The 144,179-nt window shown below is 40.4% G+C and overlaps 1 protein-coding gene across 1 annotated transcript; it reads left to right on the forward strand.

Moving 5' to 3' along the window:
* The first annotated feature begins 23,138 nt into the window (after positions 1-23,138).
* LOC139479954 (QRFP-like peptide receptor) lies at positions 23,139-105,060 on the forward strand. The gene is made up of 4 exons (XM_071262901.1): positions 23,139-23,702; positions 80,033-80,128; positions 92,081-92,778; positions 104,597-105,060. Exons 1-4 carry the CDS (start codon positions 23,423-23,425, stop codon positions 104,939-104,941), a joined length of 1,419 nt encoding a protein of 472 aa, XP_071119002.1. The 5' UTR covers positions 23,139-23,422; the 3' UTR covers positions 104,942-105,060.
* Positions 105,061-144,179: the final 39,119 nt, after the last annotated feature.

The raw sequence follows: 144,179 nt of genomic DNA on the forward strand, positions 1-144,179 counted from the left end.
TCAGGATGTGGAGCTGGCTTGTCTTGGCACTCTGTACTTGTGGTTTTATCGGTGATGTATGAGGCCTTGAGTTCCACATCCTGGATTGGGGTTTGAGGATAGTTGGCTGTGTCCATTAGAGGTTTTACATGGAAACAAAGAAAAGAGAGTTAGCATGTTAAAAAATATATGTCATATATAAATACTTCCTCCGTTTGTCTGTAATAACTAGAAAATAAAACAAATTTGATAATTACGATGTAAAAGATCAGTACATAAGTATTACTAAATGGTGTCATGACCAGGACGAATGTATTGGTGGCAGAAAAAAGTGTATCATGGAAAAAATATCCTATTTTCGGATACTATCATTAGATGCTTTATACATATATGTGCATGTGCATATAACAAGTGCATTGATTTATTACTCTAATAAGGTATACAAAAGGTGTTAGAACCTTTGTATATCCTTTTTAGAATTATTTGTTAGTTTTGTTGGTTTGCTTTTTCTTTGTTTTGGTTCATCTCAGTTGTTAGGTTGGGTTTATTTCAATTTGGTTTGTTTCACTTCGCTTCGTTTCGCTACGATTTCCGTTTGGTTCAATTCGGTTCAATGCGATACGGTTCGGTTTCATTCGGTTTGCAATATAGTTTGATTTGCTTCGGTACGATTCGCAGTATAGGTTGCTTTGGTTTGGTTCATTTCATTTCAATTCGCGATACGGTTCGGTTTCATTTCGGTTCGATTCAATTTTAGTTTTCATTTCGATTCGCGATAAGGTTCGGTTTCGTTTCGATTCACGATATGGTTTGGTTTGGTTCACTTCATTTCGATTCCCGATATGGTTCGTTTCAATTCGGTTTGATTCGCTTTTAGTTTTCATTTTGATTCGCGATAAGGTTTTCTTTGGTTTGGTTCGTTTCACTTCGCTTTTGAGATTGGTTGATCAGGTCAATGCTCAAAGTTTGTTGTGATACAAATAACTCAGATGATCAGGCTGATGCCATTTGTTCTCAACTGGCGACCCATAGTGAAAAGACTGGACACAAGTAAACATAACAAGATACAGCTAATAGCTGTTTAGTGATTTGCACCGTTTATTTAGGAGATTTTGTATTTTGCACAAGAATATTTTCAACTGGCATTCACAGACATATATACATAGTTGATCCTGAAATGGTTGATCGCGTCTATAGTGTATGTTTGTAGCACGGTAGTAAAACCTGTCGATGTCTTCCAAGTCTTCATGTGGAAAAATAACCCTTTTGGATTTATAGATTGGTAGTTGAGCTGGATCATATGGACAACTATCTACATTAACGGGCCAATCAGAAAGATCCTTCCAGCTATCATCAAGGTAGCTCTGTATGAGGTGGGGAGGAACATTTTCAAAATAGTGTGTAAGGTAATGATTAGTTTTGTTGTTGATATGTAAGGTCTTGACATAGCAATCTCCTTGAATAATTTCAATGCCCATAACTTTCGTTATTCCATTATCTACTTTTCGTTGGTGTTTTGGAAAAAGCGGATATGGTTTGACGTCTAATTCTATGCATGGTTTGGTTTTCTCTTGCTGGACATTCTCTGACATTGAATTACCTGACAGAACATTGACTGATTTATTGTCTTGTGCTGATTCCTTTTGGTCAAAAAACTTATGATTTTTCAGTGGATGTTTTCGTCGTTTTCCTGACATGCTTCTTTTGAGGTGAAATTCTCTCCGAATGGAATCTGGAATGCTGCTGCCATACTCCCATGTGTTTCCTCTTTCCTGATCCTTCCATTTCACTCTGTAGTAGATTTTGCCATTTGCTCTCTTAGAACTAACAATTGAGTGGATGTCCTCTGGATTGAAAACCTGAGGGATATCCTTGGTTTGATTACCTGATGTTGGACTTGGAGGTTGAACCTGGCTGTCGTCGGGTTGTTTTCTGGATTTGGGCTGGTGATGCTTACTATTCACTCCTCTTTTCCCTTTGTTTATCGTTTCATTTACCTTGGTTGGAGCACTAGGACCTGGTGTGGCATGATTTTCCTTCATTGTTGCCGTGGGATTGGTAGGTTTTTCTGTTGTACTTGAAGCAGGGTTTTTCTTCTTTGTTGGGGTCTTTGGCTTCGGACTCTTGTTGCTGGAAGTACCTGCCTTTGTTTTGGAATTGACCTTCTTACCTTTCTGTTGTGGAGGTGACTGATCAGTAGCCTGGTAAGTTGAACTTGTTGATGGGGAATTGTTGCTGTCAGGCTGTGAATCACTGACTGGTTCCTCATTGTCATCCATGACTCCTGAATCTATGTTACTGTTGTCATTGAGGTATGGTTCTGGAGGATACTGTGGACGATCAGCAGGATCAAAATATGGCTTCAGACGGTTGGCATGGACCAGTGGTTTGTGTATTTTGTCGTCAGAACTTCGACGTAGTTTGTAGGTATAATTTGGACCTGTATGGATGATATAATAGCTACCATACCACTTTTTGGTTAATTTGTTGGAAAGGCCTTTTTCAACTTTTTGACAGTAAAGCCAAACTCTTTGACCTGGGGCGAATTCTGGTTCTTTAGCCTTTCTATTATATTGTTCTGAATACACCTCCTTAGCCCGAGCATTGTTTTCAGCTGCAATTGTTCTAGTGATTTCCAGCTCCTCAAGCAAATTTGAAAGATAACTTTTGTTATTGTGGCCTAAATTCTCTTTTGGAATTAATGCTACATCTTGTGGAGCTCTCATTTCTCGGCCGAAAAGCATAACATATGGGGATTTTTGAGTTGATGAATTTGGAGCCATCCGATAGGCCATCATGATGCCAGGAATAAAACGGGGCCAATCATTTTGAGACTTGTTACAATAGGCTCTTAGTGACTGATTGATATATGAATTGAGCCTTTCTACACAGCTGTTTGTTTGAGGATGGTATGGGCTGGTATGGGTAAATTTAATTGCCAAAAGTTCACAAATTGCTTTGATGAGTTTGGACATGAAGTTCTGACCTCTGTCTGAAATTAAGGTCCTTGGTGCACCATACCGACAAAATATTTCTCTAACGAGAACATCTGCTACTTCTTTGGCTTCTTGGGTCCGAAGTGGAAAAGCTTCACACCATCTAGATGATGCATCTGTGATGACCAAAATGTACTTGTACTTATCTGGTGTTGTTGGCAGGGGACCGAGAATGTCAACGTGCCATCGGGTGAAGACCTCTTCTACAGGTAGTGGACGAAGTGGTGCCTTCTTGCCATGGTAGTGCCTCTTGGTCTGTTGACATACCTCACATGTCTGGACATAAGTGGCAATATCGCTGTACATTTTGGGCCAGTAGTACTTAGGTCTCATGGTGTTGTGCATCCTTTCTTTCCCATGGTGGCAACCGCCAAACTCTGAGTCATGATAGGATTGCAGGACTTGATTTCTGAGGGTTCTTGGGACTGCCAGCTGTTTAATGAACTTGTCTGCATGGCCTTTCTGTCTTTGTGGAACAAATCTGTATAGGATGCCTTCATCAATTTCAAAAGTATTGGCTTCAATAAGAATCTTTTGACGATCCTTTTCATTTTGTGGAAGGACATCATCCTCTTTGTAGTCAAAGATTTGGATGAAATCTGGACAAATCCTTTGTAGGTGACGTAAATTTGGATGTTCTTTTATACTTACTTCAACCAATGTGTCTTGGGTAACATCAGCATTTGTAGCATGTAATGCTGCGACAACATTAACTGGCACTGACTGATAATCCTCTTCATATTCAAAGGTGACTGACCAATGTGTTGTCTGTGTGTCTGATTCTAAGTGATTGACAATAGGTGTGCAAATATCCTCAGTCTGAGTTGTTTGTGTGACCCGTGTGGATGAATGGGTGTTTGGCAAGATTGTGGTATTGCTAGTTGATTTGCTTTGCTGAGTTGAAGTTACTGAGAAGACTGTTTTCTCAGCATCTTCTTCTGTCTGATCATTACAGTTAATATTTTCCTCATATTCCCTACGTGAGAGAGCATCGGCATTCCCATTGGCTTTGCCGCTGCGATGAACAATGTCAAAAGTGTAGGTAGAAAGTTCCAAAGACCATCGCCCTAACCTACCTGTGGCATCCTTGATGGATTTCAGCCATTTCAATGCTATATGATCAGTGTAGACTGTGAATTTGGAATTTGCAAGGTATGGACGAAAGGATCTAATGGCTTCAACTAGAGCTAAGCCTTCCTTTTCTGTAATGCTCCAGTTCTTTTCGCTGCCATGAAGAGCTCTACCACCAAAAGCTATTGGATGTTCATTATTTTTCTCGTCTTTTTGACTCAAAACAAAACCTATGCTCATATCACTGGCATCAGTTGCAAGAAGAAATTCTTTGTCAAAATTTGGATACGCCAGAACAGGTGTATTACTCATAGCATGTTTGAGGGTGTTGAATGCCTGATCACACTCAAGTGACCATTGGAACTTTGGTTTCTTTCCCACTTCTGCCTCTGAATGCTTCTTTAGCAAGGCATTCAGTGGAAGCGCTATGTGAGCGTAATTTTTCACATACTTCCTGTAGAAGTTCGTGAGACCTAAGAAGGAGCGGATCTGCTTTTGTGATTTGGGCACTGGAAAGGTTCTAATTGCTTCAATCTTTTTGTCATCAACTTGAACACCTCCACATGATAAAACATGACCCAGAAAAGAAACTTTGTCCGTTGCAAAATTGCATTTGGATGGCTTTAGTGTCAATTTTGCCTGTTTCAGATAGTAAAATACTTGCTCCAAATGTTGGAGATGCTCTTCAAAGTTTTTGCTGTAAATTATCAAATCATCAATGTAAATCAGCGCAACCTTAAAAAGCAATTTTCTTAGCACCTTGCTCATGAGCTGTTGAAAACAAAGTGGAGAATTTGTCAAACCTTGGGGTAAACGTTTGAACTGATAAAGGCCTTGATGGGTGACGAAAGCAGTTTTATGCTTTGAATCTTCATGTAATGGCACTTGGAAGAAGCCATTAGCAAGGTCTAAAGTAGAGAAGATCTTAGCTTGTGCATTGGCGATGTTATCAACAACATCATCAAAAACAGGAAGAGGCCATGACATTGGTAAAGTGACAGAATTCAACTTTCTGTAGTCACAAACAAATCTATATGAGCCATCGCGTTTCTTGACTAGGATAATGGGAGCTGAATACATAGAAGTAGACTCCTCGATTAAATCATACTTCAGAAAATCATCTATAAGTTCTTCAGTGACTTTTTGGAGATGAGGAGATTGGCGATATGGTCTACTCTTAACGGGTGGGTGGTCGCCAGTGTCAATGATATGTTGGTGCATGTCAGTCTTTCCTAAATCTGCAAGACTTGTTGAAAACATGTCTCTATTTTGTCCCAAGAATCTAAGTAGTCTGTGTCGTTGGTCTGGAGTCAGTTGTGTATTGGTCAAATCAAATCCTAATTCTTGTGCAATTTTAACATAATCCCTGGTGTCATTGTCTCTCTTCTCATTGTCAGTGTTAACGGTCGTGATGAATGGTTGGTCACTGTCGATTGCATAAACAGAGTCTTGGTCAATGTAATTAAATTTGCCTACAACTGTTCCCTTGTCAAGAACTTTTTCTTCTTGGGAGGGATTCATAAGCCTAAATGTAGCAGTTTTGCTTTTCACTTTGGAAAGAGTTCTACCACCTGCTACTTCAGTATGAGCAGTGAGGGAAGCAATGGGTTCAATGAGGATGAGGGAATCCTCTTTGGTCTCTGACAGTCTGACCTTGAAATGAATTTCACTCTGAGGGGGGATGTAAATCTGATCTATTGTTTTTGCTAATCCACTAATCTCTTGCATTGAATTGGCTATGAAATTGATATATTGCCTATCTGAGGTGCTGTTGTTAAGTATCAAGGAATGACAGCTATAATCTAAGACTGCATCATTGTCATCAAGGAAGTTCTCGCCTAGTATCACTGCTTCTGGTAGTGTAGGCAGAACATAGAATCTTTGAGAAAATTCCTGATCCTCAATGACAAAATCTAACACAACTGAACCTAACACTTTATGCAATTCGCCGCCAACACCTTTAACCTGTGGAAAGGGTGAGTTTCCAAGAGTAAGGTTTTCAAAAGCTGTGCTCAGAAAAGCAGACGAAATACAAGAAATGGATGCCCCTGTATCTACTAAACAATTTGTTGTTTTTGTGCCAAATTTTGCCTGAATTACACTTTGGGCAAGGGGCGTAACTAAAGACACTGTTGGAATTTCACTCTCGAAGTTACTTTCCATACCAGACTCCATATTTGCCATGACACCTATTAGTATGTACCGTACTAAATTAAAGGAAGACAAGTAATCAACAATGTAGTACTTACAATATTTGAAGACTTTTTCTTCCTTTGTTGGTGTCTTTGGAGGAGTTGGTTGTCTTTAATCCAGTGTTGAGGTCAGAGGTAGATGCAGCTTGCTTGTTATTCCATCAGATGATCACGGTTGGACATGTCCTCCAATGGGTTCTTGTAGTTGGTTGTAGTTAGTTCCTGGACTCCGTGGTTCCGAAAACGATGATTCTCCGCCAAATTATCATGGAACTGTTCTAGGTGAACAATACCTTCCAAATGACGTGCTGGTTTTCTTGGGGAATTAGTCAGCAAAGAGCCAGAGTCACAGGAGACTAATCACAATTTTATTTACAAGAACAATTAACAATTTACAATATACTTAGAAATAACTGAGGGTGCCACAGAGAGTCGGTACACACTCTGGGCTGTGGGAGAGAGGTCTGCTTGGTAAGAGAGTCAAACCCCTTCTCTGCTAGAACTTGGCTACAGTATGTATTTAATGAAAGTTTGAACAATAGAAAGGAATTTGATTGGTTGATACACGATTGGTTGTGTCCTATGCTAAATGGATGGCTAGACAGAGGGGAATACTAAATCCTGTTTATCCTGTTGGACTGGCACTAATCTTGTTGACATATTTACTGGATGCTTTGAAAGAGATTAGGGTGTCACTATAGATGAGCTTGTGTGGGGGCTAATCCTTAATGCCCTATAGACGAGCTTGTATGGGGGCTAATCCTTAATGCACTATAGATGAGCTTGTATGGGGGCTAATCCTTAATGAGTCTTAATTGAAGTAATGTTATTCTAATATAGCCCGGTAGGTGATGACAGATATACTTAAATAAATATCCTTTGTCTGGGAGATGGAATCTTGATACCTTAGGCTAGCATTTATCTAAAAGCTTCAAATCAATTAAACTATGTAGACGTAACTCTAGAAGATGCGCTCCCATTACCTTAGGCTAGCAACCATCTAAAAAGCTATAACTGAAGCTACTGATATTTTATATATGCATTTTACCTAATGATAATTATTACTTGCTAAACTATAATTATATGAAATGATGAATAAATATTACACCATGATAACTCATAAAAGCACTTGATGTAGATCTAATTATTATAAGATAACTTAGTATAAATGTTAACCATGATAGGGCACTAGTAAGAAGGTTCTGGGAATACGATAGCGTGGACACTTCGTTCCATCTGTCATCTCCTAATTCGAACAGTGATCTCAAATTATTATTAACGTCTGTGCAATACACAGCAACAGTAACTTTGCGCTGTCATCGGTTACAACTATACTCACACGCAAAAGAAACGCAAGTGGTTTTAAGCAAATAGGTAACAAACACGGAACCATAAATTGATACGAGTTTTAGCATTTAGTGAAGCCTGATGGTGTTATCAATATTTTTGGTTGCAATTTGGAAGCCCCGAGTAAAAACGCAACATAAAAAACGAATCGCCAAAACGCACCATTTCAATGAATATGTTCGTATCATGCACCCATTTCTCGCGAAATCGAAAATGCACGAACTGTCACGAACTGTAGTAGGTATAAAACTGTGGCCGATTCGGACGTTTGGAAGATGGAGATTCTGTCCAAGATGTTGCCCGTCATTTCAACGTTAACATAACCACAATTTACCGTCTCCTGCATCGATAATGTGCTACACAGACCACAGATGACCTTCCTCGGAGCGGTCGTCCTAGGGTCACCACACCTCGACAAGATCGGCAGATTACCCGTCAACACCAGCGACATCCGTTCCTAACTGCAAGTGAAAGTGCTCGACAGCCCATAGGTACACATAAACGACACATTAACCGAGACACTGTGATCCGACGTCTCCCTTCCAACAACGTCAGATGTCGTCGACCAGCACGTCGTCCTGTTCTCCAACCACGGCATCGACAAGCACGACTTCAGTGGGCACAGGGTCAATCACAATTGGCGCCATTGTCTCTGATGAAAGTCGCTTTTGTGTCTCCCATGCAGATGGAAGAGGCTGATATGGGCAGGGATTGGACTTAATACGAGACTTGGACCCATGTGCTTTCTGAATGTTAATCAAGGTCGGGGACATGGCGTCATTGCTCAGCGGTATATCGACCAAGTGATCAGACCCCACGTTGTTCCATTTTTTGCAGAACATCAACAACACATTTTCCAGCAGGACAACTCTCGTCCCCGTGTTGCCAGAGCTACCATGGCCTTTCTGCAACAACACAACATCCGTGTTTTACCGTGGCCAGCCCTCAGCCCTGATCTGAACCCCATCGAACAATTGTTGAATGAGGTTCAAAGGCGTCTGCACAATGTGCGCCCAGTCCCTACAACTGCCGATGAACTACGCACAGCTGCTCTGGATATGTGCAGGAGGATCCCTTGTGCCTTCACAAATCGTGTGATCCACCTAATGTACAGGAGATATGTGGCAGTGATCAATGCTAATGGTGGTCACACCAAGTATTGACTGACATTTTGGGTATTGCCCTTAAACTGTGTAAGCACTTAACATTTGAAAATAACAATTATGTCATCTGCCTTTTAATCCATTAAACTGTCTTCAGTCAAATTTTGTCAATCTGGCCCTATTAGTATTTCTTGTCTTTACTGTTGAAAATAAATAACAGGTATACTGCATACTCGAGTTGCGTTTCTTTTGCGAGTGAGTATATATTTCTGTCTTGACGTACAATGTACGTGTACGAGAGAAGTCATGAGTCATATGTGACAGATATTTGTCTTTATGCGACGTCTATGTAACTTTACATGCGTATATTGTGACGTTTTATGATGTTACTATTTTAACACTAAAACCTCTGTTAACTTTAGGATGCGCTCAGCAAGAGATGTGTATAAACTTCGAATTCTTGAGTCTCGAAATCAATGACCAGTCCCGAACGTTTTCTTTAGTCGTCAGTTTTCTATGTCCTTTTCATTTTCCGTTGATGAGACTTTAAGATCTAATTAAACGTCGACGGAAATTAATTTTAGTGTAATACTCATAAGGCATCGATGTTTTAATTATTCATATATTTTTCCCATTTGAAATAGTTAAATGTCATCAGCAGAATCCAGCAGTTCAACGCCAGCAACAACATATTCTGTAGGGGCACGAGTGGCCCAGTCGTCTAAGGTGCTGCAGTTCGCTGTACAGATTTGCGTCCCTTAGGCACGTCAGAAACCAATGATCGTGGGGTCGAATCCCGGTGGTTCGCCCCGATTATGTTTCTAGGTTTGTCAGCACCATACCCGTGATCGTGGGGTTCATCAAAGTGGGAAAGGTCTGAGACCTGCATCACTTCAGGCAAACTGACACGCCATGATGTAACTGGAATACTGTTCAAAGCGGCTTTGGACCCAACTCACTGACTCACTCGTATTTATTGTGTGTTACTATTTTGTCAGCGGTATTGCATATTCCAGTTATCGTATGGAACACCAAACTGATTACTTATGTGCAGAACCGTGAAGATCCATGAAGATCCGCGAAGATCCGACTTGGTTGATTATTGTCATCGTATCCCAATTGCGTGGATCGATGCTCATGACATCAATCACTGGATTGTCTGGTCCCTACTCGATTATTTACAGAGCGCCGTCATATAGCTCGAATATTGCTGAGTGCGGCATTAAACAGCAAACAAGCAAACTTATGTGTGTATATATGTATATTTAAAGCTGAACTGCATAAACTCAAAGTCCTGCGGACCATCGGGTTATCCGTAGTTCGAGAGAGCGAATGGTAGACCATGTCGAAAATGATTACATCTGAGTTAGCGTAGTTTCTGTACGAATATGTCTGTATCCAGAACGTAAGTAGTATCTGAATCACTGCAGCCTGGTGTACTGTAAATACAGCCAAATTCGGTCCCTGCATTCAGAAAGACGTTTCTGAATTCAACGTTGCCGGACGCATCTATGTGCGGTTGGGATTCCAACAGTGGCCGTTGTCCCCGAGGTCTGCCGCTGCTAATGCATCTGATTGAAAAGAGTAATAGTTGTGTCAGATGAATTTGCTCAGAATGGTAACAGATTAATTCGGCCTAAGCTCTTCTGGAAGTGGCTGTCTACATTTGCTTCGATACAGCGTAAACATTGACACGTACAGCATCGTGTTCTTAGCATGTATTAAATACCGCATACACAAGGCAGCCTTACTACATTAAGGCATTGATCAATCGCGCCACGTTTTTGTCGCCACAACTCCTTTCGTTGATGGAGTAATGTAAAACTTTCAGCATTCTTTGTATGTCGTGAACGTAATTGGAAAGAGTGCATCTAAATTCGAAAAGGAACAGATCAATATTTCTACCACAATTAAACATGGCAGCTTTGAATGCTCCCGAACCTGCCCTTCAAGCAAGTTGTTAAGCGCTATTTTATGTCACGTAATAATTGCGTAAAACATCTCACTTATAAATACGTAAGACTAACAATTAGACTAGTTAGGGCTTGACAGTTGACATTGACTGGAAATGCCGTTCGACAAGATTTAATCGATGCAAGCCTTAATTGTAACCCCAAGTGTTCCTTTCATAAAAGTTACACTAAGGGTTGACGTATATAATCTAAGCAAGATCAACCCTTAGTGTTGTCAAGTCAACCCTAGGTGTCCACACTAACTGTTGCAGAGAGAGAGGGGATTCTGAGAGGTTATGGCATAAGTGTTTGTGGGAAACTGTTGGTGGTGGGCGGGTGTTTTGGGCGGGGATTAGGGGAAGGCGGTTGGGGGATGGAGGGCGGCAGCTTACGAGGGCGTGGGGTTGGGATTTCGAGTGTTCATAGATTGTTAAAAGAGTCGAAACAGCGGAAACGTTTCAGAGAACACGAATGTGAAATGGGTCTAGAAAAATAGTATGTGTTGCCATGAAGATGACGAAGGCGTTTAATCTATTAGGAATGATCAATCGAGGAAACACCAAATAACATCAATTTGAGTGTTTTATCAGAAGTAGGTGAACAAACGTTTGGGATGCAGTGGAAGTGTGGACTATTGAAACGAAATCCATATTGAATTTGTTCAAACTTGGCATACTTGGCTTATACGCCACAGTGTCAGGTCTCAGATTGGTTTATGGATTTGATAACTCAAGGTCAAGGTCACTTTACGTTTGTCCTATAAGATATGATATTTTTTGTGCTGGAATTATGAAATTTTTTGAGTAAATGTATTTAAGTGGAACGTATTGAAATGAATGAACCACAGTATGAATGTCAGTGGGACTGTTTCTATATTTGCTGTGCCCAGCAAACTGTTATATGGTTGTAAACGCATTGTGTATCTGTGTATGTCTATGTGAGCGCGTTGGTGTTTATGCGTGTGCAACTGCTAGTGTTCGTTGTCAAAAATTATATACTATCTATGCTATCTCTCTATATATAGTTATGCTCTTGTATTTTGAAAACTAGTTTAACTGATATTTGTTTTGGAAAGTAAACTATGCATTTATTCATTGATTTTAAAAGTAAACACTAAGGGTTGATAATACAACCCCTTGTGTTCTTATGGTGAGAATTGATACTGTTCGTTTGCCCGAGACAATCTATTATCTCTGCATAGAGTTAGTGAGTGAGTGAGTTGGGGTTAACGCCGCTTTTAACAGTATTCCTACTATATCACGACGTGTCACCTTATTGTGGGAGGAAAGCCCGAAGTGATGCAGGTCTCAGACGTTTACCACTTCGGTGAAACCCACGAGCACGAGTATGGTGCTGACAAACCTAGAAACATAATCGGGGCGAACCGTGATTCGACCCCACAATCATAGGTTTCTGGCGTGCCCAAGGCAGCCTGAATAAATTCACAGCGAATCGCGGCGCCTTAGGCGACTGGGCCACCCGTGCCCCCTCTCTGCATAGAAAGTTATTGGATTGTGATTTCGAAAACTTGTTTTAAGCTTATACTACTTTTGGAAAATAAACTGAGACTTATATATTAATTTCAAAAGTTGACACCAAGGGTGGATACTGCACCCCCTAGTGTTCATATGGTGACACTAGTGGTTACATGTGCCACTGCTAGCGTTCTTTTGCCTAGAATGATCTAATATATCTGTATAGAAAGTTATACAATTGCTTTTTTGAAAAACTCTTTTAACATACACGTAATACATCTTTTGGAAAATACTAATCTAAACTAGTGTCAATATATTCTGAGATGGCTGCATCCAAAACGTTTGTCCAATTTGAATTCATGTTATTTGATATTTCATCAATAACACGCATAAGCATGCCCCCGATAAATCGTTTTCTTATCCGTTTTCTCTGTTTGATAGTAAAATCGTGTCCAGAATCATCCCAGTAACCCCATTAACGTATATTTGCGGAACCGATTTGGCCAAATATAAAGTAAGGAATGGTTCAAAAATTGAAAATGGTCATTTTGATTTTTTTCTGTTTAATGTTATGTTTGTTTGTTGATTAACGACGCACTCAGCAATATTCCAGTCTGTAAATAATGGAGTGTGGACCAGACAATCCAGTGATTGACATCATGGGCATGATGGTTGAACTAACCATTTTCCCAGAAGAATGGTAACGAGGGTTTTAACACATGAGTGACATTTCAATGACCATTTCAGGGGTTTCAGTTACAACCCTCAGTGTTCATAGTAACACACAGGTTTAGGTGAACACTTGCGGTTGTAACAGTGCTACGATCGCTTTGCGGAATGGGGCCCTGGTATTTGTATTAGAGGCAGAGCAGGTTTTGGGTCACTGCTTTAATAAGCGCATTATTTCTGAGAAAGGACAAGCCGAATAATTTTGCTTTCTTTCACATCACATTTCACATCAGGACATTAATGCAGTTTGGGAGGTCTCAGACATTTGTCGCATTGTTGAAACCAACGAGCATGGATATAGTTCTGACAGGAAAAGAAACATAATGATGACCCATTTAGGATTCGAACACCCGACCATAGTTTTTTTGGCACGCTTAACCAACGCAACTCTGCACAGCCACGATGTCCAGCTGATCTCGAAATAATGGTATGACACCAGTTTATCATGTGAGGTTACTTCATCCAATCCATCTTCATTCAATAATCCATCACGTTATTCCATTTGCACGCTGCTGTTAACTCTCAAACTGTGTACCACATCTACACGTCTGCCCTTACTGCATTTAAAGTCAAGTTCCCCGCCGTCCCTTTAAGCTGGAGATGAGGAGGGCATCACCACTCGAGTGTCGCTGCAGCAGCATCTGTACAGTTTGGTGTTTTCATGTAGCTCGCGTGTAGTATTAACCCCAAGCCTGCATTTACTCAGTGTGGACGTCTTGTCTTGTTCATCAACTCACACAGATAGTTAGATAACTAACATCTGCTTGTGAACAGTTTCCCAGAGTGTTAATATTGCAATATTACCGCTACACCACTGTGGTCTGTAAAGATTTGTGACGGGGAAACCAGTGATTGATAGTATGGCCAACGATGGACCCCGTCGGGGACATAAAATAAGCTAGGTAACACAATGATCCTTATTTTGTTCGACATTGAGTACATTCCCAAGACTCCTAACAGAAAGACAATCATTGGTTACTGGGGACAAATTCTGCTCCAGAACCCTACAATGAAGACAATCATTGGTTACTGGGGACAAGTTCTGCTCCAGAACCCTACAATAAGACAATCATTGGTTACTGGGGACAAATTCTGCTCCAGAACCCTACAATAAGACAATCATTGGTTACTGGGGACAAATTCTGCTCCAGAACCCTACAATAAGACAATCATTGGTTACTGGGGACAAATTCTGCTCCAGAACCCTACAATAAGACAATCATTGGTTACTGGGGACAAATTCTGCTCCAGAACCCTACAATAAGACAATCATTGGTTACTGGGGACAAATTCTGCTCCAGAACCCTACAATAAGACAATCATTGGTTACTGGGGACAAATTCTGCTCCAGAACCCTACAATAAGACAATCATTGGTTACTGGGGACAAATTCTGCTCCAGAACCCTACAATAAGACAATCATTGGTTACTGGGGACAAATTCTGCTCCAGAACCCTACAATAAGACAATCATTGGTTACTGGGGACAAATTCTGCTCCAGAACCCTACAATAAGACAATCATTGGTTACTGGGGACAAATTCTGCTCCAGAACCCTACAATAAGACAATCATTGGTTACTGGGGACAAATTCTGCTCCAGAACCCTACAATAAGACAATCATTGGTTACTGGGGACAAATTCTGCTCCAGAACCCTACAATAAGACAATCATTGGTTACTGGGGACATATTCTACTCCAGATCATTACAATAAGACAATCATTGGTTACTGGGGACATATTCTACTCCAGAATCCGACATTAAGACCATCCTTGGCTACTGGGGACATATTCTACTCCAGAATCCTACATATATATCAAGCGAATCTTTGGTTAATGGGGACATATTCTACTCCAGTATCCCACAATAAGACAATCATTTGTTACACGGGATATATTCTTATCCTGTTTCCTTCATGTATATTAAGACAATCATTGGTTTCTGGGGACGTATTCTTCTCCAATATCCCACATTAAGACAATCATTGGTTACTTGAGACATATTCTGCTCCTGAATCCGACATTAAGACAATTATTGGTTACTGGGAACTCATCCTGTTCCAGAAGGGCTAGGGGATTTTGTCACAGAAAGACAGAATAATATGTTTCTGTCAATTCTTCAAGACACTTTTTTTAAATGTAGTTTGTTTGGGGCCAACGCCACAATGTTTTTTTCCGACATCCCACTTTCACAGAGTAAGAAAATTGAATGGTCGCTTATTGACGTCTTCTAGAGCTGATTGCCTGTTGACGGGACGACTTCATTACTCTCCGTCATATTGACTTACAGTCTTTTTGCGGTACAGAACTCACTGACATGACAAAACGTATACATCCCTATATTCTGGTTCGTGATATAAAGCGAGTATATTGGGCAGATTGTCTTCAATATACTGGTCTACATCCGGTAAGGGTATACGCACCTTTAACCGACCAAACATGCACATTGTATTACTTACGACTTGTTAACCAAATGTGATTGTTGATTGAGTATGGTTTTACGCCAAGTTTAGCAATTTTCCAGCAATATCACGGCGGGGGACACCAGAAATGGGCTTCACACATTGGACCCATGTCGGGAATCGAACCCGGGTCTTCGGCGTGACGAGCGAACGCTTTAACCACTAGGCTACCCGACCGCCCCCAACCAAATATGAGTGTAAGCTATAATGTTATTGGTTGTTATTGGTAGTGATATTAAACAGTATTTGAATTACGTCCAGGCATGTTGGACTCATATGGGAATTCGACTTAAATCTCGGAATGAATGACCAGCCCCGAACTTTCCTCCATCTCTGGTGTCTCCCACCGTGATATTGCTGGAATATTGCTAAAAGCGGCGCAAACCCATACTCACTCACTCTCTCAATCAGTAAGTGTCCAAACCATTTTACATCATGTTTGAATTTCAGTCAATTTCAACGTTGAAGGAAAATGGCTTCACGTTAATATTCCTGAAGCATCGACGTTTTAATCATAGTGATAATAGTGATTATATAATGTTTTCAGTTTTGAAATAGGTAAATGTCATCTACAGAGCCCAGCAGTTGAACTACAGTAACATCATTTTAGGTGCAGTCTACTATTTTGTCAGTGGCATTGAACATTTCTGTCCGATGATAGGCCTTTCGACAATTGGAGTGGTATCTGAATCACTGCTGCCTGATGTCATGCTGTAGATATAACCACATTCGGTCCCTACATACAGAAAGTCGTTTCTGTATTCAACCCTGCCGGACAGCGGTGATTTGCCTCCGAGGTCGGCCGCTGCTAATGCCTCTGATCGAAAAAAGTAATAATTGTGTCAGATGAATTTGCTCCAAATGGCAACAGGTTAATTCAGGATGGGCTGTCTACATTTGCTCCGAGACGGCGTAAACATTGACAAGAACGGCATCGTTATCTTAGCATGCCTTTAATACTGCAGACACAAGGCAGCCTTACTACATTAAGGCAATGATCACTCGCGTCAAGGTTTTGTCGCCACAACTCCTTTCATCGATTGATCAATGTAAAACGTTTCAGCATTCTCTGTATATCGTGAACGGAAGTGGAAGGAGTGCATCTAAATCCGAAAAGGAGCGGATCTATATTTCGACAGCAATTAAATATCGAAGCTTTGAATGCTTCCGAATCTGCCCTTCAACGAAGATGTTGAGCGCTGTTATATTTACGTAATGATTGAGAAAATCATATCTCTAGAACGTAAGACTGATAATTAAATGAATTAAGGTTCTACAGAAGACAATGACTGGAATTGCCGTACGATAGGATTTTATCGTTACAAGCCTTGACTGTTATGTACACTGTATTCTTAGTGTGGTCGCCTGGGCTACAAAACCATCACAAAGCTAAGGCGATTGTAACTCCCTTGCTTCAGCACAGACTTTCATAGTGCTTTGATCACTTTGTGGAAGGGGCCTCTGGTATTTCTATTAGAGACGGGATGATGTTTCGGTCAGTGCTTCAAAACACGCAGGAACCGAACAATTTTATTATTTTTCACAATACATCTAATTTCAGGATATACAATTCATAGAACAATTTGCCGAGTAATGCTTGAGAACAAATGATTGTTTCAAGTCTTTGAAGGGCATTTACAAGTGATACACATAAGGAAGAGGATTTATGGATGTCAACTTCTATATTATTATTATTATTATTATTATTATTATTATTATTATTATATTATTCTGACTCCTTCATCAGGTGAATAAAGTGCGTCAAGTTAGAACTTCCACTGACTACTGCTATCATCTATCAGCGCCAATCATCTATTGGTTTCCCTTGTTTAAGTTTCCACCTTCCTTATCATATTACTTTTGTTGTTCTTTCATGTACATATATCGCCTGTATCCACTATAGGGACGTGTTAAATTTGAGCAACCATCTGAGATTGATAGAGCAAGAAGACTCCAGAATGTGACAGCGTGGACACTTCGTTCCATCTATCATCTCCTAATTCCCACACAGATCTCAAATTGTTATTAACATATGTGCAATACACAGAAACAGTTATTGTGAGCTGTCATCTGTTTCAACTCAAGTTCTATCTTCACGTCAATGAGAAGTCATGTGGCATATGTGACGTAGATGCGACACGTGTGGCACAAAAGTGATGTTTATCTGTCTTTAAGCGACGTATTTGTGACGTTATATGACGTTATATCGTGGGTTCGAATCCCGATTCACCTCGATTATTTTTCTAGGTTTGTAAGCACCATACCCGTGCTCTTGAGTTTCACCAAAATGGAAACGTGTGAGACCTGCATCACTTCGGGCATCCTCCCACGTTAAGCTGACACGTCTTGACATAACAGGAATATTGTTCAAAGGGGCGTTGGACCCACCTCACTCACTGACGCCTATTCTGTGATTATGTGTGTGGTACTATTTTGTCATGGGCATTGGATAGTCCTGTCATCGCATGGTACACCAAACTACTTACCTGTAGTATGTATATGTAGAAGCAGCGGCACCTGTCCTTGTGACCATCGGGTCATCCATAGTTCGAGAGAGCCAATGTTAGACCATGTCGACAATGTTCACATCTGAGTTCGCGTGCGAATGTGTCTGTATCTCTATCAAAATGAAGATTCCGGGGTAGAATAGGTCTTCAGCAACCCATGCTTGCCGTAAAAGGTTACTATGCTTGTCGTAAAAGGCGACTAACGGGATCGGGTGGTCAGGCTCGCTGACTTGGTTGATGCATGACATCGATCCAAATTGCGTGGATCGATGCTCATGATATTAGTCACTGGATTGTCTGGTCCAGACTCGATTATTTACAGACCGCCGTCATATAGCTGGAATATGGCTGAGTGCGGCGTTAAACAACAAACCAACCAACCAACTCTATCAAAATTTGAGTAGTACACGAAGCACAGCAGCCTATAATACTGGAAATACAACCAAATTCAGTCCCACATACAGAAAGACGTTTCCGTATTATGTACGGTTGTGATTTCGACAGTGATGGTTGTCCCCGAGGTCTGCCGCTGCTAATGCCTCTGATTTAAAAAAGTAATAGTTGTGGCAGAATAATTTGCTCCAAATGGCAACAGCTTAATACAGCCTTGGTTGTCTACATTTGCTTCGAGGCGGCGTAAACATTGACAAGTGCAGCATCGTTATCTTAGCATGTATTGAAAACCGCAGACACAAGGCAGTCTTACTACATTAAGGCATTGATCACTCGCGCCAAGGTTTTGTCGCCACAACTCCTTTCAGCGATGGATCAATGAAAACCTTCAGCATTCTATATATATCATGAACGAAAGTGGAAAGAGTGCATCTAAATTCGAAATGGAGTGGATCTATATTTCGACCACAATTAAACATCGCAGCATTGAATGCTTCCAAACCTACCCTTTAACATATAGTATTTCTGCGGGGCACGGGTGGCCCAGTCGTCTAAGGCGCCGCGATTCGCTGTGCAGAGTTGCGTCCCTTGGGCACGCCAGAAACCTATGATTGTGGGTTCGAATCCCGGTTCGCCCCGATTATGTTTCTAGGTTTGTCAGCACCATACCCGTGCTCGTGGGTTTCACCGAAGTGGTAAACGTCGGAGACCTGCATCACTTCTGGCTTTCCTCCCACATTAAGCTGACACGTCGTGATATGACTGTAATACTGTTAAAAACGGCGTTAAACCCAACTCACTCACTCATGCAATATTCGATCTCGTTATTTCATTAGCTCGCTACTGTCAGGTACATGGAATCTGGAAGTCTTAAGCTGTGCACCACATGTACAAAACCGCCTTGCTGTATTTATAGTCCGGTTTCCGGCAGTGGCCTTGGGGCGGGGACAAACTTCAATTGCCTATACACTGCAACACAGTTTCGTGGTTGCGTTTAGCTTGTGTGTAGTATTAACTCCAAGCCTGCATCTACTCAGTGTGGTGCTCTCTGGTCTTGCTCATCATCATCACATAGCCGGTTAACTACCATGTGCTTGTGGACAGTTTCACAGATGGCTAATGCTGCAATTTTCCCTATATCACAGTGGTCTGTTAAGACTCGATTTTCTGACAGGGAAACCGGTGATTGATAACCTGAGCAACGATCGACACCGTGGGGAACTGAGACAAACAATCAGCCAAGTAATACAAATATCCTAATGTTGTACGGCATTGGGTACTGGCCTCAATCATTGGTTTTTGCGGACATATTCTGCTCCAGAGTTCCCATTTAAGACATTTATTGGTCATTGGGTCCTATTCTGCGCCAAAATTCCATATTATGACAATCATTCATTTTGGTTATTGGAACCCTGGCTATTCTGTTCCAGAATTCATCATTAAGACAACCATTGGTTGCTTACGATTCTTCCCTGGAAACTCAACAAGAACAATCATCGGAATGTGGGGGAAGGCTTTTTTGTCAGAGACAGACAGGATAATGATTTCCCAGCAAATCTTCAAGACATTCAATTTGTTTTTCTAAAAAAACAATTTGTTTGGGACCAGCGACACGTTTTTTCCCCCAGACATTCGGATATCTAACCATCGAGAAAATAAATTGGATGGTCGCTTTTTACCGCTTTTAGAGCTGTTTGGCCATGATTGCTGAAGCGGCGACAGTCATAACTGTCCATCATGTTCACTTACATATATACACTCGTTGACGTGAAAGACGTCTTCATCTCCATACTCTGCTGATGTGAAGCGATGGTACAAGGCATATTGTCATCAACACCCTGGCCTACAGCCGTCAAGGAAACGGACCTCTAACCGCCCAAACATGCAGATTGTGTTAATGACGACTTGTACCACAAATGAGAGTGTATCTTGCAACCTTATTCTTTGCAATGAGTGGTGAGTGAGTGAGTTGGGTTTAACGCCGCTTTTAACAGTATTACAGCTATATCACGGCGTGTCAGCTTAAAGTGGGAGGGAAGCCCGACGTGATGCAGGTCTCCGACGTTTACCACTTCGGTGAAAACCACGAGCACGGAAATGGTGCTGACAAACCTAGAAACATAATTGGGGCGAACCGTGATTCGAACCCACAATCATAGGTTTCTGGCGTGCCCAAGGGACGCAACTCTGCACAGCGAACCGCGGTGCGTTAGACGACTGGGCCACCCATGCCCCTCATGAAATGATACTACATGGGAAAATGTGTCGACATTACTGCATTTTATGTCTCACAGTTTTCGAAAACATGTAGAAAGAGAGTGCTACGGAATATTACAGATAACAATGTCGGTAACCATGACGTCCTTTGGAAAGGTTATACATGTGAAACCTTCGGCTAAATGCGCGAGGGTTGCTTAAGGGTAACCTAGCATCGATTACCCAGTAACACCCTAAAATATGAAAACACACATCTCCCACTTATTGAGTGAAAAGCTTTAGGAGTTACGAAGGGGTGTCGTAATGACAGATGCCGTTAATGACTTCAACCTCTGAGATCAGCGACTGTTTGGAGTGCAAGGGTGGCATTAGAGAGAGGTCAAGTTTTATATACACTGAAGGGCTATACTACCGTTTGACGTACTCGCGTGGCGTATATATATAATGCATTTCCGTTGTACACTCATGTAGTCGGCGATAATATACATTTGTCAAAGCGCCATGGACCAATTGATTCAAATATTTTAACATTGTTGTCCTCTTGCAATGGTTGTCAATATAACTGGATATTCATGTATTTGTAGCCAGATAAATGGATCAATTAGCGTTGAATTAAAAATGAAGTACAGTGATTATTCGAGACGGAAACTACCAATATATGCATGCTATTTACTGTTTTCTGAAAACAAATATTTTCGACGACCTTCTTCGGGCTCCTTCATCTGTAGCAAATTCGTTCAAATAAGTAGCGACAGCAATAAATAACAGGTCATACACATATAAGCGCTGAATGCATCTACGAATTTGGTCCGTTCTTGAATCCAGCACAGTGTTGGAAGCAGGCAGGAAGACGGCTTCGAAAACGGCGCCGAATCGCCCTCTTGTAGCTCTTATAAAGGTACAGGCAGCCTTCTAGAAACTGTGCCATCCCGAAACATCTGGGATGATCATGCCTGTCTTGTTTGTAAACAATCAGGGGCGAGTAACGCCAATCACGCACTGTCGCCAAGAGCCTGTGAAACCTGGCAAGGCAACATTAACACTCGACATTTTACTAGCACTTCAATTATTTGCTGCCACAGACCATTACTACAACTGTCAGATTGCAAACCGCCATATAACCATACGAATAAATTATGTTTGTTTGTTGTTTAACGCCGCACTCAGCAATATTCCAGCTATATGACGGCGGTCTGTAAATAATCGAGTCTGGACCAGACAATCCAGTGATTAATTTAATGAGCATCGACCCACGCAATTGGGATCGATGACATGCATCAACCAAGTCAGCGAGCCTGACCACCCAATCTCGTTAGTCGCATATTACGACAAGCATAGTCGCCTTTTATGGCAGGCATGGGTTGCGTTAGACAACAAACCGACATTGAATCCGGACTCACGTGACATGTGACGCTAAAAACAATGGCACGACGTCGAAGTTGATGGACAAGCAGCGTTTGGAATGAACGCTTGATGGTTAACTTTAACGCCAGTCATTATCACAGGGCTTCCAACCAGCAACGAATGTCAAGACATTTGATTCTCTCATAACCAGAGCTCGTTATATTTGTCATTATATAAATATTATTACGTCCAACTGACTTGGAAAGCCGTTTAAGCCCCAAGGACCTGACGTTTACGAGAGGCGCGTTGACACGAGATAATGTGAACTGACTTGATCTCTGTTGATCCCTTCCTCCACGATATAAGGAATTATATCTAATTAGGGCGTACTGTAACTAATCGGATCTCAATCAGTACAATTCTACCAAATGGGAATTGTGCCTACTGTGCGATCATCGTGGTAGGCCAATTCTGCAACACTTCTGTCCTGTTTGGATTTGTTAAAAAAGATGTAAAGATTTTCATTCGATCGTCCCACATATTTGGAAAGAATTATTAAATACACTGTTGTCTAATGCCACCTTTATATCTACGTAAATGCGGTGAGATAGCTAGGTTACATTTCAAATACAGTACACGGCTCTGCATACTTAACAATAGCAATTATACCGATTTTTATTGAATTATTTTCACTTAGCAAATTCCGAAAATGAAACATAAGGAGTTCCTTCCTTCCTAAATGCCAACACTCCCAGTAAATCCATGTGTGAATATTTATAGTGTCAATGCCATATAGGTCAATAAAACTGAAATAGAAACTTTTGATAAATCTGCTTGTATGAATAAAACATGCGAACTGTTGATTATTAAGCCGTGCCAAGATTTACCCTCTGTCCAGTTTACACGAAGTCACGCAAGACTAGGCTAAGATTTGGCATATCCTCCCAGGAAGCAACGGCTCCACATACCACGATGAATGGTGTTAATGAAAAGTTTCCCCAGGTTGCGATGAACACAATGTCAATCTGCAGCACACGCGAGCTGAAGTGTTACATAGAAAGGAAGCAATTTTGTGACAACAGCCTACGAGAGCTGACTGTGGCGGCAACGTATGGTCGGTACCAAATGGTCGTGAGATTGGTCGATATACCCATCTTGACAGTACTAACGAGGAAATAGTGAGAGCGGAGAGGACACTGACTTATTGATCACCAGTGGCTGGACCGTCCGTCAATCAGGAGGACCTCCACGTACAGGGACCACAGTAGAGGGCGTGCTATACCCCACACTCTCATTAGGACGTATGTGTGATTCTCATCGGGAGTCCAACCAATAGTTGCTCATATCGCATTTTCTCCCTACAGCTTCTTATAGCTCTGAAGTTTCAAAATGTGGAGCGTGTGAATGATTCGAAGTTTTTATTGATGTATGTTTCTAAGGAGCGAGGCATAATTAGGAAGGGTTCCCCAGAAGTGATTCCGACACCCCTCGGAGAGAGTGATATTGTACCGTAAGTAAACACTGGGCATCACAGCTGATGCTCACCATCATATACTACGCTCTTAAGGGATTCCGAAGGAGTGAGAAGGCGCTTTCTACTTGTTTCTTCAAGATGATTCGGGATTTAAGGATTAACGCTGATTCTACGTGATAGCCATGGCTAATGTGAGTCACAGGTTTCCCTTCTGGACTAACGATTCCCTAGCAAACCAATGGCAAGAGGAAAATAGTTTTTATGATGTGATAACAAGTTTCAGGGAAAGTCTTTTTACTGTGCACAATACGACAACTATAATCCTTTTAACCTTTTACGTGCCTGTGTTTCTTGTTTCCCTTGTGGGAAACATCCTGGTGCTTCTCGTGATTGCTCCGAATCGACAACTGCAAAGTGTCACCAACAACTTTCTGCTCAACCTCGCAATAGCGGACTTACTAGGTAGGTTGTATACCGCTTTGCATGAAGTTGGAATACATGTACATAATTTGTCAAACAGTGGTTGTTCAATGTGGGCTTAAGCAACGTGAATTGTCATACGAAACTGATCATTCACATATCATATATTACCTCCGGGGAAGAATGATCAGTACAACCCGCTTGTCTAAGAGTGGATTAAAAAGGATCGAGTGGTCAGGTTTGGTGAACTGCTTGATTGTGTGTTATGGCACCCCGATGGCGTGGGTCGAGTGTCGTTCTCTCAATCAACGGTTTGTCTGGTTCCTGACTCGATTATTTACAGGCCACCGTGATGCATTGTTGACTGTAGTATCACTCACTCTCGTTTATACTGTCCAAATAATTAGAATAATAATTAAAATGGTCAGATTAATTATTGATCCTGATTAGGATATTGCAAGTCTTGAAAAAATCGATCAATGTTAGAATAAGGAGCAGAAACCTAGCAACAAATTAATCTGGAAATTTCATGTCAGCTAAGTTGGAATCTCAATTAAAAGAAATATCTGCAATTACCCTCTGTATCTACCAAACTTGATATTAACATGTTTCTGTCTTACTGCAGGAACTGCCAACACCAAATTTAAAATTCAAAGGAAATCAGACAAAAACAATTCAAAAAATAATTTGAATGACTGCCATCTTGAAGAAACACAAAACAATGGCCACCTGGGTTTATTTAATATGAGCTATCTGGAACAGTGGGGTCGGATCCAGGTTCAGGTCTATATGTTTGTCAGCACCATACTTGTACTCGCGGGTTTCGCAAAAACGGCTTTCCTCCCTCATCAAGCTCACACTCCGAGATATGACTGAAATTCTGTTCAAAACTCATTCATTCACACAACTTAATTCTAGAGCAGGAATTAAGTGTACTGTTTAGACAAACTAAACACATGTCCGAATCGATTAGCGCGAAATTACGAAATGATCGATATGTGATATCTTAATGCGCCCGTATCTGCCTGTTGCACTTGATTTGAGATTTTTCAATACCGACAGGTCTTGGCATTGTAACATGACAACTTCGAGTATTAGAAACTCATAGTTCCCGATACATGTCTGACAACAAAACATTATAGATTAATCGAGATAGCAATTTCACGCATTGACATGGTCGGAACTGGACACTGGACTCATATTCCTTAAGAATATGGAACGGGTTTTGTCGCTTTTATATACTATACTTTCACATCACAGCCGACACACATAACTATGTATTCCCAAGTCTGCAAGCCATTAGGTTAACGCTTATACTCGTCCTTAGCCTGTGACTAACACAGTGATAGGAGCGAAGGTCTGGCACCTAACCTCAGATGCTTTCACTGTGAGAAAGAGAGAGTGAGGGTAATGCTGTGAGAGGCATCAGAACGGCATCGGCACACGTCAATGCAAACACTCAGCTCTCTGGCAGCCGGAAGGATACACAGATGAATTAACACTTGCTGGTGTATTACCATCACAAAGGCAAAAGTGACTATTGATTATATAAACCTATCGTTATTCACAGTTACTAATAGAGAGAGGAGTGTTGAAACATCAACGCTGATTCATCTGATCAATTTGATATAAAATACCCTTAGCTTCATATCTAAATTACTTTGTAAAATAAGACTTAGGGCAAACTTATAAACCACCACTGACTTGATGTTTTAGATATTTCTTTGCGTGATGTCTGACCTATACCTTGGTTAGCTTATCCTCCCAGCTGCGTGATAAGGTCTTCGTGTATCTTATATTGAAGACGTTGAAAGATGGTACTTGTTGTTACCCTACCTGGCGCTCCGCACTGAGGGGCTAAAACAGGGACTGGTGGGCTCGGAGTTAGTGTACTGTGTCTACGCGGGATATTCATGTTAAACTGCGGCATGAAATCTCTGTGGGCTAGCACTGTAAAATAGGTATTAGTCTGAACTAGTATATAAGCAGCTACACACACACTTGGATGCACTTCGCTATATAAGTCCAATAATCTTGGACGCGACGTTAAACACCATTTTACCTCTCTCTCTCTCTCTCTCTCTCTCTCTCTCTCTCTCTCTCTCTCTCTCTCTCAGCAGTTTATATATGTCCAGTTTGAAATATAAACGTCATCAAAAACAGTATTCCGGACGAAGGGCGTCTCACTATCCATCTGTAACTGAACTTTAATGAGGAAGCCAATATATTCGGAATAGATTTCGTACGGACAAATCGGAGGCTTACCATATGTGCATGCAGTTAGGTATAGAATTAATGTCGCAGCTGTGCCCCTTGTTTTACCATTGAACTCTGGTTCAGACAACTTTTAATTCGATTAAGAAGCAGTAGATTCTATTTTATTGTAGAACTTATCTCTCAAACATGAAAAAGCTTTTCCCATAGTAAAGAATTTGTTTTTATCAACGTGAACCAAACATCATATCAAACCCCTTTGGGTATATGGTAAATTGCTTTTTCTATTAACGATCACACGCTACAGTAAGCACATTCCTCTCGACTCGATTGATTCGTAAGAAGGCTTCAAATTCCACCGACTTCAGGAACGTTTGCCTTTTTTACATCAGTTATCTATATTAAATGTTTGTTGAAGATGTTTTGGAATCACAGTTTGTAATGTCATGATAGTATATATCGTTTGGTCAGCGACGTAAAAATCTTCATATTTCAACATAAAAAGTTAAATCCTGCAGGTATTACGTTTCACCATTCAGCATTCAAATAAATTAAAGGCAAAAAGTGCGTTTTCTTACCTTTTAGTCATGATATCGACACTGTAACATGATATCGGCACTGTGACATGATATCGGCACTGTAACATGATATCGACACTGTAACATGATATCGACACTGTGGCATGATATCGACACTGTGACATGATATCGACACTGTAACATGATATTGACACTGTGACATGATATCGGCACTGTAACATGATATCGACACTGTAACATGATATCGACACTGTGGCATGATATCGACACTGTAACATGATATTGACACCGTCACATGATATCGACACCGTCACATGATATCGACACTGTGACATGATATCGACACCGTCACATGATATCGGCACTGTGGCATGATATCGACACTGTAACATGATATCGACACTGTGGCATGATATCGGCACTGTAACATGATATCGACGCCGTCACATGATATCGACACTGTAACATGATATCGACACTATAACATGATATCGACACTGTGGCATGATATCGGCACTGTGACATGATATCGACACTGTGGAATGATATCGACACTGTAACATGATATCGACACTGTGGCATGATATCGGCACTGTAACATGATATCGACGCCGTCACATGATATCGACACTGTAACATGATATCGACAATGTAACATGATATCGACACTGTGGCATGATATCGACACTGTGGCATGATATCGACACTGTAACATGATATCGACACTGTAACATGATATCGGCACTGTAACATGATATCGACGCCGTCACATGTTATCGACACTGTAACATGATATCGACACTGTAACATGATATCGAGACTGTGACATGATATCGACACTGTAACATGATATCGACACTGTAACATGATATCGAGACTGTGATATGATATCAGCACTGTAACATGATATCGACACTGTAACATGATATCGACACTGTGGCATGAAATTGACACTGTGACCAGAATCAAAAGAAATATCTGCTAAAAGCAGAGTCAATTGTACGATTCCGACTATATCATAAGAGTGGACTGCCTCCGTGGTATAGTAGATCGAGCTCCAGGCCGCGTCATACCAAAAATAAAATGGTACTTGTTACCCTGCCTTGCGTTCGAGACCTTTATTTAGCGACATGCATGCACTTCTTGTACTAGTTGGGACTTTTAAATCCCTATGTTATAGAGGTAGCCCACTGAGATACCACGCCGCAGTTTTACATATAGAGACATTAAACTCTGATTTGGAGCCGCCCAGTCCTTGTGTCATGATGTAGAGGGTGTCGTCGCGTTGTGTTATTCTCCGTCTAAATGGTCTACTGACGGAGTAAAACTATGCTAGCTGATAGACAAACGGACAATTCGTACCGAAACAAACTGTGGCGACAGTGCCGCTTTGGGCATGGTTGACTGTGAACAATCTATCCCTCGTTCGGCACTAGCTGACTAACCCATCAACGTTCTAAACACGTTAATTCACTCAGACAGTTATATTCTGGGCACTGATAAAATGGTTTTTTATATATGGGAATGTGAAGAACAGTTTTTATAGGGAAGTAACAGAAATAGGAACAGTGAGTTGAACAGCACAGTGTTATACAGAGTGCACACTGTAGATTAATGTACATTGTCTCAATACTGAATCTCGGGGGGAAATACAGTTTACATTCACCTGCGAAATGAAGACGCTTTGAAAAATATAACAAATCTGAGTCTATAATAACATGAGGTTTTCCGCCTTACCAAAGAAACATACATACATGGGCATTGTTGTTATTCGGACCTAGCAAACACAGTTGTCCGTTAATTAGCCCTAAACAGATTAATGATATTCTTATCATATACATACTTCCGTGTCAAAGATTGAGTTTTCTGAAGTTCAGAAAAGTGATATATATTCATGGCAGTGAACTGTTCGCTTCGCAAGGCGCCATTTTTGTTACTTTACCGACATGTATTCTTTGTTTCCAACAGCAGTCTCGTAGATTTCAAGAATATTTTTTGTTGATGTTAATTTTGTATTTAATCATATCTAAACGTATGGTAAAGACTTTTTGTGACTCTAAATATGTTTTATTACTTCTGTTTATATAATTATATCACGAAACTACTTTCTGAGTCGCAAATACAAGTGGTGGTGTACCGTCCCTTTGTGTTAGGAATGAAGTATTTACGTTTCAAGATTTTACATTTGAAATGTAATAACTTAATTTTCCGGTACACAACTATACAAAAAGTATATAAAAAATGGGATATTCAATGTGTCGAGTGAAATATCATATTTCTGTCATCGAGCGACGGCTACGCCACTAATGAAGATATCTCCTTCCCCATCCCCCCCCCCCCCCCCCCCCCCCCCCGTCACTCGATGAGTTAATCATGATACATGAGACACTAGAAATATCCTCTATTTATTGCCAACAGGGTGAGACATACCCGCGTTTTTAAAAACCGTGTGTGCTCTAGTGCAAATATCGCTGCACGCACACCAGTGTATTTGGTTTACGTCATCCGTACAACATTATTGACGTCATTCGAATCTTATTGTGACGTAAGGGCGGAATGGCATCACACTGGAAACTTCATAGCTGAAGATTATTGACGTCATTCTTTCTAAAGGACAGCTCAAACTGTTGAAGAAATAATGGAGAGTAAAGAAAGTATTACTCTAACATGTGTGTCACTCTGATTTAACGTGTAACTCGAGTAGGAAGTCTTGTATCACCATCGCTCTCTGAATTCTGACATCCATCAGTTTGACACACATGCTCATATAATGATCTCAATAAACATCATAACATTTGAGTTAGTAACAGGAATTATTAATAATCAAAGATCGTACCACCCAAAAACTTAATTACAATGGCATACAATTTGATGCAGGAATAGTTATTCCTAGGAACAGTCACGTCAATGGCATGGGTACTAAAGACACAGAAGGCACTAGCGAAACCGCCTCATCTGTGTCAGATTTCAGTTTCAGAGTGACAAAAACTACCCACAAGTCTCACTGACAAGATGGGTGACTTCTATTTTCCTTTAGTGAAGTTTCCCTTTATGTCTAGCAATATTCCAACAGCTCCAGCCTTGGTAGGTACATTTACCAACGCCTGAATTACATTCGCATATGTCCGTACTACGAAGATTTAAAAGAGCGTCATGCGACTCTCACTCAAAAGTTGTTTGATCAGGTTTACAGGATTCAAACCTTAAGTGAAGCTTGATGGGAGACATGTGAAAGACATTTCCAAATTTGACGCATCCGTGACAAAAATTGATGCCCGGTCTAATTGAATATCTTGACTTGTACCATATGTTCCCATATGCCTTGACCTTGCATGTGTTTGTGGTAAAATATGCAGTGGGTCAGGATAATCTCACCTTTACGCCTGTTACACATGATATGTTCAATATTTGATAGTTAGTATTTCGTCGGAATCGTTCAATGCATTACGTATGATTATGGAGATGGTCGTGTCGCTTTTATTGACAACGTGTCACACATTTTTTACCAGGATCTCGTGGACAAAAACGATGGTTAATAGAATGTCAAAATACATTGTGGATACATAATTGATCGCGGTCGATCGTTTACACAAGGAAAGCCAACCGTTAAAGATAAAAACATCGATGAACATTTCTTACATCCGCGGAACTTGTATGCTTTGGAAGTAGAAGCGAAATTATGAAAAAAACAATAAAGAATAAAAAGGTATAACCCTTTCCTCTGTTAGAGTTTATCTGAGTATTAAGTAAACACCTCTCTGCCGTGGCATAATCAGGGTTAAACTCATTCAACTGCAGTCAATATCATTGTAGTGTTTCTTAAGTGATTCTAACGGATTCATGAACATATATTTCTCAGTACAGAGAAATTTACCGACCACGCACACAGGAACCTGCAGTTATCGATGTGTGTTCATGTGTGACGCGGGTGTGCATGACAACGGTGTTAGTATGATGGTATCAGTGACGGACGTGCTATTCTTTTCATCACTTTCCACACTACGTGAACAATGCTGGAGGCAACACCGTGTTAAGCCAGTCCCACACTGATACAGCGTGGCAGTGACATCGATCAGTGAGCGATAGATCTTCTTACATGCTGCCTTCTTCTAATGTGTACATTTCCTGTCCTGGGGACACAGTAGCGATATTGCGAAACACAGATGTATTTGGAACAACAATTGGTCGTTCTTACATGTTTCCAGATTGTAAAATAATTCTTAAGATATCTTTTCCAATCTTGGATTACGAAATTCCAAGGCGAGTTTTCGGAAACAATCTGAAGATTTCTTTCTTCAACGTAACGTAACCCCAACACAGGTCGCTAGGAGTGAGTGAGTGAGTGAGTGAGTAAGTATAGTTTTACGCCGCTTTCAGCAATATTCCAGCAATATCACTTCGGGGGACACAAGAAATGGGCTTCACACATTGTACCTATGTCGGGAATCGAACTCGGGTATTCGGCGTGACGAGCGAACGCTTAAACCACTAGGCTGCCCGACCGCCCTAGGTCGCTAGGAACATGGTCGGTATGGTCGTGTAGGGAATAAAGTGTTCGCTCGCTGACTCACCATAAGAACATTCGGTAATATACAAAAAATATAGTTTTCAATCGCCGATTCACTATAAGGACGGGTGGTGAGGGAGTCTAGAGAATATAGTATTCACTCACTCACTGTAAGGAAGGGCGGTTAGGTAGTCTAGAGAATGTAGTATTCACTCACTCGCAGTAAAGACGGTCGGTAAGGGAGTCTAGAGAATATAGTATTCACCCCCGACTCACTGTAGGGACGGGTGGTCAGGTAGTCTAAAGAATATAGTATTCACTCCCGGTTCACTGTAAGGACGGGTGGTGAGACAGTCTAGAGAATATGGGATTCACTCACTCACTGTAAGGAATTGCGGTTAGGTAGTCTAGAGAATATAGTATTCACTCACTCACTCTAAGGACGGGTGGTGAGGTAGTCTAGTGAATATAGTATTCACTCATTCACTGTAAGGACGGTTGGTAAGGTAGTCTAGAGAATAGAGTATTCACTCCCGACTCACTGTAAGGACAGATGGTAAGGAAGTCTAGAGAATATAGTATTCGCTCATTCACTGTAAAGACGGGTGGTAAGGAAGTTTAGTGAATATAGAATTCACTCGCCGACTCACTGTAGGGACGGGTGGTAAGGGAGTCTTGTGAATATAGTATTCACTCGTTAACTGTAAGGACGGGTGGTAATGTAGTCAAGAGAATATAGTATTCACACATTCACTGTAAGGACGGGTGGTAAGGTAGTCTTGAGAATATAGTATTCACTCGTTCAATGAAAGGATGGTTGGTAAGGGAGTTAAGAGAATATAGTATCCACTCACTCACTGTAAGGACGGTTGGTAAGGGAGTTAAGAGAATATAGTATTCACTCGTTCTCTGTAAGGACCGGAGGTAAGATAGTCTAGAGAATATAGTATTCACTCGCCGATTCACTGTTAGGACGGGTGGTAAGGTAGTCTAGAATATATAGTATTCACTTACTCATTGTAAGGACGGGTGGAAAGGGAGTCTAGTGAATACAGAATTCACTCGCCGACTCACTGTAAGGACGGGTGGTAAGGGAGTTTAGTGAATATAGTATTCAATCCCGACTCACTGTAAGGACGGGTGGTGAGGTAGTCTAGAGAATATAGTATTCACTCACTTAGTGGGTCCTCGATTTAAAGTAGATAACTAACATGACATTGCGATCCAAGTTTAAAATTCAATTCCATCGTTCAATAGGTATTAAGACACTAATGAATAAAATAAGCACTCACATTGCCATTGCCCCACGTGTAAGGCGATTCAAGCCTGCATACGTGATTCCAATAAAACTTAAATGTATTTTGATGTGAATTATGACAGATTCATGCGGGTTTGATAAAAGATTCAGGGCTACATGTTTCAACATCTATAACTCTATACTACTCAACTTTCGATAGGGATTCTCCGATATTTCAATCTCTTACAAAACTAATAACAACAGTTCAATGGAATTTGTACTTAATTACTTTTTAACCTGTAGCGATGATGTAGATGTTTAACTTCAGGGGCAATATTGAGAAAAATTTGTCTGACAACATCTCTCAAAACCAATACGTTATATTCTTTATCCCACCTGTACACACTGAATGTTCCTGTTGAAAATTTGAGCAGTGTGTTATAGCATAACTGCAGATTGATCATGTTGAGTGTTATTGTTGTTTATCACGTCATCTAACTAATGCATTAGGGATGAGTCATGTTGGGAATGAGTTTCCGAGCATTTGTCCCACGCTGGTCCCGTTACAATCTACAGTTAGATGCGAATGCCACGTGCAATACGTATATCACGGGACATAACAACATACTGGGCCTGTGGCTTCGTTGCCTATATATAAAATGCAAAGCACGTAGACTTGTGTGACAACCCTTTTCACTGTTACCAGAATCACCATACATTGAGTTCCTTTGCTGAACAGAACAGATTTCATTCACGTTCGAATATCCATTATTCATTATTATTCATCATTCGAACAGTAGAATGTCATATCAGCGGATGAACGTTAAACGCAGGTGTGATCCCTGTACTTCGGGAAGATGTATACAGTTGAAGCTAAATATTTCATATTTGACATACAATCCAGTAGAAAAATGACACCAGGCGTTAACTCATCAGATGCATATTAAACGCAGATGTGATCCTCGCACTACAAATTAACAGCTATACGCAATATACTTTACTTGCAATCACAGTGTGTCGTTAAAATGACACCAGGTGTTAACTAACATGATGAACATCAAACTCAGATGTGTTCGCGAACACCTTTATGCTAATACAGACTTGGTCAATATCGTACACGTATAGACAGATATACTGGTGCACGAAAATTGTATGTGTTATATAACTGTTTCTTTTAAATCCTTTCAATTTTCCCAGTCGATTTATCTTTTCATTTAAAGAACTGCTGTATTTTACATACATTTGTGGTCCATTTATCGTCCCAAGGAGACATTGGATGGGTATTATCTAACGGTCTCTCTTAAGAGATATCGCTGCAATGCAACCTTTGTGACGTCATCGGTTACCATGACGTCACAATAAAATGATATCAGTAATGTCTCTGCAACTGAAATAGTTCTTACTTACACTTAAGACACTGCTGATTACTTGTTACAAACTAACAAAGTTGAAAGAATAATGTTTTATTATAAATAGAATACCACCTCCGTGTCTTATTATGATGTTTGATGATAATACAATCTCACCCTCGTGTCTTGTGATATCAGGGGGCCCAGTCGTCTAAGGCGCCGGGATTCACTGTGCAGAGTTGCGTCCCTTGGGCACGCGTGAAACCTATGATTGTGAGTTCGAATCCTGGTTCGCCCCGATTATGTTTCTAGGTTTGTCAGCACAATACCCGTGCTCGTGGGTTTCACCGAAGTGGTAAACGTCTGAGACCTGCATCACTTCGGGCTTTCCTCCCATATTAAGCTGACACGCCGCGATATAACTTGAATACTGTTAAAAACGGCGTTAAACCCAACTCACTCACTCACTCTTGTGATATCAAATATATCAACACTCGTCCAAACAATCGGGTAATATTCTCTATGTATCACCCAGTCAGTGTAATGTGTATTCTACAAATCGTAAAGATACTCCAGGTTATCTCCAAACAAAACATGATGTGAATACATAGCCCTAGTCCTGCACCATGACCGTGGAATATATTTATTTTATGAAAAAATAATAATCTAGAAATGCATACAAAAGCAAGTCTAGCCAGCTCAAGCTAGCTCTATCTGAAATCAGCATAGGGAATTTTTTTTATTTTAGAGTCAAGAAGGATATTGTGTAATATAAGATTTCAGAGACTAAATGTTAGTCTAACATAGCCCTCAAACACCAAAGCACTACTTTGTCTTTGATTCCGCAACCTGGAAAGACCATCACTCATTCACCACTCTTTGCTTAAAGCTGACAGGTGCGCCCGTCTCTCATACGCAACAATTTACTACCCACGTGCTTGGCGGTAAACGCTTGATAGCAAAGCAGATATTCGACGTTCTTGTCGACGAGCAATTAGCCTGGTTTGATAAACACGTGACGGATAACTCTGGGTGTATTTTCAGTCTGATTTAAGACGCCAACGAATGTGTGCCGGTAAATAATTCTCAACTTTCAGAAACAAGCCAAGTGTAATCCTATAGCAGTGGGAACATGCATGTGAAAGCGCAATGTGTCACGTCCGATTACAGTATGTTGACGGCTTCGTATCTCTGAGGTTTGTAGTCTTGGACTGAGTTTAGTGTTATTTGTTTTTTTGGCTACAGCGTTGTACACGTTTGTATAATTAATTGAGTTAGTGTGGTATTACGCCCCATTTAGTAATATTCCAACAATATCACGGCGGGACAACAGAAATGGGCTTCACACATGTACCCATGTTGGGAATCGAACCCGAGCGTGACGAGCGAACGCTTTAAAAACAAGAAAGCCCACCGCCCTTGCATAAAGCAATTTTTTTACTTTGTTACATTTTTCTCACATATTTTTGTCATCTTAGTCAAATGCCGATATTTGTGCATACCAAAATATTCACCGATATCTCGGATATCTGAAAATTGAAGGCATTTCTCATCAGTTATTATCTTTCCATTGTGATCAAGTTTCTAATCTGACAAGACCACACGCATGATGTAGGCCAGGTAATTATAGTCTTATTATAGATGGACATTCAATATATTGTCAACTATTAGGTACGGTAATTGGAGATTTCCATATTGGTCAATGAGTAACGTCCTATGATTCTGAATGAATGATTTTTTTCTAGAAATAACTTAATTAACGACAAAGTCCGTCCAATGTCTTTAAATCGCGATGTTTTTGTTATAAGCAGTATTGACACACTATGTAAAAGAGCAATCTATTCAGACAAAAGACCTAAGGGGGCAGGGCTGGCCCAGTCGTCTAAGGCGCCGCAATTCACTTCTAAGGCGTGCCAGAAATCTATGACTGTGGGTTCGAAGATTCCAGTGTCCAAGCCCTGCATCACTTCAAGATGTCCTGTCACTTGAAGCTGGCACGCTGTGATATGACCGAAATAGTGTTCACAGCGATTCAAGCTACCGGTTATTTCCGTAAGCATTGTAGGCTTTCTGCTTAATATGTTTTGTATATGGCATAGTTTTATTATCAGGGCAAAACGTCCACAGACTATTTTTACCGAAAACATAATAAAGAACCTCTGACTTATATTTCTAAATAAGATAGCAATTTGTTTGTTTGTTTGTTGTTTAACGCCGCACTCAGCAATATTCCAGCTATATGACGGTGGTCTGTAAATAATCGAGTCTGGACCAGACAATCCAGTGATTAATATCATGAGCATCGAACAACGCAGTTGGGATCGATGACATGCATCAACCAAGTCGGCGAGCCTGACCACCCGATCCCGTTAGTCGCCTCTTACGACAAGCATAGTCGCCTTTTAAGGCAAGCATGGGTTGCTGAAGACCTATTCTACCCCGGATCAGATAGCAATTTACAGAAAGCGTATAATCCTTGTTTAATTATCCCACGAAATACATGATCTGTTTGGGTTTACAAAGTGGCATATTCATATTGAAATATAGTAATCTATATCGATATGTAATGACATATTTTGTAACCGTTGCATGTAATAAGGTCTAATGAAATCAATTATTAAAGAACTTGCAACAAGAGAATCGAAAGAAAAATGTAACGTCTCCAAATAGTGATAATCGTTAGAAAGACAGAATGATCCAACGTTTAAACAATTACATCAGCATCATCATCATTTATTGTATTCTGGCCATAGTCCCATATACATACAGTAACATTATATACATACAATTTTGTACATGTAAAAGTATAAACATACAGACTTATATGCACAGAGATGTGCACGTGTACAATTTTGTGAAAAATAAGTCGCAACACAACACAACAAGAAGAGATAAAAGCATTTGATTAATGAAGGCAAATAACCTAAAGAATAATTAAACATCATTTGTACAAAGACGGTTGCGAAGTCGTAAACCATAATTAATGTATAGGATAGTATTCTTTTGTTGCTCGTTAGATATTTCATCAAAACGGAGGAGCTTGATTAGTGAATTGATGTTTTGGGGTAAACCTTGGAAATATTTTCTTCTGAGCGATTCATAACATGGACAGATAAGCATAAAATGGTATTCGTTTCCAATAAATGTGGGGCAAAAGGAGAAAAACGCATATTTTTTTAAATTGAGGAAAAACGACCCGTATTACATACTAAATTGTTCAAACCTAATCTAAAACGTGTAAAACACACTCTAAGTTTTCTGTCTGTTATTTCTGTTAAGTACTGTTCTGGAGATAAGCAGGATTTAAATGTTTTATAAAGGTCGTATCTTGAACTATTTTCCAATGTAGCTCTCCATTCTTGGATAAACATATCAGATGCAACTTGTTTAAATACACTAAGAAATGCTGTCTTATCTCCAACACCTTGGTAAATCCAAACATATCCAAATCCATGAAGAAATAAAAGTTGTCTGATTTTAGTGACCCATGTTATATAACCAACATTGTCGCGGTATTTCAGCATTTCATAACATTTACGTGGAATACGATCAGGTGACATTTCTATAATCTTTAACCAATATTTTAGACCGCGTACATAAGAACAGATATATAAGGGATGTCTTCCACATTCACCATACACCATACAATTTGGGGTAGATTTGCCAACATTTAAGAATCGTTTACAAGCAGTTAAGTGAATTTTTTCCAAGATGTGATATTTTTCGAGACCCCAAATCTCTGAACCATATAACAGAATTGGTTTAACTTGAGAATCAAAAACTTTGAAGAAAACAGACGCGGAAGACACACCGAGTTTATCAAGAACATCAAATAAGGTAATGAGGGCTCTCTTAGCTCGTAGCGCAAGATCGTTGACGAGGTGATTTAGTTTCAGATTAAAAGGAAAAATGACACCAAGGTATTTATAAGTTGTTTTCAACATTAATTTGTTGCCCATTTATATACCATTTTTCCCTGGATGCAAGAGGACCCCCCTTTCTAAAAACAACAATTTTCGTTTTATCTGTATTAACAGTCAGTTTCCAGGAGATGATGGTATACTGAAACAATATGTCTATTTGTGTTTGAAGCCCATTAACAGTATCAGAAATTAGTATAACATCGTCTGCGAAAAGTAATATTAGCAATTCATACATATCTGGATAAAGTTGGACACCGTGTTTTCCGTTTTGTTGGATTTCAAGGGACAATTCGTTGATAAAGAAAGAGAAAAGGAGAGGGCTTAAAATGCAGCCTTGTTTCACACCGATAGGGCAATCAAAGTAATCAGTGACACATGATTTGACATTTGCATATATAGATTTTAACATTTTATACATTTTACCCCCAACGCCCGTTTTTCTCAAACAATCCCAAAGTTTACAACGATTTACGCTATCAAAAGCTTTTTTGAAGTCCACAAATGCAACATACAGTTTTCGTTTCGACGGAAATATACCTTTGTTGAATATGTCGTTAAAGAGAGAATGAAAAAATGGAACAGTTATGTGTTTGGAACTCTTCAGCATATCCGCTAAGATATTGTCAGGGCCTGGAGATTTTCCAGGTTTAAGTGAGTCAAGAGCATCGAGAATTTCCTTTCTTGTTATTTCGGACTCAAGAATGTCAAACTCAACATCTGATGGGTTATAAACAGCAATATCGTCATGCTCATTTTCAATAACATCATGGAATATAAGATCATTGCCAAACACATGCTTAAAATGAGTCAGCCACTCTGTGCCTGTGACATTATTCTGAACAGATGATGGACTGCGTAGAGAATTAATTTCCCTCCAGAACCGTTTTGGGTTTGATAATGAGGCATTTAGACTATTTAATTTGGTAAGTTTAAGGGATTTTAAATAGCTTTTACATTTTGTTTTATATTTGTTCTCCACTCGCTGTTTAAATTGAAAATATATTTACGTGGTTTATTTCCAAGAACTGTTTTTTTCATACACTGCCCTGACTCAAGTAGTAGATTTACAAAAAGATCAACTGCATCGTTTATGTTAGTGTTTAGCGTAGTCAGAAGATTCTGTGAAGTTTCAGCCAAACGATCACTAAGACAGTGTACATCATCTCATAGACAACGGAATGATGCGTGCCATTTATTTCTTCAATACGACAAGACTCAGCTATAGTATTTACAATCAACTTTTGTTCTCATAAGAACCACCCACGGTGGAATAAGAGCATATTTTACAAACCATTGATATATTACCTAAAACGCGTGACATGGTGGTAGGATGGTAGACATGGATAACTATTTTAGGTTCACAGTATTAAATATTAGTTGCATAAATTTAGACATTTGTGTCGTACCTTTAATTACTGAGAGTATATAAAGTGTTTATATTTCCTTTGATATGGCCGTACGTAATAATATTAAACCTAAATACACTGATCGTCCATTCTCCAAAAAAAAGAAGAAGAAATTCGTCTCCAATACCTGGTGAATCACAGAGATATCAAGTTCTTTGCTTCCGAGATAGACCATACCATCTGCCAGACCCTACAGGCAGATTACATTTAAGTCGGAGAAATGTATGCGTGAAGGTACCTTAGCTCGATTGAACAAAGATTTGTTTTGCGGGTTGGACCCAAGCCACACATTATAATTATTGTAAACCCAACATACATTGTAACGCTGTGTTAAAGAAAAGGCGTTATAATAATCATAGTCTCAGCACTAAGATTGTTCTTAGCGAGAGGGTGCCTGGCAGATAGTACGGAAAGCAAGCTTGATATTCTATGTGAGGTTTGTTTGTTGTTTAAAGCCCCACTCAGCAATACTCGAGCTCTTTGACGACGGTCTGTAAATAATCGAGTCTGGATCAGACAATCCACTGATTGACATCATGAGCATCGATCTACGCAATTGGGCAAGTCAGCGAGCCTTACCACCCGATCCCGTTAGTCGCCTCTTACGACAAGCATGCTCGCCTTTTAAAGCAAGCATGGGTGGCTGAAGACCTTTTCTAACCCGGATATTCACGGGTCACCAAGCGTGAAGTACATATGAGCAGATTAATACTTTTATATTGTCATAACTACTTAAATGTTGAAGATATTTCATATTGGCCTTTCAGTTTCGTAATGACTCTCTGCTTGCGAAGATCAATTTCCAACTCTAATAATAAAAGTCTGACATTCAGAAAGGTCGGAACTGCAGTCTGATGTGTTATAATGACATCATTGTCAAACGGTTATCTTCGGTAATGGGTTTACTGTCAAAGAATAAAACCGTTATGATTCACCTCGCCGTGAGGCACAGTACAGTATTACATCTGATGGTCAACTGAGCCATGTGATTCTGGTATTCTGTGAAGTACTATCTACGTGTCTATCTAAACCGTCTGACGAAGTTGGTGAATCTGTTTCTGATTCAACTGATCGCATCTCAATATGTGAACTGTGGTGCTGTCTTCATAATTGAACAAGAAACACGAGTGAAGTTATTACTTTATAACTTACTGAAGAGGGATCTTGTCAACGTCTTGTGGTACTTGAAGTTGTTTCCGTTTCCAAGATGTAATGGCAATTGAGAAGATACGTACTGTATATGACTGCTTATTTATACAGTGGTCATTGGCCTCGTTATTATAGATTCTGTTTTCTTAAAATGTGCGCCTACTGTGTAGAGATGCGCTGCGTCTCGTGTGTCTATTCAAGACGTATATAACTGCTTCTTACTGCTGTCGTATAACATTGTGCGTTTTGTGTGGGTAAACTGAATTCTGGTTCGTTTGTCTTCGCTTCCGTGTCATATTGCTGAACTTTGACTTGGGGCATGTGTGGGTATTGAGACAGATTATATATAATATACAAGTAATGTAACCGTAGTTGATACTTGTACGAGGTGATTTCTAATTTAAAACGCAAAGGTTAAACCAGAAATTGGTGTGGTAAATTGTGAAATTAGTACACAACCAAACTTGATTTGTGAATAATCAACAAATTATATTCAAACGTACAATTTTAGATTTGCAATAAACAGCAATACAATTTGTCAGATGCGTGGCAGCAGCAATCAGTAGGCTATAGAATGCAGTTACACCTCTTCGCAATAAGTAGGCTATAGAATGCACTAACACCTCTTTGCAATCTTGTCACTGTAGAAGGTCTGAAACAGGCCAGGTGTTTTCAGATAGGTATCCCGTCCCCGCTGAGTAAGTAGATTAGATAAAAGTCAGGTAAACAAAATCTTTTGAATCGCTATCTTGTCCCTCTTATATAGAGCCTTCTAGAAACTGTCCCATTGCGAAACCTCCCGAAATGTCAAGCCTGCCATGTTCATGTATACACTAGGACGGATAACTCTAAATGAATGGCTGCCGCAGACCGTTAGTAAATCTGGCGACAACATCGGTTGATATATTACTAACACTTCAACCATGCGCTGCCACTGACAATTATTACATAACAAGTTCTACTGTCACATACCAATAATTTTTTAAGTTGAAGTTTACACGATATACGGTTTACACGATTTTCCATTGGACGAGAGGTCGGTCTTAAGACCGCGAAATTGACGTTCAAAAGTTTATGAACGACACAATTTGAATTTCATACGTTTTTCACGAGATCGTGTTCTTGAAATGACGTAAACACTGACGGACTACTTCCACATTCCTGCGGAAACCCATGGGAATTCCCCAGCACGAAAACATACATAAGCGCTCTTTCTGATCATTTAGAACCTTTATTCTTGGTCTCAGCGTTTCAGCATACATTGAGAAATGTCAGAGAGCGTGACTGCATGATTGTTCACGAATATCCTCGCTGGGGCATATCCTAATGAACAAACTAAGAAATGCACATCTAAACAATCGTAGTATCGAGTCAATCCGTGCCTAGGCTGACATTGGCCGTCTCCAGCAATCTATGAATTTACTTTAGTGTCTGTTTGACGCATCATTATTCACCTTTCAATGATCGGCCAGTATATCAACGATGACTAACACTTGTAACCGGCACAGGTTCATTTACAAATTCGGAAATCTCGCCCGTCACGTTTATCGTGACGGCCATTTTGACGTCTTGTACTTAATGTAAATATATTACGACGCGCTGTCATTGTGACTGACTTACTGAGGTAGTTCTTTACAGACCTTTCTCATCTAATGAGGATATGATTTCAACACGTACGCCCATGTCACCTCTCTTTTTGCGGAACTATTTCACTCCGCGATATAGCTGGTTCTTGTACGGCTGAAAGTGGAAACATGAAGTCACACGTACTAAATAAAAATTGTGTTTAGATCTTGGCCTACATCCTTTGAGGTAAGAAATTGTGATAATATTTTTTATAAGAATTGACTTTCACTTTGTGTGAGTTCATTGGAGTATGAACCTTCATGGAGTGAGGGCGAAACATTGTATGAACGTCGTCGCAAGCTCCGACGTTCATACTGTTTGGTGCACACTCTATGAAGGTACATACTCCAATGAACTCACACAAAGTGAAGGTCAATTCTTAAATACATAGTATGTGTGCTGTAACATGTAACGCTGGTTGGTACACTGCATACAAAGTACGTATCTGTAGTTCAAACATAGTGCATAGTAATAAGCTGCAGTTACCTCATAGTGTACACAAGTACATGTATGCATTCGTAGTTGATATAAAACATACAAATCATGTACCCGTAGTTGATACATTGTAAACAAAATAAGTACAGTCAGCGAGTTTTGAGTAAAGGAAAATATTCTCGCCCATGGGCCAAACCTTTTTCTCGCCCATGGGCGAAATATTTCAATATCGCTATAAAATCGTTGAATTAAGTTAAAATGATTTAAATTATGCGTCATGATACTTGAAAGAAATACATTTATGTATTTGCGAAACAAAAACATGAGTTTTAAGTAAAGGAAAATATTCTCGCCCATGGGCCTACCCATGGGCCTACCCATGGGCCGCTCTTCGCCCATGGGCCACACAGAGTGTAAATATTGAGTTTTTGAACAATTCTTTTCGTTTTTTCTTCCTTGGTATGTTCCCATGAAAACAGCATGTTTAATTTTATAAATACCCTTGACCGAGACTGGGTAAAGGCTATAGGGTTTCCAGAATTAAAATGGGACGTGTTACACGTAGTTGATGCATATCATACAAAATATGTACCCGTAGTAGGTACATTGTAAACAAAGTATGTACCCATAGTTGATATATCGTAAACAAAGTATGTACCGATAGTTGATACATTGTAAACAAAGTATGTACCCATAGTTGAAACATTGTAAACAAAGTATGTACCCGTAGTTGATACATCGTAAACAAAGTATGTACCCATAGTTGATACATTGTAAACAAAGTATGTACCTGTAGTTTACGCATTGTAAACAAAGTATGTACCCATAGTTGATACATCGTAAACAAAGTATGTACCGATAGTTGATACATTGTTAACAAAGTACGTACCCATAGTTGATACATTGTAAACAAAGTATGTACCCGTAGTTGATACATTGTAAAGAAAGTATGTACCATTATTTGATACAATTCAAACAAAGCATGCACCGGTAGTTGATACATTGAAAACAAAGTATGTACCCGTAGTTGATACATTGTAAACAAAGTATGTACCCATAGTTGAACCATTGTAAACAAAGTATGTACCATTAGTTGATACATTGTAAACAAAGTATGTACCGGTAGTTGATACATTGTAAACAAAGTGTGTACCGGCAGCTGATAATTATCACACAAAGTATGTACTCCTAGTGGATACAAAGTAAATAAAGTATGTACCGGTAGTTGATGCATATCCCAAAACATATATACCCATAGTTGTTACATTGTAAACAAAGTTTATACCGGTATTTGATAACACATAATTCAAAATATGTACCCGTTTATGGTACATTGTGAATAAAGTATGGACCGTTTCTGATACAAAATAAACAAGGCATGTACTTGTTTGTTTTACTTTGATTATACACAGCATCTTCCTACATTTTCACCTGTACTTGATAGACTTTGTCGTGATGGTGCTTATGTGAGAGAGACGTTGTATTGGCAGTTTACTTTTGATCATTGCTCCGAATACTCACTGAATGAAGCTTTGAGAACACCCCCTTTTTTTTTGTTAGCCATGTTTCACTGGATTTCGTGGCGATGGAACGTGTGAGCAATACTATCGCACTTGATAAAGAGATCAAAGAAATTCTGTATTTTGCATTATGGATTATTTCAAATCCATTGTTCCCCAGGTAGGGTTTTATTCCGCGAACTATTTCCCTATCACAAAGAGGCGTGCTAAGTCATATCAGTGTGAAATGTCTTGCTGGTCATGAATTAAGATGAAAAGCGACGGCGGTTGCCCACGAAACATTAATCGTACAAAATGATGCCATCTCACGAGTTTTATCGTGTTTTGAAAATATGGTGGCGAAATGTACAACCAATGTGAGGTTTTAAAGTTGATCACAACTTGGAGTCTCAGCTGAAACGTCCCCTCGCGGTTAACATCCCAGCAACAGCATCGCTATAAAAGGCCAGGAAATCAACAAGTGAACAGAATGAGTGAGTTTGGTTTAACGCCGCTTTGAACAGTATTTCAGTAATATCTCGACGTTTCGGAATGTGTGCAGATATTAGTCGACTTCGTTATACACACGTGCGTGGGTATCGTGCTGACAAATTAAAACCATAAACATAATCAGTGGGAATCTTGGATTCGAACCGATTCTGGCACGTCCAAAGGAACCAAATCTGCACAGCGAATGCCGACTCGCGTCTGAGCAATGTTTCAACAATATCACGGGTCGACACCAGAAGTGGGCTTCATGTGGGGGCTCGAACTCGGGTCTTCGGTGTGACGAGCGAACGCTGTAACCATCAGGCCACCTCACTGTCCCGTGCGCCTAAGAAAGAAAGATGTAATTAACGAATAGAACAAGGACTGGTTGGCCCGGAGTCAGTATACTGTGTCTGAGCAAGGAACCCATGTAAACCTGTGGCATGGTATCTCAGTGAGCTGGTAGAAGCCACCACACTCAAGTGCGTGTTAAACACGTTGTTATACCCGTGTCACCTCCCCTCACCTCATAGTCATACAAAACAAGATATCATAAAGTATATGCTTCTTTCATACAAAAGGCAGCCAAAGATCAATCGTCATTTGGCAAGGACATTGGGGGACCATTCGTAGGGCTCTTTGTGCTGTAAGAACATATGTCTGAGTTCAACAATTGGCATGTTGTCAAATTGCCACGTTAATTTAAGCATTGGTTTCCAACATACCTCACAAGAAGATGAAATGAGTACAACACAAGGAAACGTATACCTCAGATGATGTTTATGTTTTTGGAGAAGATTCCTTTCTTTGTTGTCAATGATCTAAACTTAATTAAAGGGATGACTGATGACAGTGGTACCATCATGAGAACTGTTTACACGTTCCTGGCATTGAGTACGCATATCTCCTTCTTGATATTAGATCTCTCACAACGGAAAATGCAAAATGTATAGGCCATCGTGAATAACATGGGTAATGAAAGATACCTCGTGCCTCTATATACCACAGACCATGTGTAGAACATGCACATACAAGAAAACATTATCGTAGACATTTATAGGGATGACTGACACGTCGAAGTGTGTGTTCAGTTTTTGGATCAGTTTGCCCCAGACAAGATGAGCACCGCATCCCCAAACATCTGTATAGGAATGGGCGGCCTCACCTTCAATTTCTTTCTGATGTTTGTAATGAGCTACAAATCCATTTGGGGCACGTGGTATTCCCACAGAGTAAGCTCGGAAGAAGTAATTAGTTCTAGCATCTGTCGAACTGTAAATATTCCCAATTCTTCTTCAGTATGTTGATAATTATGTTTCATCCCGTTATTCCGATTAAGATCCGCTAATTGTGTGTCGTAAGTCAGGTGTGCGCAATTAGTTCATCAAAATAATTTTTGTATTTTCCAGACAATCAACCACTTTCCGGCAGGATAGACTAGTAAATATTTGATTTTTAAACGATTTTAAAAATAATGTAAAGGGAGCGACTGTATGACACACCCCTCAATTTGTGAATCATAGGCAAATATTTACCGAAACGTGTATTATTGAACAATGTGAAGACACTTAATATTTGATAATTTAATTTTTAATGATTCCTCATTAACCTTATTTATTACTTTCATAAATGGCTCGAATGAAGGCGATCTACTCGTTGAAATGCAACGGGAACGACTGTACGACGCATGCGTCAATTTGTGACCAGCCCCGGCTACCAGACACGCAAAAACTCTCCGGCGCACAGAAAAAGTCAGTTGTCTAATGACGTCACGTGGAATACGTCGCCATTCTTCATGGAGGCCTGGATCAGTTGTCGGTTGGGTGGAGGATGTGCGGATGTGGTCGCTGTCGAACATGACAATCCATGACATCCCAGATGTGTTCTATGGGTGTCATGTCTGGGGATCGCGCAGGCCACGGCAACACGTTGACGTTGTTGGCTGCCAACAACTTTGCACGATTCGGGCCGTATGGGGTCTGGGGCTGTCATGCTGCAGCTGTTATAGAAATGGTAGGACAGTCGAACGAAGTATGTCATCTATGTAGCCTATGTAGTCCAGGCCCATCTCAAACTCTGACGTTGCGCTGTCAATAACTGTCCTCTGTAAGGCCTGCAGGCCCTCATTCCTTGAGCCCTGAGTCGCCTGGCCGTTGTCTATCTACTAACCATATGCCCTAAGGCATTCGTCGCTGATGACGTCACTGTCAGGAATCGATTCTGAAGAGTACGTAAGTACGCAAGTACTAGTCTTCATTGGGCGTAGTTACCCGGGGTCTGGCAGTTCTTGGCCTGTCTGATGTCTGCCCATTTTGCTGTAACGTTGGATCAGGTTAGTTCCAGCAACACGGGAGCAGCCAAAGGTTTTAACAATGTGGGCATGGGTAACTCCCATCTGTATCATACCCAGGGCCCGCTCTCGTTATTCAGGTGTCACTCGTCGTATTTCTGTGGTGTGTTTTTTTATAAGTGTGAGTGCCAGACAAACCGTCCGCATCATTTATACATCCTTATTGCACGTTTAAGTTCGGCCGCCCAAGCGGGACGCGTGTTTCACTTTTTCACATTTGTTTGAAATCTACTTTCAATATTTCATTTTGAAAGTGGTACCGTTTCTGTTGACCGTCAGTATCTACAGTAACAAGGTCCGGGCTAACTTTCTTATTCAAATCTATATTAAATCATTGATATTTTCAAGATTCCCAAAGTTATTTGCATTGTTAGAACAAAATGCGACAAAACCTTTTCTATGTTCATATCAGATTGTTGCTTCGAAAGGACATGGGAATCACGTTGCAGGAACTTTTCAGACCTTTGACAATGCGAATTGTTTCAAATGTCTGATGGTCTATCTGTATTCTTACGTGAGTAAGTTGTCACACTTTTCGTTTGTAAATGGGTAAACCCACATGAGCATGAAGCTATTATTTTTACTGAATACAAAAGAAGTTATTGAAACGATTGAATCAGAAAAAGGTGCTTCAAGGGGAAATAGTATCCTTGAAGTATTGCAACTTGTGTCACATATGAGTACATCGGCAGTTTCAGGTCCATGCTCCTGTAGGTCGATTGACAGCGGGCAATGGATAAACTGGTTGAGGATTATCAAGATCTCTAATTGTTTCGTGCTATTTTCAGAGCTTCTTTTAATACATCGGTGCTAAGGAAATGACAAACGCCTTGGAAAGAACGCAATGTTGCCTGATTCATACAGCACAGATTCAGTACAATTTCATGGCATTTACAAATCCGCGAATCAGATTCGGGATAACAACTTCTGGTTTAGTTTCGGTGCATATTCTTAAACCGTTCTGGGGCGGTCGGGTAGCCTGGTGGTTAAAGCGTTCGCTCGTCACGCCGTAGACCCGGGTTCGATTCCCAACATGTGTACGATTTGTGAAGCCCATTTCTGGCGTCCCCCGCCGTGATATTGCTGGAATATTGCTAAAAGCGGCGGTAAACCATACTCACTTAAACCGTTCTAACCTGACTAAGAACAATGCTTATGAAAGTACTACAAAGATGATTATCTTAGCACTGTGTGGCCACTGTAACGACGATGTGTCTGAAACCGTTTTAACCAAGATTGGATATTCTCTTGCATTGGCATATTGACATTACCTCATAGAATATGTCCTGCCCGTGATAATACAACAAAAAGGCGAAAGGTCCCGAGAAGCACGGCCTGCCTTCTTAATGGAAGCAATTCTGGGTCGAAACCTCATTAGTACTTCAATCCAAAGGGAAAGGGAATGTTTGTCAAGGAACAATTAAGTATCACATCATCTGGATGAGAATGTTTGATCTATGTGGCATGTGTCTCGTATCTATTTTTAATGTGAACACATTAATTTTGTAATCGATTTTAAAACTCATTGAACTCCCATCCGATCTTTTATTAGTCTTATTATTTCCAGTGGTTTTATACATGCTTGTGTAGTTTTCACAATAATCAAAAACCAACACGGTAAGATTAAACAGAATCTAACGCGGTGAGGAGCAGTGGGAACTCGAAAGGGCAGTATCGATGCAGCAGGTTCATAATCAGCCAGTGCCTACACTGATAAGCAGCAAGGCCGAAATAATGGCGTCAAGAGTAATATAATCTATATACGACCTACACACATCTACGTATACCTCATACTATTTGGTCCTAACTGTCGAAGTACACACACTAGCGACACACACCGACGCCAGAGTGAGTTGGGTTTAACAGTATTCCAGTTATATCACGGCGTGTCAGCTTAATGTGGGAGGAAAGCCCCAAGTGATGCAGGTCCAACGAGCGTGGGTATGGTGCTGACAAACCTAGAAGCATAATCGGGGCGAACCGGGATTCGAACCCCCACAATCATAGGTTTCTGTGCTGCCCAAGGGACGTAACTCTGCACAGCGAATCGCAGCGCCTTAGACGACTTGGCCACCCGTGCCCCCCATCGACGCCAGATGAGGTATCAGGTTAGAACTGGGTTACAAACATTATACGTGACTTACCATTTGACATCACAGTGTGGGTAAATATCGACAAAACAAGACAAAACAAATATATCAAGTCGAAATCAATAACACAGGATAAATGTCGTCATGTTGGCAACACGAGATGAAATTGTTATTGTTTCATGAAATTTCAAACGTCAACACCGTACACGCGCGCGTAGGTTTAACAAAAGTTACTCATTCTCACTCCATTCTCATCTCTACCATCCTTTAAGAAATTTGTGGGTTTCTTAATAGAAATATTTTTATCTAAACTTATAAATGTCCATAATGTCATGAAGGGGACTATTATATGTTCACCTACCGTCGATACGACGTATGTATCCTATCGCCAGCATCCCCTGTGGTACTGTACCGTAATACTAATGAAATCGGCGTGATACTATCGTCATTTACATGTAAATTCCAAATGTGACCCACTGTCATGTAACATAGATGTCATGTACACTGTAAAATATTGTTAAGACTCCACATTAAACCTAAACACGTTCATTGTCTTAGAATACTAAGGTATTTAGGGGCCTACACATGATTGTATCCGAAACATGATTAGATTTGAAATACAATACTGAACAATTTTTGGAACAGATAAAAACATTAAATCCTTAAAACTATACTAAAACGTTCCTTGTCGGAAAAGCGTTTAGAGGCCTAAAAATGCTGAACATGTTTAGATTTTAAACGCGTAGATTTGGGGAGTTTAGAGCCAAGCTCCTTTCATGTTTTAATGTCCCTGATGTGTTTAAATCAAACACGAAACGCGAGACGCATTTACTGTAGGACTTAAACACAACCCTAAAACATTTTGATAAAAAAAATGCCTTGCATGTGTTTCATACCAAATGACTTTTTTTTAGTAAAACTGACGTTTCCTCCCCTAGGACTGAATCAAGTTTTGTGCATTGGCAGGTGCTTTGTATGAGTTTGGTAGGCCTGTCATTTGTCTGTTTGTACAGAATATATTTGTTAACCTAAATAAAAATTAAACACGTATTTTTTACGCTGGAAATGCTGGATGTCACACACAAAATTGTTTGGCTTCTGTTTTCACATAAAAATGCATGATTTGAAGCAGTAACCCCAAATCATCCTGTCTCTAACTCAAAACAGTAAGACATACACGTATAAAATACACTGCCGGGCAAAGTTTGATGACGTTAAAAGTGAAACAAAAAAAGGAATGTTTTTTTTTCACGGTGTTGTGATTGGTGCGGGTAGCAGTATAGTTGTGTTTTGGACCTGAAGATTGCAGTGTTCGGGGACTGATTCGCCCAGTGACGTTTTGATAACGTTTGTGAAATGTTTTGATCAAATCCAGTTTATACATTCTTTTGCCCGACAGTTTATGTTAAACACATGTATATCTATAATTTCATTTGAAACAACTGATTAAGAAACGGTCAGATCAAGTGTTTGTCAGTTAGCCGAATTGGGAGAGATCACCAATTGCGATCGGTTTAAATCAACGTACGTTTCCTCCCACAATCCGCAATTTTCACCATTGCACTTAGACAGCTTTAATACAACTTACAGTAGTTCACAAATACAAAATTCCTGAAGACATCCCAGAGTAAATTGAGTGAACCCTCCAGGATAGAGTTCATAAGTACCAAGCACTATTATGCAACCATGTCAAGATGACAACGAATTGAGAAACCGTAGTCAAGACGTCATTGTGCGTGATTCATTGGCGTCAAACGTTATGCTACTACATGAAGATATGGTTAAATCTTAACATATACACTTTATTTACCCTTTTCACCCAAATATTCTAAAATGTTTTGTAAGCCGAACTTGTCACCCATCCGGTGATAAATAGCGCTTCTTGCTGCTTTCTCACGTAACTTGATTGCGGTCGTCATATATAATGCACTAGACCATGTGCCCTACGGGGAAGAAAAAAGAGACATTGTAGGAATATAATTGTTTTTCAGGTGAATATACAACATCAGTTCAATATGAAATTATAAGGAACATAGCAACTAATTATTGGGAGGTTCAGCATGCACATAATACTAGTTCGTTTGATACAAAGGACCAATTGTTTTCAGCAAAGGGTCTAAGGAATGTTTGCGTCCTCTAGCCACGCTGAATTTAATAGTTTTATTCAGCGGCGACAGAGGAAATTATTATGGCAGCCCCTGCGGCAGGGCTATTCCAGTGCGTTCAGTGCTTTGGGTCGCTAAATCAAAAGACAACCTGCCACACTGCTGCAACTGAGACTAGGCTAATTAGACAGGATAATGAAGAGCCCAGTAGGCCAGTGCCATGTGGCCGCTCGGTACGCCCAGTACATAATATATTCGACACTTTCCGTAATGCTAAGATCCTGATCCCAAAAGACTAAATACCACATCATAGGTCGATGTCCGAGGAGAAATTTCAAGGCCGAATCATCACATGCAGAGCGTTAACCTACCGATACAGCCGATTTAGTTTGGGTAATAACTGTCAAGACACCAAGTGGCTTTGAGGCTATAAAAATGAGACTTTACCATTTCGACCTCGGAGAAGCAACTGTCTCGACACTAAATCTCAGCAGATTCTCCACATCATCGACAGGTGCTCCACATGTTTGCGGCGCCATTCAACCGCGAAATGATGAATCACTTCTGTAGCATCTTGGAGCGCCTGTCAGAGTTGCGGGTCACTGCCGCGTTTATGCGGTTATAAAGGAAATTACTATTTATGAGGTTGTGTGTGTAAATACAATCGACAAAAACATTTCCATAATCATAAGAAATATTTTCTAAAAGCACGATTGCACATCTGATAAGCATGTTTTTTTTATGAGTCACTGATCAAATAGGGATGATTACCAGGAGTTCGCGAAAATGGGAGGCCTGTCTTGCTCCACCTATAGCATACATACAAAGGGAAGTCAAATTTTCATTTGAAATTACACGGGAACATATGGTTCAAGTCAAAATAGGGAATTGCATCGGACATAATTTTGGCCACTGATGCGCCAGATTTGGAAATGTTCTCCAGGTGTCTACGACAAGTCTTGAGCAGGAGTCTTATGACGATCTTTGAAAATCTTCGTAGAAAGAGCATGCTGGATTGTACCTCAAAAGCTGTAACCTGCCTGTTTGTTTGTTTGGTGTTTAACAGCGCACTCAGCAATATTCCAGCTATTTGACGAGGGGGGGGGGGGGGGGGGGGGGGGGGGGGAGAAGGTGTAATTATGTAAATCGGGGCCAGACAAACTAGTGATTGATGACATGACGAATGTCGCACGCCGTCGCATGCAAGTCTACCAGAAGTGATCACCCGATCCACTATCAACAAGCATTAGAGTACTGGGGGTTATTCTCACCTGAAATCCCTGAAACCGCTTTACTAATATCAATTGTTTCGACGGTTGGCTTCATTGGTGCGGTGAGGTGCGGTGACGTGAAATGGGATTTTTGCTTTTATATAGCGATGCGCATGCACGTGTATGTATGTGTGTGTGTGTGTGTGTGTGTGTGTGTGTGTGTGTGTGTGTGTGTGTGCGTGTGCGTGTGTGTGTGTGTGTGTGCTACTAGTCCCGACTAATCCCGATATAATAGTGCTAGCCCACTGAGATACCATTCCGCAGTATAACAGGAACAACCCACTCAGACACAGTATACTGACTGCGAGACGACCATATTGCCGAGCGCCAGGCAGGGTAACAAGAGTAACATCTTTAACGTCTTTTGGCATAACACCGCCGGAGTCGAACCCCAGACCTTCCGCTCTACCATTAGACCATGGAGGCGGTCTGGCTTTGTTAGGTTTCCTACTCGAATATAACATTAAGGAACACTGTTGCTGACTGATTCATTGGCCATTGCAATAAAAGGATAATGCATTCACTATTTGATAAATCGCATTATTATGTAGGAACAATTAACTGGTCAATTAACCGTAACAGGATCTGCTGAAGGTGAGTTCCTACCAAAGACTCATCTGATCTGTCACAAAAATGCACGCGCTCACGAGTGTAAGTATACCATGGGCTCGAGTGGAGTATTATTAGTGAGCGAGTGAACTAGGTTCGCCGCCGCTTGAACAGTATTGTCAGCTATTTCAGTTTGAGTTGGGAGGAAAGCCAAGTAATGCCCGTAATAGACGTTTACAACTTTGGTAAAACCCACGTGCACGAGAATCAGCAAACCTAAGTGACGGCGGTCTGTAAATAATCGAGTATGAACTAGACAATATAGTGATTGACATCATGAGCATCGATCTACGCAAATGAGATACGATGACTTGCATCAACTAAGTCAGCGAGCCTGTCCATCCGATCTCGTAAGTCGCCTCTTACGATAAGCATGGGTTTTTTAAGATCAATTCTAACCCGGAATCTCGGTGACTTGCAGATCTTCACGGAGGTGTTACAAAGCAATTTAACAAATAAAACAACTTCAACCTACCTTTACGCATACAACATTTGGCATCACATTACAGTGTCGACTAGGTTATTATTTATAGGCTCCCTTCCCAAATGAGATGTTTACTAAGCACAACTTCGACTTAAAAACGCCCTGAAGTAATTTGAACCTCACAACAAGCGCTAGGAAAGCCGTGCAGGACCAAGGAATTTTAATTAAAACCTTTTCTTATACATGTACCCGATATTTTAACTAAAGTCGTTCACATGTTGAGGATACTGCAAAAGCAACCATGACTGAAGATGTGGCGTGGACGTGTGACGTTAAAATATTCATCAAAAGTATTTCTACCATGGCATTAAATTCTATATTCGGACTGGTGCGCTAAATCTAAGTTAGACCACAATTTTGATTACCGCAACACCATGAAAAAAAAGTTATTATTTGAAAGAAAATCTTTCTCAAAGAAGACCGGTAGGGACTTTGACCGTTACTTGGATGCAGTTCTTAGGATAAATAAAGTGTATATGTTAAGATTTAACCATATCGTCATGCAGCAGCTTAACGTTTGACGCCAATCAATCACGCACAATGACGTCTTGACTACGGTGTCTCAATTCGTTGTCATCTTGACATGGTTGCATAATAGTGCTTGGTACTTATGAACTCTAAGCTGGAGGGTTCATTCAAGTTACTCTGGGGTGTCTTCAGGAATTTTGTTTTTGTGAACTACTGTAGGTTGTATTAAAGCTGTCTAAGTGCAATGGTGAAAATTGCAGATTGTGGAAGGAAACGTACGTTATAAATCTACTTTCGACCCTCTAAATAACTAAATCGGGCGATACAGTCATCTAAGGCGCCGCAATTCCATGCGTACCTTAGTTGTGCCACAATCATTTTATCTATGTTCGAATCCCAGTTTCGCCATGGTCAGTGTGGTTTGTGTGGACCATACCAGAAACGTGTAGGACCAACATCACGTCGGACCTTCCTCCCAAATTAATTATAAACGCGATGATATAACTGAAATACTGTTAACCTAGGGTTAAACTCCATTTCTGAAACCCACTGTCACCGGGAACGGATTTAAACAAGGAATGATGCATTAATGAAAATATGCTCCTTTGTCTTCTCGATTCAGTAGAAATGTCATTAGCACAACATAAAACCAACGACATAAAAGTTATAAATATAAAATAATCGACCGAAGCAATTTGAAACAGCTTGAAACTGTTCAAGGTCCACAGACTAAAACAATCGCTTAAAGCTGTAGCCATACCGATATTTTAATTGACAGCTTATCTTATCAGTGACTTTTAGCTGAAGACTTTGTCGTGTGCAGATCCCTGTGGGCAACTAATCGCTTTATCAAGTAACTTCATACCACGTCAGTAATGCTCCCTTAAAATGGATTGATTTTCGACGTGCTGACTCTGAAATACATAATTCAAAATGACAGATGAGATCACAAAATATGATCTATTTCATACAAGGGATCTTTTTGCGTTGAGTGTTTTACGCTTAAATGCAACATTTAACACACTTGGGATATTGGTTCACGATAGATCTTGTTGCCATAACAAGAAAAAAAGGTTCAGTTAAAATGTTGGTTTCCGGTCGAAACTGAGATGAGTTGCATGAATATACAGTTAACCCCTATTCATCCGCACCTTAGCGTTAAAGCGGATTAAGGGATAACCAGATTAACAAGGTCACCTAACTCTAACAGATCGGGTTTATAGAGTTTTCTGAAGGTTGTAACATAATCACAACGAAATAGGACCGCCTCCGTGGTCTAGTGGAGGAGCGTCCGCCCGAAGAGCGGAAGTTCCGGGGTTCGATCCCCGACTTCGCCATACTAAAAGACGTTAAAAGACGTTACTTGTTGTTACCCTTGTCATTAAGGGGCTAAAACAAGGACTGGTCGGCTCGGAGACAGTACACTGTGTGTGAGAGGGGTATTCATGTTAAACTGCGGCATGGTATCTCAGTGAGCTAGCATTATAGGTGAGGTGAGGTGAAATTGGGTTTAACGTCGCGTCCAAGATTATTGCACTTAAATAGCGACGTGCATGTACGTGTGTGTGTTTATGTGGCTGCTTGTACTGTCCGGACTGATGCCGATTTATAGTGCTAGCCCACTGAGATACCATGCCGCAGTTTAACATGAATACCCCACTCAGACACAGTTTACTGACTCCGAGCCGACCAGTCCTTGTTTTAGCCCCTTAATGCCGAGCGCCAGACAGGGTAACAACAAGTACCATCTTTTAACGTCTTTTGGTATGACGCGGCCGGGGATCGAACGCCGGACCTTCCGCTCTCCGGGCGGACGTTCTACCAGTAGACCACGGAGGCGGTGAGCTAGAACTATAAATCGCATCAGTCCGGACTAGTACAAGCAGCCAGACACACAGATACACGTGCATGCACGTCGCTATATAAGTGCAATAATCTTGGAAGTGACGTTAAACCCAATTTCACCTCACCTCACCACGAAATAGACAGTGAGTTTCGTCGTCTTTCGGAATGTTATGCCACTTTGAATACATATGATCAGTCACGGCAACAATTGTTGGACAGAACAGCTTTCCGAAGTAACAGGGGGTGCACTTGACAGGGTTCATTTTGTACAGATTTTTTAATGTATAGTTGGAACACGAAGGTTCTTACATTTATCGTTCACATGGTACATTTTCAACTATTTTCATAGGAATCTTCATGTCTGTTTAAAGCCTGGCCAACATTCGATGAACCCAACCACCTTAACGTTTAAAAACAACATTAAAAAATAATTATTTAAAATAGAAGTTCAAGAACTCTGTGCATGGATATTTATGAGAATATTGTGAGTGAGTGGCCACTGCGTTATTCATGTGTTCTTGACCCTTTCGCACTTGCACCTCCGCGCTCTTTGACGATGCATGTTATGAAATGCATGTATACAATTCACATTGGACCAGCTCCAGGGCATGCGCACTATTCATTCACCTAAACATTACTAGCCCATCAAGAAACTTTGCCTTGTCACAGAAAAGCCAACATTTCTAAATAGTAGTTCAAAATGCCGACTAGCATACTGTATTAAGTAAAAGAAAACCGTTCATAAACGGAGTATCATGATGTTAGGAGTCATGAAAATTTTGTGGGTTTATTTTTTAAGGAGCTTTGTGCTCAGTCTTTAAATATCTCCAAACAAATTTAAAATCCCGAACTTTTTTGTTCAGGTTAGCACTATTAACAGCCATTTGTTCGGATTAGCACAAGCAGCCACACACACCCGCGCAATACTCTTAAACGCTTCATTAAACCCAATTTCATCTCACCTAATTGCTCTCGCTTCACTTCCTTATCCGCAGGTAATACGGATGAGTTTATAGATGCATATTGTGTAGAAGCATTTTCTGAAACTTATAACACCCAAGTGAATACTATCAGGACACATTTGATATTGCACAGATCTGATTGCAGATTAGCCCGTTAAGGCTCTTTATATACAAAAATAATGTACCTTTTGTGAAATACAGCTTTATTGTGTGCAGTTCAAGTCGCTGCCATAATTTCTTCCCGATGGCAACATGCAGGCTGTCATCGTGACCAAGGTCTGCTAGACAGGCAACAGTCCTGGAATTGATTAATTATCAAATTCTCTTTAGTACGGAAACAAACGTGACAGGAAGATAGGAGTAATGCGTAGTGTTTTGTCTACAAGTTTTGAAAATGAGCGGTGGTGAGTTAATGGTTATCAGCTATTATTATTTACAGATTAAAATACTAAATGCAGCAAAGAGGGTTTGGGAATTCTGGCACAGTCAGCTGGTTAGGCTTATCATCAGCTCAGGGCCCTTGCCCCCGCTACTTCTCCCAGGAAGCGCTGCCTCGTTAAACCCACCCAGAACGTTTCGGAGTATGTGAAGACTCCCAATACTGTCGCCTTCTGCATTACCCAGATTGTCAGAAGGGCTGTATTCCTGGTAGCAAACCCGGGTACTCTCCCAATGTCAGTCAACAGATTGGGAGGTACCAAACCTAAGGCATCGAGAACAATTGGGAGTCGGACAACTTGGTACTTGGGATGCAAGCATGACATTTCGAAAGCGAAGTCCGCATATTTGCCATATTTTTCCTTAATCTTGTCAATCACATGAGTCCCAACAGGGACAGAAACTTCAGCGATATAAATGATTTCATTCTTTTAAATGATATCTAAAAGGACAAGATCGGGTATTTTGGCTATTATCATTATTATTATTGTATTGTTGTTGTTGAGTTATCAGTTCCCGAAAACAGAATTTCGGCGTAACTTCAGATAAGTACGAATATCAGTATCATACTCCGCTGACAATCATTCCTAGCCTTTACCATAAGACATCACACGCATGATATTATTTATCAACGCGAACCTTTCTAGAAAGATTTCCTATGTAAAGAAGTGGATGCCTATTTGTTGTGCTCAATATCACATCCCTACCAGCGCGGGTCACGATGTTCTAAAGACATAATGAGAATGGATTGACAAATATTATTCGATGGCAATGACATAAATAGATCACACTCCTTCCCTTTAATGGCGGATCTAATGCCCGTCCGACTCAACATCGACAAATTCAAATCAAGGCACAGCGAAGACAAACGCGGCACTCGAAATAGGTACGAATGGACATCAATACCGGTAGTCCTGGTGGGAACTTCGTGAACTTTAGGCGTTTCAACGCGTTGATGATTTGTTACATAGGATATTATAAGATTCAATTACAGAGTAACACAAAATCCAGTCACTGTGAGAGCCTCCTACGTAATATCACTATACGGTATATTTCGTTCAGCATTTACGGTCATCAGTGAATGATTCATTAGACCTATTATTAACTTAAAACTATGGTTTTGACCAATGGTCATTGATGAGATATTGCTTATTATCGTTCCTTAGTTTGTGTACACATATATAGTAGCTCATATCACATATATGAGACAGCTCATATTGTTCGATATGATTGGGCCAAAATGTTGAAATGACCTATTGCCATAATTTGGTACCAATGTGGTGAATTTGGTACCAAAAGCAAATGTGGATCTCTTGGTCAGAGGGAAGCTGGCTTGTATGGGGGTCTCAGTTTGCATGACATGGTATCACATAGAACAGCCAGTCTCAATTATCCGCCATCCATTGGGAGTAATTAAACTTCGAAATAGAGGAGACAATTATATGTACAGATCACTGAAAATCAGTGATGACAAAAGATGTTCGCGAAAAGAGTAAGCATATCGTGCCCTTCCGGTAGCACCCGCCACTCACACAATTTTAGTGTTTGTTGTACTCGTTGCCTGACGCCACAAAGCAGTACTCCTACCAGGCGTACAAGGCAAAATTCTGGTAACAATTATGTGAATGGATCGCTGAAAATCAGTGATGTCACTGATACCGAATCCCTGGCCACATACCAAATACCACATCTCACGCCCAGTATGGTATACCCCCGTATTCCGGGTGAGAATTGGTCCCCAGCAACCTATGATTGTCGCAAGAGGATCGGTGACTTTGTTGATGACGTGTGAATTCTATCGTTCTTCACAATGTCAATCACTTGATTATCTGGGCCATTTTCTCCTTTTTCAATAGTCTAGCAGAAGCATAATTATTTTTTCGATTTCCGGGAACAATTTTTTTTTCCGATAAAATATAGAAGTGTATCTACACGTTTATGGGCAAAGCAGAATATTCTACGATCGATTTATATCTTCGTCAAGGGGATACTGAACGTTTCACATAATTGACGCTTTAGAAACAGTAATGCGGCGGTGTTGTCTTCCCGTCCTTAGGTTACTTGAGGGCTTACTTCAGTGTGTTTACATACCGAGACCACAAAATCGTAGGATGAAAAGATTTCTTTAACTAAAGCACAGCAGTTTTAACGCTGATTGTACGACAGTATTTCTCACGTTTTTCCAAATCTATATCTGCTTTACAACTTTAAAACTTTGAATTCATTCTCGGCCTCTCTCAGTTAGGTGATAACATAAACGACAGTTTTCAAAACGGTTCTCCATTAATAAATGTTTATACATATTTCTTCAGTTAACAAAAAAGAACAGTTGTAAGTTTGTATTATGTTTGTGCTCTACAAAACCGCACAGAATAGTCTTGAATAATGTGTACTTCAAATTTTAGCATATTGTTTTCATACAAATCAAATAGTTAATCTAGATTTGTTTTTGTTTTTTGGTGTACACACAGTCTACACGAGCTATCGTTACCACGCATTTCATGTCAGTTGTCTGGAAACGTCTAGTAAATATACTAGATAAATATAGTGTACTTCGAAAGTAACGAAGACGGGTGCAGCGTCAGCAGGTACAATATGTTCCTCATAAGAAGTACAATCGAAGTTTATCGTTCAAATTTGGTGTTTCATTGCAATCTCCGATTCCGATGTACTATCGTAAGAGACGACTTAAACAATATGTAATGACGATCGGGTGGTTATATGTGACTTAGCTGATGGTGCTTCATTGTCAAAGGAATTCATGACCTTGTCGCAATGCTATCGGTGACCCGTTTGCCCAAATCGGCTCAATAATGTGTTCTGGCAACTGTGACATAGATAAAATGGTTGCGGCGTGGAATTCAGTCCCTCATTCGCTGTCCCATTGCCGGATTTACAGAAATCAAGCGTACGCACATGATCACATCTTGTTTGGAAATAAATACACAATGGCACTGGTCGTTACATCAATAATAGACGCATTTCCGCTTGTTAAGATTGACCATAGTGTAGCGTTGATAACGGAACTTCAGTATATGGTGATACCAGCGTTTCAAGTGCTATTGCAAAAGAGCTTAACCACAAATAGACCAGAGTCTGGCCTAAGGATGTATCTTGTCCACCGCAATTGACTCCAAGCATCACCTATATCAACTCGTTGTATCGCGTCAGGTCGTGGTACCTTAGAGAGGCGATAGGATCATTTCGGTCGTTTTGAAATGCCTTGAGGTAGATGCAAAACTGTGTAACTTGTGGTACAATTTGGTGAGGCTGAATGTGTAAAACTGGCTGTTAGGTATTGGAAAAATAACCAAAATGACGTGAATAGTGATTTAGGAGAGGGAATGTGTAGTAAATCATAACCAGTTTGTATGTAGAGGCATCACCACAGATACAAGCGTTGAGGCTCACCTGCCGAAACATCAAACACAGAGATCTTGGAGAGATTTATTATGGTGCGACAAGCGTAGAGTGCTTGGATGTTTGGAACTCTCGATCGCTGAAGATAGAGATTACTACATCAGTGGCTGTCAGATACCATTAATCTTACAACGAGGTGTTTCAAAACGTATCTAGCGAGGGAAAGCTAGTTATATACGTTTTGAAACGACGAGTTAAAAGAGTAACTGTATGCGAATGCAGTAATCCGTTTCTTACACACTCTAAATTCACACAACTATATCATCGAATCAATACTTGTTTTGCCTATTCTAACGGTTGCAGTTTGCGCCATATCTGTGGTTGGTTTGTTGTTTAAAGCTGCACTCAGCAATATTCCAGCTATATGACGGCGGTCTGTAAATAATCGAGTCTGGACCAGACAATCCAGTGATTAATATCATGAGCATCGATCCACGCAATTGGGATCGATGACATGCATCAACCAAGGCGGCGAGCCTGACCACCCAATCCCGTTAGTCGCCTTTACGACAAGCACAGTCGCCTTTCACGGCAAGCATGGGTTGCTGAAGACCTATTCTACCCCGGGTCTTCACGGGTCCCATATCTGTGGATTACCAGGGCAATGATGATAACGCAAAATGACTAAGATCAAAGAACATATATTAAACACTCTAAGACCATACATTCTGACACAAACGGAGCTGAAATTGGCTGAAGCACGACAAACGTATGATGAGGAAAGCAGTACGTCAAAATTTGACCTTAGGTCATCGACAATCACAGATCTGGAATTAAAACTCACACATATGTTTGATATCAAAAATGGGTATCACACACACAGGTGTGACAGAAAAATTTATAACTTCAAAAGCAAAGTTTTATTATTGAGAAAAGACAATAATGCGTATTATTTTTCGAAGGGAGTGAAGGTACACACATGATTTCAGTACTCTAGTATGTATGTCCCACAACCTGTATCAACTTATTCATTCAGCATTTAATGGGTTCGAATTTAAGATTTACGGGTACCACCAGTTGGGCAGGGCAGGATTCGCGAACATATTCATGAGAAAACTCGACTACAAGCAGCGTCGATTGCATGATTCAGAGTATATTATGAGCATCATGAGCATCGATTTGTGCAATTGGAATACGATGACATGCATCAAACAAAACAATCTGACCACCCGATCCCGTTAGTCCCCTCTCACGAGAAGAAAGGGTTGTTGAAGACCAATTCTGAAACTGATCTCAACGCTTCCTTTAGATAGAGGTGTTCAGGCACATGCAAATTAAAGCGATAACACAATTTCCTTAAACAATTCATGAGATATCCCTGCTTTTAGTAGACTAAATCATAAGTATTTGTTTATGAATCACGATCAAATAGTGATGATACCGGGCGTTCGCGAAAAAATGAGCGTATCCTGCCCCACCGGTGTCACCAGTCGCTAACACCTGAACCCCCCCCCCCCCCCCCCCCCCCCGCAAAAACACAAAACCAAACAAAAAAAACACTGCAACATATGATGCGAGTCAAAATAGAGAATTGAATCGGACATGATGCGTGAAATTTGTAAATGTCCCCCACATATCTACCACAAAACGTTATGAAAGCTTAAGGAAGGTCATGTAACTTTGACCTGACAACTTTTTTAGCAAGAGTCGTATGCCGCGCTTTGAATTCCTGGTAGAAAGAGCATGCTTTATTGTTAAAAAGTAGACACCAAAGCCGCCTTCACCAGTCTGTTTTATTTCCAGTTTAAAGAACATTTGACATATGATAGGAATATCTAAGGTTCGTAACACTAATGCTGTCTGATAATATAAGAATGGGCGATTTTGGCTTAATGAAATATTAAAATATTGTGATTTCGTCAAGGAAGTGTTGCAAACTGGATCTGTTATTCAGGTTAGTCATAGTACGACCATGATGAACAGCCTAACACTAAATGTAAATAACCCTCGAGTTGTTTCTGCCACTACAAGTTTATCATCACTTCGAATATCACGTAAATCGTTGTTAGGAAAACAAGCATCAGTGTAGCTAGAAAGCGTTAACAGTAATCAATTGTTGTTACTGTGCTCAGACCTGACACTTTCCGTGTAATGAAATCGCTATCAAACCAGGAATGAAGGAATTTACGGGAGAAATAACCTGCAGCCTGCCACTGTTCGGTCATCTAAATATTGTTGTAATAGATGACACGTCAGGAGGATCCAGGCAGCGTCTGGAAGCGCCTTTACTCACGAGGGAATTCTTAGTTAGCCTCTTGTCGTCTTTGTAATAATGGAAACAAAACCCTTTTCATAATCATAAGAGGATTCCGACAATAGCATGAACATATATAAAATATGATACCTTGAACGAAAGCTGCTCCACCGGGAACTCACGTCACACACATGCAAAGTCAAGACAATTGTTCACCTGAAGGGGACATATGGTACAAGTCAAAACTGGGATTTGCTTCATCTTTGTCAAATGACACGCGAATTTTAGAAATGTCCTCCACATGTCTACCATATAACATTTTGAAAGCTTTACCGAGGCCTTGAATGTTGTAACCCTGATCAAAACATGTTTTTAGAAAAAAAATTCCTGGAGCCAAAGTAAATATAAATATTACCATTCATTATTCCATTGTGATTGTTTTATTGTTTCGTGCAGAAGAAATGATAAAGGTAGTCATCGATCGCTCATTCCAAGAGCTGCTTATTCATGAAAAATAAGCATAACATTGTGTGCCACTTCTTGACGTCAATGGTTGTTTCTACACATATATCCCAGCTGGTAGTTAAAGACACAGATGACCTGTGCAGAATAGGATTTCCATTTTGACGTCTTTTGGCGTCACTCGATGACTTCCTTTGATATCAAAATGTTTCATTTTGTACTCATTTTTCAACTTTTGAAACTGTATAAACAAGATGAATACATATGTATTGTATGTCTATGCATAAATGTGTACGTGCAATCTTTGCAGAGAATATTTCCTTCATGCTCTTATGTTCGTCAGCTGGTTATGTCTTTGCCAACCAGGTATTAATGGGGATTGGGTTTGATTGGATTGAAATGGGGATTGGGCTACATCCATTTTCCTCTTTACTTGGTAACGTAAATTATACGATGAATTTTAATCACCTTGGCAGTTAATGATTACTTTTATTACAAGGAGACAGTGGGTATCATTGTCTTATCCCCTGAATGTCCAACACGATATGTTTAACAGCATTGACAATATCACGTTTGACATAATATGTTTTGTCGTGGTTTTTACTATGTATAATATAACTGCCCGAATGATTTGTGGACAGGAAACAAATAATCGAAACATCCTCGGCCTAGAAATGAATTCGAGTGAATCGCCGTGTCTTTTGTTTTTAGCGTCAACTTTGAGCTCGACCTGGTACAACCTGGCCATAGCAATGACCTTCATTTGTAAGACACATCCATGAATTGGAAAGTATGAGTATGGGAAATATTTCAGCTATACCACGGCCTATAAATAATCGATTTTGGAAAAAAGTATACCTCATGTTCTTACTCACGGGGAAGGATGTCATAAACATTGGAATTTAATTGACGCTCGGTGTTGAATTCGTTCATTTATAAAGGACTCAACTGGCAAGTTCTTGCAACAAAAGTCGTCCTCAAGTTAACTCTTTGATCTCTGCCCAACCGATAACACAACGTTGGGAGTAAGGAGGTGTGACAAGGTTATAGAATGGGATAACAATGCGCGTCATGCGATGTGTTATATTTAGTAACATCCTTATGAAAATCTACCATATTACTTTCAGGAACGACTGAACCAGGCCTTTGATGATGACGCCACATTGTCGCTGATCTGTAACTGTGAATTACAGAAAAGAATTGATACTATCAAAAAGTGGCGTAGAATTAGTTAACTGCAGTTTTATGGGAGAAGTCTCATATTGAGGATGACAAAAATAAATGCAAGTAGTGTCACGCAACTCTTTAACTGTGGCGGCTTAACACTGTGTGTCGCCATGAACATAACAGAGATATTTGTAGGGACACATCGCAGCAACTAAAGGATACAGCTGACTGTTCCTCAAATTATAGATTTAAATGTAATCAGCATACAGACATTTATAACTAATGAATTTTTCGAAAGTTAGGATTCCATGAAAATACTGTCAGATTAAATATTCCAGCATATCGTTATAAGCCTATTGCTGTACATATTGGCATCAGGTTGTGCATAATTGTCACCCTACATAATGTACAGAGTATGGCGCGAAGTCTTTTGTCTGTTCGCCATCCGGCACAATCTGTTTCAAATACCTCACAAAGGCTAACCATTATTCCAATGCTTAATTCGATTGTAAGGATTTTGTGTGAAGACATAGACATGTTTTCAAAACCCTTGTCTTCTTTATTCTTTTAACGCACCCCAGACATTACCCGTCTTTAAGAAAATTGAATAAATACATGTTCACAGAATTCGGGGAGAAATTTGATTGGAAACGTTTGAAGCTTCTCTTTGATGACAAATGTTTTTTCTTCTCGCAGCGTTCCAATCGATCGTTATGCTGTGCATCACTAGCAATGTCTTTCTCAGCAAGGTAGTCGTTATGTCCAAAAAGGGTAATATGTTTTCCCGTTTAGTTTGATTGAATTAAGAAACTATCATGATGGCTTCATGTTGCGTCAGTTACAAAACCATGCTGAAATCTATTATCAGTTGACGGAAAAAAAATGAAAAACAGTGTTTTTGTCTTTCCTCATGGATGGATTTGAAATGGATCATAGAATTTCTTCACATGTGTAACCATACCTCCGAGTCGATTTAATCGTGTTGTTTGCTCCAAACGTATTTTTACACACATGGTATATATTTTGGGAACCTCAACACGGTTTTTAATGGATAATAGAGTTCTTTGACATAGTCTGCCGACCACGAGTGAGAAAATACATTTCAATAAATCTATTTGGCAACTATCTGTAACTTTGGATATGCTCAAATCTCAGTTAAAAACTCATCTATCCCTCGCGTACAATACGTATGTGTTTTCCCAGCGCTTTGAGAATGCACAGCGTGTATGGAGGCCAGTCTTTCATATATCCAAATTATAAGTATAACTAGTATTGTTATTATTATCAATAATTATTAGCTTCAAAATAATACTTCAACTATTCTATTGTTACATGATACGTATATTTGAATTATACTGGGATTAGAATAAACTCTGTTTTACGTTTGTCCTTGGACAGTAAATACGCATTCATAGTCGCTTTGAAATATACAAGTGTATAATCATCATCCTTTACATTGCAATGTAGAAATAGCACGTTCGAGTCAAAATTGCTCAGAGCATGGACTTAATTATGATTCCATGCTAAAAACTGTCACCAAGTTGCATTACAATAACACATATAATTGACTCTGTGTGAAAATGAGTAATGTTCTCATGCTATCACATCGTTCGAAACTACAGGAGACCAATTCCAGAAAGGATTAATGTGAAGAACACTCGGTGATATATGGTAATTTCAAAGATATACTTTATACGATTTGAGTTGTATTGGTGAATTGATATACATGTCCATATGTCATGTAATGCTATAAGACAGCAATATTGGATTTATATGATCGTACAGTACACAACCCGAAACGGTGCTTCCAGCTGTGGGTCCCTTTATGTTGCTGCTGCCAGAGAATGTCTGCTTTGGTACCTGTCTGAAACTCATTACACAAACTCTCTCCCTCGTATGCCACCCGCTGTCGTATACGTTTCAAGTATGTTACCTGAGCGAAACCTTACCAGCTAATCTATGACAAAAGAACCTAACCTGTCTGCCACCTTTGGATGTCCAAAGATAATTTCTGCAGCGAACCCATGACCCTACACCACCTATGCTTTGATAGCCCCTTTGTGGAGCCACCCCCAGCTGATATGTGTTGTCAGCATGTCGTTAATATTAGTTGAGAGCTTATGTCATGCTCAACCCACCAGTGACAGGGACAGTCTCCTAATGTGTTCTTTGGCACCTAGCCGACATGCTTGCGATCATTATACATATGTGTATAATGTGTTATGGTACTCTGTCGAAAGGTACTTTATTATGTCGTCGGCAGCCGTCGAACCGCATCAGCTTTGATGGTCCACATTGAATACCTTTGTGTCATTACTCGCCTCATGTGGCATCAATCCAATTTGTGTCTCAGCACGGCGTTCTGCTGAGGCTTTAGTCTTATCTAGTTTACGTGAACCACTACACCATCTCGTGCTCAGCAAAACATTCATATCTGCTGAGATTTCAGTTCGATGCAGACCCGTGAAGATCCGGGGTAGAATAGGTCTTCAGCAACCCATGCTTGCTGTTAAAGGCGACTATGCTTGTCGTAAAAGGCGACTATGCTTGTCGTAAAAGGCGACTAACGGGATCGGGTGGTCAGGCTCACTGACTTGGTTGATGCATGTCATCGGTCCCAATTGCGTGGATCGATGCTCATGATGTCAATTACTGGATTGTCTGGTCCCGACTCGATTATTTACAGACCGCCGTCATATAGCTGGAATATTGCTGGGTGCGGCGTAAAACAACAAACATACAAATCAGTTCGATGCAACATGACGTTTGTCTCTTCCATGCTCAGTTCTCCGATATATTGCCATATTGTTTTCTGCATTCATCTTTTGTTGTGACTATTATGGTGTATGAACCTCCATTAACCTCAAAACAGAAACAGTCCTTGAATGGTTACGTCATGAGATGCAGTCTCATGAAAAACGTATGACTGTCATAATATTCAGCGGTCTTGTGATCAATCTTCGGTCAATGGTCTTTAAACGTATTGACTATATAGCTGCAACGTGGTTCTAAAATACCTGCATATTGTCTCCTTTACACCATTGATACAAATAGGAAGCAATACTTTCATAAACCTATATTTACGAGCCACATTATGGTTCAATAAAAAAAAAACCCAATCTCAAAACGTTGTTTCCAACGATATAGAACCCGTTGTGACAGAAGGTCAATCTAATGCACATTTGAAGAAAGAAAACAACACATTCAACGACCGTCTTAGTAATATGACGAAATGTTCAAGAATATCCTAATTCATGACGAACGTCTGTAAGGCAGGGTGTCATTAGCTTTTGAATTTTGTTACAGTAATACAGGACTCAACTGTTACGTAAATACATCTATCATATAATGGATAGGTTTCTCGGCAGGATAAAGCCAACGGATAAAAACGATATCCGTTGGGGTCATATGCGGATAGAGATGCAAATATCAAAGGTCAAGTAGGACTACTTTCACTGTTTATAAACAAACATGGCATCGCCCTCGTCATTCGGCGATCGAGTCAGAATTAACCATCGGGAATCTGAATAAACTACAGGGATAATTGCTATCATTATCAAAAGAACAGTCTAATATACTGAAAATCAGTGTCTAACTGTGACGTGGCTAAGGCATTTTATAAGTTTTGGCAATTTTGGAGATATAAATTTCGAAACAATTTTGCGAGGGCACGAGGCCTAGCCAAGCGGGATCAGTAGCCATATCTGGGCTTGTAGACCTCTGCGGCTTGAAACCTTCTCCACAAATAAAAATAGTTGGATTTGGCCGAAATATGTTTGAATCGTTACCTTTGTTTCGTTTTGTCGCTGTGTGTACATCTGACTACACTTCTTAACGTTATGACAGGACAGACCGACTGTCAACAACGTTTGACCGTGGCCGTGACGTCTCATAGACTAGGGTTAGAGTAGCTTCCCTTTGACAAAGGGCAGTTACTCTACTGGACAGACTGGTGGATTGCCGCGAAAGACAATTAAAAACAACTGTTGTTTTGCGTATATGTTGCTTCGCCACTGTATAAGAAACAGATTTCAGTTGGAACTATATTGGCTACTGTCACTGTCACATCACTTACCCTGTGACGTAATAAATATTAATGCGCGCATTCCAGGAAAACTCGCAATATTTCGGTAATGTTTGTGAGTGAGGGAAAGCGATTTTAAAGCACAGAATTAAAGAATGACATTATATGATAAAGAGGTTATCTTGCTTGTGTGTTTGGGGATGGTAAATATCCTGTATTAGGAATAAACACTATGTATTTAGCTCGCCAAGGCTCGCTATATACAATGTTTATTCCTAATGCAGGATATTTACAATTCCCAAACACACTCGTGTGATAACCTCTATTTGTAATAAAAGCGACAATCTGAAATCAGAGTCGTTGTACGGCTATCACGCGCAGTTAATACTCGTAAGTCTGTTTCTAACTGAATCGATGAATATGTGGCATCAGTTAAATAGGTACCATAAATTCAAATAGAAAATTATCAGTCTCGAATATCTGCTGAAGCACATTCTATTGGGCGTAAGAATAAAAATAGTGATGGAGATTGTATGTATGAATCACTGAAAATAGGTGATAACGGTAAAAAGGATAAACATGTCTGGTAGCAACCGTCACTCAAACAATTTTCTTTACAAACGTAAGAGTCTGAGAGTAAGGAAGTGTCAAAACTCAATGTAAAGGTTCTACCATGGGGCAGCATTGCACATCGTGTTGACAAACCACGTGTTATGTTTGGTAAAGCCCTCCATGTCTACCACAAACATTTTAGAATGCCTTAACCAGGCCTTTGATTGTGAAACATTGATTGAAAGGCTTAATTGTAAGCATACTGTGTCTTTCAATGAAATTTGCTATGCCTGAAAGAACTCATCCCTGTTATTGTACACGCTAGTGCAGAGGTTGCATCCATTTTGAATTGTTATCCACAGATCCTTAACTATATCAATAGAACCTTTCCACCAGGGAAACAACGTGTCAAATAATCCATTCGTAATAACAATAGTTTGACAGTGTATTAATAATCGTGCACGCGTTGGCAAGTCTTTCGAACCTTGTATCCTTGCCCACAATGCCACATACACCTTTTGAGAATTCAGGATGCTCACAACAAAATTAATCGGTCGGAAAGAGCTCAATATATTCTCAGATCTCCAAATAGAAGCTTTCACGCAAGTAAAATCTTTTAAACCAAGCGAAACAAATATGTGTTTGTCCCTTTTCCAACAGTTCACCAACAGGATACATGTAATCGCTCTACTGCAAAATCTACTACAGCATCAACTTCTTTATTGGTGTACACATCTAGCAATATGTCAGCAATAATATGATAATGGGATGCCAGATGATCCCACTGTCACATTTTCTTCACATCGTGACATGAGAGATCAACTGTAATTCGCGGAAAGATTCCCTGCATAAAAAAACCTTTAGAGAAATTAGTGTTATTGTCACAAAAGAGGATGTTGTGCCTTTGAGAAAAACACTGGAACAACGGATGCAGCATGTACGCCCCATGGCGCTATAGATGCCAAACATACTCTGACCCAAAGGTCCGATTCGGTACACTTTGATCATGGGCAATGTTTCTCTCCCTTGCGGCCTATTGATGGAATTGACGTTGCTATTTCATGATCAATCGTCCATCGTTTACCTATAATGCCAGGGCCATGGTTCCCCGAGTCATGTCTGTGAATATCCCATGGTCGGGTCATCTTGGTAATAGCTCATTAACTTCAGCAGAGACGAAGAGATATTATCCAAATCTGTATCAAGATGGTTCACTTTTGAAGGTGTCTCCTCATCATTGAGTTGCTCCAAGCATTTAATCCTGTACTATGGATTAAAGAATGATGAAGACGTTGATACCCTTCTCCTCGATAAGGCATTTATTAGTTAACTGGTTTCTGGATCGGGCTATCCAGTAGTGTATATAATGTCTCGCTGGGGTATTACAACATATCAAATGATAACGAACTGAAGATAGGACCCTTTAATTTCTTTCAGGATCCTACACACATTAATGGATATTGATGATATTGTATTAGATAACATGCTTGTGTAGAGCAACGAACAATTATTGCACAGTGCGGGCCAGCTACCGTTCTTGCTAAAAGACATAGGCACGAATGCAAATGTGACACCGAGGCTGCTCTCTGCTCTTCATAAGTAAAAACAAAAGGACGAAGAAGGCTAAGGGTGAAATTGTCAAGTAATAAATATGCGGGAAAATTCTTTTGGTAAAATGTATATGAACATTAACAGACATATTTTAATAGTTGATAATTAATCCTTAATTTACACTTGGAAGCAGCGTCCGTTGTACGAATCCGACGATATGACAAAAATGTGTAACTATCTAAAAGTGATGATACCAGATGTTCCCTGCCACATTATGGGTACCAGTCACAAACACAGGCAAAGGCAAGTCAATTGTTCACCTGTAAAAACACGGACACGTTCGTACAAGTGAAAATATAGAATTGCAATGGAAATCGTCTTCCATAAAGCGTTTTGGTGATATGGCGTAAATGAGTGAATGAACAATTAAATGAGTGAACATCATAAGAAAATCTACGAATGAGCAATCCCGTGAGCCATACATATTCTGGCATATGTTTGTACTATCTTGTCTACGTGGACACTCAGCTTGGCTCAAAAACTGCTCCTGTTGAAATAGTAGAAAAACGCTCCCTGAAATCCTCTAACATCATTTGATATGTTTTCCCTTTTGAATTTAGTTTTGTTGTATTCCAATGGGAAAGTGTTAAAATGAACAAAGTTACATATAAAAACTTCGGATAACTTTCACAATGATTTGTACAGGTTTTCCTAACTTTATTTTTTTTATATATATACCCCTTGACAAAAAAACGGTCCACTGTCATGCATTGTCCGTTCAATGTCTCCTTAACATGGTGTGGGGGCACTGGTGGCCCGGTCGTCTATGGCGTCGCAATTCGCTGTGCAGAGTTGCGTCCCTTGGGCACGCCAAAAACCGATGATTGTGGGTTCGAATCCCGGTTCTCCCCGATTATGTTTCTCGGTTAGTCAGCACCATACCCGTGCTCGTGGGTTTCACCCAAGTGGTAAACATCTTAGACCTGCATCACTTCGAGCTTTCCTCTCGCATCAAGCTGACACGTCGTAATATAACTGGAATAATATTTAAGGCGGCGTTAAACCCAACTCACTCACTCACTAACATGGTGTGTTTGTGTCATATCTGACATTTCACATGGTAATGTTCTAGGTGTGAGGGTTGATACTTCCTTGTTCCAACAAGTTTTCGTATATTTGTTGAAACTGTGTGTAACACCCAATACTGCGTAAGGTTAGATGCTTGTGTTGACCATATTGATTTAACTACTCCCATGAAAGGGAGTAAATCTTAAAACTGAATCATTGTGACGCCGTCACGCTATTGTTCTTGTAGTTGATTCTGACCCAGGAATTTACTGGCTATTCTAAACGTACATTTTAACAAGTAAAACTGACCCTATTATAGGTCTTTAGGTGAAATAACAGAGTAATAACATATCAACTCTGACATGGTTGAAGACGGAGACATTACTCGAATCTGTTGCTTCCGTAAGTAGAATAACCTGATTCTCCTGCTTTCGTCGTTACATAGTAATGTCAACTATTGGTTGCATAATTTGTCACTGTACCAAATCGTATATACTCCCATACTTGATCTGACGTTCGCGAATATGTGTATTTGTTTTGATACACACATAAGGTAACGTTTAACTTGTCATCAATGTTATATAGCAACAACAATACGTGTGTACGGTTACGCTACAAGTACGTGACATTAATACTTTCTGTGAATGGATACCATGTTAGTTATAAAAAGACAGCAGCCGTGACCCTCCAAAGATGTGCATCTGGTTGAGTAACAAGTACTTAAATCGACTGTTTTTTTTCGTGTAAAATGCTGCTAGGCAAGACAATCAGACATAATGAGCGCATTCCGTTCGTGAAATAATTGACACCCATTATTATTTCTGTAGAATACACGAGCCTCAGTTATTTTTGAATTGTCAATCTCGACACAAGTATGTGCATTCACGAATTGGAACGGAACAGACATTGTTTTCTTATATAGACGTAACTGCAAAGATAGCTCAGCCGTCTAGAACACAAAAGGGGCTATGGCCTGGAAACGTGAAGCAAAGAACTGAATTATCCTTGAAGCAACAATGTTTTAATGGGTATTCTCAAAGCGGTGTAACCTTGTTACGGTCTATAAGATGATAATAGGATATCATTCCACGACCACATAAACAATGGACGCGTTGGTTACCTGGTTACCAGACATGACCAGACATTATACACTATGTTACAGCAGAATTGCTGTAGTCAAGACTTTGGCTCTTTCTTCGTAGCCGATGGTATATATGGCGTATTATAATGGGATCAAGGACAGAAGTTTCAACGAACATTGTTCTGCTAAAACATATGTTGTACAATGTTATGTGAGGGTCATAGCGACGTGCATGCATGTGTGTGTGTGTGTGTGTGTGTGAGAGTGTGTGTGTGTATGTGTGTGTGGTGTGTGTGTGTGTGTGTGTGTGTGTGTGTGTGTGTGTGTGTGTGTGTGTGTGTGTGTGTGTGTGTGTCTGCTTGTACTAGTTCGGACTCATGCCGATTAAGAGTGCTAGCCGACTGAGATACCATGCCTCAGTTTAACATGGCTATCCCCCACACACAGAATACTGACTCCGAGCCGACCAGTCCTTGTTTTAGTCCCTTAATAACGAGCGCAAGACAGGGTAACAACAAGTACCATCTTTTAACGTTTTATGGTATGACGCGGCCCGGGATCGAAACCCGGACCTTCCCCTCTCACGCTCTACCACTAGATCACGGAGGCGGTCAATCAATGTTATGCGAAATAGTCATAATACATTTTGCTTTTTTGGTAATAACACAATCACTACTGTTCACCAGCAAAGTAGAATTTCTTACTTTTTAAATTTCTTAACAATAATTACAGATCATTGTTTGTTTGTGTGTTTGACTTATCGCCGAACAGTATTTCAATAACGAAGAGTCAGGAAAGAAAAGTTGAACATTGTTTGATAGCTGTTTAAGGTCTGAAACTTATTCTAATTTTATGTAATAAAATCACATTATCATGGTTTAATTAACTTATATGTTCACTTTAAAAGCTGGATTCTGTGAATAGTTTTGGTTTCAATATGCCTTAGATAAATACAGAAACACGCAAAATTCATTGATGTAAACAGATACTGGAACTGATCGATGGTATGTTTTATGTTGGAAGCCCTTTATGTTAATGCTGTTCTATTCTATTGACTATTTGCATAACAATGTGGAATAGTTATCGTAAAACCTCTCAAAAAAGCTAATCTCTGAACATGTGTTGGTTCAAACCACGTTCAGAGTTTATAAATATATCCGTGTCCAATGTGTTTCTATGTTTAACATGTGAATATGTTCAACACACTTCTAAACATGTTTGAGATATACTCGGTTTGCAACAGATAAAAGACTCCTGTAAGTGTTCAAATGGTTTAATTTGTCATTTTAGTTCAGAAAATGCGTGATTTCATAAAAAACAACAACATGAACATGCCAAAATGTTAATTTACAAGTGAATAACGTGTGTGTCTACCTCTTCTTCTCATGGAATGGACCAGGCGTAGCACAAAGTCCTGTGGGATATCTGTCCATATCTGCTGGAGCATGTCCATTGAGATTTCCCTCTACCGCTATTAAACGGGTCCTCTTTCCTGCTGTAATCCTCCCCCCCCCCCCCCCCATACCATAACGCTACGGCCCCCTTCTTCCATTACACAATGATTGACGTGGGGCGGTCGGGTATACAATGTGTGAAGCCCATTTCTGGTGTCCCCCGCCGTGATATTGCTGGAATATTGCTAAAAGCGGCGTAAAACCATACTCACTCACTCACTCAATGATTGACGTAACGTTCAAGTCGACGTCGGTACACTCGAATCCGTCCATCGCTGTGGCTGAGGTGAAAACGAGACTCGTCAGTGAATAGAACTTGTCCCCACTGCATGGCCGTCCAGCGTAGACGCTGTCTCCACTACTGTAGACGTGCTTGACGGTGGTTTCTTGTCAAAATGGGACGTCTGGCGGGTCTTCTGGCGACAATCTCTGCACATCTGAGGCGACGACGTACGGTTTGTGAAGATATTCGTCGAAGGCCAGGGATGTTTCTTGCAGTCACTGTTGCTGGCTAGAATCGATTTCGTCGGTGTTTTGTTCGAATCCAGTTGTCTTGTCGATTATTGGTTACGCGCGGCCTGCCACTCCGAGGATGATCTCTGACTGCATTCCTCTGTTGCCAGCGTTGTCATAAACACCAAATGGTGTTTCTGTGGACGTTAAATTGTCTTGCAACATCACGTTGACTCGATCCTGCTTCAAGCATACCAATGGCTGGCAGACGCTCATTTTCGGACTGGCCTGGAATTTCGTAATGTTGAATAATTGCGTAGTGTTCTTGTTTTTCTGAGTGGTTGTTGTCAGCACGATGCTAAACAATGCATATGGAATCCCGTCAACGCACATGTTTTTATACCCATTCTTGGGTAGTGAAATGCATGGGGCTTGCATAAAAGTCAACTTTTGCATGGAATGCATGCTTTTTTTTGTAGCAGTTGTGTTTGTGTGAATTGATTCCATACATGTACTACAATATTGAAAACCAAACTTTACTTGTTTGAAAAATACACTTAACTATTGGTATCACAGGAACTTTTGTTGTCGAGTATACAAAAGACGAGGCACGTATTCAGATTTCTGTTCAGAATATGAAGCTAATAATACTAGTATGCCATGAACTCTCTTGCAAAATATTATAGAAAGACAGAGCTTGCGAAGGGCATGTGGACGAAACTGGTCATGAGAGCCATGCTTATACAAACAAATATAAATAGTCAATGCAAGGGAACAACCAGTCTAGATTATCCGCCGAAACAGATTCCATCTAAAAGTAAAGGGCGAAATAACTGTGACATAATATGAATGGGCCACTGAAAATCAGTGATGACACCAGATGTTCGAGAAAACAGTAAGCATGTCCTGCCATAAACATTGCATATTCTCTTCTTTGTTGAAGCATAGTATTGCTGCTCAAATCAATGAAATTAACTCGTATCAATTACGTGTTTCCCATCGAATAAGTGTAATCTTTTAAATCTGTTTTGACATCCCGATATCCAGATATTCACCATTTCTGGTATTGCCACGGTTGGTTCTGTATTGTGAACATATACATATTGTAACATATATACAAATAATCACAATATATATATAGATATAAAGTGCCGGGCAAAAGAAAGTATTCATTTGAAAGTTGGATTTGAGCAAACAATTACAAACATTATCACGGCATTACCAGGCTAAATGTCTGGTATCTGTGAACTACATATGATCTATCATTACAGTGCCATCGAGTAACCATTTCTTGTTCGTTTCATTTTTAGCCACCATCAAACACGGGTGTATACTTTTTGTGCCCGGCAGTTTAGATATGTTTATGTGCATGTACGTTCTGGAGGAGTATTTCTTTACCTGGGTACGTTAGGATATTAGCCTTGACTGAGTTGACAGTACCAGTAATACACAGATTTATGCATGGCTCATTGTGCTTTGTGTTCAATGTAACAACATACAAGGCTTTAGTTAAACTTGCATGTTTTATTGTAGACAGGTGGAGAAGATTTGCAGTATCAGTGACCAAACGGATGTCCGATGAAGTTCCTCATTTTGACTTGAATCATTTGTTCCCGTGAATGTTCAGATAATAAAAATTGTAATAAAATTTGCCTTTGCATGTGTTTTTGACAGAATACGCTCACCTTTTCGCGAACATCTGCTATCAACACTATTTGATTGCGTTTCATAACCAAAAGCTTATGATATAATTGGAATCGTACAATGGACTGCTTTTAGCAGCCTTTCCTTATTAATATGGAAATAATTTTTGTCGCTTCATAAATTTTATTAAGAATATTAATACATAGCACTGAATTCTCAATGGATGGTTCATGACAGGATGAAACGGGATCAGTTTCCCTTCGATATTTTTATAATGTCATATCATTCCATACAACGCACAATGATTCAAATAAATACAATATTAATATATATAGTTAAGCGTACATTTCTGTCCTTCCAGATGAGTTCCTCCTATTGGCTACCTTATGATATTTGCTTTGCCACATTTGGAAATAATATGTTTAGATTTACACAGGTTTAGATTTACAATATTCAGGCTCTCCTCTAGATTCTCCACTTTCTGTACTGATTGCTAAATCAATGGTTAGTGAAGACTTATATGATCTCAGTAGGAATGAAAGGGGACCTGTCTATATTCTCGATAAATAGCTAAAAGTATATAAGTTCAAGTTAGTTCAGCCAGTGTTCTATGATTCGTTTCAATTTAAATGATGCCGTCAAGACGTCGCAGGAATCGCTTATTACTACATGAGTAGTCCTGCAACTTTATCCGTCTGTTAAGTTGAGAATGCCATGCGATGCAAGCGTCTGTGATATGACCTGATACCACTAATGATATTGATTTAAAATCTTTTGCAGAATATATACCCGAACAAGAAGAATATTATTGAAAACTTAAGCGTCACTTTTCCTTTTTGTTGTTTATAAATTGCTTATAAATTGTTTGTGTTATTAGATTAGATTAAAGTTCTTAAATAAGATATGGACAGTATTTGACGGTACTGAAATGTTCTTCCTAAAAACAAGGACAGCAAGAGAAATATTATCCTGATGAAATATTTGAGATGTATTTAAGTTATGTTCAAACAAGGTGTTTAGTATTCGACTGGTGTACTCAATGTCGAAGCAAAATCAAAATGTCAATGATTATCCCAAAGAGATAATCAGATAAGGGTCTCTGTTGGTAAAGTATTAAAGCTTTGTATATGTTATAGTGTATAGGACTGCCGGCAAAGGAAAGTATACACCCATATTTGATGGTGGCTAAGAATGAAACAAACAAGAAATGATCATTTGATAGTGATGTATTTGATACGGCATCATAGTTGTGATTTGGACCATAGGTTTGCAGTGTGCAGGCGACTGTTGTCACCCTAGTAACGGGTTGACCACGTTTGCAATGTTTTGGTCAAGTCCAAGTCTATACTTCCGTTTGCCCAGCTATTTACTTACTGGTCAACTGTGAAACATACATGGAACACTGAGTGGAACATTTCACTTAGCTTTCTTTGGGAGCGCATTTGTCAACGAAAGTGAGTGAGTTGGGTTTAATGTCACTTTGGACGTGTTCCAGTTATATCACGGCGTGCCAGCTTGATATGATGCAGGTTTACCAGTTTGGTCAAAGCCTACGGGCACGGATATGGTGACAGACCTAGAAACATAATCAGGGTGAACCGGGGTTCGAACCTTCGGACACAGGCAATTCTGCGCATAGGCCTGCGACGCCTTAGACGACTGGGCCACCCTTGCCCGACAACTAGTAATATGTAAGTCATCTCTGATAATGGTGAGTTCATCAGACATCCAACGTTGACTTGTGAGTACTAGTATATCATTAATATCAGGCAACATGATGAGGGAACACAAATTGGAACTTTGAGCCCTAGAGCCCATGACGCAGTCCTACATCACAGACAGGAGAACTAATCAGGTTTCTTTCACATGTTCTATGTACAGAGCTGTAGATTCATTACAAGCACAATATATTCTCTAATACTTCAATATTCTTAATTGTATTGATAACTGAAACACTTGGTCAGTGTCATTGTTTTATGGCAACCTATCAAATGTAATGTCTTGTGTGTTCTGTATTGAGTGATTTGCCAGCAGCATTAATCAACCACAGAGGAACTATACTGAATCATGCAATATCTGTGAGTTACTGAAACTGAAATATGATTGATTAATAGTTGAGACAGCACACATTTAGATAATATGGTTTCACAGCAATTTGGTAAGAGTAATAAGAAAGGTTAAGATTGAAATGACGTTAATTGAGTTTGCAAATGATTTCATGCAATATCTGTGAGATACTGAAACTGAAATATGATTGATGTAATTAATAGTTGAGACAGCACACATTTAGATAATATGGTTTCACAGCAATTTCGTAAGAGTAATAAGAAAGGTTAAGATTGAAATGACGTTAATTGAGTTTGCAAATGATTTCAGTCAACCTCTGTAGGTAAATCCTTGAAAGGATGACCGACTGTGCGGAGATCGATCCGCGACAAAAGAGACTACACAAGATTGTCCCTCTAGTGACAGCTGAGGCTTTGTCGGCCGACGTGATCTAATATTTTGGTGAAATTTGTGGCTCTACATGATTTGTCCAATTGAATTTGTCGTCAACCATTATGTTTGTGGTACTTCTGTCCCAGGTCTAGACGCCTGATCAGTCAACGTGTGAATACCGCAATGATCCATCTGTCCGTCATATTTATTTTCAGGAACGTTAGACGAACATACTTTGTGACATAGTCCAGAAAGAAAAGAATTTACCCGTACGCCTTCACTAACTGCCTCATGAACAGTTCCATTATGATGTTTACTCACCGCCTTCTTCTGAGACCTGTGCAACTATGTTCTCCTTTAAGATTAGACAAATTTTCACTTGAACAACACTCGATCGTTTTTAAATAAAGACGCAATGTCAGTAGTCTTGGATATTTTCTTCACTATTTTTGTTTTTGCGATAGAAATGTTTGTAGTTTATGCAAATCGCAATACTATTTTTAACAACACAACTCAGTAACTAGTGTTATAATTGGGATAACACTTTCTTAATAAAGTACAGATTCTAGTACATTTTTGGGTTGAGTCCCGTGCGGGATTCGAACCCACACCTGCCAGGGTGAGGCACCTAATCGCCAGCACACAAAGTCAGCGATCTAACCCACTCAGCCACCGAGCCTTCCACAAAAATGAAAGTCCGACAACTGGTAGTCGAGTCACGTACTTTGAGTACCCCCCTGACAAGTGTAAATTGGCACGGCTCCCATGGCCGAAAGCTATGAATACACAATACCATTTAGAAAGTGGTCAAATGTAACTAATATTATATTTGGGATAACACTTTCTTAGTAAAGTACAGATTCTAATCTTTCATTTTTCAAGGCTCGGTGGCTGAGTGGATTAGATCGCTGACTGGCGATTAGGTGCCTCACCCTGGCAGGTGTGGGTTCGAATACCGCACGGGACTCAACCCAACAATGTACTAGAATCTGTACTTTATATTACTAAGAAAGTGTTATCCCAAATATAACATTAGTTACATTTGACCACTTTCTAAATGGCATTGTGTATTCAACACAACTCAGTACTATCAAACAGATACTATAGAGTAAATATGATTTTGCGCGCTTTTAGCAACATTAAAGCAATATGGCAGGGGACACAAGAAATAGACTGTACCCATTTGGAGAATTTGGCGAAAACAATTTGGACGCTGTTTGGACGCTTTTTGTTTGTTACAGTCACAAAGAGTCCCCATGGACCTGTGAACGAACGCGAGTGCACACTGATCAATTAATTGGCCGGGGTTATAATAATGTACCGACATGCACATTAACTGGGCATAATAAATGTGCTTCTTCTTCTTCTTCATCTTCTTGCTTCTTCTTTATTCAACAATATTCCAGCAATTTCACGTCGGCCTGTAAACAATGGATTCCGGTCACATCAACCAGTGGCTTATATAATAGCAACGTCAAACTCTCTACGAATCAATCAAAATACCGGCATCCCCATTAGTCATGTCGCAAGGATAATGCACGTTTTGTCCAGCTTTGGAATTGAGAAGGAATCAATATCAAGAATTTTTTTCTAACTCTGTGAAAAATCCAGACAACTTCCGCAATCCAATTCCATTTGACTTATTGCAGCAAACACTTTTACAATACCCACAATTACCTGGGAACATAACCATTGTATATGTAAGAGATCCGCTGGGTCATACGGAGTGAAGCTCCATATTAATTACTCCGTGCTCCGATGAGCAGGAATGATGTTTTGAGCACATCCAAAGGTGGTGTGTTGCGCTGACATATTATTGGAATTAATACATTTTACATTTTTCATTTTTCGTTTCGTTTCTTTTTCAGTTACCATCGTGTGCATACCGATGACAGCAGCCCAGAGGATTTACCAGCTGTGGATATATGGTGATGTTCTCTGCAAGTGTGTCCAGTACTTACAGGGTAAAGTACAGTTGTCTCCATTACACTCTGGTCTGTACAGCCTGTACCGTTATCTGCATTGTACATCATACCACGGGTGCCATCATATGTGTGTGTGTGTGTGTGTGTATGCGTGTGTGTGAGAGAGTGAGTGTGTGTGTGCGCGCGCGTGTGTGAGTGAGTGAGTGTGTGTGCTAGTGTGTGAGTGAGTGAGTGTGTGAGAGTGTGTGTGTATGTGAGTGAGTATGAGTGTGTGTGAGTGTGAGTGTGTGTGTGAGTGTGAGTGTGTGAGTTTGTGTGTGTGAGTGTGTGTGTGGCTGCTTGTACTAATCCGAACACATGGCGGTTTAATAGTCCCAACCCACTGAGATACCATGCAGCAGTTTAACATGGATAACAAACTTTACACAGTATACTGACTCCGATCCGAGCAGTCCCTGTTTTATCAATGCGGATCGCCAGGCAAGGTAACAACAAGTACCATATATTAACGTTTTCATATTAACGAGATTCAGCCCTTAGTCACTTGCGATTTTTGAGGTTCAGCATTACATTGAATATTCACTGTCAAATTACGTTATTCAAGACCGGGGGGTATGTAACAACGTCTGCATGTAATTTACAAAATATTGAACACATACCCATTGTCCGGATTAACGTGTGTGTTTGTTTAACGCGTACGCAGCAACATTCCAGCCATAAGATGGCGACCAATAAATAATCGAATCTGGACCAGACAGTCGAGTAATTACTATTATGATGAACGATCAACATCACTGACGTGTGATGTTACGCCATGAACCAAGTCACCAGGCCTGGCCAGCCGATCCGTGATAGTACTGTAAAACGAGTAACAAGAGTAATTAAATCCAGCTTCCCGATTGGTCAGTCGCCGTCTTCTGAACCCCTATATAAATCGGTAGGCCGGTATGTGCGGACATCATGACGTCATAGTGTTTCATAAGACGTCATCTGCCTCTCACGTCATAATTACTACGTTCACAGTTTGAGTTACCATACCGAACCGACTAGTGGTCGAAAGGCAGACCTGAAAAGCAAGATGGAGACAGTCTCTTGATAATAAGTACTTGTAAATACCCAAAGTTAACTTCGTTTCAAGTCACCTTCGTTCTCGTGCTGTACAAGCGCCTTCAGTTTGTAATATACGTACATACCGCTAGTAACACATGAAACTCACAATCCCACCGCCCATTGATAGTATTATAAAACATGACTGCCTTTTTGACGACATGCTATTCTGTGATTAACAGAGATTAAATAAACATATTAGAGATGTACTTTGACTTGAAGAGCATTCCAAACGCAAACAATTTGAGCTGGCACGAAAGTAGATCCAGTGTCGATTCCTGGCGGTGTTGTAATTCAGAAAAAAGACAAAACCCTTTCCATAGCCAACAGAACGTTCTGTTAAAACGTGAGCGTATCCTGCCCAAACTGTGGCACCCGTCACAAACACATGTAAAGGAAAGTCAATTGTTCACCTGGTAAAATCAAAATAGGGAATTGAGCGGACATAAGTTTCGTCACTTATGCGTCAAATTTGGAAATGTCCTCCACATTTTTTCAAATCCTAGCCGTGGTATTCCTGCTGTTCGGAAATCATCTTGCTTGCATAGTAGAAGGTGAAATTACCACACTAACAGAACATTACTCAATAAATCCTACATAATTCTCAGTTGAACGTCAGGAATAAGCTTACATCTCAAGTCTCAAGTCCTGCTGTAGTCAACGGTCCGATTGAACTTCTGCCTGAATAGATTTGGCTCCTCACAGACAAGACACGGAACAGTACTCGCACTTCTAAATCTTATGATTCTGCTATAAGAAAGAGCACATGTAAAATCTAAATTCCACAACATCTGAGATACCATCGAGCATGCTCTTCCCATGGGTGTGCCAAAGAGCGTTATGCGACTTGCTCGAAAGTTGTTTGAAAAGGGTAACAACATTCAAGGCTTTAGTAAAGCTTGCTAAAGCTTTCATGGTAGACACGTAGAGGACACCTATTTTAGCTTGTACCATGTGTTCCCGTGTTTGTTCAGGCGATTATTTGCTATACATATGTTGTGACGGGTGCCACAGATGGGGCAAGAAACTGATCACCTTTTCGCGAACGCCTAGTGTCGTCACTATTTTGATAGTGATTCATAAACACATGTTTGGATTCAGTCGGAATTGTCGCTTGATATAAACGCCACAGTCAACTACAATACAGCAGCATGGCGGTCTGTCAGCTGACCAGGCACACTAGTTATTTCAGCATGAACAGTGTTCCATGCCGCCGTGGCACATAGGCGGAGTACAGTTCTCGTGAACACCTGGTGTCGTTAATAACATTTAGTGAGGTGAGGTGAGGTGAGGTGAGGTGAGGTGAGGTGAGGTGAAATTGGGTTTAACTTATAAAGCGACGTGCATGCACGTGTGTGTGTGTATGGCTGCTTGTACTAGACCTGATTGATGCCGATTTATAGTGCCCACTGAGATACCATGCCGCAGTTTAACATGACAGACACAGTATACTGACTCCGAGCCGACCAGTCCTTGCTTTAACCCCTTAATGTCGAGCGCCAGACAGGGTAACAACAAGTACCATCTTTTAACGCCTTTTGGTATGACGCGGCTGGGGATCGAACCCCGGACCTTCCGCTCTCCGGGCGGACGCTCTACCACTAGACCACGGAGGCGGTCTAATATTTAGCGATCCATTCATATAATTTTTGCTGCTATTTTACCTTTTACGCATAATGGCATCTGTTTCGGCGGATAATCGGTTGGTTGGTTGGTTCGTTTGTTTACGCCGCACTCAGCAATATTCCAGCTATATGACGGCCGTCTGTAAATAATCGAGTCTGGACGAGACAATCCAGTGATTGATATCATGAACATCGATCCTCGCAATTGGGATCGATGACATGCATCAACCAAGTCGGCAAGCCTGACCACTTTTACGACAAGCATAGTCGCCTTTTACGGCAAGCATGGGTTGCTGAAGACCTATTCTACCCCGGATCTTCACGGGTCGGCGGATAATCGGGACTGACGTTGACGGCTCATATTAATTAAACGCTCAAGATACTATTTAGTATTTTCATCTTCCGTGTGTAGATAGTTTCGGATAAGAACAGATACGAGCCTTCAACGATATATACTAGATAATGGCTTTCATGTATGAGATACTCTATGAGCGAATTGGTAGACAGTGTATAATTGGCGCGAAAGGACTGAATACTAACATGTGCTCCCTTGTCTGGCTTGGCCATTTGTCACAGACCAAAGCTGCGATGGTTCTCTTCGAATTCAGTGCAAACAAAGCGTTGAGCCATATATATTTGCACAGAGAAAGCAATGCTTTAGTCATCTTTCATTGATGACATTTATGTCTAATTAAGTCCTTGGAAAATATATTCATGGACTGGAGATAAACAGAACGATAAATTTTGCAGTTGAATTCACAACGAAATGACTTTGATATCGGTATTGTTAAAAGTTTTACGTGAGGGGAAAATAGTGGGCAGCATTTTTTGTACAGTATTAAGAGCCACAAGTGCCAGTCAGGTCACAGGAAGTTAATTCTTTGATTGGTCGCGGCGACAATCAATACCTACTCATACACACGAGGCCTTTAAGCTTCTATGGGTATTAACGGTGACACTCCTATGCATCAGAACAACAACAACAACGACCATCTCGTGGAAAGCCCGGCCTGTACGTGTTAAGGGATGCAGGTTAGGGACAGACTCCAGAATGCCCATATCAAAGACAAACTGCGGGCGGAATACAAATGCAGACTCAAGACACTCTGGAGTTCAGAGCTAAACGGTTGCAATAAAGTCAATGCCACAAATACTTATGCTGTACCCGTCCTTTCGTATTCGTAAACAAGGCGTTTCCCTAAAAGATGTGGAACATAACCTGAATGTTAATGTTGATTTTGTTGATGGTTCTGTACTGCTGGACGGAACAGAAATAAGTGTTCACCATATCAAATCAGCCCAAAGAGGACACCTGAACGACCACTGCATTGCGTCTATGTACAGTGTGCTGAGAAGATCAGCAATCCTGTAGAGTCCTTCACTTGGAAGAAGTCGGCTGGCCTGAAAAGTGAAACCGAAGGCTTTCTGTTTGGTGCTCAGGACCAGAGGCTTCCAACTCGAAACCGTCAATGTGTGATTTTGCATCAAACTGTAAATATAAAATGTTGATTATGCAATTAATTTAATGAGTCTGTCCAGCACATTATCAGTGGGTGCCCAGCTTTGGTACAAACATAGCATCTAAAGCGACATGATGGAGTGTCTCGATCAATTTATTAGCGTCTGCGCCATTTTTGTGATTTTGACACAGAGGTCCATCCATAGTACGACCCAGAAAATTTGGAGGGTGTCATGGAAAATGACAAATTAAAAACAAAATCCAGGGCAACAAAACTGATCTCGTCCTTTTTAATAAATCCAATGAAATCATTTATATTTTTAAATTTTCTGTCCCTTGTGACACCAATGTGATCGAGAAGATTCGGGAAAAACATGGCAAATATTCGGACCTCGCTTTCGAAATGTCACGCTTGAATCCCAAGTACCAAGTTGTCCGTTTCTCCATTGTTCTTGGTGACATTGGGAGAGTGTTTGCTGCCAGGAATACAGCCCTTCTGACAATCTGGGTAATGCAGAAGGCTGCAGTGTTGGGGTGGCTTCACGTTTTCCGAAAAGTTCTCGGTTGGTTCGTTGGAGAAGTCCCATTTGCTGTCTGGGTTCCACGAGAGGGGGAAAGGACCCTGAACTGATGATGAGCCTAACCATCCTGACTGTGCCAGGATCACCCAAACCCTCTTTGCTGCATTGTTTTATTCTATTCTGTACATAATAATTCAATACATACAATCGGAAACCCATATTTGCGGAAGACCAGAAGCACAATTCGAACAAAGCCACTTTACCTATGATTAATGTATTATAACCTTTGATTCAGTGTTCCGCTTAACTTCGCCTGATGTACAGCATATGACCTTAGCGGTATGCACAAAACCACATGGCACCACCGCTTAACTTCGCCTGATGTACAGTGTATGACCTTAGCGGTATGCACAAAACCATATGGCACCACCGCTTAACTTCGCCTGATGTACAGTGTATGGCCTTAGTGGTGTGCACAAATCCATATGGCACCACCGCTTAACTTCGGCTGATGTACAGCATATGACCTTAGCGGTATGCACAAAACCACATGGCACCACCGCTTAACTTCGGCTGATGTACAGCATCTGACCTTAGCGGCATGCACAAAACCACATGGCACCGCTTAACTTGGCCTGATGTACAGTGTATGACCTTAGCGGTGTGCACAAATCCATATGGCACCACCGCTTAACTTGGCCTGATGTACAGTGTATGATCTTAGTGGTGTGCACAAAACCACATGGCACCGCTTAACTTGGCCTGATGTACAGTGTATGACCTTAGTGGCGTGCACAAAACCACATTGCACCACCGCTTAACTTCGCCTGATGTAAATCGTATGACCTTAGCGGTATGCACAAAACCACATGGCACCGCTTAACTTGGCCTGATGTACAGTGTATGACCTTAGCGGTGTGCACAAAACCAAATGGCACCGCTTAACTTGGCCTGATGTACAGTGTATGACCTTAGCGGTATGCACAAATCCATATGGCACCACCGCTTAACTTCGCCTGATGTACAGTGTATGACCTTAGCGGTATGCACAAAACCACATGGCACCACCGCTTAACTTTACCTGACGTATAGTGTGTGATCTTAGTGGTGTGCACAAAACCACATGGCACCGCTTAACTTGGCCTGATGTACAGCATATGACCTTAGCGGTGTGCACAAATCCATATGGCACCACCGCTTAACTTCGCCTGATGTACAGTGTATGATCTTAGTGGTATGCACAAAACCACATGGCACCACCGCTTAACTTCGCCTGATGTACTATGTATGACCTTAGCGGTGTGCACAAAACCACATGGCACCACCGCTTAACTTCGGCCGATGTACAGCATATGACCTTAGCGGTATGCATAAACCACATGGCACCACCGCTTAACTTCGCCTGATGTACAGTGTATGACCTTAGTGGTATGCACAAAACCATATGGCACCACCGCTTAACTTCGGCTGATGTACAGCATCTGACCTTAGCGGTATGCACAAAACCACATGGCACCGCTTAACTTGGCCTGATGTACAGCATATGACCTTAGCGGTATGCACAAAACCACATGGCACCACCGCTTAACTTGGCCTGATGTACAGTGTATGACCTTAGCGGTATGCACAAAACCATATGGCACCACCGCTTAACTTCGGCTGATGTACAGCATATGACCTTAGCGGCATGCACAAAACAACATGGCACCGCTTACCTTCGCCTGATGTACAGTGTATGACCTTAGCGGTGTGCACAAAACCAAATGGCACCGCTTAACTTCGCCTGATGTACAGTGTATGGCCTTAGTGGTGTGCACAAATCCATATGGCACCACCACTTAACTTGGCCTGATGTACAGTGTATGGCCTTAGCGGTATGCACAAAACCACATGGCACCACCGCTTAACTTTACCTGATGTACAGTGTATGGCCTTAGTGGTGTGCACAAATCCATATGGCACCACCGCTTAACTTCGGCTGATGTACAGCATCTGACCTTAGCGGTATGCACAAAACCACATGGCACCGCTTAACTTCGCCTGATGTACAGTGTATGACCTTAGCGGTATGCACAAAACCACATGGCACCGCTTAACTTGGCCTGATGTACAGTGTATGACCTTAGCGGTGTGCACAAATCCATATGGCACCACCGCTTAACTTCGCCTGATGTACAGTGTATGATCTTAGTGGTGTGCACAAAACCACATGGCACCGCTTAACTTGGCCTGATGTACAGTGTATGACCTTAGCGGTGTGCACAAATCCATATGGCACCACCGCTTAACTTCGCCTGATGTACTATGTATGACCTTAGCGGTGTGCACAAAACCACATGGCACCACCGCTTAACTTTACCTGATGTACAGTGTATGATCTTAGTGGTTTGCACAAAACCACATTGCACCACCACTTAACTTCGCCTGATGTAAATCGTATGACCTTAGCGGTATGCACAAAACCATATGGCACCACCGCTTAACTTCGCCCGATGTACAGTGTATGGCCTTAGTGGTGTGCACAAATCCATATGGCACCACCGCTTAACTTCGGCTGATGTACAGCATCTGACCTTAGCGGTATGCACAAAACCACATTGCACCACCACTTAACTTCGCCTGATGTAAATCGTATGACCTTAGCGGTATGCACAAAACCACATGGCACCGCTTAACTTCCCCAGATTTACAGTGTATGACCTTAGCGGTATGCACAAAACCACATGGCACCGCTTAACTTCGCCTGATGTAGAGTGTATGATCTTAGCAGTGTGCACAAAACCACATGGCACCGCTTAACTTCGCCTGGTGTACAGTGTATGACCTTAGCTGTATGCACAAAACCACATGGCATCACCGCTTTCTCAACGATTGTTTCATACAATCTCAACAGATCTGGTCTTGTGAATATTATTTGGGTAAATGATGTGAACATTAATTAGATATTCATCAACTTATTTGAATTTGTCAGAAGTAATATTCAAGCGCAAAGACAACCCTAAGGCACAGACGGCACCAGCTTTCCTGACATTTTCATAGCTTCATTGTAGCGAGAGCAGCATCGCGTATCCAGTCGTTAAACGCGACAGTGTAATTGCATAAAGACATTCAACATCTGGCGAGACCACTACAGCTAACTTATGGATGGCAGCAGGTAGAGTGCATCTGCGGTGATTGGCAGAACGACCGATAGGAAATCTTCTTGATGATAATAGCTTATTTCTGGTTGACCATCACCTTCTTGAACTGGCATGGAGATAATTACAGCCCTGTTTTAACCCTTATGCCAGTACTGAACATCCTATGTCCAGGTTTCCTGTTTTCTAGTATCGATTTATTCAATATGAATCCTAAAACCAAGAGATATTGATCCCGTTTCATCCTGAGTGATTTCAACTGCGGAAAGTGAAAATACTATCAAAAATATTCTAAATATAAAAAAGAAGCGAAAAAACCTTTCCGTAATCCATTGAAGACAACAGATGATTGAAAAAGAGCCTGGGGGACGTTGTTCCAATCGTCCACGGCCAATTGATCTCACTGAGCTACCTTTTACAGGCTGGTTCTGATCATGTCGTAGGCTTCTATCCATCACATCCCAGGCATGTACTATGGAGGGATGGAGGTCTGGAGAAACAGTCGACCATGACAGTACAGGAATGTTTTGCTGCCTCGAACAATTTGTTAGAACACGTGCAACATGTGGGCGGGTATTATCCTGCTGCAACGTGACGGTACGTCCCTGTATTTGCACACTATCTCGAACAATGGCATCCAGATAGCATACGCCAGTCACATTGCCGTTACAAATGATGAGTGAAGCCACACCATACCATTAAACTTCCACCAAAAACGTTCCTTTTGACGCATGTAGTCCCTTGCACGTCTATCAGAGCTATCCAGATGAAACCTTGACTCATCTGTGGACAGTATACTGTCCCAGCTTTGTCGTCCGAACCTCAGATGCAGTCTACACCAAGTTAGGCCTACCTGACGGTGACGTTGAAGCAACGTTGAGCGTTTCGCTGAATGTTGTGCTCCCTGGACCGGTTGCGTACGGTTCTGCCACTGATTTGTCACCACCCAGGACTTGTCCGAGCGGCTAGTGTGGCAGTTTGGTAGTTTCCGTAGAAGCACCAGCCGTGGAAGACGGTGGAAAGTCATGAATGTTACCTTACTGTCTCAAAATATTCAGATTTATTTATTTCGATGGTTTGTGCCGTTACTGTTTGCAGCATACACACGGCATCATGTTCTCAACAAACACACAAACATCCAAATTTTGCGCCGTACATGAACACGCACGTGCAAGTTGTGAGCCACGCCATTAAGCCGAGGAGATGTCTTCATGAAAATGTACTGAAAGGTGCATTGTTTAATTTCAGAATATTGTTTTTTATTGAACATTATATGAAGCACAGTTTCTTTTTCCGTTATATCCGATTAGTGATTATTTCCCACTCATAAGTATTTCTGAAGTAATTGGCAAAAATTGCAAGGCTGAAACACTCTGTTTGTCTCTGGTCTTGCGCCTTTACACATACTAACATTATCGATAGCATTTTCAGCATCAGTTTTAAAGTAATTATTTCGTTATTAAATTCTCAACCCTTCTTGGACGCGACGTTAAACCCCATTTCACCTCACCTCATATGTTTAACTCTTGACGGACGCCCGTGGACATACGATGTCATTGGTCAGATTACTATGTTCTATGATGAACCTAAACAATGTAAACGAGCTGTCACATGTAATTGCCAGTGTACGCAATGCTCCATACAGTTCCTATTGATTTTTATTCGAATCTTATTATTGCAAAGTGGCATAGTTCTAACATGTTGTAAGACATCTAATCCGATGTTTCTTACAGTAAGTAGCTATTGTTGAGGAATTGCACTAGTCAAACAGTGCGTGAACTTAAGCATCTTTCAAAACTTGCTGAGGCAAACAGTTTTGTACACAAACGTTCCAAATCGTTCAAGGTAGAAACAATAAATATCGATGTTTATCCTTCCGGTTTCGCCTATGGCACCTGATGTGTTATTTTCAGAAAGAGAAATGTAACCTCCTGATTCATCATGCAAAGGAGATGCTGTTGTTTCAGTACCAAACAATAACAACCAGTACATAAAAAACTAACCTATGGCAAGAGAGTTCCATTAGGACATTGGGTATAACTTTGATAAACCACGGTAATGCGTAAATGGATTGACTTAAACAAATAACGACTATTTGCAGCTACTGCACGACACATGTATTTATCCTAAATTGGTGAAGGAACGTATCTTGTCGTTCCAGTGGCACACGTCACAAACACATGCAAAGGAAAATTAAGTGTTCACCGGGATCAATGCTCAGAGAGACGTTTTAGTTTTATCAGGACGTTTCAGCGTACTGTTTAGGCAAAGTCCAAAGTTCATGTACGGTGCTTACAGATGAGGGGTGGTATCAGGTCGAATACTGGATAAAGATACGCGGATCCTGGCATAGCTAAGTGATGTAAATGTGTAGAGTGAACTGTGAGAGCCTAAGACCACAGTCCCACCCATACATCATGGTTTAATCCTAAGATAATGGTAAATATACGAATTGATAAAAAACAGATGGTACCATAAAGTGTTATGCAGATCGAATTAACAACCGTTGAAACGAGACATTTTGGATACCAGCAGTATGACGGTTTCACTTTGTAAAAGCAGAGTAGATATTTCTGTGAGCCGCTTTGTGGCTGAATTAATGGCCAGAAACTCAACTTGAAAAATTTCAGCATTCACATAATCAAGACGAATATGTTTATCCTAAACTTGACATTGAAATCTTTGAAAAACGAGTTCAACCACATTCAGATTCCACCACCCGTAAATTCAACCTTAGGCCAAGATGCCATGTTTCAACCGTTAATAAATAAAGGAGCCGTAGGGACGGAGAGGGATTAATTGAATGGTGTTGAATAAATGACCATTTTTGGTATTAAAGATAAAGTGTGACATGTAACTCACTGAGGTAATAAATTGACCGCATCTTGAATTTAGCTTTGAGCCTCGAAAATGTTTGGAAATCTAGATCACCATGGGATAAGTATGGCGTATGGTAAATCTCCATGAGCACTTACGCGTTCGATCTTTGGTAAAATCGCACGCGTCTTCCCAGCTGAAAAAGGCTTTCAAAAGGATATGGGGCACCGTGTGCGAAATACGCTGTAGTCGGAAAGCGCACGTTAAATCTTCTATATCAGTCAGTCAGATATGGGGCAGACATGTGAAGGACAGTTCGACGTTTGACGCATCAGTGACAAACATGATGTCTGACGCAATTCCCTATTTTTTAAGTATACCATATATATATCTTGTTTCTCAGGTGAACAATTGGCTTGCCCTTGCCTGTGTTTGTGACTAGTGCCACCGGTGGGACAGGATATACTCACGGTTGCGAGAACACCAGATGTCTTTATCATTTGATAGTTATTCATAAATACACGATATAGTCGGAATCGTACAACCTATTCTGCTTAAAGCAGATATGGGTCTTATGTTTATGGAAATTGTTTTGGCGCTATATTTATTAATATACTATTTAGTAATGTGTAGTAACTTAGAAACAACGCCCTTTAATTAGTATTTTAATCTTACACCAAAGCCCAAATAAGACACCTGTCGTGGACGTTTATCACATTGATGAAACCACAGGGGTATGGTGCTTACAGACCAATGATTTCAGTTGTTTGGAATCTGAGATTCGAACACAACCAGCGGATCCTTGCTGCCAAGGGACACACCTCACTCCATCAGACCCGTTAAGTGGAACTGATAACGCCAAAATTGGGGGCACATTACGCATAAACAGTCTTTGACTTCATCAATACATATTGTAGTACATGTATTGCCATATTGACACGATAACCCACACGCATTTACGAAGCTCCATTGTTTTGGCGTCATATGATAATTACACGTGTCTAACTTTGTCTTGAATATCATTATCCGGTTTTGTTTCGTTAAAACCGACTGATGAGGATTGTGTCATCTTCCCAAGATGGAAAGGATAGTTGCTCATTCTTTCTGTCACTGGTTAACCTCGCAAGTTTAGAATAGAAAGGCCAATGTGCTGCAGCTGAAATATTCTGGCGTTAAACAACATTCGCTCACGCCTTGGAATTTCACAAACATTGTCATGCTGTGTGTCATGATTGTGTAAGCATTTAAGGCCATCGCGTTCATTATATTTGTGAGTTCATGTTTTTGAATAATTATTGTCATATTTCCCGTTTCCCGTTTCCTAGGTATCGCCGTCTCTGCCAGTACCTTCACCATCACAGCTATGAGCCTCGACAGATGTCTTGCCATTCGCCATCCAGTCGCCATCAGAAGACTGAGGACAACCACCTTCGTCCGCATCCTCATCTTCTGTGTGTGGACGTTTTCCTTGCTCATCATGGTGCCTCTTCCAATCATTAGACGGACTGTGACCGAAGAGATCCTTCCCGGGCAGTCCCTTATATTCTGCATAGAGGAGTGGCCATCATTTGCCCACAGGCGAACATACGACATAGCCATACTTCTAATAGTCTACATCATTCCAGGGATCATAATATCAACGTGTTATATACTCATGGGCAAAAGGTTGTGGGTGCCAGACAAGGAATTAAACAGAGATTTATACCGATATCCTATACAACGAGAGCCTACATGCCGTATGCATCGTTTGACGACGGGGCGACGGAGACTGGCGAAGCTGTGTATCGCTGTTGCAGTTATGTTCGCTCTTTGTTGGCTTCCGTATTACATTGTGACGACATATTTGGACTTCCGACCAGATTTGGACGCGGCAGACATCGTCCACTTCACACTCCTCCTCGGACATCTTCATAGCGCGTCTAACCCCGTGCTTTATTGTTTTCTACATAAAACATTCAGAAGATATTTAAGGAAATTCGTCTTCTGTGGATACAGATTAAATCCATCGAAAATGATTAGCAAGGTGAGTAATTAACCTGTTTTCGTCTTAGCCTTCTGCCCATATGAATAATCGAATCTGCCAAAGGCTTGCAAGCAGTGGAGAACTAGAGCAACGACCTGCACATTTAGAATATGATAACCTACAGTCACACTGTCGCTACCCGACCCTCACTTTAGACGGTAAAGGTATGGTAGACGGGAAAACTTTCAAACAGTTTCATGGTAGACATGTGGAGGACATTTTGTAAATTTGACTCATCACTGGTAAAATGGTGTCCGATGCGTTTTCCAATTTTTGACTTGAACTTTATGTTCCCGTGTTTGTTCAGATGAAACATGACTTGCCTTTGCATGTGTTTGTGACGGGTGCCACCGGTGGGGAAGGATAGGCCCACCCTTTTCGGGAACATCTGTTATCACTGTTTGATTGTGATTCATACACAAATGCTCATGATATATATGTAGTCGGAACCGTACAATCGTCTCTGCTTTTGGCAGATATGTCTTACGAATATGGAAAGGGTTTTGTCGCTTATATTTACAAGTGTAAAGTGATGGGGACCTTCTACCCAGACCAAAAGCTGAATACATTGCTAACTGGAAGGTTGTTTGTTAAGCTATATGTAACAACCTTCAACAACATTGTTCAAATACTCAATGATTATACGGGGTAGGCGTATCCTGCCTCACCTATTTTAACGTCGTTCACTGAAGACGTTTTTCAAGAAATGAACGACATTTTATTCCGTTTTGCTTTAATCCCACTCTGTCTAACCAAGAGATCCCTGTAAACGGATCAGATAATTGTTTTATACGTAACGCGTAGGCGGTGACTACAGAAACAACATCTACTATTGCTCTTTCATTTGCGTAGTATCAGTTCAAATCGTGGCCCTTCTGGAGATACTTAATAACCTACAACAACTGTTATCAGTTTGTGAAAGGATGCCGAAAGGCTATTCCCAAAATAGGATCATCCTCTTACAAGAAATTGAAAGTCATTTCATGGGATATCATCGGACTCTCAACATCTGCCATCAGACAAGTTTCAACTAATAACCCAAGTAACATGAAAAATATAGTTTAATTTGAGCCTTCTTCTAAGACACCGTTGGCGAATAATTATGGTACGGTTTTTATTCTGTGACTCAAAATACCTCAATGTTCCTCAGGCGGTTGAGCAGCTTCAAGTGAGCTTTTAACACTCATATTTTCAGATGATGTGCAGTGTCGCTCATTGAAACGCACTTATTGCCACCCACTCAATGACACTATCTTTCGATCGTTTTCTTCAGAACAAGTAACACGGAAATCCCGACGTTAAATCTTCAACACCTGATTCATAATATTCGCGATGAATCGCAAAGAACAATCAAGAACGAAGTGTGGTTTATTACACGATAAAACATTGTTCTGTCACGACGGCATTTCTGGAGATTCGAACATACGCTTGCAACTTCATGACATCGTGTATGGAAAGGGGAATGTCTGTTGAGTTGTTCCCCATAGATGTAGCTGGGCAATGTAGATAAACGGAATGGCCGAGCGATGGCATCCAAAAGCGGGAGAGATATGACAATCGGTATTGGGAGAAATGGGTAATCGACGTGAGGAATGTGTGATTAAGCGGCAAGTACTAACCTGTGAATAAAATGGACTTGTCCGACACTACCGAGGTCGGATTCTGTTGAGGGAGTCATCATTTTTAAAATATAGGTAAATATTTTTAAGTTTGTACATTTTATCATCCTTGTTAAAGATGCTGTACATAATTTTGATATCTCATATAAGAAATAAACGACTCGTGGTCGTTGTTTATCATACAAATAAACACTGCACCCTTCGTGGTATATACTCCATGCAGTGTTTTTTAGTATGATAAACAATGACCACGAGTCGATTATTTCTTAAATAAATAGCATAGATAATAAACTTACTTTAACACTGGTCACTCTCGATGTATGATGCCCTTTTTGTTATTAAAAGAAGACTGATGTTGAAATAAAAGTAACATTTATACTATTATAGTATAACCATGTATTCTACAGCTTTAAGTGTCTCTTGTATATTTTTCTCACGCGAAAAAATTATACACGTGATTGGGAACGTCAAAACAGTCTGAAATGGTCAGGCACCTATGTATTTTGACTATGTACTTGTACCGATGGTAGTTTACACGTTCTTCGTATTTGTCGTTATTGTCGCACCCCGACGCCAGAGAAGAGGTAACGTAAAACGCAGAAATTATAAACAGTGGGATTATAAAGTGAGAGGTTAGACGTATTATTAAGAAAGACGACAAAGGAAACAGGAATACCACACATGTACAGTAATTACATTTACGTCATCAGTGTAAGGAAGACACATAGGGTTGAAATGAAAAGTCAATATCTGGTATGTCCACCATTGGCAGCAACACAGGCCATGCAACGTCTTCTCATTGATTGAATAAGTCTGCGAATAGTGTTCTGGGGCATTCCACTCTTGACGTAGTGTATCTTCAAGTTCTCTCAGGTTCTGTACCTGCGGACGACGTGAGAGGCGTTGGCCCAGGTAATCCCATAAATGTTCGATTGGCGATAGACCGGGTGACAGGGCTGGCCATGGAAGCAGAGGCACATTATTGTTCGCTAGGTACTGTGTTGAAACACGTGCTGTGCACGCTCTTGCTTTATCTTGCTGGAAGGTGTGCGTATCCTGGTGCTGATGAAAGAATGGGATGACGTAATTTGCCAATATGTTATTCCTGCAGTAAAGGGCATTAACTCTTCCACGACAAATATGGATCTCTGTTCGATGGTTATGACTGATCCCGCCCCACACCATGACACCCCCCCCCCCCCCCCCCCCCCCCCCCCCCCCCCCCCCCCCCCCTCCATCGATCTGTCTGTACAAAGCAGTCATTGTGGTAACGTTCTCCACGTCGACGCCACACTCGCAGTCGACCGTCAGCATTCCGTAAATGAAAACGGGACTCGTCAGAGAACAGCACACCATGCCACTGCCGCAATCTCCAGTGCCTTTTGGCCCAACGCAGACGTTCATTTCGACGTCGATCAGTGAGTATGGGTCCAACATATGGACGTCGAGCACGTAGCCCTGGTGAGCGGAGACGTCGACGTACGGTGTCAGCGCTGATCAAACCCAGTCAGCCTTGTACGGTTGCTGCAGTCCTGGTAGCCGGAAGTGTACGATCACGAAAATGCCGACGAACAATATGGCGATCCACGACGTTGACCCGGACGTGGTCGATCTCTGGTGGTTCTTGTCTGCTGGTATCTGCTCATTAGCCAGAGGACTGTTGACTGATGGCATTGAAACCGTTGTGCAACGACTTTACTTGACGTACCAACTTCAAGCATGCCCAAGGCACGTTCCTCTTCTGTTAATCTTGGCATTTCTTGTATCAGTACCCTTTACGTCTGCAGCAACAAGTGATGTGGCTTTTAAAAATCTGTCTTTTATAGCCCTATTCTGCATGCTTCCCGTGAAACAAAACACGTTTTCCATGATGTGCACGCAATTTGTTGCGTTTTGGCGATGTCGCTCACAAAACATGTAGGAATGTGTTTCGACAAGCTGTTCTTCTTCATGCTTCGTCCAGAACGTCGTATATTACTCATTTACTTATATATTTTCATATGACTTAAGCCCGGATAAAAATACATCCAGTTTCATGGTGGTGCGTTTTCAATGCTGTTCAGTATATTATGATGTAGGTCTGATAGAATTTGTTTTTTGTACGTCTCTCTTTCATCCTTGTATCACCAGTGTAGATATTGTCCAATCATATATATTTTGGGATTGGTACGACATTTGATATTTACCTGGCAACATAAGTTTGTTGGTCAATATTGGTAATTGGAATTGTAAATAGTTTATTTGTGAATTTTAGGTTAAACCTGGTAAAACTTGTAACCTTGTAAAACAACAATCAAACCAATCTTTCAGGGAACCATATACTAGTATTGTATCTCTAACACAGGTTCAGGACAATTTGTTAAAAAATGAAAGCAAATGCCATCTGAATTTAACTCAGAAAACACTTTGTTAAATGCTGCATTTATTTATAGATGACATCTATGTGAAGTTTTGGGATATCACCTTCTGGCAGGTCGATGGCATCCCCCTGGAAACCAAATGTGCCCCCTTCTTGCTGATCTGTTTCTTTATGCACATGGATATGAAATTCTGTTCGGCTAGGCAAAATCAAAACAAAGGGATTTGGCCAATACGTTTCACTTAAGCTTGTTCAATATTGTTCAGTAATTTTAAATACCCAATTCCCTTCCATTGATTTACCCATATGAACTTGAAATAAAAGACACCAGTGAAACCATCTCATCTGTTTCATACTTAGATATACCAATACAGATTCAGAGTCTCAATACAGTTTCCTCAATGCAATGAAAAAAGAAATGACTTCAACTTTCCCAATTATGTCGAGCAATATTTCGACAGCTCAAGCCTTGGTGTGTGTTGCGGTACAATCGAGTTGGTTCTTTCAACAATGATTTCTAGGACGCCATACGACCCTTCCTCAAGAGTTGTGTGATTAGGGTAATGAATCAAAGACTTCAGTGAGGCATTCAGAACGTGTTATGGTGTACATGTGGAGGACGTTTCCCAATTTCATTATGATGCTCGATGCAATTCCCTATTTTGAATTGTATGTTACCGTGTTTGTTCATTTGGGCCTTGCCTTTGTGTGTGTTTGTGTTTGTGGTTGTGACTGATGCAACCAGTTCGCGAACACCTATTATCCTTACTAATTACATGTAATACACACATGCTTATGCTATTGTCGGAATCGTACATCGGACTCTACTTTTAGTGTCGATTTGTTAGTTTTGTCGTTAAGGCTATATTAATACACACGCGTTACCTACGTGTTCAAGGTCAAAGATCAAAGCCCGCTACCCAAAGTATAGCTCATAAAGTTTAATTAATCAAGTCAGCATTTTTGTAAACAAGTATTGCTTAAACCACACTTTCCAAATAGTTACTTTCCGTCTTCAACAGCGTATAAACACTGACCTATCATGGCTTACCGTTTTCATTCTAACAATGGTTCACGATGTGAGACATTCATCTTTCTTTTATTTCATCAACACAAGAAGCATACATTTAAATAATAATAATGATTCGCTGTGCAGAGTTGCCTCCCCTGGACACGCCAGAAACCTATGGTTGTGGGTTCGAACCACCCTGATAATGTTTCTAGGTTTGTCAGCACCATACCCGTGCTCGTGGGTTTCACCGAAGTGGTAAACGTCTGAGACCTGCATCACTTCGGGCTTTACTCCCACATAAAGCTGACACGCCGCGATATAACTGGAATACTGTTAAAAGCGGCGTTAACCCCAACTCCCTCACTCACTCACTCACCCATACTGCCTTGGCGAGGTAACATTGGTAACCAAACACTCCGGGCAGAATTTCGTTCCATGTCTACATCTATCTATACATTATCTCGAAGCATATTATATTGTTCTCTCACACGACCCTACTTATTAATATAATATGTAACATCATCCCTTTGAATTCCTTACCTCATTCATCCTTCACCACCCTCTCTGACATAAACACTCACCCACACCCATGGTAATCCTATTTTGTGCTGCGTCAGCGTCTCGAGACTGTCCCATTAGCACGTCCTTGGCGCGTCTCCGCGAGTCTGGTCTATCTCCGACAAGTGATACTAATTGTTAACGGCATGTCTCGCCCTCTGGGAATTATATTTTTTGTAACCCAAACTCAGATCCAACAACCGAAATATCAGTAATGTCATTCTTTTTACTAAATACACTGAACATCTCTGGGTCCTGTCTTTAAAGAAGCAAGTCCGTTGGTCCCCTGGTTAAAATAGGTCCATAGTCCTCTATTGCCTGTTGAGTCGGTTGGTTGGTTGGTTGGTTGGTTGGTTGTTTAACGCCGCACTCAGCAATATTCCATCTGTATGACGGCGGTCTGTAAATGATCGAGTCGGGACCAGACAATCCAGTGATTAATACCATGAGCATCGATCCACGTAAATGGGATCGATGACATGCATCAACCAAGTCAGCGAACCTGACCACCCGATCCCGTTAGTCGCCTTTTACGACAGGCATAGTCGCTTTTTACGGCAAGCATGGGTTGCTGAATACATATTCTACCCCGGATCTTCAAGGGTTATATTGCCTGTTGAGAGGAGGGAGTAGTGAGGGGCAGTCAGACCCTGTGCTGTGGCTGATTGCGTGTAGGCAACCTCCAATGGTTTGCCTAGTCCAGACTCGATTATTTTCATCCCACCGTGATATAGCTTCTATAATGCAAATTGGACGTTAAATAACATTCCTTCAGTCACTGATTATAAAGTATTGAATATATTTTTAGAATTATTAAGCCGATTTTATATCAAGAAAAGTTCTTCCTATCATATCTTAGAGAGAAGACCCAGTCGCGATAGGTGAGCAGAGTTGTGTGCAAGCACCCTATGGTCGTTGATGCGAACCCCAAATTTGCCGTACTTATAAGTCTTGGTTTTTCAACATTACACACCCCGTGCTCATGAGTTTCAAAGTGGTAAACGCCTAAAACCTGCTTCATTTCGGACCCTCTCCAAAATCAATCTGACACCCCTTGATACAACTAAAATGCTCCGCAAAGCTCAAACACAATATACCTCTTAGACACATGTCGAACCACCTTCTACCCATCCCAACTCCCAGGCGCACTCAATCGTTCCCTGGGGACACTTTCGGGAACCGAAAAAAGTAACCAGACAGTTTAAACCTACTCCAATTTTCTGCGTTTACTGCGAAACAACCAACAACCGGCTAGATTTATTTGCAATTAGAGCACGCGGTATATTGATTGTGGCGCAACATCAGACAGAAGGACCTACTGGTCCTGTCTCGCCCAGTGTGAGGTTGCCCCTACAGTGTTGTAGTCGGCAGGTGGTAACCAGGCGTCAAGGAGGCTAATACAAGTTATTATGCTGCACCGAGAGTGCTCATAAACTTGTCAATGGCCTTGATGGTCAGCGCTATTTAGGACATTCAGAACATTAGGACACTTAATATACGACACATCTACCGCCTATTGATGCCGCGGTGACAGTTGGCTGAGTAATTTGACATCATGGTCAACTTGTTTGGGCACATTTCTTCTATATCAGCCTTTATTAGTCGTATTTAATATTGCGGTTATAAAATATTATAATTATTACATATTATCGTTATTTACATGTATGTTTACGTTTTTAGAAACAAGCAACAGGGAAGCGGGTGTCTGAATAGCTTACATTTATTGTTCAATGTTCGCTGCCTGATAAATTGAGTTCTCTTACAAAGAAAAAAGACACGGTTATTCTAATGTAATGGGAAATTAACTAACAGGGTGTTTTATTTATACCTATGTAACGAACACAACAGTATGATAGGCAGACTTTGAAATATTTTTATAAAAAGAGAATATAACTCCTTAGTGAGCTTTCTGGTCGTTCTTCATCCCAATTGAATACCAACATACTTTAAATCTTTAACGGAGAGGAGTTTTGAATTATGTAACTAACAAAATTCACAATATGATAATGTAATCATATTCTTATATTTGAACGCAATTTTGTATTAATCACTGAGTGATATGTTCATTCGCAACTTTATAATGAGAAGTTTTGAACCCCAGTGGCTGAAAATGTAAACTCTTTCGACCAACCCAGACATTAATGTCTCTGTCTCTGGTGTTTTTATGACGATACACGTTTTTTTCAGTGATTCTTAACGGGATGTAATCTAACAATGTACCGTTAGAACATGCCCTACAGTCATTTGTGAAGCTGTGAGTTCATAAACGATCCATTTCTTGTCCAACTCCCCTTAATTGCCAGTTGAAAGTCGAGTTGACTGTAAAATGCTGTCCTCATTTACAAAATAAACCTGTCAGGGATGATGTTGACACTGATACTAATCCCAGATCGAGTTTGTATCAGGAGATTGCTTTATTAAATGCTTTACTGAGATGAGGTGTTGGGACGCGTTAATAACGATGGCATTGATCTATATATGACGTACATAAGTAGGCAGTTTTTTATAACGTAATAAATGTCACCTTTATAACTGTAACATTCCTCATGTCAATTATAATTGGCCATTTCATGACTGACTGACATTTGAAACGGAGAATTGGTTTAGGTGTGTGTTAAAATACTTTGTCTCATTGATTTCATTCCTCTGAAATCTCTTCAACGCAGTTATCAGGATGGTGGGCGGAAGGGTCATGCGGTCTTAGAGCTTGCAATGACTGGAAAAAATAACGCGCAATTGTGTCGCCTTATTTGAAAGATATTGTTAGACATATGCTGATTACACGTAAGTCTTATTTTGGCGTTCATTACACCGTTTTCTAAACGATTTACAAAGAGTCATCTACTTAACCAATCTATTGTAAGCAGTCTGAGATATAATGTTGTATTTATGGTTCCTTCGAAGTGTTGCAAATTACAGAGACCCTGAGATGATGTCTGATGCCACTATTCCTGTCACCATAATCACACATTAGAGTTCAGGGGAGACTTAATACCAGTTTAAACATGTGTTTTAGTTATATTATCAGCTGGTGGAAAAAGATCCGAACCAGGCTCACACGCAATAACGGTACCCACAGACAGATGCTGTTGAGCAAGTATGTGGGAATAGTGACTAGGTTGTGTTCTGAGGCCATTGACCTTGTTAGTGTTACTCCAGACAAGTAACAGAGTGTGTCGCCACTGAGTTATGTTGGGCGCTTACTTCCTTCACAACGCGTGATTACCTCCACAATAAACACAACGTGTTTTTGGAGGCATTCCAGAGGAGGGGTGTAAACATATAGGTGGCATCAGTGGTATGGAGAATCATTTGAATTGTGAGATGGTAATGGACCTTGCCGTTCCTTTCATGTAGCTCTCAGTTCTTCTGCTGCTGTGTATGGCTGTGAGAGGCTGGAGGTGAATACTACACCTCTAGTTTGAAACAAGTCAAGCGTAGCGGTAGTGAAGATTCTCTTCTCTGTACCTGCCATTAGACCCCATAATGTTCACATATATTGTATTTCACTTTTGGGCAAATCGTTTAGCCTTCAATCTCTTCCTGGGGCACGATTAGACCATTTGTCTGAGGCGCCGCATTTTGTTTTTCAGAGTTGCGTGCCAGAGACTGTGATCATTAGTTGGAATCCCATACTCTATCCCTTAAGAGGTTTTGGGGGGAGAATATGTTAAGTTTGTTGTATGTGACTGCTGAACCTTTTCATTTCACGTAGATAGGTGTCATGTTTTCAGTCACTGATGTACCTTGTTCAGATACATGGATATAGCCTAGTTTTAGCTAAGGCCTCACACAAGATTGATTCTCTCACTCCTCTATATGTTATTTACTCCTAAATAGTAGTTGCAGCAGCAGTAGTAGTATGAGTAGGAATATAAGAAGCAGTAGTGGTGATATTGCTGTTGTTATTATTATTCTCATTATTATTAATTGTAATAGTAGAAGTAGTGGTAGTAGTAGTAGTTATAGTAGTAATAGTAGAAGACGTAGTACAGTAGAGCAAGAGCAACGACAACAAGTGGTAGCGTGGAGGATACAAATATGGACAAGTTACAGTAGTACATGTTTTGTCAGGATTAATTAGGCGGTCGGGTAGCCTAGTGGTTAAAGCGTTCGCTCGTCACGCCGAAGGCCCGGGTTTGATTCCCGAAATGGGTACAATGTGTGATATTGCTGGAATATTGCTAAAAGCAGCGTAAAACCATACTCACTCACTCACTCAGGATTAGTTAAAGCTTTAACTTCTATGAATATTGGAATTAATAAGGAAACACAGGTCCATCTACTTACGTCTATGTTCTATATATACTGTATGGCATATAAGCTGTAGGGTTAGATACGAACACAAATACATGCAGGTCAGAGAAGACTAAAACTACTCAACAAGGCACTCAGACAGCTGCAAACAGTGCATGACAGCTCATCATGAGTAGGAAGTTCACAGAGTCTTCTTAAATCGATAAAATTAACCTTAATGTAGGTTCTTAATATAGACACCCTGAAGTGGATTAAAATTCTCATCTACATGTAGATAACGTCTTATGCATTAATCCCCGAACGTCATATCGTCTTTGTCAATGCTGACAGCTGCAATTACCATCAACTATATGACAAGTTCCATTGCTCCGTCCCAGACATTCTACCCTGTAATATGAATGTGAATATGTGCTGTATTCTGATTGGTTGACAAATGTTGCACGATGGGATTGGAAACCGGAAATCTTTAGGTGAGTTGATGTGAAGTGGGTTTAACGTCGCGTTTAAGCTTATTGCACTTATATAGCCTAGTTATATATCTCTAACGTCTTTGATATGACGTTGCTGGGGTTAAAAAAACCTACCTTCCGCTCTCCGGGCAGACGCGCTATCCACTGGGAAAACCTTCAGGAATTGTTACTATGCATGAATATTTTTTGTGATAAGAGTATTTTTTCTAAATCCAAAATTTCAGACACGTCGCATTTTGCTTGATCGTATATTGTTTATATCGCATTAAATATGAATCAGAACAACTTAGATTTAGTCTTCCCTCTCATTCTGCAACCCGGAAGAGATCAGATGTTGTTGAAGCATATGACGTCACCCATTGTATCATGACGTTATATAGCATTCCAGGGTGACTGTCTCAAGGAGACAGAGAGAACACGAAAACTACTGATAACGTCAACGTTGTATTGCACAATGTGGATAAACAGTTTGTGTTTTTGATATTTCTTATCGAGTATAACACAGTAATGAAACCTCTGAACCAAATGAAATATCCGGCCACAACACAACATTAATAATCGCAAATCTTAAAATATAAAGGACTATTTCCATAATCATAAGAAATATTTTACATTCTACTGCTCTACTTCCGACTATATCATAAGGATATGTTTATGAGTTACTATTAAATAGTGATGATACCATGTGCTCGCAAAAATGTGAAACTCTGTTTCATGCTGCTTCTCTCTGCATCTACTCTGTCTTGAAAACTTGTGCCCGATCCTTTTCCTTGTGCATAGGCTATGTTTAAAACAATCAAAAGGTGAGCGTATCCTGCCCCACTGGTGACATCCGTCACAAATACACGTAAAGGCAAGGCAACTGTTCATCTAAAAAAAATGCGTGAACACATCGCAAGAGTCAAAATAGGGAATTGATTCATTTTGTCAATGATGTGTATGATCATATAAGTCCATGACCCGTGTTGTCTCCTTTGCAGTACTAATATATCTATGATATAGGCGTTCGTAGATTATCACATAACCTACATGCATGAGCATATGTCAGATAATGCGTAATACTGATACACGTTGCTGCACCACACTCATAATTCGTATAAAGGAAATAGGTGTATAATGTGTTACCCTGAGTCAAATTCACTTTGGACGGTGTGTTGTTAGCCTTGCATGCAAGTTACATGTAGCAATAAACAGCTGTGGAAGAAATCGGCGTCTACGATCACGTATAGCCAGATGGTGACATGCAAACTGTAAAAGATACCGGGAAATCTTTAACTTTTCAGCTTTAAATCTCCAAAGCCAGATCTGGAAGCAGTTCATGTGTAGTTTCTATTCATCATATCATTGTAGCTGTTTGACTCGACAAATATTCTCTTGTTTGAGTGTCACGTTCAGGATGTCAGCAGCTTCAAACGTCACGACTGCACTGAATATTGAGTAGAGGTAATCTATTAATAACAAACTAATGATAAACCCTCGACTATTTTGTCAATGGTTTCTATGTTGTCTGCGTCCTAATACAAAAGACTTTTTGTTTCCTTAGATGATGTTTTCGCGCCCCTTCACAAGTCACAGTTACCGGTCCAGGTCGTCACTCCACAGCTCATTCCGCGACTCCATGAGGGGCACGAACATCCGTCTGACAGCCACTAGAGTGGCTCTTGACCGAAACAGAGGAATAGAAACAAGGGCAGATGGAAACTGGCACAAAGCATCCTTTCTCTCAGGCTCTCGTTCCGACTCCCACTCCAGTTCTGCCGACGTGGAACGCGGCAGCAACCGGAACCAGCTGCAGGTACCCCGTGCCGGAAGACCCCTATACACAGCCTCGTTCAAATCTCACCGCAGGAGGCGATCCGATATGGAGGACTCCTTCAGCAGCTCCTGATTCAAACAACATGAAAAGATATTTCAATTGTGCTTCTTGTGAATTGTATTTTATATCCTAATAATGGATCTGTGATACCAAGTTTCTCTTTTATTGTTGTTTGATATTACATGTTTAAGCAACGGGTGCAACATTCATTCAGGAGACAGTTCAGAGGAATTATGAAGCGTCTGTGTATATAATGTTACAATTAATTTCTTTGTTTACATTTACTCATCTTTCCATTGTCTAAAACATTCTATCTTGTTATTTGCGTGAATAAATATATCTCAGATATTTCGATACACTTATTTACTACCAGAAGAAGGGACACTTTTATTTCACTTCACATGGGTCACGGGTGGCAATTCGTTGTGAAGAGTTGCGTCCCTTGGGCACACCAGAAACCTATGATTGTGGTTTCGAATCCCGGTTCGCCCCCATGATGTTCCTAGGTTTTTCAGCACCATACCCGTGTCCGTGGGTTTCACCAAAGTGGTAAACGTCTGAGACCTGCACTCACTCACTCACTCACTCACTATTTCGCTTCTTAAGCCTAATGGATAACACTATCTGGACAGTTTGTGAAGTGGAAGGAGTATTCAAGTAAATTCATTCAACCCATCTGGAATGAAGTATTCGCGAGAAGTCAAGACAATACACACACACTGGATGCACTATCTAGGGTTACGTCGCTGCAAGTGAAGGACCGCCTCCGTGGTCTAGTGGCAGAGCGGAGGGCGGAAGGTCCGGGGTTCGATCCCCGGCCGCCTCATACCAAAAGACATTTAAAATGGTACTTTTTGTTATACCCTGTCTGGCGCTCGGCATTAAGGGGCTATAACAAGGACTGGTCGGCTCGGAGTCAGTATACTGTGTCTGAGTGGGGCATTCATGTTAAACTGCGGCATGGTATCTCAGTGAGCTATCACTATTAATCGGTATGAGTCCGGACTAGTACAAGCAGCCGCACACACACACACACACACACACACACACACACACACACACACACACACACGTGCATGCACGTCGCTATATAAGTGCAATAATCTTGGACGCGACGTTAAGCCCCATTTCGCCTCACCATACAAGTGAAGTTGTTTATTTGAGTACTAGACTAATTTATTATATATACTCTAATTAAACAAAGTATATATATTCTAATTAAACATCATCCGTTACATCCTAAAATGTAAAGTGCTGTATTACAGTTATCTAATAATTAAAGTTTCATGCACAGATTGGGGGCACGGGTGGCCCAGTCGTCTAAGGCGCCGCGATTCGCTGTGGCCCAGTCGTCTAAGGCGCCGCGATTCGCTGTGCAGAGTTGCGTCCCTTTGGCTCGCCAGAAACCTATGATTGTGGGTTCGAATCCCGGTTCGCCCCGATTATGTTTCTAGGTTTGTCAGCACCATACCCGTGCTCGTGGTTTTCACCGAAGTGGTAAACGTCTGAGACCTGCATCACTTTGGGCTTCCCTCCCACATTAAGCTGACACGCCGTGATATAACTGGAATACTGTTAAAAGCGGAGTAAAACCCAACTCACTCACTCACTCATGCACAGATTATTACGATTACGTTGACATTAATATAAAATTGTTTACTGGTGTATCTGCAAATGTTAATAAGGGTGTACAATCAGTTCTGTTTACGTTACGACAGCTTGTTGTTGTTTGTTGTTTGACGCCGCACTCAGAAATATTCAAATATGACGGGTGTGTGCAAAATATCGTGTCTGGACTAGACAATCCACTGATTGACATCATGAGCATTGATCTACGCAATTGGGATACGGTGACATGCATCAAGTGAGTGAGTGAGTATGGTTTTACGCAGCAATATTCCAATATCCCAGAGGGGGACATCAGAAATGGGCTTCACACATTGTACCCACGTGGGACATGCATCAACCAAGTCAACGAGCCTGAACGCCCGATCCCGTTAGTCGCCTTTTACGACACGCATAGTCACCTTTTACGGCAAGCATGGCTGCTGAAGACCTACTTTAACCCGGATCTTCACGGATTATTGCATTGAACTGATAAGGTATTTGTACGCACTGTGAGAGTTTTATGAGTGAGTGAGTGAGTTAGGTTTTACGCCGCTTTTAGCAATATTCCAGCAATATCACGGCGGGGGACACCAGAAATGGGCTTCACACATTGTACCCATGTCGGGAATCGAACCCGGGTCTTCAGCGTGACGAGCCAACGCTTTAACCACTAGGCTACCCGACCGCCCGAGAGTTTTATGCATGTGACTAGTATGAATGAGACATACCAATATTATAAAATTCCGGGGATTTTCTGGGATTAATATGTGGATTAATGGTATAACCTGTATCACTAAATGGATACAGAATACTAAAGAACAAAACCAGCATCGTCAGTGGTTCCTAATTACCAATGCAGCACATTATAGAATGGATGTGGTTTAACATCGCTTTGAACAGAATTCAGTTCCGTGTTTATCAAGCTTATTGGTGGGGGAAAGCCACAGGTGATGCAGGATGCAGATATGTCCCACTGTGGTGAAACCAAGATCATATTGTAGGAACAGTTGGACCAAGGATCATACATTTCAATTATCAGCGGATCCTGGCACGCCTAATATACATAACTCTTCCAAGCGAATCGAGGTGTCCAAGACCCCTGGGCCACTTGTAACCCATTTAACCCATTAACCCAACTTCACAAGAAGTCATTTCAAAACGTTAATGAAATGTAAGATTTAAATTGAATAATATGAAAAAGGTATTTTGACCACATTGCTTTAGAGAGTAATTTACAATTAACTCGACCCTCATGTTAATATGTGGAGGGATTTTATAAAATTAACCTTACAACATTTTAGTACCAGATTTGTGTAACACTGCCAGATCAAAAGTTCTTTTCTTGGACCCTTCAGCATTATTGTGTTATGTTTGTGTTCAGACAATTTACCGCGCCCAAAATGAATTATTTTTGGCCGCAAGAAGTGTAGTCCTCTTTGTTGAATATATTTGACTTAATTAGGAATCTCTGTGTTAAAACATTATGCAAGATTAAAGGAACACGTCCTGGAACAGAAGGAAACATTAATAATGGCATCCTCATCTCCATGTTTGTGCCCTTTGTGATGCGTTGATGATTTATGTAATGATTAATGGAAAGGGCAATGTTCCGGAATCCTGGTCAGTTTTAAATCACGTCTAGGAAGCGTAATGGCATAATACCGTTTCACGATATTCCTAATGTTTGTGAGATCAGATAGGATGTCATGCCTACCTCCACCTAGACTTGTTTCCATTTTAATATGATATAATGTAAATAATGTCTCACACAAACAAATCATTAGGACTTGCAACAATATTTTTAATCATTTCGGAACACATCATAGACGAGGTAGAAACATATTTTGGACATAATTTCATTTTATTTTTTTTGAAATTTTGAAACAGATATGTATTCAAATTCAACCTCCGTCCTGCCACGCGGTCATGTAATTATAGACGTGCCAACCTTTTTTGTTGTTTGAAGTATACGTACGCATACCGTAAATATGAAAAAGTCCTAAAATATTCCACTGAGGTTTCCACAGAACACATTAGACCGGGCAGCAAGGGCGCTGATAATTGGTAATCAGAAACAGCATGAACTAGAAAAAGTGTTTCTTATGCCCGAGATAAGGTATACTAGCGAGATAAATGCAAACAAACACACTGCCAGTTTTATGTCGGATTACTCAACGCAATACTGAGCATATTCGACGTCAGAATATATTAGTGTTTCAGAATAGTTTGACAAAAAGCATTTGTCACTCAGTATCATTTCCAAAATAGTTTGTAAGACTGTCTTCCTTTAGCACATCATGCACAATACAATACAATATGAACGCAAACAGGACCTTTACAAAACGAAAAGTACAATAATGCAAGAATGGTAGAAGTTAGTTAAAGATGGGGTCGGTCGGGTAGCCTTGTGGTTAAAGCGTTCGTTCGTCACGCCGAAGACCCGGGTTCGATTCCCGACATGGGTACAACGTGTGAAGCCCATTACTGGTGTCCCCCGCCGAAATATTGCTCGAATATTGCTAAAAGTGGCGTAAAACCATACTCACTCACTCACTAGTTAAAGGTGGCCCCATTGAACCCGTATTGCCATACTTATCTTCCACTTGATGATCATCTTATAGTTCCAATTGAAATAAACCAACTCTCCATATCTAAAAACATCAATGCCAGAGAATAATCAGTCTCTATTATCTGCCGAAAATGATTCCACAATGTGCAAAGGGCAACATAATGATTACATAAACTGGTAACTTAATATATCATTATTACTCAATATGCATAGCTAACGGACAGGCAATCCTACTGGCGTATACGATAACGAAATTATTATAAGAATTAATTAATAACGAATATAGCAGATGACAGAAAAACAGAAGGTAGTAAGCGGTTTTGCCATACTTAACCATCATTTTATGTAACCTTATGCAAGGATGTAAATTTTGAATCTGTTACACCCCGTGTGTAGTTGGACGACAGGTCTTCTTATTGATTGATGTAATGTCAAATTTATAGGAATAAATAACGGGATGTCTCAGAAGACATTACGAGAATGTGTTTCCTGGCAGAGAAATGAGTATGTGTACGAATATTGTGATGGTAGTCATCGAACGCTGATTCTAGGTGTTGCTTCAGGACACCTGGTGGTTATAACCCTCGTGTCAAGTGCAGAAAATTATTTTAGGTCTTTCAGAAGCTTCCTTTGGCGTTTGTATCAGGTCGGTCAAGCAACCCGTTACTCGTCTGAAAACTCAAGTTTTATAGTGAGTGAGCGAGTGAGTGAGTGAGTTGGGTGTAAAGCTGCATTTAAGAGTATTACAGTTTTATCACAGCGTAATGTGGGAGGAAAGCCCGAAGTGATGCAGGACTCAGACGTTTACCACTTCGGTGAAGCCCACAAGCACGGATATGGTGCTGACAAACCTAGAAACATAATCGATTATTCGATTCCATTAATATTGGGCGTAAAATGCAGAGTAATGATGAAATGCCCCAGGAAAAGAGTAAGCGTGCCCCGTACTACCGGTAGCAACCGCGACTCACACAATTTGCGTGAAATAGTATTGCTCTTGCCTGACTCCGCACATCACTACCTTTAGAGTAAAACACACTCAGGACAACAGCTATACCTACACTATGGCTGGAATATCATGCCATCAACACATTCAAAATTAATGTTTAACTCATAATTGATTACAATCATTTTGGCACACAGAACAATGTTTGACATCAACATCTTGTATTCAAAGCATTACAAATCATGCATTTATAGCGGTTGATATCGTTAAAACTATTCCAAACGCATCACGATTGATGTATTACCAACTAGTTCAAGTCCACCGCAGTCGCAATTTTATCAATAAATATCATATATTTACGCGATAAATCACAAAGAACAATGAAGAATGAACCGTGGTTTATTTCACCATGAAGCATTGTTCTATCATGACCTCATTTCTGGAGATTTCTAACATGCGCTTGCTTGATGGCGTGATAAATGGGACGACGTTTGTTTTGAGAGGGAAGTCATCGTTATATAAACACGGCTAAATATGTTTAATGCTTGAACATTGCATTAACATCCTTACACAGGCTGTACATTATGTTGATATCTCATATAAGAAACAAATGATTTATTGGAGTGTTTTATTGTACGATAAACAACTCCCACTCGTCTAGGTATCGACTGTATTAGTCTTTGAATCCTTCTCCATTCCTCCGGGTGTGCTTGATGCTATCGTAAGCGTCGTCCGCGTTCATCCCAAAGATGCTCAATTGGGTTCAAATCTGGCGATCTGGGTGGCCAACGAAACACATTTACGTCGTTATTGACTCGAAAGGCTCCCGTGACGCAAACCGCGTGTGGCCTTGTTGGAATATCTCACGTTGCACGTCAATAACAGGAAGGAGGTGTTGCTGCAAAATTTCGTCCCTGTAACGTAAAGCCGTCATATTACCATGCACGTAAACAAGATTCGTACGTTGTGCGTAGGTTATTGCACCCAACATCATGACACTTTCTCCACCAAATCTGTCCACCTGAACACAATTTACGAGCAAAACGTTCGTTAACGTCTGTACACACGATTTCGGCCATTACGCCTTGGTAAGAGAAAACGTAATTCATCAGTAAACCCATATTCGTCTTCAGTGTCGCAGATTCCAGATCTACACAAACGAACGCGTTGAAGGCAGTGATGACGTCCTACACGCAGCCAAAGTAATGTCTCCTGGCTCTCAATCCAACATAGAGAAGACGATTCCGTACAGTCTGGGCGGATATCCTTTGAACTCCTGGCACGTTGGCAGCTCTGTGTTCGGCCGTGACAGTCCGATCACGTAAATGCAGCACCCGGATGTACTTCTTCGGCCGGAACGTGGACGGTCATTGGTTGACCCAGAATGTTGAAATCGTACAACGAGACGTGAAATTGTACTATGGCTGGCATTTGGACGACGGGCAAATGATGTCTGAGACTCCCCAGCATGAAGTCGGCCTGTGGTGATATTGCGTGTTGCAGAGTCATGTCGTGACATAATTAAATCCTTTCAAAATTGAAAAACCACAAAACAAATTTCTAGACATATGCTTTCTTTTATAGTCAATTAGCCTGTACGTTTTCCATAATTTGCACGTGTCAAACGTTAAAGGTGGCGTTTGGGCGACATGTTTTAGACATTTGTGAACAACGCACCCAAAGTGAAAATTTCAAAACCAAATAGCACAATTTCCACATATCCGTATGTGTAGATCATCCATGGCATATTTCAACAATCTTGAAGCCGTTTTGGTGAAGCAAACAATATTTATTGTAATAGAATCGCTTATGCGTTTCTTCTTCTGGGGAGAATATTTAAAGAAGGAGTTTTAATCGATTCTCTCCAGACTCATTTCTTGTGGCGCCTACAATAAGTATTATTTATAGAGGAATTTCAAAGAATATCAATGAGTCGTCTTCGAAGACAATTCCCATATTTCTAAAACCATGAACGCGTATGACGTTTTCAGCGCAGATGAGACTTTAGTCTACCAACAAGGGATCCTGACATGAATAATAGACGATATTCTGCACGGCGAATTGGCTGCCCTGAGACCTTGGCTTACGGTTATACTATTAACAATACCTCAAGTATATCTTGCGTTTACATTTAATGTGGGCAAAGACCCAAAGGAGTCTCATGTCGCATGCTTAACCAACCTTCTAACACATTCTAATCCACAACAACCCAGGCATTGTAGAATCACAACTAAGCAGAACGAGCTGTGGTGCCTGTTAAATGTGTCCCTGGTGTCACTCAAGCTTGATTTGTTTGGAGTGCTTTCTCAGCAGCATCGGGAAATGTTGCATGAATTACCGTCTCATGTAAGGAATACCCGTCACATATGTGATGCTGTTGCTATCTGAGTCTAGTTATATTTGAACCTATGCTTCATAAGGGTATAAGGAGGCACGTGTGACCAAGTATTCCCTAGGGCGTGTCAGAAACCTATTCACGTTTCACCTTTTCACGAACACTTTTAATCATCACTATTTGATAGTTTTTCATAAACACACGCTCTTCATAAAGTCACAATTGTACAATCGATTGCTTTTAGCAGTGATTTCTTATGAATATGGAAGGGGTTTTGTCTGTTGTATTGCAACAAAGAGGCGGGCGTCTAGGACCTGCATCTCTCATGGCTTTTCTCCCACATCAAGCTGAGACGTTACGACATAACTGAAGTCCTGTTCAAAGCGGCGTTAAACCAAAATTCATTTACTCACTCATAAAGTATGAATCAATTATGGAGGATAGTAACGGTAGCGATGTAGACAATGTAGTGTCTGAATGACTACGTAATTTAGGCCCGTTCCACAAATTGATTTTCACGTCAAGACTTCGTCGTCCTTATGTCCTATGCTAAATCTATCACCAACGGACACAGAAATCTGGGGTTAACCGAGACCGATACCAGACCTATGGGAATCAGACAAAAAACACTTAGGATGGAAACGATTGATGCAAATGAATTACAGACTTAATGAATGTACCCATTTTCTGAAAGGTTACCTTCAATGTTTTTTACGTTTTATTTATCATAATAATCTAATTCCTGCACTAAATAAAACATTTTCTCTCGATTGATTTTACGACAGATGTGTGGCAACACTTTTGTGGTGTCTGAGCTCAACGCTGTCGAGGTTTCAGATCCTATTTGAGATTGTAAGCGTAGACGTGTCTATAATTAAACATTTGAATGGTGGGATTAGGGCACTTTGAAGACATTCACCGAATTAATTTTATATTTTCGGACAATCGATTAAGTTCCCGGGTATCTCACAAATAGCTGACGTGAGATTGAGTTATACGGAAAACCTTGAATGGTTTGTCTGGGGCAAATCCTGATCGCCCGAGTCTATGTAATTGATACGTCGGTGACATGCAGAGTGGAACCGTTTACCCTGATATATGAGTTGATCAAGATTCAGCTTCAAACTCACAAACACAGCTCAAGAAAGGATCTGCGTGCAAAGAGGTGGTTATCGTTCATTATTTTCCCATGGATGTCATTAGATGTGTTGTGTGTGCGTGCTCATATTCTTCATAGAAGGAAGTCGCACGTCCACTGTATCTCCATGAGTAGTGTGCATGGGTCGGTTTGATGGAGAACGAAGTAGTACATCAGCGTACGTGTGTGACGCGTACGTTAGGATGTGACTGGTCCGGCAGTGTGCGACAGATAACAATTAATGTTCCAGCAAAGCGTGACAGCAGACGTCAGAATGCGACACGTGTGATACTGTACAGAAGAGGACGGCAGTATGTGAAGATAAGAAACACTGCGAGTGACAAAGACGTCCGAATGCGACACGTGTGACAGTGAACAGAAGAGGACGTCAGTATGTGACAGATAAGAAACACTGGGAGTGACAAAGACGTCCGAATGCGACACGTGTGACACTGTACAGAGGAGGACGGCAGTATGTGACAGATAAGAAACACTGCGAGTGTGACAAAATACGTCAGGTTGCGCCGTAGAATGACATAACGCATAGAAGATGACGAAAGAGTGATAGCGTATAGCAATGTGTGACAGAACAAGGAAGATATAAATGTGATAGAATATCGCAAAGAGTGACAAAGTACTTCAGAGAGTGACACACTGAAATTTTGCATAAGGTAGATTACAATAATAAATATCTATGGATAAATGTATTAGTCTCTAATCATCTTTTTCATACACCAAAACTTGTTAGACTATTTGAGACTAGTTTCCGTTAGTGTCATGTTCCTCAGGGTTTATCTCGGCATATCGATTACCATACTTCAGTGTGCTCATGTACTCGTGAGAACAAATGTACTTTTCCTGCAGATGATAATTGAAAGTAGCATTATTTGGATGCCGCGAGCTTAGCTAAATGAGATGACAGATCAATGGAAGCAATGTGAGGCCCTTGACATTATCTATTAGCATCATCTACATCATCTCGAAATAAGCGATGATTATCACTGGCATGCTGGCATATCGGGATGAAGAGGTTAAGATTCTAATTATTCTATCAGAAAGAAAGGACGTGTGTACGCATTGTTCTTATTATTGTCATCTTTTCCTTTGACGACTCATTATAGACTCCGTCTGCTAGGACTTTTATATAATTGCTTTGGGTTTATTTATAGATAAAGTAAACTTTTTCTGTTCCATAATCCATCGCAGAATAACTTACCTAAGTGCACTTCATCAAACACATTCGAGAAAAAAAAGCTGCCTTCCGAGACAGCATTTTTCAATACAAAGTGATGGGCAAGAGATTTTCAAAAAATCCTAAAAGGGTCATATACGTGTGAGAAAATATAATTAAAGTGCGATAACAGTGTGCATGTCCTACTCAATGGTTCAGTTCTTCCCATAGGTTTCTACATAACAACAAACACTTCAGTACTTTGTGAGTATCAAGGGCATTCAGAATTAGGTTTCTGTTTCTGTTTTTCTTCTACCAAGACATTGATGAATGCTTGATTCTGATTGGTTAAAAAGAGGTTTCCTTTTTGCTACGGAAACCCCTTTCAACATTCCGAAAAGAGGTCACAGGTAGTTATATGTCATTTGACGGGGACAGTGTGATGAGTGTGTGGGACAGCGTGGAGGTTGGTCAAAAGACGTTTGCCACGTTGGTAAAACCCATGAGCACGGGTATGGTGCTGGCAACTCTAGAATTATGATCATGGCGAATCGGAGGTGCCCCTCGACCAACATGAGAGTGAGTGAGTATGGTTTTACGCCTCTTTAAGCAATATTCGAGCAATATCACGGCGGGGGACACCAGAAATGAGCTTCACACAATGTCGGGAATCGAACCCGGGTCTTCGGATGGACGAGCGAACGCTTTACCCACTTGGCTACCCGACCGCCTGACCAACATGAGAGACAGGGGTAATGGGAATGCAGCCCCATACTCTGATAAGATAATGCATCCAATTTCCTTATCCACATTTGGCACTCAAATGTTGTTCTTGTTCTATGTAGGTTAGTATCCAAATAATGAGGCTACGTCTAGTGTGCAACAGGTTGCTTGCAACATTCTCAGCAGTGCAGTAACACATTATTTCCGACATACCGGGGTCGGATGTTGTTGATGTAAATTCAACGAAATTGATCTCGACTTACCATGACACGGAGTTTTAACCTTAAGGATAGCGTTCCATGTACATATACTCATATTAATGATACCACGCAGACCTGCAGGAACGTATTACATGTTTTTGAAATCCCGGCAAGATCACGCAAAGGAGAAGTACAGCTGAATTATTTTTTGTCTTTGACAGATCTGACTGGTAATAAGTTAGATCCGGCACGGCAAATGGCCCGGGGATCAATACCAATACGCCTTCCCTCACGTTTACTGCTGATAGTGTAAAACATGCGCAACAATAAAAACTCGCGACGAGTTAGTGAGTGATTTTGTTTACGCCGCTTTTAGAAGTATTCGACTTATATCACTACAGAAATGGGCTTCACACATAGTACCCATGTTGGAGCGTACCTGATGAATCTCTGTAACCATGTTATTTACGGAATTTGTGTCCTACAAAAATATGCATTTTATTGTTATTATTATGTACAGATTAATTTTTTTAAAAACGCATCAAAGACGGTTTGGGTGATCCTGGCACAGTCAGGCTGGTTAGGCTTATCATCAGCTCAGGCCCCTTGTCCCATCTACACGCAGCCCAGACAGCGAATGGGACTTCTCCAAGGAAGCGCTGCCGAGTCGAACCCACCCAGACCTTTTCGGGGAATGTGAAGACTCCCCAACACTGCAGCTTTCTGCATTACCCAGATTGTCAGAATGGCTGTATTCCTGGCAGCGAACCCTAGAACTCTCCCAATGCCAGTCAACAGATTAGGATGAACCAAACCTAAGGCACCAAGACAATGGGGAGTCGGACTACTTGGTAATACTTTACTTGGGATGCAAGCGTGACATTTCGAAAGTGACGTCCGCATATTTGCCATGTTTCTTCTGAATCTTGTCAATCACATTAGTGTCAAAAGGGACAGAAAATCAATGATATGTATGATTTCACTGGATTTATATAAAAAGGAAAAGATCATGCTTGTTGGCCTGGATACGTCTGAGGCTGTATACGGGCTTATGGTTTAATACAGGCCAAAGAATGTTGTATTTATCATTTTTCCTGACGCCCTCTATATATTCTGAATCGCACCATAGATGGACCTCATTGTCAAAACCACAAGCATGGCGAAGACGGTAACAAAACGGTCGAGCCACTCCATCTCGTTTCTTAAGATACTGCGTTTGTGCCAAAACTGGGCATCCACTGACTATGTGTTGAACAGTCTCATTACATTCATTGCATTATCTCAATTTTTCATATTTACATTTTGATGCACAATCACACATTGACGATTTCGAGTGGGAAGTGACTGGACCTGAGCAGCAAGCAGAAATCCTTCTGTTTCACATTTCAGCCAGCCGACTTCATCCAAGTGAAGGACTCCGCAGGGTTGCTGATCTTCTTAACACACGGTACTTAAACTCGACGCAGTGGTCGTTCAGATTGCCTCTCCCTGAAAAAAATGAGTCTTGGCCGATTTGATATGGCACTTCGCTTTGCTGACACTCATTTCTGTGCGGTATAGCACTACAGAACCATCAACAAAATCAACATTGACATCGAGATTATGTCCCACATCCTTGGCTCGTTGAAGGAAAATGTGGATTGCCTTGCTTTCATCATGAGTCTTGACATGCTTCACAAAAGGATAATCAGACAAATAAATGTGTACAAAAGTGCACAATACAACTCTACTATGAAGAGCCTCCACGTTAATCAAACCACGCCCTCCCATTATAACTGGTAAACACAAGTGATTGAGGTAAATGCGAGGTTGGCTTGGATCTATTGTCTGACATGATTCGTCGTTTGTGGGGTTCAATACTTTGAATTTCCTGTTTCGTCCAAGCAACAACACCACAAGAATGCGAAAGGATGGGCACAGCATAAGTATTTGTATCTTTAACATTATTGCGATAGTTCAGTTCTGAACTCGAAATTTTGTTAAGTCACTGCTCTGGAGTTTGTTCCTAACCTACACTCTTTAGTCTAGGCCTGACCTACAACGAGATGGTCGATTACTCCTCCCTCAAGTAAACTGACTGATTATCCCTCTTCTACCTTGCCATGTTTCAGATGAAGACTGTTGCATTTGTTGAACCCAAAGAATATGCCGATATCATCAGAAAGGATTCGATAATGAGAATCTGTTTTTAGTGTGAATTCTCCATTGGCAATAAGTTCAAGGTCATCCATGTAAAGGAGGTGAGTAAGAGGTGTTGGGGATCTCTGTTAAGGAGGTCAGCAAGGATAACTTTCCCCTTTGCTAACCAAATAGCTTTAAAGGATTTAATGACAAACCAAAAAGCAAAGGACTAGACCAATCCTCCTGAACTATTCTTTTTCTGAAAGAAATGGGTTCCGAAGTCACCAAATGCCCCTGCGAATACATCTCCACTTGAGGTTGACCAGCAATTCATTAAAGACTTGAATGAAAAAAGAAGTCGCTCGGGGAGGTCAATATATTCCATTGACTTCAAAATCCATTCTTGAAGTACGGGCTCATAAGCTTTTCTGTAGTCACATTAAGAGGTTACGGTGGTAAGTTCTAGCCTATTTGAGGATCATTTTCTGAACTATCAATTGATGCTCACAACCCTAACATCCTTTTCTGGCTCCATTCTGCTCCACAAAAAGAATGTCATTGGAAGCGCAGTATGATGACACAAGATCTTTAAGACACCCAGTAAATACTTTGTTCTGTGTATTCAGACAAGTAATAGAACGGAAGGTTTGGGGGTCAGTCAAATCACCTTTCATTGGGAGAAGTATTGCTCGTCCTTTGTACAACCAAGGCGGGACATCCTCTCTATCAACAAGATAATTTAAACGGTGAAGTAATGGTGTTTGGACACATGGGAAAATTCCAATACTGGTTTAGAATACCATCAGGCCCTGGCGCCGTATTAGACTTTTTAATTGCCTTTTTCAGACAATCGTATGTGATGAAACACAACAATGGTTACCTTGTGTTTTCATGTACACTATGTTTGCAATCTGTAGTACATGTAAACTAAGCGGCAAAAGAAAGGTTTGCAAGTGTTGCAGCCAGTTGTGCTTCCGTTCTTACAAAACCACCAGCAGGGGACATTGTTTCAACACGACAATGCCAGGCCCCATACTGCAAGACTGACTCGGAACTTTCTAAACCAGCAGAACGTTGACGTTTTGCCCTGGCCTGCCCACTTGACCGATATGAATCCTATTGAACATCTGTTGGACCATCTTGACAGACAGATTAGAGCACACCATCAGCCTCCCGTCAACAGACAGGAATTGCAGCATTGCTGAATTGACGTCATCGATGAGGCGGCGTATCACAGCATGCATTGAGGCAGCTGGAGGTCATACACGCTTTTGAAGGCAACTGTGTCGACAATGAACTTGTAGTGTGTCTGACAGTTTTTTTGGTGCGGTTGATCAATCATTTGTTACCCCTCCCCAGATTATATTATAATTCACAACAAAACCTCTTCTTGTTATTTTTTTATCGATCATGGAACTCGACCTATTCTTTCTTTTGCCGCCCAGTTTATTACTGCATGCTATTGAGGGAGAGTATGGTTTTACGCCGCTTTTAGCAATATTCCAGCAATATCACGGCGGGGTACACTAGAAATGGGCTTCACACATTGAACCCATGTCGGGAATCGAACCCGGGTCTTCGGCATGACGAGCGAACGCTTTAACCACTAGGCTACCCGACCACTCCTGCATGCTATTGAGTGCTGTAGAAGCACGTGGTATTGTATACATTGCAGCAGTGCCACGCCTACTGTGCGTGAACTACGTCATGCGTGACGTCATCAGTGAATGTGGATGATCCTCAGTAAATGACAGAAACCTCCATTACGGGTTTTCGTTGTCATTTGCTCCTGACCCAAAGATACGACACGATCCTCCATCTCGAGGTTACAGTTGCCGGGGAAGACTACAACTGTTTCCAAACCCTTTCACTGGAATCCATGGTGGGTCTTTCCTAATCACTACCGTTGGTTGCATTTAATTGCCTGCACAATTGAATTTCCTTAGATTTGAACAGTTTGTTTTGTTTGATGAAATTATATTTCTTGTCCTACTTTCTTTTTCTTTCTGTCTAAACCTTTAACTTTGCCTTAAGTAAATCAAGCAATTTATTTAGAATTTTCTCTTTTGTTGTCTTATATTTTGTTTTTATTTTTCTCTAATTGAGTTTTGACATTGACTGCCCTGAGGTATGTAGTTTCACGTTCTGTCCAGGATATATCTTTCTTTCTTTCAGTTAGTTTTATTTGGAACCGTTTTTTCTTTTGATGATTTTGTTTATTACCCCGTTGTGGTTCAATGTTGTTGGAAACGGTATGGGGATCCTCCAGTGTTCCGAGCAGTAGCATGCACGCAACAATTAATGTCATTCAAAGAACAATCCGCATTGAGAGTAACAGAAATAATGTCATTTAATCTATCAAGCTGATTCTGTCAAAATCATCGATTAAATTGTTTTATTGGACTCAACTGGTAATTTACAGAATTGATCATAAAATGACATGAACAAAGCATACAAGGGATCATCAAAAGAGGGATCGGAATAGGAGAAAAACTCAGGGGCCAACAGCAGGGATTCCATTAGTCGGTCATCAGTGAAACCTGCATCAGGTAATTAAGGGAGGACAATGCGATCGTCGGTCAGCTACAGTTGGAACTGAGGGTTTATACAAAGGCGCCTGACGGGCCTGGCAGTTAGCTCACCAGGCTCACGGCGCATATACAACTTCAGTCGCCCGAGCTGGTCTCAAATATTCTGCTCTGTCAGGTATGCATACATTGGCATGGCTTTGTCCCAATGCTGCTTCAACAAATTGCAATTTATTCGTGGTATGTCTGGCTATCCTGTTGCCTTCGCACACTCAAGAAGTGTGGACGTTAGTTGATACGTCCAAGATATTCTTGGATGGGTTCTGGGCCTCGCGTTGGGGCACGTCCCGTCTCCAGTTTGGTTGGTTTGTATACCGGAGGGAGGCTGAAAATGGCATAATTGTGTAACAATTATGACTCATTTCTACGTACACATTGCCACATTTCCTACCGTGAATTTCTCCGTCATGTCGAACTACAATCTTAATACATTTCTAATTGCTCAGGTACTTCGTGCCGGTACATGTTATCCAATTCCATTCAGCTAAAAGTAAACACTTGAATCAAGGTTTCACTATCAAAGGCCTGATTAAGCCATTCCAGGAATGGTGTGGTTGACTTTCAAAGTATCTGTCTAAACATGACACGTCGCTTGTCAACATGCATGATGCGTGATTCTATCCCGTGCTATGCCTTTACGTGGTGTTTTCAAGCCTCCGTACTCACAGACAGGTACTGTTTTATGAACTTTCTGTGAGTGGCGGGAGCTACCGGCAGAGTAGGACATGCTTTCGCTTTTCACGAACACCTGGTGTCATCACTATTTTCCATTTTACACCTAAAGGAAATTATTCGGGATTGATTATTCTTTGGCGTTGCCGAATTTAATTTGGGACGTATGTGTCGAAAAAACCAGAGAGGTTACAGATAGCAGCAGAGGTTATGCTTCATTTGCGGATTTCGCAACTCTTGGCATGAACGCTCTAGGGCCGTCTTTCATGTTGGTCACGATATCGAATGAATTAGTATTACCAGAAGAAATTAAAACCCCAAATCGATTGACCTCGACGTAAACGTGTGCTGGGAGACCGGCAAATTGTTTTGATGCAGCGAGTAATCCCCTTCGTTTGGCTTCCCGGTAATAAAGCGTCATCTAATACAAAAGACGAAATAAGTTTAATTAAAAAAATTAATCACATGAATCTCTCATGCATGCACTTCTGCCCTGTCACTCTCCACACTCACAGCACTCGGCCCATTCAGCTCAATTCATTTTTTTATAATGTGGAAGGACACATGCCCATATACAACGCGGGATAGAATAGGTCTTTAGCAACCCATGCTTGCCGTAAAAGGCGACTATGCTTGTCGTAAAAGGCGACTAACGGGATCGGGTGGTCAGGCTTGCCGACTTGGTTGATGCATGTCATCGATCCTAATTGCGTGGATCGATGCGCATAATGTCAATCACTGGATTGTCTGGTCCAGACTCGATTATTTACAGACCGCCGTGATATAGCTGGAATTTTGTTGAGTGCGGCGTAAAACAACAAACCAAACCAAAACCAAAACCCATATACAACAGAGTTACATAACACCTTTCATAAGTTACAAAGTAATTGGAAATAATTTCGTTACAAACACGTTTGATTTATGTACCAAGCTAGTTGATGTTGTATTTGAGGGTCCTTAATGGACAGTAATAAAGACAATCTTTTTGCCAGAACATAAGATAAAGACCACTTCGGTATGTACTTGTTTCTGGCTTATCACTACCCATGTAATAATTTTTAAGTTTTAACGGCGTGTAACACGACCGATAGTTTTGAAGAGAGTATTTTGATTTGTCGACCACAGGAAATGGTAAATAATTTGAACATTTGTCATGAAAGAGTACCTGGTGCTGCTAGGTTTCGTTTTTTCATAAATTCCTGCTACGGACGGCCGAGGTCATGTGGTGGTCTATAGGCCATCTTACGTAAGACTACAGGATTTGTAAGCGCCGTATGTTTGGTGTGTAATCGGCTGTGGGGCAGACATCCTTCAAATTATGAACCTTTTACAACCTTGTTCAATTTTAGTATTACGCCAATAACCATTTTGACGGTTTCCAGTTCGATTCAGTGAAGAAGTATTCAAGTTGCAAAATTACACAATAAATAAATCGAATCTGTCGTATCTTAGAAAATTCCAATTAGTATTAGCAGAACACTTTTTCAACTTTAATGAGAATATGCTTTTAATGGAACTATTTTCTCAGGTTTCCAATTGCATGCACAGATTTGTCCGTTGTTCTTCATGTTGAATTTGGAGTCCACTGTAGACATTTGCATGAAGATCGAGTTTGAGTTATCAGGTAATTAAATTTAGTTTGTGCAATGTGGTTTTATTTCGATTAAATCTTCTAATAATATTGAAAGAAAACATTCGTAATGACGTCTAGATTGACATTGCTGAGATCGATCTGTCTCATTAACTCCACTTAATATTAATGTGTGTCAATTATTTCACGGCAAGAATACGATAATGACTTCTGACATTAATTTTCCCTGACATTCATCCGAAAAACAATGGTTTGTTTTAAACTTGTATTATCAAACATTTAAAAATGTACATTCACGGAAAGAAACAACCCCAGTTTCCGGTGTACCCATGGAACGCGACTCGGCACAGGGCACTGTGGCGCCTTAGACGACTACGTCACCCGTGTCCCACATTGTAAAGAATATGGTCATGGTTACATCCACCCATGTACATGTAATGTATCACTGCGTTTCGCATCAGTTGCGTAGTAGTGAGTGTAGATTATAGTTCCAAAGTGACAATGAATATCATCATCGTCTCTATATATACATCATTTTGAACACTTGTGACATTTTTCATATCGGTTCAATTTTATGTTTCTGAACCTTTTTGCCACGGTTAAGTCCATTGAAAAAGTCACAAAAATGTTCCCAAATGTCACTCTGAACCTTTTGACTTCTGGGAGATGACGCTTTTTCACAACTGAAGAAGGCTGTCTTTTAATTCAGCGAAATGCCTTAACGTATCAATCCAATACCATGAATAAATCCATGTCACATCATGGGCCTACAAATATACACATACTCTCTCGGCCTTGTAATTTTCGATAAAAACATTTTTTTAAAGATTTTTAAATTTTGAATTTTTACCCGTTTCGCAAATGTTCACATTCTTAGAATATGTGGTTCTTTAGGAAAAGATTGTTTAAAGGCAATTTGATATTACTCGACCAGGCAGTCAATTAACTGATAGTATGATCTACTGATGCACCGACAACGCAGACTCGATGTAACCACATAGTGAACAGGCTCAGACTATTACTTTAAGAAGAGGAGGAAATTATGTGGTCAAAGTGAGTCTTGGTAGTAACAATTACACGATTGTGTACGAAATTAGCTTAAAGCTCTTCGAGGTGGTCAAGACCACAGCAGAAATGTTTAAAAAATATGAACACAGGCGCTTCCTATTTTACACAGGTAAATCGTGGAGGTTTGAAGCCAAATCGGTTATTATTTACTAAATTGCTAAACACCAAGAGCGATGTCTTGTTCATTTGTATGGAACATGATTTAATAACAGTACTGCCTTGAACATGTACAAGCCTTCTACATAAGCCCACTGCTGCAACCAAACTGACAGTTCTCTTTTCCAGGAGGAGCATAAATCAACGAGTCATCAACACCTTACTTCATTAACAAACAGCAAAAGTGTTGGCCAGAAGTTAATCATTTGCAACCTATCCTGTGTATTTATAATTATACTTCAGTGTGGTCAAAGGTTGTATGCTGTGTACATTTCGGATACGCTTAACACAATTTACACAGATCAGGACATAACGAGGGGTGTTGGAATTGTTGGGAATAACGAACCCTAATGATGTCAGGCAAATATCAAGGCAATGTGCATGTCTATTTCTATTGTCATTGTGTCAAGAGGCAGAAATGCTGTTTCTTTAAATGAAGACTTAAACTCCGATAAAGACGCTATTTCCCTAAAATCAATAATGAATGTGTTCCTTTCTTCTAGTTTAAAAATTTTCAAATGTACGTTAAAGGCAACCTGTCTGAGGGACCCTTTCTTCACAGATTGTTTTCCAGTACCATGGGAACAATATTCCAGCAGCCCCAGCATTTGGTGTTCACATTTCACAACTTTTGAGATACAATCGGGCATGCTCTTTCTAAGGAGATTTTAAAGAACGCGATACGACTTTTTCTAAATAAAGGTTCCAAACATACAAGGCCTTAGTTTAAAAGCTTTCCCAAAGTCTTATGGTAGGCATTTGTAAGACATTTCCAAATCTGTCTAAAACTGTCCAATGTTGTCCACTGCAGTTGTCTAGTTTGGCTTGTACCACACGTTCCCGTGCCTGTTCAGATGAGTAATTGACATGCTATTGCACGTGCGTGTGACTGGGGCCCTGGATTGGGCCTCTTAGCGAAAACCTGTTACCATGCTTCCGATATCGTCGAAATCGTACAATGATATCAGCAGCAGTTTATGGGTTAATACCATGAGTACAGTACAGAGAATCCTCGCTAAACAGAAACCTGTCCAGTGGTAAAACCTCTTATGTTGATTGGTTTGTTGTTTAACGCCGCACTCAGCAATATTCACTCAGTGATTAATATCATGAGCATCGATCCATGCAATAGGGATCGATGACATGCATCAACCAAGTCAGCGAGCCTGACCACCCGATCACGTTAGTCGCCTTTTACGACAAGCATGGGTTGCTGAAGACCTATTCTACCCCGGATCTTCGCGGGTCTATATATAGAAACGTTTCATACATACTAACGGGAAAAGTAACTGTGTTTCATATAAAGTTCAATAAGAACAGATTATTCTGAAATGAAATAACGCAACTGTCAATACATATTCATGAAGACATCTTTGAGTCAAAACCCTTGTGTAGACGAAACCGATTGCCACACAGTGGAAACCAATCTGCGATTAAAATAACACCACTTGGGGTCGTCTCGGAGACCAATGAAACCTCCGAGAGACCAAATCGGTCGCAGTCAGTCTTTTGTGACCGCTCTGAAACCTTGTACCTACCTAAGTGAAACCTTTCAGAGACCCCTGAAACTTATTGCGATTGTCAAATATCTTGGTCGCCAGGAGGTTGCATCGCGGTCGCATTGTCTGTGTGACTGAGGCTTTAGGTACTAGATTTACGATGACTTGTGAATAGATTCGTTTTGGGCCTGTCAGCCTGTCATACACTACCGATGTGCCTCGCCGGAACTAAACCGGGGCACAAAATTAACAACGGCGAGAAAATCGGCGGAGCTCTGGCGAGAAAGCACGAGAAAAATCAACATTGACCGTAGCCATACCGATGTAGTTCCGGCTTTCCCGTTGTTCTATAATTGTCCTACCGATGTAAGAGCCGATGTGCTACCGTATACCACTTTCTATTCTGTCACTTTAGTGTTACCGATGCGCCGCCGATGTTATACCGATGTACCACTGTTGACCCGAGCTATAGCGGAGTGATACCGTTGCGCTGCCGATGTGACGGTGGAACTCCGGTATCACATCGGCGGCGCACCGGTACTACTTCGGTGGTATTCGGTAGTACGACGGTAACACATCGGTACCAGTACGGTACACATTGAGGCCACCGGAGAGCCGCCTATCAATTCCGGGGCGCTACTGATGCACTACCAACGAAGCCATACCGGAGTACTGCTGTTGTAGTCGCGTTTGAAGCATGTTGCTTACGTTTTCTCCGATGTACTAACGATGTTCTGACGATGTACTACCGTTCTTAGCGATGTGATACCGTTGGGCTGCCGTACTAGTACCGATCCCCGAAAATCGCCAAATATTTGCTCCGGTATAGCTCCGGCGACCCAAATCGGCCGGGTGTGACAGGCCCTTAAGTTAACACATTTTCCATAGTTATATGTACTTTGTGCTATGACATATGAGGACCAAAAAACATTACTCAGCTTCAAGTAATCAACGCACCTGTCATATGATAAACCTTCCAATGACACCTTGCCTGATGAATATGTCAGGGAAAAGGCAGGGAAACTGAAAAACAGTGCTACAGCAGGTTTCCTGAGCGGATGGACAAAGCACGTTGTCTCACAGACGTAGACGAATATCATAGTGAAAAGTCCAAGCAGTAATGTCAATTGACATATACGTCACATAAAAACATGATAAATCCTTATTAGGCAGATGGAAATATTTTGATATAAACATAATTAATTAGGTAGTCAAGTTAGATTAGGAAAAGGGCCGTATGTGCTGATGGAGGCAAACAGAAACCATATACGGTCCTCACTGTCTCGCGAACGTATTAGGTTTTTGAAATTGCCAAATAGCATGCTGTCAGGGTCAATTTGCTGATGCAAGCATTAGCAACAAATAGCTAAAAGCAGCAGTGATAGGGAAAATCTACAAATTTTAGCTTTGAAGAATTGGCACGGGAGCTATAGAAATACCGTATCCGGTCCCTTCAATATCGAATACGAATTTGAGAGGATTTAGCTGTCTATCTCTCTGCTCGTTAGCAGAGCAGATTGCCACACATGAAACGAAAGGGTGTAGGGATGGTGATGGTATTGCACATCCAAACTGGCAAGTGCCATATCAACGTAATGCTATACTCTTGATCGAATCGTGCTCGCTTTGTTTTTCCGTCCAACTTGTTTCCATAAAAATCAGTTTTTCTTGTCAGAAAAGTCAAAAGTTTGTTTTTATTCAGAAGGTTGGGTTGCAGTAAAGGGATGAGCAAATGTTATTCGTGAAGCTGAATGTAAATATAAGCAGCTTAACGAACGGAAAGGATGTTTATTCAACAGTGGGAACATGATACCAGCGAGATTCAAAAATCGGAACTGCTAGACTGTTTCTTTCATTAAGTCTTCGAACAAACAACTGAGGTGCAATTTTACTTATATAAAGGCTGATATGTTTATCATGTTTCCCCACTGAATAGTGGACCCTTCATCAATGATTTTGCTCAGAGGTGTTAACATTACAGATTGTTGTTCTTCAATCATGCACAACCTGATTAGCTTTTCACACTTCAATGTATATCTGATGTACAGTGTTTGATATTAAACACCAACCATGATCTACACCGCCCATGTTCTCGTCAGATACGATAGCGTTTGAAACATATGAACTTTCTATACTAGTACGTTTAGACACCATAGGGAATCCATATGAACTGGTGTCCAAACACAATACGTACACACTAAATATATGAAAAGATCTCTGCAACCCTGTGATGTGGAGAACGCATTCCTAATCTGATCACATACATACACTGCATTGAACCGAGAGTAGAGAGATTACCTGCTACTGTGGATAATGATTATCAACAATACTATTGGCTCGGAGCAATTTGATGATCTTTGACTGAAGTGTCATGATAAAAAATGACCCCCAATTCAACAAACATTGGATGGTGTGTTTTAGCGTTAGGTTTTGATTCCGAAACTGTCAACTTTCAAAGCAATATCCTCAACCTTTTCAACTTCAGTTCAACCTAAAAAGTTAGATCAAAGTATTTTTAGCTGTTTGATTTCGTTTGATAAGAGGCTTTTTCTTTGGTGAGAATCCTTTTTTCAAGAACATGATACGCGTCTAATTTTTACAAATAAATATGGTGGTAGCCTTTGTTACGATCTCAGTAATGTCAAGTTTTCTACTGGTGCATGTGCCTGGACAACTCTTATATTTAAATTGTTAAGATTCTGATTGAGTCCGCTAAGTCACCCAAGATTCAAAACATATTTGTGTCATCATGAAATAGCTCTTGGTGAGTTCTTTTAACACAGTCGCTTGGAACAGTATATCAGTTTTTATGGCGTGTCAACTTACATTCAACGAAAACCCCAATTGATCCAGGTCTTAGGTGATTAAAGATGACAGAATAAACCTAATCACCACACTCGTTCACAATACGAAAGCGGCATATCTCCCTTGTCTGATAGGAAACGGTATTCTATTAATCCCCCGCATTCTCAGACATAAAGTTACAAGGAAATTGGCGTCACAACGTGAAACCTCTCCTTATTCTAAGAGGATTTAGTAATGCTCAGAATTTTATGGAAACAAACATGTTCTCCAAAGTAGACAAAACCCATTCGTATTCTGTTTTGTCATAAATTATGATGATGACTGTCTTAAAAATGATAAACTCATATACATTCCCGATGAAAGAATGTCTATCTTTAACGTAGCTTGTATTGACATTACTAAAGCATCCAATCATGTGTGCATCTTATGCTTGGTGCTCAAAAATGTATTATAATTTGCTTTGAGTGCATTGGAACATATATGCTTCATTCCAAACCCACCACAAAGTTATTTTGCAATTGACAAATATTTTTTAGACCTGCATGGCACATTCAGCAGATTATATAAGATATATAATTATAGAGTTACGGTTAGCCTTTTTCCATCACCTGCAAGCTGTTGACTTAGTTATATAACCTTAAATTTCAATCAATCTCGATAACCCGCGGAAACTGATTCCAGGCGTGAATGTCACACTAGCAGTGAAAAGTATGTGAATGGATCAATGACAACCAGGTATGACACCAGGTGTTCGCGAACCGGTAGCAGCCGCAAGGGCATGTGTATATGAATCATTATTAGAAACTGATGACACCAGGTGTTTACGAAAAGATGAGCACATCCTGCCTTACCGTTGGCAGCCGTCAAAGCGACAAAAACCCTTTCCGTGTCCACAAGAAATCTGTGCTGAATAAAGGTTGATTGGATGATTCCGACTATATCATGAGCATGTGTTTATGAGTCATTAGCAAATGTAGTAGCCTTGGCCACGGTTGATTGACGGTTGAAGTCTTTTGATGTTGATGGCTTCTTGAATTTTTCGGAATTTGAAGTCTTTGAGGTTGGTGGTCAGGGCTTAGACTTTGTCTTAGACTTTGTCCCACTGGATGCTGTGGCTTTGGTTGTCACGGATATGGTCTGATAGAGCCAATTTAGAGTCATTTTGGGATACTGAACTTTGATGTTCTTTAATTCGGGTTTTGAGGGGCCTAGATGTTTCGCCTATATAAGCTTGTCCGCAATTGCACGAATGTGGTACACTGCTCCTGATGGTCCTAGCTTGTGGCTGGATGGTGGTTTTCCTATGGCTTTAATTGTGTTCTAAATGCTGTAACTCCCTTTGAAAACTACATCAATGTTGTCCTGTTTCTTTAAGAGCCTAGATTTTGTGTCTAACAGTTCCAAAGTAGGACAGGCTGATCACAAAGGGTGCAGATTGTGCAGACGTGGATATTTCTGTGGTTGTACTGTGTGAACACTTGATTGAGGTGGTTAAGTCCAGTGGCAAGATGTTGATTCGTAGAACAGATGTTGTGCGCTCGTCTTGTTAGAGTTGAGATGATTCCTTTCTTGACTTGGGGTGGATGGTTGGAGGCAAAGTGAAGATATTGATCTGGTTTCCGATAAACAGTGGTCTGGAGTTTATTGTTGTGGTCTTTCTGTACAAGTACATCAAGTGAGTGTAGTTGATGATTGGCTTCTTCTTCCATGGTGGACTGCATTCGTGGGATTTTGGAGTTTAGGTAGTCCAGTAGGGTTTTGGGTTAAAGGAGGCGGGCTTTGACGGGGTCTTTATGAATTGTTTAGAATTTACTTAGTTCGTTGAAAGGTGAGTGTATCCAGCCCCGACGGTGGCTTCCGTCACAAATATACATGCAAAGTCAAGTCGATATAAACTTGTAAATCCACGGGAAAATATGGTAAAGTAAAAATGACCAATTGACTCAGTATGTGTCTAACTGATTCAATTAAATGCTGGACAATTTTGGTCAAAATTTGATCAGTTGTGAAGAAATGTGTAAAGTGGATGACGTCACTAAACAAAAGTGCATCATTTAATGTAGAAAACTATTCGTAACTCTATCCCACATCGACATTGTTTCAGCCATATAGCGACTATCCCACATAGTGCTGCGTAGGTATTATTGCATAGCGCTTGAGATGCTGACGAAAACCAGGACTACTGAAGCAGTTTTTGAGCAAACGAGAAAAGACAAGGCTGCAGTCTGTAATAAGGTTAGAATACTCCGAGGTGTAATACACAATAGTCAGGTAACATATGATGAGTTGGACACGAAATGTAATGAGATCCAAAAAGACATAACAGAGTCTCTTTCTTGTGATTCGTGATGACCTTTCGACAATAAAAGAAACACACAAGACTGTGCAGTCGAATATTGAGAACGTTTCAGGCCGAATAACTGATCTTGAGGACACAATGGAGTCCATTCAAAAATTTCTTTACTGATATTTTTAGTTTTCAATACCAATCAGTACAAGACTGAACTTGTAATGAGCTGCACTTTTCTAAAAAGTCATGTAATCTAATTCTTTTTAGAAGCAGTTAATCTTGAAATGAATGTAGTTCTTATGGCGGGCATCTTCTAATGTTGATGTTTGATGCAACAACGTGTACTCACTAAACAAGTCGGATATCACGACCGCCACTGTATTATTACAGCGTGTGTTTTTACCAAGGGGTCGTTTTGGCGACAGTGTACAGCACTGTGCATTAGAAGGTTGGAAGAACCTGCAGTCTCCCATCCAAACATAAAGTTACTGTACAAATCACCCCCACTAGAATCTCTCGTCGTTTTATGTCCTGAGTTTAGTGTTACAGGTTAACATGTAGATGAACATACATGTGGTCATAATCTCTATTTTTCCAAATTTGACAACTGGGTGGAAAAGCGAATCATCGTTGTGGAGGGGTTAGAAGCTGCCTATAAACATGTCCGCACCTTCAATAATGTCGCGCTATTCAGTCCTATAGGGAACGATACTGAAACCCGCAATATTAGTTGATAAAGAAGATTTTATCCATAAGTTATGTGAACAAGCTAGCAATAAACTCGCCGTCCCCATGAGATGCATCCGCCAATTTCAAGGAAATGCCTATCAAACAATTTAAATCTAAAACAGTGTCATCGGAATGTGATGACATTACTCATATGCATAGTGTCAGGTCTGTATTCATTTGGGTTGAAATATTTTCATACTTTTCATTTTATACCTTTACAGAATAATCTACTCAAATTGTGTTACCAGCACTATGAAAAGCAAAAGTTGTATGTTCGACACACATCAATGACGACATTGGTTGTCAAACAGTCGAGGGCAATTAGCAAGTAGATGTTGATTAGTTACGGTGCTTGACTTAAATGCACAAACTGAAAACGAGGACACAGAAATGAAACATGCATATTCTGACTTGGACAGCTGTCATCAAAAGTCTGCCTGCCCAACCTGAAAAAATTGTAGTCGTCACCATCAACAAGGCCTCAAATGAAATAACCATTATATGTAAGCATCATTAATTGGTTGATCAAAGAACTTGGTGTAGGTGACATATGAAAGAATGCCACATATTAGGTCAGAATGCTAACAGAGGAATAAATCTGCCCAAACCATCCAACGTTTGACTTGACGCTAAAACCTGAAGACATGTCCATCCCTCTTTTGTACAGGATTCCATAGCGCCATAAAAATCCCTCCAAAGATTTACCACCAAACGTTCCACGAAATCCCTGTTTCAAAGGTTAACCATAATCCGTAATAGAACCAAAGAACGACTTTCTTTAAATTCACATAAAAGTACTGAGACAAGTGGAATTAATACCATGCAGATTCAAAGGATTGCTTGACTTTTTTACAATCTCAGAAAGGAGCCACGTTCATTCGAATTAAACATTGATATTTCAACTTTGTACACCACTATCCCACATGAAAAACGTAAGAAAAAATTCATTTCTTGATCCATGGGACTTAGATATATAGTTATAGTAACTTTTATATTTCTGTATTCAGAGGGGGCATGTCTATGGCGCCGCGATTCGCTGTGCAGAGTTGCGTCCATTGGGCACGCCAGAAACCTATGATTGTGGGTTCGAATCCCGGATCGCCCCGATTATGTTTCTAGGTTTGTCAGCACCATACCCGTGCTCGTAGGTTTCACCGAACTGGTAAACGTCTGAGACCTGCATCACTTTGGGCTTTCCTTCCACATTAAGCTGACACGCCGTGATGTAACTGGAATACTGTTAAAAATTATACCAAACTCACTCACTCACTCTGTATTCAGAGGTTCAGGTCATTTAGTTAAAAATAAAGGCGAATGCCATCTGAAGTTTACTAACAAAACAATATGTGAAATGCTTGACTTCCTCATTGGTAACATCTATGTAAAATTTGGGGGTAAGACATTTTGGCAAGACAACAAGTAGTATCCCGATGGGCACCAATTGCGCTCCAATTCTTGCGGATCTATTTCTTGATGCATATGAATTGGCATTTCTGCTCTGATTGGCATGGTCATAACAAGGTAATTTCGCCAAGAAATTTAACTTTGATCTATACATAAAGGTTCACAGTGATACGACACTTTCCACAAGACTATATGACAAAAGGGATGACTGCAACTTTCCGATAGTCAACTTTCCCTTCATGTCGAGCAAAATTCCAGCAGCTGCAGCATTTCACAACTTTTGAGATACAATCGAGCATGCTCTTTCTACCAACATTTCAGAGAACGTCATACTTTTGCACAGAAGTTGTTACAACATTCACGGCCCCAGTCGAGCGTTTAAGAGATTTTATGGTAGACTGTAGGGGACATTTTGACAAATTAGTGACAAAAATGTTGTCCTATGAAATTCCCTATTTTGACTTGTGTCATATGTTCCTGTGTTGTTCAGGTGAATAATTGACTTGCCTTTGCATGTGTTTGTGACGGGTGCCACTGTAGGGCAGGAAACGCTCACATTTTCGCGAACACCTGATAGCATCACAATTTGATAATGATTCATGATATAGTCGGAGTCGTATTTTTTTGTTTATTTTCATTGTTGTTAGTTGTTAGATGTTCAACGCTGCTAATATCGTAACTGCAGACGACACTATTCTGTAGTTATGTGTTGGCTTTGGTTCTTTGAGTATACATTTTCTATACTCTGTTATTACTAAGAAGAAAACACAAGTAAGCAGTGCGTGACTGTTATCTATAACTGTCAAATGCATGCTACATCACAGGTGTTGTTCCGTACGCCTGGGGGCAAGGCATCATAAACCTCATACCTCAGAGTCACTAGACATAACCAAGTTGCCCATTATCATACAGTGGTAACCTTGATGTCTTTGATATTCATGCTGATCATTGTTGAGGAGCAGAACGGGTTTAGAGGTAGAAGCACCATGTGTCAACTCTCAACGTTAACATCAAGCGAAGAAACTAGAACAAGAAGAAACTGACTGTCTACTCTTGCTGCTTTTATTGATTAATCAAAACCTATGACTTCGTTGATCGATTTATCGTGTTGACAAAGCTTGACGACCTAGTGGTAAAAGGGCTGTGGTGTAAAACAGGGTTGCTTGTTGTCACCTCTCCACTTCAGTACATACCAACGCTTTTGTCATCACACTTCAAGTTCAAGTGCGTGTGCATGTTATTGTACGCTGATGACATTGCGCTTTTGGCAGATAGTGAAGGTGAAGCTAACCTTCAAGTTTTGTTGTCTTAATATATTATGTGATTTTATTAACATTAGATACTCGTTAATCAGGCGGATGTTGTACATTGTCCGTCCATGCAGTATCAAGAACTGTCTCGATTTTCATATGTGGGTGCATTATGTTCAATATTTTATACAGATTACGTTGAGATGAACGGATAGATTTTAAAGTGACGGCAGCACATCTGCCAGTAGTGCACTGGGTCTCGTTATGAGTAAATGCAAGATGGGCTGCTTAAAAAAGCATTAAACAAGCTCTATTTTTCGTTAGTTTACCCTGTAATAACGCATGGAGTCGCAATAAGGGGTACTAAATTGTGTAGTGTTCTAACTAAAGTACAAAATCGACCGTGCACATTATTATTATGTGTAGGGAAAAGTACACCCATTGCTTTAGTAAATGGGGATATTTGCTAAGTTCCGCTAATTGTCTCTCAGTGGAAATCAGTGAGGACATTGGCTGAGATTGATCAACATGAATCACAGGAGACTAAATGGAGGTATGGTTGGAGGTGTCAATGAAGACACTGTGAGAACTGGCATTTTAATGTACATGGCTTTTTTGAACCAAAAGCTCACAGCTTACTGTGATGTAAGCGATTTTATAATTCACGTGTTTCGTTTTATTGTAATAAATCTAGTGAGTCAGAGTCTCAACATAATGTACATACATGTAATATTGAAGATTTCGGACCTACCGCATGTTCAAAGCTGTATATAGTGTAAAACATTTTGCAGCCACATTAAGCCTAGGCATTATCGTAGAGCCAAGTTCAGTGGTGGAGCTTGTCCTATTGGCATAGAAACAGGTGCTATGAGAACATTGATAATTGTGTAAGATGAGTTTTTTTCTGAAAGGCCCTACATGTGTACGTATTGGATTGTTTAGCAATACATTTTAATGACGAATGTGGTGTTTTGCTTAGAATACAAAAGTTCTGTTTTTTACCTTTAATACTCCCCAACTCTTTGGAATATGTTATCTCGACGTCGAGCATTGTTATATTCTTAATGCCTATGCAGGTAACTTCTTTATGATAAAATGTATATGCATAGCCCTATATGTGTTTTAAAGTGAATAAATTGTTGATCATACGGTGAGGCTTTAATAAAATATGTCAGTCGGTTTGTAATTCCAAAATCATCCGGAATGAGTAAACTAACGGAAAATCGGAAAGCTAATTAGAATCAGTCGATTTCCAACAATGAACAGATAACTGCATTACATATTTCAGGTTGTTCTCTTTGTGGTTGTAAACGTGAGTACCTATTACACATCATGTTTTTTCCTTATCTTTGATTAACGAGTATATTTTAATTTCAAACAATTAAAATAAATAGCTGCACCTTATGTTGTTGATAGGTCAGTGAAGTCGTTAAATATGGGTCATCGGACCTGGACCGTTATCTATGACTTAATATTTAAAAGCATTTTTGATCACAATCATGATGGTTACAATCGTAATTTTACACAGATGTGAAACAGAACTTGTATTTCGTCGCATGGCAGAAGTACTGCTGTGCGGCGTCAGGCAAAAAAACTTACTTTTTCATGCAAGTGGGCAGGGCATGCTTACACTTGACGCAAACATTTGGTGTCACCACTGATTTCCAGTGGTCCATATAATTTAACAGCTGTTTTACTCTTTACACCAAATGCTTCGGCGGATAATCATTAGTTATTATCTTGTTTTGACATTTTATATTGTATTTCGCCCTTGCTGCAGCTGAAGGTTTGACCACCAGTCGCCATGAAACATTAAGTTAACAGTATTATAACAATATTTTAATTGTCTGTACATATGCATATTTGTGTATATATGGAAACGTGAAAGTAAAAAAGAAATCTTATCATAATAGTCAGGTTCTGTTAATGTATATCTGTAGTAGATCAGTCACTCGTGAAGAGCAACCTCCTCGTGGTGAGTGCTGGGTAACGCTAATCGCTCTTCCGCCGTGTGGATCCGGGGTAGAATTTGTCCACAGCACCCCATTGCTGGTCGTAAAAGGCGACCAAATTGAGCAGCCCGTTTGCCGTGGGTTGCGTCCCTGTGTCGGCGGAGGACGGGAGTCAGGTAGTTGAGGGCACTGGTTCCTGGAACTGTGTTGCTTTACCAAACACTCTACTTCGACACTTACTTCGCCCAGACGGCCGGTAGGATGTGCCTGGTCTTATCAATCGGCTGGTCATGCCAAGCCCTGTGCGTAATAATGTATGTGCACACCTGTGTTGTATTTTTATGTATATTTTGGTCTTGGTCAAGCATTAATTGTATAAATTGACAATTTTGGAGGGAATAAATTGCCTAGAGTCTAACGTCAGAAGGCGGTATATCATGGGCCAATCTGGTGATGTTGACCTCTGTATTCTATATGTCTCCATTTTCTTGTCATGGACTGAACCAGCCTGGCACTACATTTGATAGATATTTGCTATTCAAGTCATATTTGCTGGAGTATACATTGTAACATCCCTGTATCCCTGGTGTTTGCATGCTGGAAATCCGATGCGCTACAACACTGTCCTTGTTGACACTCCATGGTGGGTGGGGAGCAGGTATGCTGAAACCCTTTTTTTCACCATGTCTACCCAACAACCTGGTTCAATTCGCTATGACGGCGTCTTGAAGATGATGAGTCTGGGAACATTCCCAACAAATATGGCAAATACAACAGGCTGCTGACAAACAACCTATAAATTTGAACCCATTCGCTATCTTAAAAGCTATTAACGGATATTGTGGAGAAGTAAAAACATTAACTCGACTCCGTAGTGGTTCCATTCTTGTTGAATGTGTGAAGAAGCAGCAATCTCTGGATCTGTTATCCATCAGTCAGTTTGCCAATGTTGAGGTTGCTGTTTCAGCACATAAGACTTTAAACTCCAGTCGAGGCATTGTTCGTGACAGAGCTCGATGCCTTTCTGACATGTCCGAACAAGAAATTGTTACAGAGTTGAAGGATCAAGCGGTGACAGCTGTAAAACGTTTTACTGAAAGGATCAATGGTGTTATCACTCCCGTGAACACCTATATGTTCACTTTTGATCGAACAACCATTCCTCGTTCAATTGAAGCTGGTTATGGTAACATCGGAGTGGAGGTGTATGACCCAATCTATTCCGATGTTATACTTGCCAAAAGTTTGGCCATGGTTCCAAATCCTGTGATCACGCTTAGGTTTGCCAGCGTTGTGGTGGTAAACATGACAGCAACGAATGTAGAGCAGACGTCAAGTGAGTCAACTGTAATGGCCAACATGAAGCCTGGTCAAAGTCCTGTCTGGAAAACTGGAGTCACAGATATTGAAATTGAAACATAACAACAACATTTCGAATCTGGAAGCCAAAAAACAAGTAAGTAACCAGTTACCACCAACTACTACTTATTCTGCTGTAGTTGTGGCTCTGTATCCACTTCATCAATCGAATGTCAGACTGCTTTGACATGGGTTCACTCTGATCAACCAGTAGAAACAACATCTTTCATTCAGCCAAACAAATCAGATTGTCAGCCCAATACATCATCTTCAGGATCAGACTGATTCACAATCTTTACCAGTAATTGAAAAACCAGGTAATGTTCACATTACAAAGACAGAAAGAAAAAAACTAAATAGACAACATCTAAGACACCCTCTCCTTCAGAGGTGCCTGTCCATAACTCCTTTGGACCTTTGGATATGGCGGTAACTCCATCTTCTCAGGCCAGTGCTAGGAGTTCATCTTCTTCACACCCGCTATTGAGCGGCCATGACTCAAACGCCTCATTTGATTCCATTGTTAATTCAGGACTTTAAACCATCAACACAAGAGACATATCTTAAGTATAACGATGTATTTCATTTAAGGTAATATAATTGCTCTCATTCGTTTTCACCTCCAGGTGATAAAGCTACTGGAGGTTCTACTATATTGATCAAGCAAAGCATCATCCATAGCACTGTTCCACTCAATACAAATCTTCAAGCTGTAGCTGTCCGACTTACATTGCACTTACTTTTTGCTCCTTGTATATTCCCCCTTCGAATACTCTTCAGCAGGCTGATCTTCAGAATCTGTATGATCAGTTACCAAAGCCCTGTATCATCATGGGCGATTTAAATCGCCATAACCCTTCATGGGGAAGTGCAAGTACAAACAATAAGGGGAAAGTCATTGAAGATTTTGCATCTGAAAATAACTTATGTATATTTAATGACGATTCAAGCACTTATTTGCATCCAGCCACAGGAACGTATTCTGCACTTGATCTGTCCCTCACGGATTCAGGTGTTTACAATGAATTTGAATGACGACATGACGACGTTTGTGGAAGTGATCACTTCCCTACTGTTCTAAAAGCTGTAAAACCGGATGATGACCCACCTTCATCGCGGTGGAATCTTACAAAGGCAAATTGGTCCTTGTTTGAATTATTATGTATGGAACAAATAAAGCCTGACAATTTCAGAAATGTACCAGATCCCATACAAATGTTTTCGTCTTAACTTAATAATATTGCTGACCAAACAATTCCTAAGTCCTCTGCAAATCCTCATATTCTTAAGCCATGGTTTACAAACGACTGCAAACAAGCAAGAAAGTGTAGGAAGAAAGCGGAAAAATATTGCTTATAAGCAAAGTATGCGCTAATCTTGGAGGAACTATGTATTCAATATTAATTCACCGACACCCATGTCCAAGGTATGGAACATGGCAAAATATAAGCCGCATAAAGATCCTGAATTATTTTTCAATGGCACCCCTATCAAAGTTGTAAAGGAGGCTAAATTCCTGGGACTCGTCTTTGAGCCATTTAACTTTCTTACCATACATTAAATCACTGAAAGCTAAATGTCTGAAGGCACTCGATTTGTTGAAAGTTGTATCTAATTCAAAGTGGGGAGGGGATCAGACAACCCTCTCACACTTGTACAGGTCACTGATCCGTTCAAAACTTGATTACGGCTCCATCGTCTATGGCGGAGCATGTAAAAGTAATTTTAAAAACTAGATACTATCCATCACCAAGGACTGAGGTTTTGCCTTTGAGCCTTTCGCGCTTCTCCTATTCCAAGTCTGTCTGTTGAAGCAGATGAGCCTTCTCTTTAACAACGCCGTCTGAAATTATCTTTACGATACATCACTAAATTATATTCTAATCAGTCAAATCCAGATTTTGATTGCGTATTTAATCCTCTTTACGAAGATATTTACAATAAGAAAACATCTCTTGTTCCACCACTTGGTATAAGAATAAAATCAGTCGTTTCTGCTGCAAAGATTAACTTTCAAGTTATAATTCCCACACAACTGTTTTCATCGCCTCTTTGGCAAATGGTTAAGCCAAATGTAGATCTCACATTAACTAGACTTAAGAATCAGATACAAATCCACTAATTTATAAACAAGAATACAATCAATTACGAAACACTTATAAATCTATATTTACAGATGGATCCAAGGATGGTGGCGCAGTTGCTAGTGCCAGTGTAATTGGATCCAGAACAATATCTTCACGACTACCAGATAATAGTTCAATATTCACAGCAGAAGCAAACGCAATTCTGACAGCACTTAAATTTATTAGGAAACAATCCAAATATAAACAATTCATTATTTTTTCTGTTCACTTTCGTGCCTTCAGGCTATTAAAAATATGTCTTGTAAACATCAATTTTTAGTTGATATTCTTGAGTTATTTGATGATCTTGCTACTGGCCAATACGACATCGTCTTTTGATGGTTACCCAGCCATGCTGGGACCGTTGGTAACACAATGGCTGCTGCTGCTAAGGCATCACCCATCAAGTCTGTGACACCACTTCTTATACCCTATGGTGATTATAAAATTGTAATTAGATGTTTCATCAGAGATCTAATGCAGAAAAAGTGGGTCACCCAAGTGGGTATACATAAATTACATGCAATAAAAGCATATATTGGTTATACCTACTTGGGTTGTCAGTCCAGATTTGAAGAGGTCGTATTAAGAGGTGAGGTGAGGTGAGGTGAAATGGGGTTTAACGTCGCGTCCAAGATTATTGCACTTATATAGCGACTATTAAGACGATGTCGTATTGGCCATATGCTCAATCGACATGAATATTTGTTGAAAGGTGAGGATCCTCCATTCTGCATCCCTTGTGCTTGACAAATATTTTAAAGTTTCAGGAATCAAGGATCTTTTTACGCAGGTAAGTTCTCATTTAATTCTTGTTTTTTTAAAGGAAATTCAATTAATTCATAAATTTTGATTATGTTTTGTAAATAAATACTTTTTTTATAAATTGGTTGAATAAATCATTAACTGAGATTGTTAGTGGCTATATCATCGAAGTGGGTTAAAGTAGTGTAAAATTATTGTATATGTAATAACACGTCTTTCAAAGTATATTTATTTCAGCCACGTTTTTAATCGTAGCATATATGTTATTTTAATGTTTGACTAAATTTGTCAGTCGTCGCCAACTACTAAAGGGGTGATGTAAATCCGACTGAGGTCCATGCTGGTAGCAAAAGTACTGTAAGGCCCCATGGTCCCCAGCGTGGTTATCAACCTTCAGTTGGTGGCGATCTATAGCCCGTTTTTATCATGTACTGGTAAATGATTAGTTAGTTATCTATTTTTACATGTTCTCAAACTCGTTTTAAGAAAATCTGTGATATTCTAGTTATTATACTACTCTTTGTCGGCAGAATTTTATACAGTTTAATATATATTGTTAATGTCAAATTTTGTTTCGTCACGATATGGATGAAATATTGCCGATGTGACGTTAAACTTTAACTGACTCACTCACTCACTGTAGTAGATCACCTGCAACTGTAAACCCTCCAGTTGTTGCTGTTTGCAGTCGTTTAAGGAAACAGCAAGATAATTTGTGATCGTATGCTTGTTCGATGCAATGTATGTAAGATTTAGTATCGGGATCATCTAATGTAGGTATGTTTACGCAGTTGCGTTAATCTTAGCTATGCAAAATGTTGGAAAAACAGCCATTTCCTGACACTGTTCTTTCCAGGTTTGGAAACACTTTGATTATCATGATATAATTGAATATTACTAAATCACTGATCGAATCTACCCGTAAAGATGCGGGTAGAGAATAGGTCTTCAGCAACCCATGCTTTCTGTGAAAGCATACTATGCTTGTCGTAAGAGGCGACTGACGGGATCGGGTTGTCAGGCTCGGTGACTTGGTTGATTCATGTCATCGCATCTCAGTTGAGTAGATCGATGCTCATGATGTCAATCACTGGATTGTCTGGTCAAGATTCGATTATTTTCAGACAGTCATCATACAACTGTAACATTGCTGAGTGCGGCGTTAAGCAATAAACAAACAAACTTATCGAATCGCCCATAAGATCACATGATTCAGAGAATATTAATGTAACAATTGTTGCTTGCAAACTGAATCACTGATCAACTACGTCAAATGTCACATTCTCAACTGTATCTCTGGTACTGCTGCTGTCATGTGTAGAACATAATTTAAAAACATGCATATGTCAATCAGAGAGAAGGAGGTGAAACATATGAATAGAACCAGCCAAACTGATGTGTTGAACGTTGGATAAAATGTACTGAGTGTTTGTCAAATCACCTGAACTCAGACGAGTCCTTATGAACGGCTATAAAGAGGCTCAAATGAATACTGGCAACTGAACTCACAAATCAATATTGGTTTATCGCACATATACTCAACATAAAGGTTTGGGATTTTCGAAAATAACAGATGATTACAGAAATATAAAGAGGTAAATGATGGTTAGGAATACTTAGAAAATGAAGGCCTATGCGTAACTTGACAATCAACAGGACAGGTTGGCTGTGTATCTATGGGTGCAAACAAGCAGGAAGACGAAAAGGTCGTAAAGTAAAAAGATTAACGTTGATCAATAATGGGTAAAAAAATGAGTTACTGTGGACAGCAAAACTCAAAAGTGTCAAAATCAAGAATGATCTCCAACCCACGTGCACGGAGGACTTGCATGGTCCACGTACTGTGTTTCGGATGTGTTCTGTCTCTAGCAGGCATTTTGTCAAAGCTAATCTTTCTTCTTAAGACCGACCATATTACTTATATTTCATTATCCCCCAGATAGCACAGATACAATTGAAATGTTACACAGAATTATTATGATACATTAATCAGTCACCTATATTATTACATATATTCTACAGGGCCCAAATCTCCACTAATCAAATGCAGGGATTATCAAAAGTACGTCAGTTTACGGGCAACATGCCTCTCATATCCATTCTTATTCCCCATAATGAAATTTTATGGAGCTAACGCAGCATATTCATGATCACGGAAATTGGGTTTCAACATCCATATAAGTCAGAAGCTTTCACTACATATTACGATTAACTCAGTGGATTGACTCAAACCATGCAATAAATCCTCATAATGGACCTTCGACGATAAAATAATTACCCAGACTTATCAGTCGCTAGATATAAGCGTCAATTAATAAGCAGCGCTTCTGATAATGATTCCAGGGGGACCTGTTTATATCAGACTTTATGAACTACAGAGTAGATGAGTTCTGGTAAAATTTGGGGCGGTCGGGTAGCCTGGTGGTTAAAGCGTTCGCTCGTCACGCCGAAGACCCGGGTTCGATTCCCGACATGGGTACAATGTGTGAAGCCTATTTCTGGTGTCCCCGGCCGTGATATTGCTGGAATATTGCTAAAAGCGGCGTAAAACCATACTCACTCACTCACTCACTCTGGTAAAATTGGCTTGACTATACATGTCATATCTTGGCATGTCCTTTAGTCTAGATATTGTCAATAATCCTGTTGAGTGATGTGTCTCCGTGTAATCTTCAATTTGTGGAGATATATAAATCTATAAATCCTGGACAAAATTGTACTTTTCCAATACAACCTTCGAATATTCTCATACTCTAAATAATAAGAATGTTCTCTTCTCACAAACGATCGGCTACAAATAGCAAGGACATACTCATCCGTCTCTTGTCTTTTGCACTGCCTTAGTCTGTGAAAAATCCAATCAAACATTCAAACACGATAGCGGTGTTAAGGTTTTATAAATAATCTGTTTTGTATAATCTCTTTAAACATCGTAACCTGTCTTCGACATGACACATGTTGAACAAAATTGCATTAACATTAAAAACTTATTCATATTCAGCAGTTGAAGATGACCTATCCATATTCTATAACCCCCGAGTAAAGTTGATTAATACTCTTCAAGTGTTGTCAAATGAATTTCTGCAATAGAATCTGCCACATGTGACATTTAACGTAATAATTAAGATTTTCAAGTAAGAAGAGTTTTTTTCTAACACGATTGAGACAGGTTGGAATCGTTGTGTTATATCGTGTCCACTACACTAGGGAGGAACACCCACACTGACATAGATCCTAGACGTTCACGAATATCAAGTCTTTAGGAGCATGCATCACACATTTGACGTCAGGTAACCATGGGAGATACATGTTACTGAGATGATGCATCATCAAAGATCCAATGTTCCCCATGATGCGTGTTTTGTTACCAAGTGGGACTGAACAATATGACGCCATTTCGGAGATGATTGAATATTATTAATTGAAAACAGAGTCTGATTATCTTTGTACAAACTCTGTCTTGTCATGTCCTACTTTCGTGACACAAGTCTGTGATGTGTCTTTCGTTATTCAAACATTTATGTTTCTATGTATGGCATGTTTTGTTTCAGGTGAATGTACTGCGTTTGCAAATCTACAGGTACCCGAACACAACACGAAAACAATACATGTTTATCTTCTTTTTATCAGGACATTGGTGTCAGATGCCAAAGTTGTGTCAATTATTTTGTGTGGGCGATACTTGCAGCTGGTGCATTGGAAGTTTTACATCACTTGGCATGAATGTATGACACTGACACTGCGTTGTGAAACTGCTGTCATAATTCCGGGTAAGAATAACATATGCATGTCGTTATAGGCGACTAAATGAATCGGATGGTCAGATTCTGTGACTTGGTTGATTGGCAACTGCGTTGATCGATGCTCATGATGTCAATCACTGGATTGTCTAGGTCAGACTTGATTAGTTACAGATCGCCGTCATAATCTGGAATATTGCTGAGTGCGGCGTTAAACAAAAAAGAAACAAACAAAAATCGTTCATATCAAACAGATCAAAATGCAAAACCAAAACCAAGAAAACGAAGATGTTCTGCTTTGGAAGTTTTGATATCGCACAACACATTCACAATCATGTGTCAATCAGATAATTATGCTACGAAAGAGAATCAAATGGTTGTAAATTAATCTTGTCAGTTGGTAATGGATAATGTTCAAACGGTGGGGTTTCTTAGAAGTTTGAATGACAATACATCAAACATCGAATCAGATATCCTGTCTTTGGTGAGAGGGTTAGTTTGCGTT

This window comes from Haliotis cracherodii, unplaced genomic scaffold, assembly GCF_022045235.1.
Source record: "Haliotis cracherodii isolate W230 unplaced genomic scaffold, xgHalCrac1.p SCAF_4, whole genome shotgun sequence".
Lineage (NCBI taxonomy): Eukaryota > Metazoa > Mollusca > Gastropoda > Lepetellida > Haliotidae > Haliotis > Haliotis cracherodii.

Coding starts and splice junctions, on each gene's coding strand:
- LOC139479954 (XM_071262901.1), top strand. CDS start 23,423: ATGGCTAATGTGAGTCACAGGTTTCCCTTCTGGACTAACGATTCCCTA. Junction 80,129..92,080: donor GTGTGTCCAGTACTTACAGG/GTAAAGTACAGT, acceptor CCCGTTTCCTAG/GTATCGCCGTCTCTGCCAGT. Junction 92,779..104,596: donor CATCGAAAATGATTAGCAAG/GTGAGTAATTAA, acceptor TTGTTTCCTTAG/ATGATGTTTTCGCGCCCCTT.